The 144,179-nt window shown below is 40.8% G+C and overlaps 3 protein-coding genes across 3 annotated transcripts; 2 read left to right on the forward strand and 1 right to left on the reverse strand.

Annotated features, from left to right (window-relative positions):
- Positions 1–23,540: 23,540 nt before the first annotated feature.
- Positions 23,541–118,669, reverse strand: dock2 (dedicator of cytokinesis 2). The gene is made up of 51 exons (XM_023416769.2): positions 118,478–118,669; positions 115,987–116,070; positions 115,545–115,585; positions 115,308–115,363; positions 115,115–115,211; positions 114,862–115,010; positions 114,500–114,635; positions 113,608–113,765; positions 111,825–111,906; positions 111,462–111,597; positions 110,458–110,533; positions 110,158–110,234; positions 108,190–108,440; positions 107,715–107,813; positions 106,160–106,232; positions 105,782–105,885; positions 103,961–104,159; positions 102,557–102,654; positions 102,367–102,456; positions 101,984–102,084; positions 99,486–99,620; positions 95,274–95,382; positions 94,751–94,821; positions 92,682–92,788; positions 78,533–78,675; positions 73,530–73,625; positions 41,404–41,502; positions 41,127–41,221; positions 40,137–40,215; positions 39,909–40,009; positions 39,525–39,583; positions 38,266–38,414; positions 37,833–37,918; positions 37,331–37,487; positions 35,332–35,372; positions 32,634–32,724; positions 31,615–31,725; positions 31,043–31,132; positions 29,881–29,985; positions 29,154–29,295; positions 28,587–28,668; positions 28,353–28,437; positions 27,861–27,947; positions 27,574–27,750; positions 26,711–26,794; positions 26,485–26,622; positions 25,822–25,949; positions 25,498–25,705; positions 25,254–25,359; positions 24,437–24,585; positions 23,541–23,786 (listed from the first exon to the last, which is right to left on the reverse strand). The coding sequence occupies exons 1-51, from the start codon at positions 118,518–118,520 to the stop codon at positions 23,724–23,726; spliced, it is 5,523 nt and encodes a 1,840-aa protein (XP_023272537.1). The 5' UTR covers positions 118,521–118,669; the 3' UTR covers positions 23,541–23,723.
- On the forward strand, positions 51,762–71,212 carry insyn2b (inhibitory synaptic factor family member 2B). The gene is made up of 4 exons (XM_023416770.2): positions 51,762–51,905; positions 61,677–63,582; positions 66,301–66,375; positions 71,019–71,212. Exons 2-4 carry the CDS (start codon positions 62,012–62,014, stop codon positions 71,200–71,202), a joined length of 1,830 nt encoding a protein of 609 aa, XP_023272538.1. The 5' UTR covers positions 51,762–51,905; positions 61,677–62,011; the 3' UTR covers positions 71,203–71,212.
- Positions 118,670–129,577: 10,908 nt separating the features above from the next.
- hrh2a (histamine receptor H2a) lies at positions 129,578–133,557 on the forward strand. Its single transcript, XM_023416698.2, has 3 exons — positions 129,578–131,076; positions 131,277–131,985; positions 132,871–133,557. The coding sequence occupies exons 1-2, from the start codon at positions 130,044–130,046 to the stop codon at positions 131,447–131,449; spliced, it is 1,206 nt and encodes a 401-aa protein (XP_023272466.1). The 5' UTR covers positions 129,578–130,043; the 3' UTR covers positions 131,450–131,985; positions 132,871–133,557.
- Positions 133,558–144,179: the final 10,622 nt, after the last annotated feature.

Raw genomic sequence — 144,179 nt, forward strand, 5'->3', positions numbered from 1 at the left:
GATCTGGGAAGGGGGCTTTGAACAACTAATCTGAAAAGCACAGAGACCTTCAGTATGACTTGGAGTAGGGCCTGGATCTATGTAGATTTGGAGTAGTGATAGATTGTTTGCTTACATTTTCTAAAGCTTATTGTAAGAAAATGGAAAGAGAATCATTGTGCACGGATCAATTAGTACTGTGTATATGCTTTTATATCACATTTTTGGTGGTTAGAGGAGTGTTTACTACAGGAAGCTCGTTGTGATGCTGTACTGGAGCCAAAGCTAGCTGGCAGCCACAACTACCTTTATATTGTAAGCATGAAGATTCATCAAATATGAATGGGAAATTGGACAGGGTTATACAAACAAAGCAAGAGTGCGCTCAAACTAAAAATATGTTTATAGATGGCAAGGCAGCCTGGTGAGAGAGAAAGAACGAGAGAGCGATTAACAACAGGGGACATCACTATGTACAGTGAAACCAGTGGCCATAGTTACTCTTTACATGTTTCTATGTGTTTATACATGCATGCGTTTCTGAGTGTGGGATTCTCCTAACTCAATAACAGACAGAGTGTGCTTGCTAGACCATTAAAACACATATCTGCATCTAATTAAATCTGTTGCCCAAATCTCGATGGATACCCTGTGAGCCCAACACAGAGAAATCGTCCATCCACAGAAACAGACAATGATAACCAAACCATGGGTGAAATAACACTGTCAAATACTTTAGGCTACTTTATTTATTTTCCTAACCTTTACTCCTTTGGAAAACATACAGAAAAAATCTGCACTACAACCCAAACCAAGTAAAGTCAAATCTATTTATACAGGTCAATATCATAAATCACAAATTCACTTGGAGGGGCTTATCTGTACAGCATTACCACACCCTCTCTCCTTAGACCCGGGAATCGGGAAAAACTCTCCAAAAAACCCTTAGTGTAAGTTGTTTAACCCTGTCAGCGGAGGAGGCATTCAGGCTAACAGGACTATCAACAGGGCTGGTACGGGCTGAGAAAGTGTTTGCAGTTGAGGGGATTACTGAACAACAGCCCACACAACTGGTCGCTTGCTCTTGAGAGCCTTCCTACACTGGCGAATAGGGATAAAGTTTGCACTACCACCCAATGAAGCTATACTAATGCTAACGCTAACAGGCTGACTATCAAGCCTGAGGCTAACAATATCTGGATTGCTCATGACATCTAAAATAAAATTAGGAGAGAGGAGCTAAATTGGAATAGTTCACATTTTGGGAAATACACTCACATATCTCATACAGCTCATGTTATAAATTAACATGTATCTTTTGTTTAATCTGTATTGTGGCTTTACGCAGGCTTATGTATGGGACCATTTCTTGGCCAGGAGCCATCACCGTGATGTTGACAGGCAACCAGTGGAGACTCCAGCCCATAAGACCACATCAGACTGAATTATTGTTTTTACCCTTGAGATAGAGCATGCTAATTAGCAATCTTTGAAGATGCAGGTAGGCAGATTGTGTTTTAACTTTGGACTGAGCCAGGCTAGCCGTTTTCCCCTGCTCTAGTCTGAGCACGTAGCAGTGAGGCTCAGATAGCTATCCCATAGTAATAATGATGCCGAAAAATGGTACAGAAGCAGCATACTATACATTTCTCCCAATCCCCCTGACTACCACATTTGCTACAACACATCAAAAGAAGCATAAAACACAATAGGGACTGTTTTGCTGAAATGAATAAGCTTCACACAACTCTCCCAGTGAAGCTCAGAGCTGTGGATTGTCCGGTCTGATTTCAGCTGCATTTAATGTGATTTTAGTATTACTTAGACATGAGACACAGGGAACAGATATAGTTTAGCAGAGAAGATGAAAGGGGCAAATCTCCAGATTTAAAAGAGACAGAGTGAAAGACATCAGAGACCAGCATCAGTTTTACCAAAAACACCCCCAGGTCTCATTTCCTAATCACAGCTCTAATGAAGATGAATCTCTAGCCTGTGCGTTTGTGTCTAGGTGTGCATGAAAGCACACACTGTTTTCTTTAATGAGTATTTAAAGTGGTCATTCTTATAAATGATATCTTGATACAGACAAATATATGAATGTGTTTCTATTTTTCAGTGTCTTTGCGCATTAGTATAATTTTGTGCATATTTAACTGCACAATCAATATATGTCTCTGGTACTAAATATCTGATCATTATCCGTTTGCATCCAGATGTAACTGTTCTGTATGACAAAGCAGTATTAATCGTGAACTACAACCTGCACCTCCCCTCAGTAAGCTTCCATCATGATTTATTATCCCTGAGGAGGAAATATGAAAGGAAAGTGTTGGTAAGCCATCAACTGATTAGACAACACAAACAGCTAAATGTCAGCTCAGCTCTGTAGTTAGGCTGCTGCTGTTGCTGCTAAGTAGACTGCTCATTAGTTTACATCAGACACATAAAGCTGCTCTCAACATTTCAACTCACACTGTGCATATTAAAAATATGTAAAAATCTGAAATGTAATTACTATATGATTTTGTAATTTGCTTTCTCTTTCCTATTTAGCTTTTGTCCCGACACATCGTTTTCAAATCCTACTTTTGTTCACTCTGTCTTTGTGTTCCACAGGTGTGTTGGTATTCGCTCCCACTATCATTGGAGTAGCTTTTAGCTTGTGTATAACAGTGGGTTATTAAATTTTGTTGCCCTGTGATATATTGTGTTGCTTGGAATGTTAAATTGTGTATTTATGGGTCACGAAATACAGTAAATAAGATTACAATACTTCTGGGGAACTGACCTTAAATTACATTATAAAAGTGTGAGACAGAGTGATGTGGCATAGTATAATTACCGTATATGCTCCAGATGGCTAGTCATAAATAAATAATATCAAAACAGCCTGTCTGTGTGACAGAGTGATTGGGTTGATAACCTCATCGTTCTCTTGTGGGAAAATGGAATGAAAGCAAGAAAATCTAAGGAAACGTTAATAGGAACTAATTATGGCAGCATGGGAAAGCATTAAGGAACTGAAACATTGCACAAGCCACAGTATGCAGAACATAAAGGTTAACAGGTAATATGCCCATACTTAGAAACATATTTCAGTCATTGCATATAACCACAAATGGGTACACACACTCTGAACTGTAATAATAATTTGCAAATGATCATAAATCCCCAGGGGAGGAATATAACAGATGATTAACCAGCTATCAGGCCCTATGAAGACCTACTGGTAATTTATGACAGCCATTATCACAGTCAGGTAGAGAACACACACACATGTACATAAAGGTACTACAGTATAATAGTGCCAAACAGGAGGTACAGTCAGCACATACACTTTTTAAATTAAGATGTTTATAAGACAAATCATTCAGGACATTCCAGGTTTCCCAGCATAGTGACTTAGTTTAGAGATTCAGAATTTCAGTATAGAGCAATTAATACTAGAGAAATCTTATTTAATCTACAACTGACAAAAACACATATTTTTGCATTTAATGTCATAATGCCAACATTGTGCACATGAAACTTAACTGAAGGGCAGTTTATGTAAATTTCTTTCATAGCTAAGGCTGTGTGACACTGGTTCATCCAACCAAAACCAAAGCTGAATATAGACTGAAAACTTTTCCATTCCTAAGATTCAGTACCTTTACCAAAATAATATTTTTTCATTACCTTGATTTGAGGATTATCTACAAAAACATATTTTAAATTTAACAAAGCCAACAAGCTCAAATGTTCAAGTAATGGTTAATTTGCCGAAAGTTAGATAAGAAGATTGATACTAGTTTCATTTCTATTCACTAAGTATGGGGCTAGAGCCAGCACTTAATTAGCTTAGCTTAAAACTGGAAAAAGACCGAAACAGCTAACCTGGCTCTTTCTGCCTCTAAATTAATACATTGTATCTTGTATGCTTCAGTACCAAGTTGATGCCAAAATTCTGCAAAATGTGATGGTACTTTTTCTACAGGTACTGTACATGTCATTGGTACTGAAGTGATCCTTCCAGGACTGATGAGGACATTATGATAACCCTTCAAACATTCTAGTCTGACATCAAACTCCAAGAGAAAAAGAAGGCAGGCACAGTAAACACTAACAACATGTGGAATGGCAGTAGAAAGTACAGGTGCAGCAACATGTCCGCCGCGAGCATAGTGAAAAAAAACCACGTCGTTTGTACACAGAATTCCGGGTGAATGAAATTCAGTTGTTAACTTAATATTAACAACATGTCGTCAAAATGTTTTGTGGTTTTTGCTGTAATGTGGAATTTGGTATTGAGAATTGTGGAAGTTCATTGGTATTGGTACCGACTACCAGATTTCTGGTATTGTGACATCCCTAGGACAGAGCCAGGCTACTGTGGCAGTTTCCCACATTTCCAGCCTTTAAACTAAGTGCTAAGCTAATCAATTCCTGGCTGTACCTTCATATTTGGCATACGGACAGAGTAGTATTCCTCTTCTAATCTAATTCTTGCAGCTAAACAAGAACCCTGAATCAATTAAATAGTGCAAAATTTGAAAAAAAAAAAATCAGGAATTTTAATTTAAAGCAGGAATGATCTTGATCTCAAAGAATAAGTAAACACAATCATGAATCTGACCAGATATTCACTGACAATTTAAGGCACTTCACAGTACATTTTCAGTACTTGCTGTTTCAACATTTCAGTCAGCACCAATAAAGTATTGACGTTCTATATCCAGGCCAAATAAAAGCATCTAATGTCAGCACCTGCTATTGTGACAATGCACAAGAGGAAGGATGTGTGTAGGTGCAGAGATATATCTAGTTCTAATTTATAAGTAAACTGTACAAAACCCATTTGAAAATGTGTACACAGGCAAAATGTCCTCACTTCTTGGAGGTTTTTCCTTATTTTCCCATCCTTCATGACCTTCACAGGGATAAAAACACAAACACCCCCTCAGGACACACTGAATTGTGTCCTTTACGTGACCAGTTTAGTGAGGATAAATGAGATATTGCAAAGTGGGCAATGTCTTTGTTGGATTGATGAAACCTCTATTGTTACAACCCTCCCCAATTTGTTAACAACCTGACAGGAAGACAAACAAACATACTACTCTTCTGTGTACCTCTTGGCTCAGGACTGACATGCCTTTGGCATCAGCAGGAATAAAACAATCAAAGGCATACACAGTCCCCAGGTGCACACATATTTTACACACACATACAAGGTTCCAATTTGACTTGGCAGTTGCTGTGCAGTTCAACTGTTGTTTTATTTTATTAATATTATACTTTGAAAAACACATGATACATTTAATTTGCATCTGCAACAACGATGTTGAGTTACTCTTCACATTCTCACATATATTTTTTCACACAAAAATACACATACACAAACTCAAAGGAAGGCGCACTCTGAAAAAATCTGAGGAAATGAATTCAAAATACAGAACTCACACGTGACTCCCACTGCAATTACATTTCAGTTATGGAAATCACTGAATATTTGTCACACCAATGAGAACAGTCCTCTGCTGGAATGAAAGTCAGCAGCAAAATTAAACAGAATCACAACTTTCACTGCAGCTTTCAAAGCAATTCAATACAGCTCTGAAGAACAAAATCTATTGCCATATATTTCCTTGGCAGCTTATAGTATATCAGAGGGTAAAAAATATACAAAACCAAGGGATCTGTTTTACACTAGCATCCCCCCATATACTCACATAAGTGTACTTGGATTACACCCACTTCCCTGCCCCCAGGATTGTCACTAGAGGGAAGAATTGTGGACAAGACCTCATCATCCAAACAATCTGCTTTTCTTCAGTACCTCAGTTATACAGCAAGCTTTCCAAAAATTGGTCACATGTAATAATCATTATTGCTATTATAAACATGGAGATTCGATGGTGTGTTTCTTTAAGATAGTATTACTGGAGGCTTTGGTTTCAATTGCCTGAATATTATAATTTTCATGAATAAAAAGATAAATGTGCTACCTTCAATCATTGTCACTTGAGTATGATTTCAAATAATCACCCAGTAAGACACTAATGATGGCAGAGCCATGAAAGGCACTGGCCTCCCCATCAGGAACAATTTTGGGCTCAGTGTCTTGCCCAAGGACACTTCGACATCTGTACAAGAGGCCCTGTGATTAATAGACGACCTGCTGAGCCACAGCCGTCCCTGTGCAGGAGCCCCTCTTTTTCCAACTTAAATGATAGCTTCATCATTCAAATGCACTAGTACATCAATGCATCACTTCATGATGCCATGATTTTCTTTTCTGCTTCTTACTGACAGTAATAGCTTTGGTCTGTTGCTGGTTCAAATTGTTAGGTTCAGTTTGATAGAAAACAAGGCCTATACAGACATAGTATATAAGGTTAATGGCTCAGAAATCAACTGTCTACAGGAGAGTAATCCCATCATGATTGTTTCTGTTGGAGCGCCACTGCTAAGAGTTAATGATTCAGTCGGTGGCAGTGTAGTCAGTTCTGTTTAAAATTTCAGTGTTAAAAATTTGCTTGTAGTTGTCCTCAACGCCTCTAAATGGAACTTCCTTCTACTAGGACTAATTGACTATAGAGGAAGAGTAAAAAAAAAGAAGAAGCGTCATTACAAGGGTACTAATGGGGTCATGACACTTCCAAAAATATTTTTTCTGTTGAGTACTCTAGTAATAGTAATAATAACCAGCATCTGCTTTACTTATATATTGTACACGCTCACACTATCAGTACATCATCCATGATTCATGACTTTAGCTCTAAACTTTTATCTATCTAGCTCTCATAGTTTTCCCTCTGCAACTCCAATCATTTGTCTCTCTCAGGCTTCTTATAACATCAGACCACTGGGGGTAGATAAATGTGGCTGTTGTGATAAGGAGCTGGGAGAGGGAATTATGCAATCTGTCTCCATCTCCTCCCACTGTCACAGCAGTTCTGATCCACCAATGGATATGAACGTCAGCTCTATTGATGCGCTGTACAACATGGCTGATATCTATGATCACAAAGGATATAGCATCTCATCTAGAGCTGATGTTATTCCCTCACTTATCCCCAGGATTTCTAATAATGAAAAATGAAAGGGTTGGTGATGGCCATATGGTGGTCAATGAAACTCTTTCAAGGGTTCAAGGATTTGACAGGTTAAATAAGCCTGTGTATATTCTCATTTGTCCAGGTCATAGTATAGTGTCATAGAGTTTTTTTAAATCGAAAACAACTGGACTAGGTTATTTGTCTGGGAAGACGTTTCACCTCTCATCCAAGAGGCTTCATCAGTTCGTGTACGCATCTGACCAGGCTAGGACTGGTCCTACTTTCTGGTGTGGAGACCCAGGTATTTAACCTCTTGTGGGCGTTCACAACGATGATGATGTCACTGGTTCCCTTTTGTGCTCCAAGTGTCAACGACAGTCGTTTCATGCAAAGATAGTCCAGTTGTTTTCGATTTAAAAAAACTCTATGACAGGTTAAATGTTGCAGGTTTTGGCTAATCTTTTTACTCAAATTAAAAAGGTACAGATTGATTTAGTTCTGAGCTAATTTTATGTCCTCCAGGTGCATGAAACCTAATCAAATCCATTAAATGGTTTTCCCTATTATTTATTCCTATAGTCATGTTCAAGATACACTTTTTGCATCCAATGCTAGGTATATGCATTCCCAGGCCTAATTAGTTATTGATCTTATTATGGTGATAGATTCAGCCACTTTTCAGCATTGATCCATGTCCTTCTCAAAGGAACACATTGTTTTGTGTGAAATTGCTTTCCATTTTGCATTTTAAACACATAAAAAGCTAAATTCTCAGTGAAATAGCATTCATTTGTAATTTTACCAGAACCTTAGATGACGCAACTGAGCCATATGCTTTGATTTATCTGTCTGCCTTTACAATACCTGAACGTAATTTTTAAAAAGAACAAATTTGATGAATTGGTGAATTATTTAACAAGATACTAACCTCCATAACAAATTTTTCACACACAAAACCAGACTGTAGGCCCAGTCATAATATTCAGACATGTTGTGTCCTTGTATGTTGGGTCAAAAATTATTTGAAATCTACTATGCCCATGACAATGCCAATTTTTTAAAGAAACTATTACGTTTGAAATATAAACAAATTTACTAGAAAAAGGAATTTATTAGGTTAATTAGCCTACTAGCTAATAACATACTGGTCTTTTTCCGTTTTAAAATCTTAAAGGTAATCACCATTAGTGAATTCAACTGTTAAAGTACAGCAAGCTACATGACACTGTGATAATAGGCATAACTTCTCCTTATGTACTCACCCTCCTGTTATGGTCTTAGTTAGTCTTGGACTAAAAATATTGTGTGACCGTTTGCTAACGTTAGCACTTACCATGGCAGTCTGCAACACCGTATTCCTGGGCTTCTTCCCGTCCCGGGAGTATCAGCTTACACTTTTCACTCGTCTCCACTGTAGTAGAAAAACAAGTAACAGGACCCATGAAGGTTAAACCAGGCTTGCTAAAATATGTTTAGCCCCGACTAACTCTGGTAAACACGCTGCAGCTGCTAGCCTAAAGCAACACCAAGGCTTTGAACAACCCAAAGCACAACACTCTCAAGCGATAGCCTTAATATAATTAGATTACACTTCGGGAACACTTACACAGGTGATTTAAATTATTTGGCTGATTAGATGTCTGTGTGTGTGGACGCGTTCAGGCCTGTGCTTGATTGATTGACAGCTCACTCACTCACCTGTTAGCTTTAGTGCACCTGTTAGGATAGGATGGGAGCTAGCTTGCGAGCTTATCACCATGCTATAACCATTCTCTCCTATTAAAACTTGGACAGGTTATGCAATCCTAAAATGACAAAACTCTCCCTCCTCTGCTATAGTTTCCATCTTTCTTTCTGTCCTGACTAGAAAGCTTTCTGCTCACTTGCTTTCCTTTTGGATGACCGGATGGCACTCTACCACCTGCTCTCATTGCCTCTGATACTGCTCTTATTCATTTATTTGTGGTCTTTGTATTATTTCATCTATTGGGGCCTGAAATTGAAGTGCATTGCCAGATCAGAGATTTGATCCCATGTTCCTGAAATATGCTGGCAAGGGCCAGCAAATCTTGTCACCTATCTGACGACACCTGCTCCAAGGATAATTGCTTTGAAAGAGGCTGATGTCCTCCTACACTTTTCTCTCCTCCTTGCCACACACATATGCAATCTCTCTTTCTTTGCCTGGTTCACTGTCAGTCAACCATTTCAGCCGGAACACACATCTTTTTTCCAAACCTCCATCTTTTTCCTCACAGCTTTCTCTCTCACACAGACTCTGTCACTTGTCTTTTACATTTTTTCCTCACCTCCATATTATTCTCTGATCCCACTTTAACCACCTCCTCTCTCCAAGGCAAAGACACACATTTCCATCTGTTTCTCTTTGCCTTCCTCCTTCACTTTCTTCCAACATTTTAAAACTGCTGACTTAGTTTGACACATGCTTGAGACTTTTTTCTTTATCCCATTAATCCAGTCCCCCCAATCCATGGCAGCCAGAGAAGAAAATGATTTGCTGCAGCTTTATGTAATACACCCTTTCCATGCAGACATTTTTTGTTGTAATAGGAGAATTGCAAAACTGTAACTAGTAACATTAGTGTTACATTACGTGTCTCAGTAAGACATTCCAGTGAGCAAACATGCACAATACCAGAACCAAACAGCTCCATCTACTGTAAATGTAACACATTAATGTCATTAGTTGGTGATAAAATCGGATAATGACAAGATGTAAATTTGGGCTTGAACAATCCATCTCATTCATCTGAGTTCTCTCTGTTGCAGAAGAATAAAAACAGCCCTCTGCTATGATATTGCACCTCCACTCAGCAGGACTTGTCAGATGCCCCACTGCAGAGCAAGACAACTACACCTCTGGCAAGAAACTTGAGAAAATCAGATAAGGTTTCGTGTGAAGTCCCCTGCTGATCCCAACATGAGCCAGCTCTTTTGAGGTGTTGTGTTTTCTAAGCTCCCCCTGAGTGTTCCTTTTATTCTTCCTTACTCTCTCTGTAACCAGATTTACTTTATTTTGAAGCATTAATATCAATTTTCACAGGGTGGTTTCTCTTCTGTAATGCATTTGTTCTCAGTGGGAGATTTGTTCAAAGACTTGAATATGCTGACAGTGTGAGCAGATCCCACATCTGTTAAGGGAGTTTCATTTCCTTAAGATATGACTTTCATGTAAGCTGCTACTACTTACATCAACTCTATATGATTATATCACTGAAATGTATGTGGGCCTGGACACAACTACAAACATAAAATTCATTCAGCTGGAGGGCAAAACAAGCAGTGATTTTTTGTGAGTTGTCAAGTTATCTTTTCATGTCTAATGATGTTCATAAACATATCTTGTTATATTACAAATTTCTATTTCATATGTGTATGAGTATCCAGTTCAGCCATCAACCCTATCCCTTATGTTGTTTTATACAGAGCTTGAGGCTTGCCTCATCTAGTCACAACAACACTGTATATCTCACAGTGGGTTAGAAGGACTGACTTCTCTTTGCACCTGACCTGTACAACAAATACATCACGTTAGGGAACCCATTTATGTGAAAATCTAATCTGTGTTCGATCCCTAAGGAGGATCCGCTAACGTGTGTTCAAATAGCCTGATTTGACCCGTGTCACTGTCAGTCCGAATGTCATAACAGACTCTGTGATGCAGATTTAAAACCTAATTTTTTTGGAAGCTTTCATCAGGCTTAATAGGCTTAAACCCAAGTCTTTTGAAAAGGGGAATTAGTGTTTCTTTGTAGCTATTTTTTATGCAAGATGATATCTTAAATGTAAATTGTTGTCAACCAGGGTTTTTTAATTTTCATTAATTTTATTGTTATTTTTTTATTTTGCCATGTTTTTCTTTGCAGCAGAAACCATGACTCAGTGTTTTCTACTCCTGTTTTTGATTGAACCTCTCTTCTGTAAGTGTCCTTGTTTTTTCTTTGTTCTGCATCTTCGTTCTTTTATCTTTCTGGTGGTCCAATATCAGTCTGGGAGATGAGAGAAGGCTGCACTTGTGTCTCGATCTAAGAGATCAGGGAATGGTGACTGTACCTTTGTGGCAGACACTTCACATCAAAGTGACACACACACACACACACACTCACGCACACACGCACACACACGCACACACAAACACACACACAAACACACACACAAACGCACACACAGACGCACACACAGACGCACACACAAACACACACGCTTTTGGGAAAATGCAAGTGAGAACCATCTGGCTAGAGGGAAAGATATGTACAATAGCTCAATCAGCAGCTTTTGATTAATAGCAATGCAAACAGAGCATCAGTGCTACTGTATACACATGCGTACATGTGTGCCTGTATGTTCTTACACTGGATGACATTGAGAGGGAGCATGCTGATCTGTAAACTCCAGAGTAATTAATGAGCCCACTGTGCATCACAGGGACGTGAGAGGGAGGACAGGAAGAAAGAGGGATGAGAAGAAGGAGGGGCGCCAATGAGAAAGCTGTGTTTAATTAGACTCATACAGAGGACTGGCTGTCCTACGGGACTAGCCAGTCCTTCATAAACTCTTATACTAATTACCAAGAAGAACATGTAAATGAGAGAGAGAACAAGAGAAAAATGAAGAATATGAAAGGCAGAGTGATTGGCAGGCATTTGGTGTTCCAGTAGTTAAGTTGGCAGAGTACACTTTACATTCATACCAGTCCAACTTTAAAATGACTTTTCTAAGTTTTTGTCTTCTAATCACATTTGCAAATTCATATTGCTGCAGTCATAACTTCTATTTCCTCTGAGGCATATTACATTTCAAGTATTACAAATGTCATTTTAATATAGTGATAAGCTAAACAAACAGTTTGGGAAATAAAAAAAAAAAGAGCAGCGACCAGCAGGACCCGAGAGAGGAGGAATACATTCTGCAGTGCACACAGTTCCAGGTGGTTAGCTGTGAGTTTAGTTCTGCATTGCTCTGATTCGGGCTGGGCAGAGCTCAGCCTCAATCTGGCAGCCAAGTGCACACAGATGGCGGGGGGTGTCTCCGAAGCTCAGGGACCGTCACTCCTGGATCTGGATGTCCTGGAGCTTTTTGAAAAGGTGTGACACTGAATTCACACCGTGACACAGACTTCTCTCTCTCTCTATTCCGTCTCTCTCCAGGTCGCTCATTCTCAGCAGCATGTCTTACTCTCTGAAACAAAATCACACCCCCATCTACAGATGTACAGGTCATCTTTCCGTCTGTGCCAAGGTCCACAAAAGTTCTGTTGTGTTTGTCTCTGAATTTAAAGGGCCTATGTAGAGCACTTTTGAAAACAATTGTAGCAGTTTCAACTTTCATGGGACGACAACCAAGATGGTGGTTCCCACAAACACAAGCCTCTATCTAACAACTACCTCAGAGCTTTAGTTGACTGAAAATAGCTTAAAACATAATTTTCCTTTAATCCCTAAGAGCACCCTAGGATGTCGTATCCGTGTCACACACTCCCTCCGCATGAATGCAATATTTCTATTAATCAATCTAATTCTGCCCCAATTTTGGCTTTGACTGGTGCCACAATCCAAGTCTGGCTTTGCTATCTCAATTTCAACACAATTTTAATCTAATTCCTTCCATTCCTCTGCAGCTCCCTGTGGCAATTTATCCCCATTTTTTCTCCTCCTAGTTTGACAGATGAGAAGAGAAGAACAAAAAAGAGAAGTAAAGGAAAAGAGGCATAGCATAGGCACCAACAGGCAAAGCATGTGTAAGAGGGTTAGGAAGAAAGGCAAAAAAGAACTAAGTGAGGAGAGTAAGGGGATGAAAGAAGGATGTAAGGAAAGGTGGATGGTAAAGAAAGATTAAGGACACAGACAGAATGAGAGGAAGAAAGAGGGGAAATGACGGGACATTAACATGAAAAAATGAAAAGGTTAACGGTAAAGCTAAGAGGTGAGCGCCGGAGAAACAAGGGAGCAGAAAGAAGAACACATTAAGGAATAAGGAAGATGGTAGAGAAGGAAAGGATGAAGCAGTTAAATGGGGGGGTTAGGGATCTAGAAAGTAGGGCAAAAATAAAAATGGAATAAAAAACACTGTTTGACAGGGGAAAGAGGACAGAGGAAATGAAGGATGGACAACAGAAGAAAGGTAGAGAAATGGAGGGGTGAATTAAGAACAAGTCTTTCTCTCTCTGTCTTTCCAGCTCAGCACTGACAGACTTGTTGTGAGCTGCTGCAACAGATTGGCATCACAGTCCATCACCAGGGGAGACAGCGGCCACTCTGCGTGACTGATAACAAACACACACACACACACACACACACACACACACACACACACACACACACACACACACACACACAGGCGCACACAGGCGCACACAGGCACACAGTTATACACACCCACAGACAGCCGTGAACATGGAGATAACACACACAGATCCATGCACAAAAAGTTTGCAAGCTCTTGCCCTTTGAAAAGAAGGAGACAAGGAGTGTGTAGAAGAGTGAGAGCGCAGCAGAGAGTGGAGAGCAGCAGGAAGCGAATGAGAATGGGGAGGGTGACAGAGGGCAGTTACCTTGGCAACCAGGCCTCTGGTGACAACTGCCTAATCAGTGGGCGGACAGTCAGATACCCAGGGTGATTCCCCAGAGATGTATGCTCATTTCCCCTGTGCATCACTGGGGCTATTTTACATTAATGACCAAATCTGACTTTTCACACAGTCCCTCTGAGAGACATCACTGGCTGCTACTGTATGCACACTTTGTTTAACAGAAGCTTTAATCCAACATAGTCCCACCTGGCAATTTACATAAGTGGTGCTGGATGTCAGATTCTTATTGTTTGCATATAAATTTCAATGCTGGGAAAAATATAGCAGTCAAAACTTTTGATATAACATTTGAATACATTACAATTCAGTTTATTCATAGCAGAAAAACTTAACTCAACTGTCTGTGTAAGGTATAAAGTAGAAGCAAGAAATCTCCTGCACCCAATTTGTTTTCCTTCAGGAAAACTTTTGTTGAAACCTTGACCAAGTATTGGACAGAATATGCCAACAGAATGTGATCTTGTTTGAGTTAAGGTCTGGGTTTCTTTAAGGGGGATGCCTTAAATATTATTTTATTGCAATTTATTGACTTGTAATTGGGGTTATTTTTTCTATCTTTCATCTGAAAGTTATGTATAAGGAAAAATCCCAAATCAATTTTAAATTTGAGGTAGCCAGTTAGATTTAATGGAAAAGCCTATATCAGCCGCTGAGATAGTATGGTATAGAACTACTGTCTGAGTTTTTATTTTTATTTTCTTACTACTGTTTTTATTTTTTATACTTTCTTTTGTGTATATTGTTATCAATATATTGGGGGTTTTTTGTTTGTTTTTTACTTGGGTACCCTATGAAACTTACCAAATGTTGCCAGCTTCAGCACCTCTAAGACCCTTGACATGCTCCTTTTTTGGTAAATTAAGGTCCTGGTCATAACTGCCCCACCTACATTTTAAGGACAGGCTGTATGGGCCGAGCTTGAGCCTGCAGTGACATCTCCCCTGACAGAGGTTAGATCAGAGGTCACAGCCCTGAGTGACAGGCAATTTGCCAGATAAGCAACAACTAGGTCCCAATACTGGGGTCACCGATAACACTAACACTAACACTGCGTCATGCACCATCCATCATTGGAAAACAAATGCAGTTTTACATGAGTGGATAAATGTGTGTTCATACAGCACAGTATGCCTCTAAATGAAAAAGGACTAGGGAAGGAAGATTGTGAATATGAAAGAGCAAACATTTTGATCCAAGAAGCTTTTTGCTTATGTGCACAACACATAAGCATACTGTCCAAAGTATACATTTATTTTCTTTGCATTGCTTTAAATAAAATGTCATCTCAGTGCAAAGTTCACAACACAAAGCACCCCACTGGCTATTTCTCTCTTCTACAACAGATAATATCCTCTCCTTTCAGTCTTATTCCATCTTCCTCTTTCTCCATTTCCTCCTCTCTGCAGCCGTTGTGTCTCTGGCACACACTGTCATTAGGCCAAGGAGATATCTGATAGCAAATTCAGTGCCACAGAGCACACACACACACACACACACACACACACACACACACACACACACACACACACACACACACACACACACAGACAACTCATGTGTCACCAGACATTGCATCCGTTGAGCTTACATACAGTATGGCCATCATCAATTAGGTAGCTGATTTAAGTGGTCAAACTCACTCATTATTCTCTCTGCTGCTGGATACCCCGCTGGTTACCTGTAAATGTCATGCTTGTTAGTCTTGCTTTTAGAAAGCGTGCTGCAGGATGACATGGATCCCGCTAACCAAACTATAATTATTCCAGCTATCTTCTCAACTCTTTGCAAGAATAAAATAATATAAGTGTATTTCTGAAAATGTTTAAGCCTTCCGCCACAGGCTAAAGCTCAACCTTCTCAGATTACATCTCAATAATCTTTGCTAGCACTTACTTTTACAATAGCATTTAGTATGCTTTTAGTCATTTGTTAAAAAGGGATACGCTCCCAATTTTGGATGATAATGAGCTCTTACTCCTATATGGTTTGAAAGCATTTATTGCAAACTGCTTTGGACAAATGTGTCTGACAAATAAATGTAATTCCTTTAAGTTTCCATCACTATAATCAGAGCTAGGTCTTTTTCCATGAATCAGGACATGACGTGTAGTCTGCTACAATCCTGATTACTCACAAATGACTGGGCTGTGGTGCTGTTACGCCTGACAAAAAGTGCTTAATCATAGTGATTACATTTTGCATGAATGTTGAATGAATGCTAAATGAATGCTGGGATACAGACAAACATAAAAATACACAGAATGGCCAACTCTGATGCTGAATCTCATATCTAAATACTCTACTCTTATATCAGGTTTTTATATTAGGTGTCAATATTTCATAACACTAGGCCAGTGGGTTTCTCCTACCCACAGTTTGCTACATGCTACATGCATACATTTTCTGTTAAAGTAGGGCAGCTGGTGCCTGGTGAACAAATTAAAAACTGTCCCACAAAAACCATATCAGATCCAAATGTTAGTAGTTTTCCATTTTGTCATGATGCCTCCACTTACAGAGACCATGTGCAATATTACCTGGGTCATGCTGTGGATGCTCCACGGGTCCACGTACTGTGGACCCCTGTAGTTTTACAGTTTTGCATTGCTTTCGCATTTGCAGGCAAGAAATTTCAACTTAGCAGGGAGCCAAATGAAACAGTCTATATCACTATCTATCATCCCAACACATGATCCTGTTCTGTGTATGAGGTGCCAGACTGATCCATATTTACCTGACACACCAAGTACAAGTCTATCTCCGCCCCCACAAAATAAAGATACATACAAAAACTGCAATAGTATATTGAGTTGTCAATAAGAAAGAATATGTGGATTTCTGTCTTGTCAAATGTCACAACAGTAATTTTGAGATTAAACTGTGCATTGGAATCTGTCATTAGGTCTGCAAATACAGTAATACCTTTCATCTCGTTCCTGTCCATTATCCAGTGACACACTCCAGCACCAGCAGTCATTTGTAAATTTGCACTTTAGTCATAACCATTTGCTGCAGTATATTATACAGTAAATGTAGCTATATTATGCATGTGTACAGACCATACTCAGGAGCCTGCAGGCATACAATACATGTGGTACATTACACTCACATGCATCCTGGTGAGCAATCCCAGCAAAAGGGAACATGAGTGGCACGGCCTGCTTTGATGAGCTGTCAGATTAAGGATTATCAAGGAGCCCCATTAAAGTTTACAGCTGCACTTTCTGCTCCCCCATCAGTTGTTTGCAAAATCTGTCAGAGAGACGGAGAGAGTATCAAGGGCTTGAGGAGGAGAGATGGAGAGGGAAAGAAGAGAGGAAAGAGGGATGAAGAGCTGGAGTAGTGGGAACTAGACAGGAGGCAGAGGGAGAAAAGTGGACTGACAGTAGAGAATTAGAGTAGAGGGTGGGAAGAGGATGAAGATGGCAGATAACTAACACAATATCAGAGTTGATTTACAAAGCTGTGTAGGCTATTCAACAGCTTGTGCTACTAATACACCATCAACCACAGAAGATGAGCTCAGTGCTGACACATATCGACACTGCACTCTGCAGGTTAGATTGAGCATTTTAATTCTCATTGACTTGGAAATGAAATTATGAATACAGGCTGATATCAGGAGATCCTGAGAATGAGTGATTTCAGTCATGTGAGTCATGTTTTTAATTCAACAGGGAACAAATGAAATATCTGGTACAATATCTAAAGAAAAACAAATGGAATTGATTGCCAGTGTCTACTGTTTCTCACTAAAATGCAACTGTCAGGAGGAACTGCATTTTAGACTGTTCTGGTGACAAGTTATCTCACCCAGCCTGTTTGGAACCATCTTAAAATTAATGAACAAAACCATATGAAAAAGTAATTTAGAATTAACCATAGAGAAAGTTAGAAACTATGAGGGGACAGGCTAGAGATTGTATATCACTTCACTCTGCTATTACTGTTATATTTTGCTCTACAACTGCTGGCTTTCTTTTTCACTCTCTTAGTACTAGGCACCAAGGACACACTTACTGAAGTGGCAAATATTCATAGCGTCCTCTAACCCCAACTATCCTTTAGTTGCACACAAACACACACCGAAGGCTACAGGATTACATTTCAAGACCTTGGTTGGAAAAAAGTAAGCATATAGATCAAAAAACTGCTGACCAACAGCAGACAGCTGGAATGGGAAAACTGTCCTTGTGCTTAAGTTTAACTTTGGCCATTGCAAAGGCAGAGTCATAGACCTCTGTGGTTTTGAGATGCGAGACTAAAGCGAGAGGCACACACAAGCTGTAGTTTCCAAATGTCTGACTTTTGTGTCGACATGACAGCACTCTTCTTGCTGCGGGCTATCACATATAATTGTAATTGTGTGGAAACATGTTTGAAGGTTCAGTGGCCAGTGCATTTCATGGTGAAGGTGAACAAAGAAGACGCTCGTGTACAAAATGGATCGCGTCGTCATTTCGATAGTTATGAGTTACCTTTCGTGACTGTGCTGAATGTCTGTTGTCTGGATGAGGGGGATTCTGGTTGGGAGTGGTAGATAAGTGGAAAGTCCCCGCTGCTGTGGTGTGATGTTGTAGCTGACACTTCCTTGTGGCTAAAATCACCAGTGAGAACCAGAGATTCGCTGAAGCCTTTGGTCCCACGGGGGCAGCTTGTCCCTCTAATGTGAGAAAACACTCAAACTGTCAAGACAGGAGAAATCAACCTCTTCACCTCTCCTACTCTTACAGCAGATCAGGCCATATTTCATTCAGTCACATTTCTTTAAGGTGCTGGCAGGAAAGTTAATCCACTAAATGTTGCAATGCCTTATACAAAAATATATTGTTTCTTTTTTTTTTTTTTTTTACATGTCTTTGTCATATTTTTCTTAACATGCAGAACAGTGGTATGTATCTACAGTCACTCTTCTTTCATCTTTTAAGCCTTAGATCGATGTTTTACTGCCCCCTGGTGGACAGGGGTCAAAACTACAACTCATTATAATGCCATGGCTCGCATGGGCCTTCATAAAGGTCTACAGACTGAATTAATATATGGTATGTATGTATGTGTATACAATGTATATAATATACATATGCATACAAACACAAACACACACACATATATATATATATATATATATAGTGCTACAGCTTCAACAGTAATGACAAAGCTTATGAGGAAATATCCTATTCCCATTTATAATCATCTTGAAATGTGCTGTGATTGAGCTTGCTTCCACTGACATTAGTATCACTGTTTTCATTATACCACCTGTATTCGTTTGCCACCTAACTGCTCACTCTGATCAGCCATGTCTGTCATCTTCCAGTCAGGCTCACAGAGAGGAGCAGCAACAACACTCTCTATGTGCAGCTGTGCTCTGTTTGGATAGATACCAGAAAGCCCACAGTGAGTGCATCTATAATTTACTGACAATTTTACACCATTCTAATCAATTGAAGAGCTGGTTCATCTTCAGCTGTGCTTTAATTGTATCTTGAGAGTTTTAGATTTCTGGAGATGAACTAAAAACAAGCTAAAGTTTTCTTTATGTATTGACAGACATGTTGTTTTTTTTTTGTTTTTTTTTTCAAATGAACACCTACAGTATATATGTCCATAGCCTCAAGCATTTTATGTATATGTGCATGTGTCTGTCACTTTCTTTGATCATTAAACATTTGATCATATTATTATTTTTTACATATTGATCAATGCATGAAATGAAAATGCAACAGTAAGACCAACCCAAAGTTTTCTGCTTGTTGTTTACAGGAAACTTTCTATTGAACAATTTTAACCTTTTATATAAAACAACTGGGGGTTTGCAGAGGGAAGATTGTTTACTATGTGAAAAATCTACTGCTGCTATGCTATGAACCGTCCAGACCTCTCAAATTATCTGGTCTGCTTACTATCCCCAGAGTCAAAACTAAATGTGAAAGGGCAGTGTTGAGTTTTTATGCACTACATATCTCCACAAACTCCTAGAAACCAACTCTCACTTGGTTTAAATCAGGGCTTGAGACTTTTCTATTTGCTACTGGCTTTTATTATTCAAATTTGGGACTATTTATTCATATGTTGCAATTCACTGAAGCTGCACTATCATTTTTATTCTCCTGTTAATATGTCTTATTCTATTTTAGCTTACTTTTTCATTTATCCTCAATTTTAATTTAGTCTTTAAAATGATGTGCCTTTTCATATTATCTTTTTATAAATGGCTTCAATGTCTTATATATAGCACTGTCTGCCTGTTTGTTCAAAGGTGCTATAAAAAGCAGAAATGCAGGAAATGTATGTCTTCTTTTTAAAATTCTATCACACTGACACTAAATATCTTTATTAGTGTAAACTCCCAGCAGTGACTGCTGATAAGCTCCTCATATGAAAGCCTGCATACAGGATTTAAGATATTAATAAGCTTTTAAATATAGTGATTAAACTGATACAGGGACAGTAACAGGAACTAACGGGCACTGGTTGTATGCATTATGCAAGAACACATTCTGTACTTTTATAAGACCTTCAACGCTCTAAATGCAATAGTTTGTCTGAACACTCGACTGGTTTAAAGATGTAGTCAAGTTGGATGCCACTTAGAGAGAGTCTTTTTTTTTGTTTTACGTTTATGTTCTTGACACCTAAAAAAAAATCCTAAAGGTTAAATTATGCGTGACATAAAAAGAAAATACCACAGCAGCAGCCATGACAGGTCTTCACAATACAGCCAGCAAGTTTGACCAATTAACATGACATGTAAGTAATATCACCAAACATAGCGACAGCGCCAATAAAAGTTAATGACAAGAATTTGACATGCCTTCAGAGGCTTAAAGTAAAAATTATAATAACTGCAGGAGTTGTGTGTTTTTGACGGGTTGTCGAGTTTTTGACGACTTTTCCATCTGGAAACCAAAGAAACCACAGAGCAGGATCATTAACTTTGATATGAATATGATGACTTCAGCTGCAAGCCATTGATAATGAGTCATATTTTTGAATAAGTGTTCAAATAACTCTTTGATATAGCTTTGGGAGCATGCTTCTTAAGCTGCATTTTAAGATGCAGTGCTTCCAACATTTTTCTCTTTACACATCAGAGATTTATCAATCATTATTTTGGTAAGTTTTCACAATTTACAGCAGAGTCTTGGTATTTTAGATAGTACTGAATCTGTTGATCAGTCAAGCAATGCAGCATCCTGCGAGAATATCATTTAACTTAGCTACTCACTCAACCCATCTTTTTTTTTGCAGAAGTGAGATAGATGTCTATGGACTGAAACCTCTCAGCGGTCACGGAGCAATGGTTAAATCAGAAGATTGGCACACCAGACTTTGCATGAGTTTTAAAAGGCTAATCTGCAACTTTAAATTGGCTGTGGAGAAACCTGGTGGTCAATGTGTCACCAGATAATGACAGTATTAATAAAGGAAAAGAGAAACGTCTCCATTGTTCTTAATCACCTTCTGACTGTTTGCACTCCCACAGCACAGAGCTGAGAAAGAGCCACAAGGAAATAAAACCATCACTGGGCAAATATGAGATATTCATCCACATCTATGAATGATTAAAACAGACAAATTTTAAATTATATTTTCAAACATAATGACCTTTTACCGATATAAGTGATACGTTGACTCTGTCAATGACTACACCGACTACTAATCTTTATTCATCATATGCAGCAGCCTGTCTGCTCTTTTAACTATTAATCTTAATATCTGTATTATAATGTCACTAAAGTCAATGAGGAAAGTAAGTGTTAAGCCAATATCCTGCCCACCGACTTCCTCACTATCTATCAGGACTTTGAAGGGTTGAGTTGTATGGACTCAGAGTACACCAGGATGGACTCACAGGATGACAGACTGTATCTGGGGAAATCACAACAAACTGAATGAGGGTAACAAAAAATTATAAAACAAAGCTCTACAACAGGCCTGAAGGCTACAATGTTTCTCCTCCTTGAATTTTGTCTTCTGCTGCAGGTGAAAAGAACAAAATCTGCTCACCGCCTCAGGAGTGTGTTTTTTCCTCTAGTCCACAAGAGTTCTTCAGATCCAGGGAGCTGTATAGACAGTCTGTGCAGACTGGTCTATTCGGGGCGGTTCTTTCATTATTCACACTCCCTCTCACTCAGTGATCAGAGAACAGATTCTTTAGGGCAGCAACTGGACTGGCATCTAGCAACAGCAACACAGATTACAAATCACATAGTGTTCTATAACTTTGGAAACTACCTCAGTGCATAGCCCAAAACTCACATAAGTTTTTTATGGTGACCGTAATAAGACTAACCAGCATCTAGAGAATGGCATCATGAAAGAAGAATAAATGGCTCAGTGCGACTCTTCCATGCATCTTGAGAAACAAACTGTTAGTTATGTGTCAGATTTAAAGGCCTAGTACAACATTAAAGGAAATATTGCTAAGCAACATATTTGAGTCTGCATACGTTTTGCTCAGGTGCATTTTGGGAGAAACTCAATACTTTTACTTCATTAAATTTGCTGCATTACATTTATTTATTCATTGTTCATCCATCTCTTACAATACATTGTTATACAGTAATGCAGCTTAAAATTTACACGGACATTTTGTGATCACACTTAAGAGATGAAGACTAGGAATTTTGTAATAGTACATACTGTATGTAACTAATTATACAAACAATGATAATGATGAAATTTCATCACAAATTGACTGCAAATACAGGTGTATGTTTGCCTCTTTACCGTTTTCTTTTTTTACTCATGAAGTCACTCACCACTCCAGTTGTTTTTTTCGGTAGATACTTATATACTCAAGTCATTGTTTTCATGAATACTTTTATCAAGTTGTGGTTTTTTCATCACTCGTATCCTGTCTTATGTCTCATGTGATAATGTATGAAGGCGGAGCCAGGAGGTAAGACTAAAGCCTGACTCTGCATAACACTTTTAAAACTTGGGTTATTAACTCTCATTATATCTTGTGTGTTTAAAGCTAAGCGGTTTGTACCTTCATATGCATCATATAGAAATAGAAGTGGTATTAATGTTGTCATCTCTCAGCAAAAAGTATATTTCCATAAATGTCAAACTATTGCTTTAAGGTTCACACTTTTTGTTGTTGTTGTTTTGTGTTTTTGTTTGTTTTTGAATTGAAAAAGTGTTAACTTTCAGCTCTCAGGTGGCTAACTATCCCGCTGTCCTTGACAGTGACGCCGCTCCCTGGCATATCTAGACAAGGGGTACAACAGGGAGGTCTCAACTGTTTGGCTAAGTGCCCACCTGAGGTCCAGGAAAGGGAGGGAAGGTAACCCTATAGCAGGCTCCAGCGCTGCTTACACTTAAAAGGGATCGTTCAACTTTTGGACTGGGCCTGCTGTGTCGTCAAGGCCCGACACCCTCCGCTCGGAAAGACTCCCTGAGAGCGCTGCCACCTTAAAGAGTCCCAATTAGTACAGTGAAAGTCTCCCTCAAAAGGAGGCACCACTCTTGGTGACGCCTCCTCATTCCGTTTAGAATAAACATACTAATAATTGCAGTTTAATCTCTGTGTGCACATAAACAACTCTGATGTTGCAGCCTTTTGTGCAGTAGGCTGCACTGTTTGTTGAACTCTATTATGTTTGGATTTATGAGACTTTATTGTTTGTTGTGCCAGAGCCAAAGCTTTCTGGCAGCATGTTTCTGTTTAAAGTCCTTAGGGAGGACACGGTAACCTTTGTGCTTTATCAAATTATTATTTTCCCATTAACTTCAGTCGGTCACAACAATGCTGAAAACCGTATAATAAGAAGCTTTTTAATCAAGCGTGCTGGCAGGGTGGTTTGTGTTTGCTCGTTCTTGTAGAAGCAGAATTGATTGAAAAGCTGTAAGATGGCATTCAGCTTCACTGGGAATCATTTCAATTATCAGGAAAAGGGTCACACCACAAAAATAGCCTTTATTTATAGGTAAAATCAATTCTTTTAAGGCAACAGCAATACTTAGACTGACAAGCGGACTGGCTGAGTAAGAGCATAATTTTGGTTTTGGCTGCAGGTTCATGTGAATATGTTTGGAGAACAAATGCATGTAAAGAGTAAATGAAATATGGAATGAAAATTTCAGAAATGACTGTCTCTGCCTTTGGCTGGATCACTGGGCTTCACATCCTCTGATTTGGAGCTCTGTTGAAACAAACATACATACATAATTTAAACAAAAGTTAACTTTTTGGTAAAGGTTGGAATGAATAAAATAATGAATAATAAATGGACATCTGGGAGATTGTTGGTCTCATGGTGTAAAAATACATATCAGTAGATTTTGATGTTTTGCATTTAACATTGCTTGAAATAAACTAGATAAGACTAAAGTCTAGATAAGGCTAAAGTTTGTGATAAATCTGCAGACCTACCCCCATTAAAGGAATAGTTCAAAAGTTTGGGAAATATTCGTATTCACTTTAGAGTTAGATCAAAAGATTGATACCACTCTCATGTTTGTACAATAAGCGAACAGCTGCTTAGTTTAGCTTATCATAAAGAGGTAAAGGTAAATAATCCACCTGTTCAGATTAAACAACGATATATATATATAAAAGTGTTAATCAGTGATCTTTCATGGTAATGACAGGTGCATTTTTACCTTTGGACCTTTACCTGTCTCCAGTCTTTATGCTAAGCTAACGATCTGCTGACTGTAGCTTCATAGTTGGAGCACGGAACTAACTCCAGGCAAGAAAGTAAATAGGCATATTTCCCAAAATGTTGAGCTATTTTTTCACTAACTGATTCTTGAATGTTAGTGCACTGAAGAGGTTGGGCTCTTCCTTTACCTTGGACTTGAAGAGGAGGTTAATGACGCCCTTTGAGCGTCTGTCTGCTGTTCGGTCAGAGGTCACACAGACAGACATGCTCTTACTGTCCCTCCTGGCTCTGGGGTTATCCACCTCCTCTGTGCCCCCCACCACCACCAAGGACAGACCTACAGACAGAAGCAGCTGTGGCTTTACTGTTTGTGTTTCACTGATTACCAGCCGACAACAAAACCTCGGCCTCTTCATGCAGCAGGATGATTTTGTTCTCAGGTTAATTTTGCTCTTGCAGCTGTTCTACTGATGAACTGTGTGTTCTGACAACACTGGTGGCAGAGTGTGTATGTTCAGTGAGGCAATGTGGCTTGTAGTCAGCTGTGCTAATCAGAGTGAGTGTACTAACACCGCAGTCAATGCTGGCTCAGCTAGTGTGGTCCAACGTGGCAGGATGCCAGTGAAACATCAGTGAACTGTGGTCTGATGCACCGTTTTGAGGTGCAAGGTTATGTTACTGCAATGATGAAATATAAACTGGATGAAACTGCTGCCCAGTTCTGAAAAATAACGATTAATTTGCCACCTTACACCAGAGTTTGTGTGTTTGTATTAGCTCCGCATTCTCCAGCTTGACAAATTGTTTTCAACACACTCTCAATGACAAAGTCATTTTCCTGTCACGACCTTGTGTGAGTGTCTTTACAGTCAGCTTTCCAGAACACAAAAACACAGCACTTCCTCTCAAGTCATGACCTTGTATTTTAACTTTGTGGGATATATATTTACAGTAACTCAATTGCAATACACTATACAGCACCAGGTGGATTTGTGTGTTTGTCACCTGTGATGGCAGGCAGGGATCTGGAGTTGGCATTGGTCAGCGACACATTTCCTTCATTTGGCTCTGACAGGTTGGTGTCACTGCGGAACTCCTGTTTCTTGGACAGCTAGAGGGAGACAGAGATCACACAGAGCTCAGCAACAACACCTGCACAGAAACTCAACATTGTGTCCATCAGCATCCCTTCACATGCTGCCTTTCCTGTCGTTTCCTCCTCTCTCAGCCCGCTAATGATCGTTCTCACCCGTTTGCAGTCCAGTGTGTTCGTCCTCTCTCTCTCCTCTGTGATGAAGATCATGCTGCTCCTCTTCTTCTTCTTTTTGCTCTTCCTCAGTTTGACCTCTGCATCGCCCACCGTCACCACACCCTCCTCCACTGTGCCGATACTCACGCTGCCGCTGGAGCGCGGCAGGGTGGAGGACCAGGAGATCGGGGACTCAGGGGGGAGGTCCCTAGGAGGAGGCAGGAAGTAAATAAATTAAAAGCATTAAATGCTGATTTCCTCTTGACACTCTAATGTCACAAGATAAGTTAATCTGTCAACAAATACAGTATATGTATATGCTACCTGTCTGCATGGGTCTTGGTGGGAGTTCCACATTCAGATCCCTGCAGTGAGGAGATCGAGATGATGGACTGCCGAATGGAGCGCAGCATGGAGCGAGGACGAGTGGACTTCCTCTCATCCAAGTCCGGCTGGAAAGAGAGAAATTACCATTATTATATCCAAATAAAAAGACAACATATTAGCAAGGAACTGCTCATAGACAGAGTCAGAGAAACAGAATGGAAGTACAGCATTAAAGATTGCAAGAGCAAAAGAAGGTGAAGTAACTCTTAAAAACAGCATATCATCACTCCTGCTCATCATTAGTTTAATCTCTCCTGAAGGGCAGAGTTGCTTTACAAGTTAATGACCATAATTAGCCCCAGCCAGTCTGTCCAAGCCCTGTTCTGGTTATAGAGAAATTTAAAGGTACAAATCCCATATCAACACTCTACTCAAAGGCTTTTGTGAATACTTTGATCTTTAAAATTCACCTGGGTCAGCTCATTTAAAGCTTAATTAGCGCAGCTCTACTGCAGTTACTGCGTGTCCAGTCTTACAGAAAAGAACATGTTTTGGATTCCAGAGAAACATCACATTTCAGTAAAAGATACCTTATTCCCTGACTCTTCCTCTCTTCTCCCTCTCTCACCCCCCCCCCCCCCCCCCCCCCCCAATTCTTACCAGCTCTCTCACTCCGTACTCCTTCTCTACTTTCTTCTTCAGCTGTTTGAAACACTCCTCCATGCGCTCGTGGAATGGACGCAGGTCATCGGTCACTCTCTTCCCGTGGAGGGAGATTCCTCCACCCAGTAATGGGATCTATAAATGCAAATGTTATGGCGTCAACAGAACATCCAAATAAAGTAGCACGACTAGATGTGGTGTGTACATTTATTGACGAATCTACCTGCCATGCGATGAGGTCTTTGAGGCGCAGCAGTTTATCTCTGTCCTCTGGGTGATACTGGTTGTACTCCTCGGTAAAGAACGCCTGATACGGAGGAAAACATCAAAGACTTATTTAAGGAACGATGGCTATACGTTTCACCTGCTCAGGCAGTTTGTAGATTAATAACTGGCTTTTCCACCCACATGTGCCCTTTTCTAAGCACACTGATCTCCTCCTTGTGTAAGATATTACAACGCTGAATGGTGTTTGAGGATGAACGCTAATGATATTTCAAGTTCTAAATTTATTGCATTTAATATGATTTGGACTCCTTTCATATTCAAAGCCTCAGGAGGTGATACTGATTTTTGATCCAAAACGAATTCAAGTCCATTCACCATCAGACATGAGTCGTGAATGAAGCACTCTCTTGAGCGCAGATAACTTGTTAAGGGCATCAAATAAAAAAAAAAAACAGTATTGAAATTGTGAATCTTTCATCATAGTGCCTTAAAAAAAATCTATACACACAGTTAAAGTGAATCAGTCCTTGTTTTGTAAAAATTGAGACCACTGAGGAAAAATAAGTCAGTTTAATCCTGTGATATGTGCAATGAACATTATGTATATTATAATACTATTAAAAACAAACAAACAATCAAACAAAAAAGAGTCAAGGTTCAAGAAGCTGCGATAGCCACCTCTAATTGGTTTTTATAAAAGATTGATCTATTATCAATGGTTTAACCTACGATCATTAATCTCCATTTAAGTCTCATTAAGGCCTTTATTCAATAGTACACGTGTCATTAATTGACCCAGGAAAGGCTGGTGTGAAGGATTATAAATTGAGCTGGGTTTGATTTAAGATTCTAGTTTACCTTTTCATATTTGGCGAAGCCACCCATAACAGCTGGGTCCACGATGCCATTGAGCAGCATGGAGAGGGGGTTGATGGGAAGGCTCCAGTCAGCCTGATATTGGTTAATCATAGTCAGAATCTTCTCATTGGTGGAATCCATGGTTTCTATGGCATTCTCCAATGGAGACAAAGTAGTCTGGGGAAGAAGTAGGTAGAAGGGAAGAAAGGATGACAGTGGAAAAGTGAAAAAAAAAAAAAGCTCACAGCAAACAAAGATGTAATAAAAACAAGCTGTCAAAGACTTACATGTTTCAAGTCAGTAGCCTCAAACCAGCGCAGGATCCCTGGCAGCTTATACACAGTGGTGAAGGTTGTGCGTTCAATCCACATAGACTAAAACAAAAAGATGGAAAAAAAGAGAGAAAAAAAAACAGTAGTCAGATGAATCTCTGCCCCTTGTGAATACTCCTGACACGATATCATATCTTATATTAAAGTCTGAACCCTTACCAGGCACTTGCTGCACAATCTGATATCTGATCTTACATTACTGTAATACCTGAATCTGATGTTGTATCTCCAGTGTTCATCTGAAACCTTAAAACATAAGCTGATGTCTTAGATTATAATTATAATACACTTTGCTGTTGAATAAAATCCTATTATTCTACAGAGAGGGAACTTTTCTTTTTGTTATCAGACTTTTCAGACCGATAACAATGCAAGCACACTGTAGCTTTTGAAATACTTTCATAGCCCCGTGGTCGAATATCTTTTCAATTTGATAAAGTTACTCACAGCAAACTCATTGTTTGGGTCCACAGGTCCTTTCCTGACAGGTCTGGAATAGTGGAAACGCTGCACGTAGTTGGACTTGTAGAAGCTGCATTGTGTAAGAGAGTAATCATTTACCAAACAAGAAATGTGACATTATCAGAATTGCCAGTCCCTTTTTCCACTGTTACCATTTCACAGACATTCACATTTTCACATTTCACTTCATGGTAACATGGTGAGTGAGACAGCACTGACTTGATAATCTGGTCAGGAACAGGTTTGTTCTTCAGACGAGGAGGGATCTCCAAGACCGGCTGCACTGTGAAACACTGGATATCTGGTTCAGTTCACTCAGGAATAAAACAACACAACATGATGGAGAGTGTCACCACATCCCTGAGATTACAGACTGATAGCTGAGGGATGTGTCTGACCTCCAGCAGATAGGGTTTAATATACAGAGGTGCCAAAAAAAAACAGTAAACCAAAATAAAGTTTAGATCCAGACCAGAAGTGTCTGGCTGAATAGATCCAATAACATAGACCCGGTGACTCAGCAAGCTTTATTGTTTCTGGGTAAAAGGTCCCCTGATATCTCATTTACTTTCAGATTTTTCTTGACTTCTTCAGCCACACAAATACTTCTTAATCCCAACGGCACTGCATGTAAATAATACTGTATATATGATATTTATGATCTATATTTGATATTGCATTTCTATACAACTGTGGCTTTACAGCGTTTATAGTTTCTGCTTCCTGTGAACAAAATACTGTAGCTTACATTTGAGTGTTTAGTGTGTTATGCTGCCTGAAGGATACACTGATGTGGAGAGTTCCTGATATCGTCCCCCGGCATGGTGGTGGTGTTGAGGCGCACGGCGCTAGGGAACTGGCTCATCAGGTGGTTCTGGAAGTCCTCTCTGCGCTCATACTCCTTACCTCGGTGGATAAACACCTTGTCCTGAAGCCATGGGAAATTTACTGGTGTTAATGGTGATAATGAAAAATATTAAGCCTCAGTTCATCCTGTGATCTCCATAGAAATATTCTTTTTTTTGTTTTTAAATATTGAATGCTTTCAGTTGGGCAGTCCCATCTAGAGTTGGCAGACGTTGCATATTTTTCTCACAGGGAATATGTGGGCCTGTGCCTGGTCTCCCTTCACTGCCTCACCTGCCACCTGAGTCACTAACTTTGTCATATACCTGACCACAGCAGATTAACACATCTACTGAATACAGGAGCTATAAATGGAGGAATTTTATTTCTTCAGTTTCCCATGAGCTTTTTTTTACGTCCCATGCTGTTGACTATTTGCTGGTGTGTATAGAAATTTGTCCACTGCTGCAATTTTAAATAGTTTAGCTTCAGCCTCTGCTGATATTGGGGAAAAGAAAGTTTCTTTGACCCATCTGTACAAGGAAGGGGAGTCAATGTCACCTCTGTGCATAGTGTGAATTTGTTTGTTCCTACTCAATGAAAACTATCTATGAAATATTTTTTGTAATACTGTTTGTTTTTCCTCTCGCTAAACAATGTGACAAACCTTGAGGAATGGAGGGTAGCCCTGTCCATAGTAGCCCACTGCAAAGTAGTCCGGCTTAGGCCTCAAGATCGTCATAATGTTCTCATAGAACTTGGCTTGTTTCTCCTGCAGAGAGAGACAAAGAGAGAGACAGAGGATTTGTTCAGGGAAGGGGTTTTATCAGCTTGTGCCAATGACAAAGCTACCCTCAGCAGAACTCCATAGATGATAGATGTAGAAAAAAAAAAAATTAAGTGCACGCCATCCAAGGGCAATGTCTGTCATTTATATAACCACATAAATTCCGCATTAGCCGAGAGAGCCACTGCTGCAGTCATATAAAGAGAGAGCAAGAGATTTTCACATTCTTAGAAGAAGTGTAATTCTCTGTGGAGAGGGGAAGAGAGAGAGAGAGAGAGAGAGAGAGAGAGAGAGAGAGAGAGAGAGAGACAGCTGAGTGACACAGAGGACACAGAGGAGAAGGTGGTGCAAAACCGCAAGTTAGACTTTTGGGTTTGGAGTGAATCGCTTCTTCTGTGGTGCTAAAGCAACAGATGAAATAAAGAGAAGAGGGACAGAGAGGACAGAGTGAGAGGGGTTGGGGGTGGGGGGGTGGGGATTTGAAGTTACCGATGATTGACAATGAAGAAACACTCTTTTAGTTATACAGTGATTGTGGAAGCTCACACCGGAGTTTTTCAGAAAAAGAACTTAAGTGTTGAGTAAGTATTAATTTTTAAACATTGTGCTGAATTGTTTATAATGTCTGAAAGTGCAGATGACTAATTTATTGTGGAAACTGCTGATTGGGAACAATATGTTCTGAGGTCAAGAAAACATAAGACCTGAACGCTTGCCGCTGGACAATTTGCCTAGATTTTGTTTTATTCTATAAAAGCCAGAGACAACATCAAACTATTTCACCAGTGTACATATTTTATTCACAAATTTAACCAGGGTTCAGTATGCAACAGCTGCACTGAGCTACGTTACTGCTGCTTTCAAAAGCTTGAATAAACTGTCTGAATTATCCTCCTTTCCCTCAGACGCCCCCTTAAATCCAAGAACCTCTATAAAGAGAATACAGGGCAAAAGACTGAGTAAAGGAAATACAAAAAAAAAATGTGGGATCATGATCATTATTGCACAGAAGATATGAAGGTTTGAGATAGCTTCGTCTTACCAGTCTCCTGCTGAGTAACTCGTAGTCGAAGATCTCATTTTCGTACTGTTCGGCTAGTTCCTTACACAGAGTGATGGCCTCTTCCCACATCTAGACACACACATACACACGAAGAAAGAAACAGAAGTGTCCTTCATTACACCATCTGCTAATAAATCGGCAGCGGCTGTCATGGTGGGAATTCATCTAGTGAAAATCTCTGTTTCCAGGTCTCTGGAGAGAGGCGGGAAATGACTCTATCACTGCTTCAGAGAACACGAGGCATTCATGTAGAATACAAGATGAATGTGACACCAACGCACCACACAGAGACGATGACTGCATGATTGCAACACTGTGTCATCCCTAAAAGGTAATGAATGGATGAATTATACAGGAAAGGAAATATTTCCCAAAATAAAAGTCTATACAGTGAATTCTGATTTTATGGCTTTTCCTAATCCCCAAGTAAAAAAAGTGCTGTGATCTTTTGTAAAAGGAATTCAGAGGGTTATCTTAATTACCAAAAGCAAAACTTAACTGACCTGCCAAAAACTTAATTTCTAATGACAATAGTGTAAACCGATGCTGACCTTGCCCTTGTCAAAGTAGTCAATGATGGTGTCGTAGAGCGTTTCTTTGAGCTGCCGCTGGGTTTGCGAGCTGTAGAACTCAAACTGGGGGCTACACATGTCATCTGACCACTAAAATGGAGACAGGAGGGAAGACAAAGGACAAAGACAAAAAGTGAGATACAGTATGAATCTTTTTTTTTTTTCTTATTGCTGTAACAAAAGAAAAAACAATCTGCAGTCGGGACCAAGTCTGTGTGTGTTGTCCCATTTATCATTATGCTGAAACAAGAGAGGCGAAGAACTTAGAGCTTAGAGTTTCTTTGTTGTAATAAATCAATATTAGTTCTAAGCGGAGCTAGCACAAAAACAGCATCACAATGCTCATTCATTATATAAATGAGACAATTATTCATCTTCTATTAAGTAGAAATTAATTTAGAAACTAAACAAAAAAGCGTATAAGGAGCTCCAAAACTGTCCCGTCTGCTTTGAATAGTGAGGAAGATGATTAGAGCATGCTGTCTGTTACAGCCCACTCTCCCCAATAATGTGAAATTGGACTGACAGGACTGACACTGAGGATGAATGGAGATTACAAAAAAACATTACAGAGTTCAGCTGATGTGATGTAATGATACTAGACAGAGAGAGGAGGAGTGGAAGAGCAAGAGATGCCCCTTTTGCTCTGTCCCTCTCTGCGAGCCTTTAAGTGCCTCATAAAAGCGATGAAGAGACAAAAGAGGTCAAACACACTTAGACACATGCATGCGTAGACACTCAGACACAAACCTTAGCACACAGACGGCCACTGCATCAATCACCATACTGATCGAGCAGCAGAGGCCGATGCCATGCCATAAACTAACCTCGGAGCTTAATCATTTGGAGGCCAGACACGTAGCAACCATTTATCAGCCAATAAAAAAACTGTCTCACTCGTTGCAGACAGACAAGTGATTAGGCAGAGCAAGACACTGGATCCAGCATTAAACAACAAAATATCACTTTATATGTGTGTGTATGTGTTTGTGTCCGACCTTGAGCAGGCGAGAGTGGAGCAGCAGTGTGTATGCTGCCTCTGTGTAGTTTTCACCCTCCAGGTGAAGGTCTCTCAACTTGTAAAGGTACCTGAGTGCAACACACGTACACACACACACACACACACACACACACACACACACACACACACACAGGAGCTGCAATTAATTTAATATGCAATATATATATTACTCCACTAGATGCCACTGTTGGGCAACATGAAGACAAACAAGTGTGTCACACGCTCACACACACAACTACACATAGCCTCACATATGTGCATGACAGAAAGGTCATTCAAGAGTACACACACACGTACACACAAAGGCACAATCAATGCATGTCTTTTTAATGGCCTGACAGATGTTTGTAGCCTAATAATATTTAAAGGCCTAAGAAGGAGGAAAATGGCTCCAAGTGAACCAACTTTTTTACCGCTTCTGTTTTTATCTTTGATCTTTATGTGTATATATCTGTGTCTGTCCGGAGGATATATTCTGCCAATTGGCCACAGGCAGGACTTTCTTGTTAAGGAATTGATGACAAAGCAAGAAACAAACAATTCCCTGTATGCTCGGGCAGTATGGATACACTCTGGCATCAATCGGTTATTCTGTTTGCCTATTACTGGTCTTACTTTCTCTTTTTCTCCTCTATCTGTTCCTATTTTCTGTTCTCTTTTCATATTTGCTTTTTCTGCTGGTTATGGCAACCGATTTGCTGTTGTCAGTGTGAATGAACCAAAAACAAACAAACATCTCTTGTTTTCCAGTCAATCTGCACTTCCATCCAATAATTTGTTTTATTAACCCTTCACTGATTTCTATTTGTCTCTCTCTCTATCCTTCATTGGCTCTTCCTGTTCTCTTTTTCACCGTCCCTAACTCCATCCTTCCCTCACTTCTATCCTCCATCTCTGTGTGTGAACCAGTCGTTTCACCACCAGTCTGGTTTCTGAGACCCAAAGTCAGCCAGCAGCAGCTGCAAGAAAGAGACTTCATTCCTTTCTGCATATGGTGAAAGACAATTTGTAGAAAATCAGCTCCTGAATTATAAATAAATCAAACGTTCCCTGTAATAAGGAAGTTAGATGAAGGTTATATCATTACTGAATGGAAATACTTACCAAAATGAAAATGTGCTGAAAAATTTCACCAGTTTTGTTGCTGGTGTACAGTTCATGTTTGTTGAAAACTACAGCCTTTTACTCTCAGTGAGCGAAACATAAGCTGTGGCCAAAATCCATTCAAGAGGGATTTGAGTATGTAGTGCGTTCATTAAAGAAAAACAATCACTGTAAGCTTACTGAAAGAAGTCAGTACACATGCTAAAAGCAGACTATTGTCCTAGAAGAAATAATGGAGATAGTGCTCACAGCTGTTAAAAGTAAAATAATTTGGAGATGCTGGTGAGAAGGCCCCACAGTCATCTCACAAAACGAAACAAATAAATATTAAATGTCTCGAACATCATTTTACATTTATTTGTAACTTAAATTTGCAGTGGAATCCTAAAGTCGTACTTTTACTGACGTCCGATGGCATTCCTGTTAGAGCAAAAGGAAAAGTACATTGATTTCTTATAGACCAACTGCAGAAACCAGATGAGGCTAGCATATGATTAGTATGTAGTATTATGTGGGATCTGGGACACGACAACTGTTTTTCTTTACGAATTCCTGCTTTCAAACAAAATTAGTGGAAAAGCCAGTCTTACAAACCAACAGAACCGAGTGAGCTCAGTGCAGTGACTTTCAGCACTGACCGTTTACTTTAGTTGGATTGTGTAATAATGATACAGAGTTCTGAATGGGCGATTCTGAACATTGTTGAATCAAGTTTCATCATATACAGTTTATTGTTGCTGGATTCTATTGTTGATGGGTGTACAAGGACAATTCTGAATGAAAGTGTCAAGAAAATAACTTTTTCTCAGTCAATATTGGGTTTATACTGTATGTAAGTTCTATAAATACAGGTAACATTCAAGACAAGGTAATACGCAGAAGTCATGTTAGAATCAACTGTTAAGTATCACTGTCAATGTAAATGTGAGCAATTAAGCTGCATAATTAATATTCCATCATTCACACACCGGGCCATAAAATTATTAATTTGGGGTTTTATTATCCATCTAGTAATATAGTTTGATCTTTGTACAAGTGTAAGATAACATTATGATTTATTTTATATCAGATAAGCAGTAATTAAATGTGTGTTTGAATTAAACCATGGTTGTTTGCGAACATTAACTAGTGAGCTGCCCAAATGTTACTGTATTCTCCACAGGATAGACAGAGGCAGCTGATCAACCACAGAGCTGAGCTCACATTCACACATACAGATAACTAATTATGGCCATAAGGCATTGCCAGAAATGCACTGTGGGAGCTGACGGGATCCGTATTCCCTCTCCCTCTCTCTGTCTGTCTCTCTCTCTCTCTCTCCTGCCACCATCCTGTCTTCCTCTGTCTCTCCCTTCCTCATGCCCATCATGTCTCTCTTTCTCTCTGCTATCCCTCCAGTCAGACCGAGAGCTGATCCTGTGGATTTTGACATTAATTCAGTGGGACTCATATAATCCCTTGTCAGATTATGGAGCCACACACATGCATGCACATTCAGACACACACACTCACATACAAAACAGACAAGCACCACTTAAATGTATATTATGTCAAATTCAGCACATAAATACCTGATGTACATCCCTTCACGATTGATGTCCTTGTAGAAGTTCTACAAAATCAAAAGGAGAAGTTAGGGTTAGCGTGAGTTTATGTGTATGTGTGTGTGTGTGTGTCTGTGTGTGTGTGTGTGTGTGTGTGTGTGTGTGTGTATGTGTGTGCGCGTGTGTGTGGGATAGACAGCGAGACTTCCAATTTGCTGTAAATGTGTAAGTCTGCATTTACAGTATGTGGCAGCGGATCCTTGTACAGCTGTTCGTGTGTTACACTATAAACTTGCGATAGCCTGTGTGTGTTAATGTGTGGGAGTGTGTGCACGCACGTGTTGTTAGTTATGCAGCACAAACTCCCAGTTTAATGAAGTTTAATGACATCTACAGAGAACAGTGGAGTGGAACGAACTGATGTAACCCCACCTCCCATCACCAGCATGAGCCAGCAGACATAACACACACAAACACTATCATGTGTTTGAATGGAATAAAACAAGCTTAACTACTGTGAGATTCGCTGTGAAGTCAAAGCATACTGTATGCATATTTATAACTGTGTGAGTTATTTTTGCAAAGGTCAGATACATCATTGTTTGCACCAATGCATTTTGACTTCAGTAAGCCAATTTTGTGCTGGAGGCTGCCCATCTACATGAAGGTCAGATGTTTTTACTCACAGCAGGCCACTTTGACACATCTGTAGAACATGCAACAACACAACCTACAGTAGAACTTCAGCATCACCACACACCAAGTGGCGGCTGATTAAAAATACCAATATCTACATCTATATCTATATATACAGTATATATATATAGTATATATATATATATCATACATTAGATATATATATCATACATTAGCTTTAGGTTTGCAATAGTTACTTTAGCCTGTGCAGTGTGTGTGTTTCAATGTGTGTATGTTTGTCAATGTGTTCAAGCGTATTTGTACTTTATTTAGTGTGCATCTGCCTGAGGGAGCACAGTAAATACCTATGTGATTGTGTATGTATGTGTGTGTACTCCCTAAGTGAAGTCAGCCTGGAGGGGGGCATGGATAGGAAAGTGCACTAGTGCCTACAAACCTGCAGAAGAAATTTTTTAGTTGGCCAAACAAATGAAAGAGAAAGGCTAATGGGCAGCTGCCACAGGCTAGAGGCTAAATATGCCTGCCACGTGTCAGCAGGGAAAAAAAAAAAAAAAATTCTAGGAAAGAATTCAAATAAATACGGTAGAGAGTTTGGAGGAGGAATTATATGATTTAATCTGCTGTGGAGACGATCGTATGATGGGTAGATGGGATCTTTTTCTACACCCGAGAAATATTGTGGGGGAGAATCTGATTAGGAGATCACATAAGAGAAAGGATGTGGAACAGACAGGAGCTGATGCAATCCTTTGCAAACAGTCAGAGACCAGACACAGAGATGAATCTTTACCTTTAGATCAATCTGCACACAAATTAAACATGGAAAAAGACATTGGCATAAAAGACAAGGTACAAAATACATGTTTCATAATGAACTCATCAATCAGTGTGGCTCTTTTGCTATGGAAGAGGTCTGTATGGAACAAACTCACTTACTAATTTCTTCAGACATTAGTGTTTCAATTGATAAAGAGCTTCAGGATCTATCTCTCTCTTTGTGTGCGTGTTGCTGTCTAAGATCAGCACCTCTTTGCTGTGGGGTTCAATCCTACAGCTACAGTGTACCGCAAGGTTAGTGTCAATAAATACAAATCCATGATGAAGCATGTCAGATGGAAACAGATGAAACATGAAGAAAACAAAAAATGATGAAATTCTTAGGAAAGGCTCACACCAATATGGTGAAATTCTAGGACCCAACTTTGTACATAGTCCTGTATCCACACTGGCTATACTGCACTGTAAGAAAGCTCGCTTGAAAGTCTTTGTAGTGGAGAAGGAGTCCGTAAAGCTGATCCAGCCTGCAGAAGGACAAGGCGAAGACAACTCAGCCAGCTAACCGGTGCATTTCAAAGAAGGTGGGACTAACCAGAAGATTGACGGTGCAGCTCATACGGTTGTTGCGGCTGTCGTCGCTCATCACGGTGCGGTAGTCAAGGAGACGGATGAGGAGTCCCTTCACCAAGGCGACAAAGTGCTGCACCTGTGGCCTCAGCGTGGGTTTCTCAGCAGCACAGTCCAGGAGGCTGGCAGACAAGCACACACAAGTTAATCATCAGAGAATGTCTGAGAGGATTTTACCTTGATAATCAGTGCTGAAGTGCTGCAGGCTTTATAAATGTATTATTGAGAGACCAGTGACTTGTGTCAAAAATCACTTCTGAGGAGTAGCAGAAAAATGTGAGAAGTTGTTGGGAGAATAGCAAAGCCATGATGGTCAAGCTATTTGAATTTAACCATCTTTGTACCACATTACATTATATTTTTGCTGTACTGTCACCTTAATGTAATTCCACTGATCTTGTCTATATACTTGTCAGGCATTATTGATTGCTGTAATTATGGTTTTAAGTTTTAATACTCAGGCCTACATGGTCTCCAGCAGTTGCATGTATCGCTCATCGCCTCCTCCACCTTCCACTTCATGGTCCAACTTAAGAATGATCTCATTCTCAAACTGCAAAGGAAAATAGTGAAGGAGAGAAAGCAAAAGGGGAGACACAAGGGAGAGGAGAAAGTACATGAGAGGAGGAACAGAAGAAGAAATCAATTATGCAAGCATAATTAAGGTGTCTCTTTTACTTTTATGTGCAGCATCACAGGAAATCGATGGAGGAGAACAATGTGTGTGTCAGTGTTTCTGTGAAAGTGTGGAGAGTGTGTTTGCATAAGTGATTTTTTGCACTTATGCATGTCTCCACAGATGTCTCTGTCTGGTTAAGTTGGTCTGGAAGTTTTTGTATGTGTGTGTGTGTGTGTGTGTGTGTGTGTGTGTGTGTGTGTGTGTTTGTTTTGTGTCATTACCTTGTGGAAGTTTCCAGAGCATGCATTTTCACAGGTGATCATGTCAAAGAAGATGGGAATGGTGGCCCTCCTCAACTCCTCCTCTGGAATCAAAGTCATCTCCAGGATGGGACCCACCATGACAGGTATGAAACAGATCTTATGACTGCCTGAGACAGACAAACAAACACACACACACACAATACGTATTAAACACACATTATGTAACTTTTGCCGCTAAAGGTCTATCAATCAAAACAATAACAAAACACAGCCATGACGTCAGCCATGACGTCATGAAATAACAAGGGTTAATGGGAGTTGTTGTTTTCATCACAATTGCCGTAAACTTCTCCTGGTTTGGATTCCTTCAGTGTCACTTATTCAGGAGGATTTTACCAGGAGCCGAATTACCCACAGAGATCTCATCCTCTCCAAAACAAACGGACCAAGGGATTAAAACCGGTAGAAACAAACAAAAAAAAAAACAGTGATTCACAACGCTCTTTGGCGGACACAGGACGTGTCTGAAAATGTGGCTTAAAACTGGATAAAAGTCAATTTTGAGCTTCTGGCAGGCGACCTACAACACCGACCCATGCGCACAGGGGATATGACATCATTGACAGGTGACCAAATGACATGGACATTTACCATGATTAAAATCCTGTATTCCTCTAGGTTTGAGAATTGCTGGAAACATTTGGGATAATGTAAGTTCACAACTCAAAAAAATATACAAAACAGGTCGAGTTGTTTTTAGACATTTTAATGTGGAAAAATTATATATTATAACTTTAAAACAGGATGAGTAAAGCCATATCTGACCACTCTCCCCATGCTCACCAACTGTTCCATCTCTTGCCTGCAGGTAGGCTCCACAGGTCTCCCTCCGCCAAAACATGCTCATTCAATAAGATCTTTTCCCTCTTGCAATAAGGCCTTTGAACTCTGCCTCCTATCCCCAGAATATATCCCAGCCTTTCTCTGCAGCTTTCTCTAACTACAAAGGAAGACTGTGGATTTTAGTCATAGTGTTATCTTATACTGATATCTGCTTATGTGAAATGGTGCTGACAGTGTGAACCCTTGTTATCATGCTGTACGGAAAAACAAATTCCACTGAATCTCGGTTGTGTTGTGACGTGAAGGGAAAGTGAAGTGACACTTGCGCCCTCCTACACACACACACACACAGAGGTACAGCATATCTTGATATGAGGGCAAATACATGTTTGCATACTCAGACGCAGCAAAACAACCACACTAGATTTTCTTACCTAGTTTGTACCAGATGTCACGTATAGCAAAGCCAATTAGTCTTCTCATATCTCCATATCTGACAAATAGAGAGAGAGAGGAAATACACAGAAACAACAGACAGAAAGAGAAATCAGGCAGTTTAGAACAATGTCTTGATCAATACCGTATATTCACCTTCAGAAACTCAACAGCAGAGTGGGAAAGATAACGCTACACTGCTGTGCCCCCAACATGAACTAAATTGAATGTCTCTCTATGGGCAACACGTGGTTTTAATAGGCAGTGGGAATGTAAACAGTAAATGCAGACTCCAAAATAGACCACAAATCACTGAGTGTTTCATTAGAGCAGGGAGAGTAGGTGTGGTGTGGTAATACGGAAATTAAATGGACTTCTCTCACTTGGCAAGAATCTTGTTCCTCTTGGTTGGAGAGAAATGCTGAAGCTGCAGAGACTCCTGGGTAATAAATGCTACCGCCAAGTGGAAGTAGTTATTCCATAACTAGATGGGGATGTAGAGAAATACAATAGAGATTCATGTTAAAAAGGAGCACAGGCTCAGGCAAAGTACACAGATGCTGTCAATATGAGACAAAGCTTGTACTGTAAATTCACACAGATATACTCACCTGCACTTCGAAGTCATCGTTGTTGAGGAACTTTTGGTTCATGGTGTCGGCATAGGTATTGATGGCTCTTAGGAACACTCTAATGGACAGAGACACACACACACATATATATTGTTTAAAACACAAACACACAAAATATGCCAAAGTAGCATTGACTCAAGTGAAATGGAAAATAATACTGCAAAAATAACTTCCTCATGCTGTAGTTGGATGGTTGATAATTGATAGATAGACAAATAAATTAATAAATAAAAAAGCAAAAGTTTGTTGTCTAAAAATAAAAAGATGAGAATCTGTCAATGATCACAATGACGCTATTTCAGCTTTTCCTCTTGCCCATAACTTTATACTGCTGTTTCCGACAAGACTGTAATATTGCTTCAGAGTCAAACCTCCTGTCACAATGATAGATCATGATAGCGACTTAACACAGTGTGTGCAGGTGTATCACTGAGTTGTGACTATATGCATTTGTGCAGTTAAGTAGCAAATCTGCTCCAGCTATCTATCATCGTTATCCAGAGCCAACTGCCATTCCCTCTTTTTAAGTGGGACTCTCGCTTTGGCTCTGTATCTGCACATCACTTCTCTAACCCCGGTCTGCAGACTCCTTATCATCCTGTCTTTTCTTCTGCCTCACTCTCACTTTTACCTGTTTGCCTTTTCTCTTCCTCTGACACAGCTTTAGCCTCCCGTCTAGCTCACATCAGAAAAAAAATACACAGACGGCTTCACTCCATCAGCTTACACACACACACAGACGCGTGTGTCACATCAGCTGTTTTCATCATTTCAGCCTTGATCCCAGTTTTGCTATCTCTGACTTATCCCTGTGTGGGTTTGTGTGGATGCACAAGTCACTGCAGATGTAAACAATCCTTTAAAATGCACTGGGGTAGCTTTGGGCTATACAGGTTACAGAAGCAGAACTGAGACTAGCAGGCTGATGATCCAAATCTGGGGCCAGTGTGTGTGCTCGCAGTATGGTACCTGTTCTGTACCATGATCATGGCCATCCAGTCAGAGGGATACACATGCTTTCCAATCAGGTCCTTGAAGAGTAGGAAGGACTCCATCAGGAAGTCCTGCAGTAAAATATGAGTGTGTGTGTATATAAGTAAAAGTTAACACAATATACAATATAAGTTTGAAACAAAAACAATATTGTATCATACACAGTAACTTTTTATTAGTATTGTGTTCGTATTTTTATATCTGACCATCAAGGAGTATCCAACAGAAGTTGGCAAGTGTCTGTGTGACTTACCACTAGATCACTGGTTCCAGTGAAGGTTTCTATGTATGTAGCATAGTGCTGATCGTCCATCTGACTGAGGATAGCTGTCATGCAGGCGACCACCCTGGACTACAGAGGTAAAGTGTGAGAGAAACAAAGAAAAAGAGAAGCACCATTACCTTTTAGCCACTGTGCAGCTGCCTCTTAAAGTGAGTGCTATACATCTAAAACCAAATATATGTAAAATTCTTAAGGTAATTTGTTGTAACACATTGTCTAATGCTTCCATGAGAAAATTTCAAAGAATATCTCAGACCAGTTCTCTCACTTGCTAATTTGGCCCATCATCATATAACCTAACCCTAACCTACATAACCTGGAACAAAAGGGCTTCACTCTGAACAAGAGAAACTGTCAGAATGTTATTTTTTAGGATGCTGTATGCATCAAAAAGGCATTACCACAATTTTATTCAATTACTACAAACAAACAGAACCATTGCCAGGAAAACTGGCAACCTCTGCAGTTTCTAAATTATATTGTAGTTTTCATGGTACAAGGTATGATTTCAATAAAAAAAAAAAAAAATCAAATTTTCTATATAACACAAAACAGAAACAAAAACAGAATTAAAGCTGTTAGAGTTCCCGGTGACAGCAACTGGTGATAGGTGCAGCACTTTTAATATGTATAACTTTTTGTAAAGAAATAGAGAAAACAACTTTAAGTATATGACAGAGAAATTTCAGCAAGTAAATTAAAACTTTTGGTGATTCTGTCAATCAATGATAATGAAGAAACAAATCATCAACACTTCGTTGAAGGCGTACTCGAGGGGAGCTATAATTTCCAATAGCACAGCCAGGAAGAAGAAGGCAATTAGTTGATCCTGACAAGCAAGTAAAGAATAATCCCTCAGCGACTCTGCTCGAGAAGGCTGAAGCCACTCGATCAGCTCTTAACCAACTCCTGATGCAAAAAGCAGTGGCAAACATCTTTCATGCTGACCACAGATTGTCTGAAAGTGGGGACAAACCAGGGCAATGGGTTGCACGCTTGACAGCTGGTAGACATGAATCCAAGGCTATCTCCTCATTAAAGTATGAGGCTGGAAAAAACCATTATGAGACCAAAATGTCAGTAGAGATAATAAAAAAAACCTCTATCCCTCAGACTTCCCATCCCCCTGCACTGTATACAGGGTTTTTTGGAAAGGGTCAACCCTCAGATAAGACTGCTCATGGAAGGCCAATAACAGGTGAAGAGATCATAAATGCAACAAATACAGAGCAGAAATGCTCTTAGAGCAGGTTGATATGGCCTTGAGTTCTATAGAATATTCCAAGATTAATTAATTAAATATGTACCTACATTCAGTAGAAAAAGGTTCCCTTCACTGTTCCTTGTGTTCAGCAAATGAATAATTAATTCTTAAGAAAGACAGATCCCCTGACAAATGCAGCTCCTATCGTCCCGTTACCTTAACAAATATAAAAGCAGAATTCTCTAAACTATTCGGTCAGATCAGACAGGTTTTCTTAAAAACAGTAACTCTGTCAGCAACATGGAGAAATTACTCATGATCCAGAACCCAAACACTATCCAGACCCAAGGTCTGACTCTGTCTCACTTGACTCCAAGAAGGCCTTCAATCTCATAGAGTGGCCTTATTTATTCACCGTCATGGAAAGGTTCGGCCTTTTGGAGGGTTTTATTAAATTCATTAAGCTAATATAATATTCACCCAGGGCCAGTGTACTTTTAAATTGCATAAAGTGCATGTTGGGGAGATTTATTACCAAATGAGATCTATCCCATATAAATTTTGTTATATGCTGATGATGTCTTACTGTTTATCACAAACTATGAGGAATACATACCAGCCTTAATCACAATTATTCAACTTTTGGGCCCTTCTCAGAATACAAGATTAACTTTGATAAATCGATAGCTGTGCCAAATGGATATGGTAAGACTATACCAAACCTGCCTCACCTTCAATTTACCTGGTCTAACTCAGGGTTCTCGTACTTAGGGATTACAATAACCACAAATATTAGGAATTTATTAAGACTAAATTTTCACACAGTGCATAAAGGCATCAAGAGTGATCCTGTGTTACCCCGGCTACTCTATGCTATGCAGATGTTACCTATTTACTTTCAGTTGCCACTTGAGTTGTAGTTGAGTTGTAGTTGTATCTATATGCTCTTTTTGGATTACTATGCGAGCTTACAAGCAAAGAGAAAAACCCACCTCAATTCAAGGGATAAGCCAATACTTCAAAATTCTATCAAGATCTAGTGAGATATGAATACATTTCCAGGTAGAAAGGGTACCTTTTCACACCTGATGCCACTCATGAATAAAAGGGACTTCCCACCTGGTATTACAAGAGCTGTATTTCGTTCCTGGTATAGAGAAGGAGTGAGAGTGATAGGAGACTTGTTTGATGATAATAAAGTTTTATGTCCTTTACACAAGTTCGAGACACTTTTTGACTTTCACAAAAATACTTTGTTTTTTGCTTATCTTCACGTCTGCTTCTTTATCAGCACAAATGTCAAGCTAACACAGGACGCAACCCTGCTGGGACCAATTGAGAAGTTTATAATTAATTTCACATTTAAAGGTTTTATCTCATATTTCTGTAATAGCTTGCAGAGTTGTGAGGGGCGTAATATTGAAAGGCTTGTGAAACGATGGAAGGAAGACGTTCAGGGTGTTTATGAAGAAGATACTTAAGACGGATGTATTCAGGCCACCCACTCTCTGCTTCTCAGTAATAAAGTCAAAGAAATACAGTATAGAATATTTCACAGGCAACACAGGACACCTCATGTCAAGAGCAAGATCCCTGTAGATCACCATTGTGTTTTGACTGCAAACTGATAGCTGGGACATTTACACATTTCTTATGGAGTTCTCCAGGAATATCTTAGTTCTGGTCGTGCACAAATAAAGAGATTAGTACAATATCAAAACATAAGATTTGTAAGGGTCTGAACCAGATACTATTAGAGCTGCCGCTTAAAAACAGAATCGCGCACATAAAAAGATGTAGGCTATTGAACAACCTCCTTTTTTAGACTAGAAAAAGCATATTATTTAATTGGATTCATTAAAAACCTACTGTAACTCAGTGCTAAAGGGAAATTCTTACGAGAGAGAGCCAAGTTAAAGAGAAATGACAAAAGCGTTATGCATATACTGCAGCCTCTGATGGACCACTTGCTCTAAGTCATCCCAAGGGGAAAGGACACCTTGAACTAGAAGGCCCCAGGTTGATTTGCCTTTGCACAGCAGTAATTCAGCGATAGTCTGGATAAATGCGTCTTGACAGTGTAAAGTTGGTTATTTCTTTCTTTGTTTCATCTTTCATCTTTCACTTTTATTTTTATTTTTATTTTTTCTCTGAGCTCAGGTCCATGACCTATATTAAAACGATGTATGCACTATTGTGATGCAAAAAAATGGGCAATTCTGACAAACACTAATATCCCATTCGGTGAATGCACATTTCAGTGTCAACACAAAGGGGATTAAGTGGGAATATGGCATGGGAAAAATATAATTATTTAAATTATCATATCAAATCCTGTCATATAAAATCAATCAAAGCAAAAGCTATAAAGCTCTTGATTTCACAAAGATGTAGATCACAGCTATGAACAACAACTACTACTACTTTTCGTTCCTTTAGTTTGGTGCTAAACTTGCTGGAGGTTTTCAGTGTTGGAGTTTTTAATGAGGTATTAACTCCTCTTTATGTGCACTTAACTCAAAATATGGCCCAAGGTGAGAACACAAAAACACATGCAGAGATGAGTAAAAGCAAGAATTAGGGGTAGAAGATCAAAGTGGAGAGCCAGAGACACAAGAGGAGGGAGAAGGAGCAAGCATCACGACTGTGAAAGTTAGACACACATGAAAGATGGGGATAAGCACCAAAAAGAAAGTGGATAAAAGCAGAGAATTCACAGAAAATGTTGAGCAAACCTCTTCACATGCAGATTCTGAGAGAGGGATGACATTGAGAAGGCGAGCGGGCAACGGGGGAGAAAAAAAACAGAGAAGAGGACAAACACTCCCCACCCTGTCCCTTTTAGTCTCCCTCTATCCATGTCCTGCACCTGTTTGTATGATGTCACTTTTACAATAAATTCTTTCTCTGAACATTCCTACCCTTGTAAAACCAATAAAAGTAGCTATTGTGAACCTAAAATTAAACTGTAATGAAACTATCCCCAAGGATTCCACTGGCAAATTAAGATGTCAGTTTTCAATCTGCCAGCTTTATTTAGTTTTTTTTGAGTCATCCACAAACAAGGAGGCATGACCCTCACACCGATGAAAGTTAACAGCATGAGTCCGAAAGGGAACGGGGCACCGGGAGGAGGGAGTCTTGGCTTTTTTTTTTTCCAGCTTAAATCCAATTCCAATGTGTTTAGTTCTACTTCAGCATGAATGTTTTTCTGATCCTTCCCTCTGCTGCACCACATGGCTGGAATGAAGTTCACAGACATATTTTTTTCAGAAAAGTGGCAGATGTACAGGTTTTTCACTTCATCTTCGCAACCAGGCCAGGCTGGGTGACACGATCCTCCAGACTCGGTGGCAGAGAAGGGAGACGTGAGACAGAGATGAAAAATGAGGGATGGCTAATTGAAAATGAAAGATGATTGGCATCTACAGTGGTGACAGCTTTCACCTGATTAAAATGGGCAAGATGTATTTGTGCTTGTCTGAATTCTAATAAGGAGATGTACTTTCAGTCAAATATGCATAGTTTTCGAGCAAATATAAAGACACACATATTGATAGAGGAAGCAAGTGTTTTCAGTTGGACTTAAAACTTCTTACATAAATGTCTAACTGGAGGTGAGTACTGTATGTTCTTGTGTGTGTGTGTGTGTGTGTGTGTGTGTGTGTGTGTGTGTGTGTGTGTGTGAATGTGTGTGTGTGTGTGTGTGTGTGAATGTGTGTGCGTCAGTGCATAACCACCCCCGTCCTCCACCCAACTTCTTTCAGTGCAGTGACACCAGAGATCCTGTCAGCAGACTCTCTTCTTTAATCTGTTCCCGTCTTTCCCACTTCTCTTTTCCCCCTCATGTTCCCGTCACAATTTCACCCTTAAAAGTGTGAGGAGATCAATTTAGTGCGGCACTAAAGAAGTGAGTAAGCACTGTAAGTAACACTTACTAATATGAGGTTTAAACAAGGTATAAATGATCTTTAAATAACGTCTCTTTTGGCTTATTCACTAAAATTAACTCCTGTCATTGAGAATAAATGCTATTGACTTGCTAAAGAGGTTAACCGACTTGACAGCAAGTGTCAATTTTGTAATGACACTACAGTATACAGACAGTAACACACACATGCACACATAGACTAACACACACACACACACACACACGTAGCAGACACCAACAGACGGAAGCAAGTCGCAAAATTAACATTGACTCCAAATCTTTCAGCTTTTTCTCGCTCTCTCCTCCTCCTTTGCCTCCTTACTGTGTAATGGTTGATCAGTAATAGGATTAAGAACACACACACACACACACACACACACTCTTGCTCTCTCTCTCTCTCACACACACACACACACAATCCAAAACTACTCTGAAGTTCAGTACTTTCTGGTTTAATGTTCACTGGGTTTGTGTGTACCTGTGTGTGTGCGTGTGTGTGTGTGTGTGTGTGTGTGTGTGTGTGTTGAAGTGTGGGTCACGTGTCACATTGCCCTACTTCAGAGTAATTGGTCTTCTCTGAGGACTTATGCTCCCAATCTTCTTTAACACCATCGGAAACACAATGCTCAAAGGGCCAAATATCTGACCATCGACTGCTGGTGTCCTCACACATGAATGTGTTTCATCAACACTCTTCATCCCTATGTTATGACAAGCAAAGAAATGTGTGAGGCACATTTGGCCTGTGTATATTAATAAAACTACTACAGTGTGTATGTGACAGGCAGAGAGCGAGTGCTCAGGGCTTATTGAGCCGAAGTCCTTACGCAACAGTGAAGAGATTACTGACAAAACAGGACACAGATGCTGGAGAGGTCTGGGATTTCTCTCCCTTCTGCCTCTTCTGCCTCCTCCTCCTCCTCCTCCTCCTACTCCTCCCTTCTTCACTTCCCCTCCATTTATCTATCCATTTTCTCACTCTGGCCACTCACATTAATAATGTATTAACAGCTGTAAAATTAGACTTGCATCAAAATGCAGTTACCTGCATATGCACCTGCGCGACATGAAACAAACCTAAACTAAGTCTTGCTAGGAACCCAGAGCAGCTGCAATGTTTATTACACTCCACAGTACAAAAGTGTCGAACTAAACAAACCACATACTGATTACTCAGCTGTTTGTATATCCTTTTCAGCAGTGGGAGTAAAGATATACGGTTTGTCCTGAGGGTGGTGGTCGAGAGAAGATCACAGGGTTATTAAAATCAAAAGAGTTCAACCTGTTTGAGCATCCAGCAGCAGTTCCGATGCAGATAACATTCCCTGCATATCATCCGATGGCTGATTTATGTGTTGTGTGATGCTGCCATTACAGTGATGGCACAATCAAACTGAACGCTTTCACTGGCAATGAAAGATAGAGATATTTGGGTTGATCACAGTCAGCAATCGCCCCCTCCAACAGATTAAATTAGCACATGGAAATGAGGAGGCGTTTCAGCTGGAAAACACAACATTTGTGCTTTTGTCCGACCTCTATGGTCTAAATGTGAAAGTTATACGTAGTAATTAAACGTAGCTGGTATGACCTAGCAGCTTATGATAGGAAAAAAACAAAAACAAACGTGAAATCTTGAAATCTGTGACTTCTTGCTGCATAATCAGATATAATTCATACAGTACGTTTCATAAAAATATGAAACATGAAATTGTGGAACAGAAGTGGAATTTCAGCTGGGGAACACGAATAGCGAGTAGCCAGGCCAGCTAGTCAGAAAACCAGTGGCACACTGGTCTTTAACTGCCTCTGGACTGTCCGTTGTCAGCATGCTGCTCAGGATGCAAATGGTCCGATTCAATTTCATTAATTTCATGAAGCTTGTGGATTTTGGCCGTAAGTGTTGTTTTGGTGTTTTGCAGGTAAAAACAGGTCTGAATGTCTATTACAACTGGACTAAATTTGATTGAAAACTGTTTAAGATTTTTACTGAGGGCATTTTACTGAGCACATTTTCAACAGACCCTACAGGAACCCTCGCACACAATTATGACAAAAGCACTTAAAAAGTAAAATCCTTTCATATGCGGGTTTCAGGATGCAATTTCTTCCCTGCATCTGTGTCTTGTTTACTTCCGCCCTCAACCTGGATATGTCTGCAGTTACATGCAGGGAGCATTCTCAGTGATTGTGGCACACCGGTTCCAAGTTTGCTAACATTTGCCAGCACAAGCTACTGGTCATAGTCTGTGGAAGCAAATTCTCTGACTGTACTGAGTAGAATAAAAGTATATTTTGTTGTGTATAAATTTTCCTTTTCATTTTTTAAGAGAACATTTTTACCATTTCTTCTTCATCAAGTTTGAATTCTCAGGTTTACAGCTCATTATCCTCAAGAGATGCCCAGTGGGATAAACAGTGAAATGCCATCGATGCAATTAAATACAATCATTAATTTTAAATGAAAACAGAGCATTAAAGCATTAACTTTGACAGTGCTAATTTCAATACTTAAAGCATTAAGGGTTTAATCTATTAAAGGAACATAAAGAAATATTTCTGACATGTTAGTCACAACTGTCGCTCAGTAGCACGGAGCAGTGGAGCAACCCGTGGATAATTCCGGCGTCTACTCGTCTGTTCTCACCTACTGAATTGCCAATATCCAAGACATTTAGCCTATTTTGAGAACTAGAAGATAAACAGAGAGACAGGAAGTCATCCACACGGTGAAAGAGGCCCAAATACATGAATAAATGTATTTCAATATAAAGCTCAGGAAGATGGGATAACAACCATCCATTCAAATAATTCCATCTCACGACCACTGATGCCTTTAACCGCACTTCATCAGGTCCTGTCTGTGCTTTCCTCAACATCGTTTCCTCTTTTCTTCTCCTCTTCCCTCCTTATTCCTTTGAAAACTCATTATGCTGTTCTCAACTGTGATTTTTCATCACTTTTTAAAATAGAACATCAAGAAAACACAGTCTCACTCTCTGGAAGCCTGAAGCACTCCTCACTGTACCATCATAGACACATGCTCATCTCTGACCCCCCCCCCCCCCCCCCCCCGCACCTTGTTACACACACACACTATTCTAACACCTGGGGGCTGAGGTGGGAAGTACAGGAGGGATGAAAGAGAGAGAGAAGGATTGTGCAGAGGTGTAATTAGAGTTGTTGTGCGTGTCAGGGTGTTGTGGTTGTGTGTTTGTCTGATGCAGCGGAAGCAAAAGAGAAATAGCACGTGTGTCTATCTGTGTGCATGCGTGTTTGCGTTTCAGTGTGTATGTGAACATGTACGCCTGTTCACTGTTCAGAAAGCAGATCGATGTGTCCTCAAACTCCCATTTCCCAGTCAAGTACAAAGACACATCATCAGTTAGTACAAATAAGGACGACAAAGCAGAAGGAGGAGGACCAGGGGAGAGGAGAAGAGAAGAGAAGAGAAGAGAAGAGAAGAGAAGAGGTAAAGATTTATTGAAATAAAACACAGAGAAAAAAGGGAAACTTAGTCCCATTTCCCATACTGTACTATTTCTCCTCCTACCATTCCTCGACGATGACATGCTTCTCTTCCTCCGATCTAAAATCTAATTACCGAGACCTTGGAGCTTCAGCACAACTATCTAATGCTTGTCAACCTTGTATGTTTTTATGCACATGATTATCATTTTTGAAGCCCCCATGTGTTGCACTGCACGCTGGCTGCTTATGTAACGTGTACAAACACAAACACATTCATACTGTCACACAGACACACACGCCCTTTATGCTGGTCTTATAAGAGGTCAATTGAAACACAGCGCAAGGTGAGTCAACCACTTTGCAGTGGCGCATACATCATCAGTTATTTTAAGATGGGGTGGTGGGGTGGTGTTGGTGGGGGGGGGCAGGAAGGACACTCACATGGATGCTGCATCAAGGGACTGCTCAGGGAACACACACACACACACACAAACTAATTTATTGTCCATACAGACACTTCACCGACAGTTGTAACTCAAAACACAGTTACATAAGGACTTGTACACAAACGGGACACAACTGTATTACTCTAGCTGTGAGACTCTCTGCTGTACTAGTGCACATTTATGTCAAACAGTTTTTAACATTAACCTTTATCTCTCTGACAATAAACCTGATCTGACTCACATTCAAAATCTTAAACGTGCCCATTAAAGGAAGTGCACATGAGCGAAACATTCTCATCTTTCCTGGTGCATGACAAAAGAGGAAATTAATTTGAAAATGCACGATTCCTGCTGTGCACAAAAGACAAAACACTCATAATTAAGCATAATTAGAACCTGGTATCATGTGGCGTTTAATCTCACTTTCTTTTCAATTTACCTCCTTTTTGTCTCGGTTGCCCCAAGATAGAAAGCCGCGTCATCCTGAGCTGGTGTGAATGGGAGCAGAGAAAGAAAGAGAATGAGATAGAAGGAAGGTGGGTGGTGGGACAGGGAGGATGAGGTAAGTCTGAAAGATGAAGAGAAAAGAAGAGGAGAGAATGGTGTGAGGAGGCTAAAGTGGGGCAAAAGACGATGGAGGACAAGGCAGCTCAAAGGGCAGAGTGAGGTGAAGCCGCCAGTGAGAGAAAGCAAAAAAGCAAAGATATAAATAAAATGACTGATAGAAGCAAGGGTGTGTATTTCTATGTGTGTGTGTGTGTGTTTGTGTCTTGGCTCGACTCCCGGGAGTAGCCACTTCTGTGCTGCCAAAGTTTCACTGGGTCTACCGCCATGCCAGGGTCAATGCAGGTGCACACACATAGAGAGACAGAGACACACACACACACAAACACACACACACACACACACACACACACACACACACACACACACACACAAAAACCAGGGCATGGCAGCGGATTAGCCACCAAAAGAGAGACAGAAATGGGGAAATAGACAGATAGCGAAAGAGGGAGATGGTGGAGGGATTAATAACGGAGTGATGGTGTTTGAGATATAGGTGAGTGCAAAAGAGAAAGAGAGAGAGTGAGAATTGCAGTGGGTACAGAAATAGAGAAATAAAGATAGATTGGGGAAAGGCAGAGAGAGAGGGGGGTGAGGGATAGAGAGAGAGAGAGAGAGAGAGAGAGAGAGAGAGAGAGAGAGAGAGAGAGAGAGAGAGAGAGAGGAGGGAGGATCACAGGGCTCCGTGAGCATGCGAGGATCAGCAGCAACAGAATGAGACAGAGAGAGAGATATAGAGCGGTAAAGAGTCGGAGGAGAGCGCTACTGAGGACTAAAGGACTATCAGAGAAGAGAGAGAGAGACCAAGAACAAGGGAGAGGAGAAGAATGCGGACCAAAGAGAACCTTAAGAAAAGGTAAGTGACTGAAAAAAGCAAAGAAAGACAGTTGATGAAGATTATTGAGTGTGTGTATGCAAGTGACAGCATAAAAGCCTGCAATGTTTTCTTCCTGGTAAAGATGCTCTGTTATGACCCTCTGAGGAATATTTCCAGTCTGATAGCCTGCGGCTGGTACTTTATTTTTCAAAGCAGCTCATTCAAAATTTAAGACACCGGCCAGGATTTTCTACTGAGATAATAGTGATTGGATAGAAGCAGGTACTGGACAGACAACTGGACTAATGGTCAAAATCTATAGTTTTAATCTCTGGACAACACAAACAAACAAAACAACAAAAACAAAGAAAATATACACACACACACATATAATATATATACAGTATGTATATAAATTGTAGGTATGTGGGTGTGTGTGGCAGGTGAGTAATTCTATCTGTGACACTAGGATTGTAGATAAATATGCCTATGCATCTTTGTGTACTGTATGCGTATGTGTGCAGTGCTTATTTTGTGTGTTTGATCATACGACATTAATTACAACTTTTGTTTTTAACGTGGATTCCAAATGTTTCTGTCTTTTCACGTGTGTGTTGTGTGTGTGTGTGTGTGTGTGTGTGAGAAAGAGAGAGAGAGAGCGAGACTGTGTGGGTGTCTGTTGTCCGATTACTATTAAAAGCTTCTGAACTAATCATCAGAACAGCTAGTGTAGCTTTAATATGGGATTATATTGCAACAACCCTTCTCTTATACACTAATGCTGCCCCTGTGCATCTGTGTATGGGTTTGTGTGTGTGTGTGTTTGTGTTTGTGTGTGTGTGTGTGTGTGTGTGTGTAAGAACATGCACAACTGTGTGCAGAGATCTACAACTGACAGAGTGTAGATATATGTGACCTGTGCACTTAACAATTACATAACCTCATCAGACAGTTAAGAGCATAATTTAAAATGACAGTTTGTGCATATGCGTGTGTGTGTGTGTGTTACACTAGTCTTTCATGGTCACAGACAAACACATCAACAAGTCTGTGACTGTCTGTGACTGTGATTGGTTCCCCGCTCTTGTGGGGAACCAATCACAGTCTTTCTTTCCTTCGTTTGTCACATTTCAGTGTCCACTTGTGTTTTGAGTGTCACTATGCTGCTTTTCCATTTAAAGACTTTATAAATGACTGTTTAAATGATGAGCCTACAACAATGGGAAGACATACAACAATGGAAGCACATTAGTTGAATAAATGATAAAAATGTCATAATGCTTGCATGTATAAGGAGCTTATTGTGGTAATGTGGTTATTAGTGATGCACAAGGATACTGCTAAGTGCATTTCTCTGTTTTCAACCTTGGATAAAATAATGATGCATGCTCAACATATGTTTGCAGGATTCCTTCAATTTTCTCATTAATGCACTTTATTCATTTTGATTTTTTCAAAAACTATTTCAATATGCAAGGGAGTTAAATGTTTTAACCAAAACCAAAAGAGATAGCAGTACACATACTGGAAACTACTGCAGCACAGAAAGAAATAATCTATAATGAGGGTATAATGCAAATTAAAGACTAAGGAAATGTAATCAATAGGTTGTGGTATTATACTGCATACTGGAGAGAGAGAGAAATAAAGGTTAACAGAGACTGACAGGAAGACAGAAGGCAGAGTCAAAAGAAATGTGTGTGTACTTGCATAGACATTTGTGTGTGTGTATGTGTGTGTCACTGACACTTTAGCCGATCTGCTAACCAGACAGACTGTGAACAAGTGATGAGGAAGAGATGAGATGCGTTGAAAGAGAAAAGGACCAGAAAGACAGAAGGGCAGGAAGATGGATGAGGGAGAGGGAGAGAGGCCAGTGGGGGCAACAGGATGGAGAGACAAGAGGAGGGGAGATAGATTGTGGGTTAATGATTGAGAGATTGAATGGGATGTGTGGACAGGATGAGTGATATAGCATAGCATAGCAGAGGAGAAAAAGATGAGAGGGGAGAAGAGGACAGAGAGAGGAGGGAGTAATCAGAGGACGGGGACAGGTGAAAAGAAGGACTAAAAAGACGAGGTTAAAGGAAGAAAAGGCCGAAGGACAGAGGGGGGAGAGTTTGCAGTTTGAGCAAAAATGCAAAACCGAGACCATATCACACTCTATTACCCACACTGCATCAGCAGGGCCTCTTTAACATACACACTTTGTTTTCCTCTGTTGGCTTACAGGCCATAGTTTCTGACTTCATCATGTTTATCTCTGATTATCAAATATTTGGTGGCAAATATCTCATAAATATTCTGTTTTACATTGGTTTCTCTGCTCCAGTGCTCAACAAACACACATTCTTCTCGCCAACAACACAAATTAATTAAGCTGGCAGATGGAATAGTCATAGTACGCACTGCCTATATCTCACCCCTTTCCTTGTTAAAGGTTGTAAATAAGCTTATACCATAAAAATCAAACAGAATTCTTTTTTTGTCTGAGGGGCGTCTGACTGGAATGGGACATCACTTTGAGTTATGTCCTATTTATATCCTTATAAACAAGGAGCAAGGGGCTAAAAAGGCCTCTGCCATTGTATTATTAATAATTGAATTCACATGTGGAAGTCCTAGTGAGCATGAAAGTCTGTTTGTCTTCTGAAATGTCTAAAATGGTCAATGATCACCGAATGAAATCCCTGAGAAGCTAAACTTGCAGGAATTACTTTTGTCATTGGACAATGAACAATGTCTAGTGACAATGTTCATGCATGGAAAGTACAACTACAAAGACTCAAGACCTTTAGGTATACTTTAAATTAATAAAATGTTCATCATTATCTGAAGATTCCTCAGAGAAAAGGCTCACAAGTCCAGGCTCGCTCCCACCTCACGTCTAATGAAGAATTAAGTAACAGGCTAAATTAATTTTCTGCTTTGGTCCAATTTATGCATCACTGATTCTAAACATGCACACACACACACGAAAAAGTGCGTAGACTCAGAGGAGTTTGTCCAGGGGCAAGGACTGACAATGTTGGCTCACAAACTAAAGTTCTGAGCTTAAACGAGGAATGTGGCCACCTCACTTTGAGCCTCTGTAAATTAACACATGGGGCCTCATGTTCTGAGAAAATTCTCATAGAATAACAACGATGGTGAGCGAGATGGGAATGTAAATTTATCATTAACGCATAGTACTAAATGTTCCTTAGAGCACAGTCATTTTCTATTATTCTGTTTTGGCCTGTCAGTGTGTGTAGGAAAGCTACAATATGTTGCAAGTTTTCTTGGACAGTAACACGTTCCACTGTTTGCACGAGTTGCTTTGAAGAGACACTTGAGTTTCTTGCTATCAGTGAGGCACACACAATCTGCCTCAAACAATGCTTCAGTGAGAACCTAACTTGAATTATACTGGGTTGGCTGAGATGCTTGGCTTTTGTGATATGAACATTAGCCTCTGTGGCCTGTGGCTCTTCAGTAGAAATGCTGATTAAAGTGCACAGTCCCTGAAAAATACAGTTGCACCCAATTAAAATGCACAAAAGGAAAAAAAAAAACATAAACAACAGGCTGCAGCACCAGCTGAGCAGGTTTCATTACTGTATTCTTCTGTCTGTCTAAGGGACAGGAATAAATGCTACACCACGACACCTGAGAAAAAATGAACCTGTTGACCAATTATGGAAACAAAAGAAAAACAGACAGACATTACAAACTGTCAAAATACTGTGCATCTGAAATGCAGCATGGAAATGATGGGACATCTGCAGATATACTATATTAATTTACAAACCGAAATGAACCAAATACTAATGTCTGCTACTGCTACAAATTCTGGCACAAAGCTAGATCCTTTTCTCTGTCGCTTCACTGTATTTATCACACAAAACACACACATATCTTCATTCCACATAAGAGGCCAAGCACAAGCTGCCTTTAATTTTGTAAAGAAGTACTTCTGCTGAGTTTCATGTTCATTCAGGTGAAGCATTGAAATCATACCTGTAATGAGCTGATCAGGAGAACTGACCTCTGTCACTGCTCATCTGCTGATCGTATTAGTCTCTCTCTCCATCATCAATCACATTTTTAAAAAAAAAAAAAATAGTCAGATGGAGGTTTTAATAATCTAACAGCTCTTATACTAAGCAGATTATTGTGGCTACCTGTGCAGACATCACTCTGACTTCTTCCTCCAATTGTTCATGCCTGCACAAGCTCTCATGAAATTATATCTGATTTTGATGACTCACATTTATGGAAATATAAATATGTATATTCACTGTGCAACATTACAAGAACTCATTCAGATTGATGTGGAGGAGCAGCTTCAAGAGCAGAGCCTTTTCCTGCCAAGTACAGTTATTGTAATAAATGGCACTAAATTATTCGAGTGTCCCTGATGAAAATAAGTGTTCGATTGAGGCTGACAGTTTCAAAAGCTTGTATAATCACAGAAATAGTGGTTATAAACCATAAAGTTCACAAATATATAAAAAGCTAATTTCTGTTGTTGGTTTGAGCCAAGACAACAGAGGAAAAAAATGACCACACTACCCAAAATGCAGTGTGTGTTCCCTGTCTCGAAGGGCCAATAAAGTGCTGCGTTTGTTGTGTTCTGTGGGTGAGTGGGTGAGAGAAAGTGAGTGAGAGAGGCAGTGTGATTACAGAGCAGTAAACTGAGTCTCAAGCTCCCTAAAACACACACACACACACACACACACACACACACACAGTCACACACACACAGTCACACACACACAGTCACACACACACAGTCACACACACGCACACACACAGGGCCCGTCAATCGGCGATTGAAAAATGAGGCTCACCTTGAAACGACAGGGGACTCGATTCGCTAGAGCATCCAGTCCTCTGTTACCACTGCAAACGCAAGGGTGCGCACTCATTCAAACATATATGTACACGTATACACACACAAACACGCACATGCATGCATGCACACACACACACACACACACACACTTTCTGAGACTGCCTGTGTATGTGTGTAGACAATTCTTTAACAGCCCAAACCCTCCAACTGGTAAATTAAACTCATTGCATGTATAAACAGCTTTCATAAAAAGCTGCACCCTGTCAAGACACTCCCTGTAGTGTTTCAAGACTGTGTGTGGAGACAGATGCTGAAGCGTACTTGCAGTGCGTACTGATTACTGACAACCAAGTGTGTGCATCTTCCCAGATCTTCTGGTCTTCTCTCTCTGTATTCTTCAACAACCTCTATCAAACGCTTTTGGAGATTTCAACTTAGGAAAATGGGCCTTTATATCGCTTCCTCTCACACACACACACACACACACACACACACACACACACACACACACACACACACACACACACACACACACACACACACAAATCAAATGCATCACTTTCATCTTGTCCGTGATCCTTCTCCTTCATCTGTTCTCTCCCTCTTATCCCTCCACCACCTCTCTGCACCTCCCTGTGCTGCCGTCTCCCCTGTTCTCCTCTTTCGTCGCCTACCCCTGCATCCCCCAGCCAACAGTTTTACCTCCTCCTTCCCCTCCCTGATCATTTGGCACAGCCAGAGGTGTGATGTGGGCGAGAGACTAAGATTAAATATAGATAGTGAGGGAGGGGAAAGAAAAAAACACACACCAAATCAAAGCCAGCATGACAGAGATGGAAAACGGGGTGGTGGGAGGAAAAGTGCGACAACAAACACAGGTAATGATGAAAGACGAGAGCGACGAGAGGAGAGTGGTATCCAACAAGAATTAGAGAGAGAGGGGGAGGGAAAAAGAGGGGTAGAAAGACATGTGTGTGAATCACAAGAACTGATGTCTGAGGATATGGTGTCACTTTCTGCCTCACAGCTTGCAGGTCAGGGGTGAAGAGTGAGACATGAAATGGTACACACACACACACACACACACACACACACACACACACACACACACACACATGCACATTCACAGACACATAAATGGGTAGTGACAGAGAGAAAGTTTGTTGCAGCAGGTGCTCTGGTGTCTGCTATGGCTGCTGGGAGAAAGACAAATGCTTGGAAATGAGCTGCAGTGAAATTACCTTCAATTGACTTAGTCTGAATCCCAAGGCAAACTGCTTGATAACATACACGCAATCAAACACACACGCAGTCGTACTTGCACGCACATCTGCAGCCCTTACTCTCCGTGGCACACACAAACACCGGCTCGCTCTTTTGTTTTCACTTTCCTTCTCTCTCTTTCTCTCTTTGTTTCGCTCAGGAAAAATATCATCATCATCACCTGCGATTTCTTTTTGCAAACTCAATCTGTTTCTCATCCACCCAGTGGCCTGCTTTGCAAATAATAGATTTCACACACATGCATGAATGCACACGCACACACAGAAGATACCACATTCACACACTTAAAAAAAAAAGAAAAAAAAAAAGAAAAAAAAAAAGAAGCAAACCACGGGTTGAGGTCGAGGGTTGAGACCTCTGTGGCTCACTACAGGTTAATGGTTACCATATAACAGTTACCATGGTGACTGATCATAAACAGTCTAGGCTGTCAATTAGGTGTGACAGCCTGCTAGCCCCCAGGCAATGCAGAAGTCCTTGAGCCAAACTCACTGTCCAGATATTTATATAAATAATGGGGCAATATGTCACTGAAGCAGAAATTCTTTGATCTATACTGACTTATGTAAAGACCTTGCATTTCAAAGCTCCACTGTCTGTCAGCAATGCTCTAGAGCCATACTATTTGCAACTTTGTCATGACTGCTAACTGCACAGTACTGTTCGACACTGACTGTTGTCTAACATGTAGAAAGTTGTATAAAAGCTGTGGCGGAAGAAGTATTCACATCATTTACTTAAGTACCCATACAGCAACGTAAAAATGCTCCATCACAAGTAAAAGTCCTCAGTGACAAATCCTACTTAAGTTAAAGTAAGTGAAAGAATTAGCAGCAAAATGTAGTTAAAGTATTAAAGCAAACATATTGCTTTGGTCGCTCTGACTGATATATTATTATTTACTGTATAATATTATTAGATTATTAATATTGAAGCATCAGTGTGTAAGCAGCATGTTCCTGTTGTAGCTGCTGGAGGTGGAGCTAGTTTGAACTACTTCATATACAGTTTTATGTCAGGGACACCAGATAAGTCTGAGGGGTCATGAGATGATTAATGGGACAGTAAAGAAGAAACAACAAAGTTCTGATAACCAAATCCTTTTTTCAGTTTATAGACTTTTTCTCTAATCTTTGATTTTTTGGTGAGATATTGGATCATTTGAACATTTATCAAGGTGAAACTGTGTGAGAAGTTTAATTTAGGGAGGAATCACTTTTTAGTGGTGCTGTTAAAATCTGAAATGTGACCCTGACTCCACAATTATTTTTGTAAGACGTAGGATACCAGCAAGGTTGGAAACCACTGGTTTAATCTTCAACAATTTTAAAAGCTTATTATATTATCCACTGTGTCAGATATTTATCTTAAAAGTAACTAGTAACTTAGGCTGTCAAATGAATGCAGTGGAGTAGAAAGTACAGTATTTCTCTCTGAAGTGTAGTGGAGTACTCAAGTAAAGTACAACCTGAAAATTGCACTTCGGTAGAGTACTTATAGTAAATGTACTTAGTTACTTTCCACCACTGCATAAAAGAGGGATGCAGACTGAAAACAATCTAAATTTAAACTGTTCCCAATCCTATGCTGCGGCCCATGGGCAGGCCCACCAGCATAATAGAGTGTATTCATTCAGTTTTAATATTTTATGATCTTAAATGAAAACTGAATTTCCAAAGAGTCTGACAATATTAATTACACTTGCTGTCAGGGAAAAGAGAATAAAGGGCTAAATGTCCATTTTTATTCTGCTGACATCAGGCTTCAGAATGAGTTGATATAGGTCACACAGAGCATTGGTATGAGTGAATGTGTGCACGTACCTTACCCTGAATACATATGAACTATTAGAGCAGCAGCCAGGCTCATCACAGCCTGGATGAGCTAGCACCTGTCCAGGGATGTGAGCTCATTTTTAACCACTAAAGGACAACTGCTGAGAGGCACCTTTCAAAAACTCCTGGAAAGCTTCAATCTGATGTTTGTCTTTACTTTTGAGACAAGTTCCTAATGAAAACCATTATGCCAGTAATCTCAGGGGTTCTTAAACTAATAGGTGAACCTTATTCCATTTATTTTGAAAAATATTGTGCTGTCCCAGCCTTGACCCTATACAGCGGGCATCTGTGCTGTTGCACCAGCTGGCATGAAATAAGCTCTTTTTCTTTCTGTCTGTGTGTACGCGTGTGTGCGTATGCCAGCTGGTTCAACATCTCACAATGACTGCAATGAAAATACAAAATTTATGAAGAGAGGAGGGGGAAAAAAAAATTATGATGAAGACATAAAGAAGACTTCAGTCAGATGCAAGCCTGATTTAATGCACAAATTATCTTTCGTGACCAGACCTTTTGTCCTCTGCCTGAGCAGACGTTTGTTGGAAAGTACTAGAATTCAGGACTCAACGTCATACTCGCATCCTGAGTGGCAATGAGGGATCACAGGTGGCTAGTGGTCTGATTTTAATGAAGGTAGAAAGAAAGAGATGTGCTGACTGGTATCTGCAGCATGTCCAAAATGTACTGATGCTTGTATTTTGTGAAGAGATACCTTTGAAGTCCATCTACAAATGCACAGGATTATAAACCACAGAACGGTCAATTGCCCTCAGGAGCTAAATGTGTTTGAGAAAACGATTCCATTAGCTTAAATGAGAGCTTACTTTTAACCTGATAAATGTGGCCCCTGCCACTTTTCCATCCTCCTAAATACTGTATAAATTGCATATGTAAATAACCTCCATTTAATTTCTTATCTCCATCGCCATTTTTTTCTTTGATGTATCCTGCCAATATTTGCTGCTGCAATGGCCCAGTTTCCTCAGAGTAAAAATTTGATATAATATTATCTTGACCCAATTTCATCAGCTAATCAGTGTCAAAGTGCAACACTGAAGTACTCGGAGTCAATTCTCAGGGATCTGAAATGATTAAGCTCATATTATTAATTTTGATTCCCTCCCAAACAATCCAAAAATTGTGACTAATCGTATTAATACCAGGTAAGGCTTTATCATAACCTATGTATTATGTTTGCTGCTTCAAATACATTTTTTTTTATGTAAAAGATATATTTACACTCACTTTAGGCAACATGCCCGTCTACCTCACTGAAAAAAAACAGGAAGACGGGCAGATCAGTGGTGCAGAGTTTAACATGATGCCAGACTTTTTAAACAGATTTCCAAACTGCTTCCATGAGAGATGTCAGGGCATGATATATCACTGGTTTACGTACTGCTGTGGGAGGGAAAACATAACGTCGTTTGAAATGTGTCGCACAGTGTGATCACGTAATGACAGTCTGCAATGACATCCTCAGTCCTAAGTTTATAAGACGCACCGACAAAAGCTCTGAGGAGGGTGTGCAACTTGCAACTTTATAGAGACAAAGGCGTTTGCCTTTAAGATATTTCTTGTCTTTTCTGTTCGTTCAAGAGAAACAACTTGATGAGATTTAGAGTCTTGCCTCTGTAACTCCCACCCACCTGCTGGTCTAATAAGAGGTTGATAGAGTTCTATCGATCTGGTCAGTGTGTGGATTCAGTCGAGGTTGAAGCTTTTCTATGGTGCTTTACGTGCCTAATGTCTGCGTCTTCTTGCCAATGTGACCATTTATTCCCTGTCTCCCACCTTTCTCCTGTCATTCCTATTGTTCATTGCCTCTCTCTGTTCCCTCTCTCTCTACAGAGCAAACCAGCAGTGCCCACAGAATCCATCCAACTCGTCATCCACAGGCAATTGGTCTCAGACTGATGTTTTGGAAGTAGCCAAACTAGTAAGGAGGTCATTAATGGAAGGACATTGAGAGCTTATAGCCTTATTGGATATTGAATTCCTGTCTCAACCTTCCACATACAAACTCTCTCACACTGCTGCACAAACACACACATTCATTTGGGTAAACAAAAGCTGGAAACATTCCTGCTTTCTACTGGATATAATCCTTCTGACGTTGGCTGATGTCATCGCTTGCCTCCATCCCGTTCAGCTCCTCAGGGGGCTGAGCCAACCTGCAGAGGAGTATGGGCAGGAGGGTGGCTGACCCAACCAATCCAGTGCCTGCGCTGGGGGTTCCCCTGGCAGGGGGGCGATGGGGCCCGCTGTGCAGCGTCGGGGTGCAGACATCTCCCGGACTGCGGATTCTCCCCTCCATCAAACAACACGGCAGCCAGCCAAGCAACACACATCGCCCACTCACCGTGGCAACAGGCAAAACGACGACAGCAGAGACAGGGGGAGTTATCAGTAGTGACAGCAACAGTCTGCCAGTGTCCAAGGAGACATCTCAGAACGAGATCAACAGCCTGACACAGGACGACATGGGATCACAAGGGTCGGGCAGTGGAGTTTACTGCCAGATCAAAAGTATTCGGACAAACCCCAAGGACACAAAAGGTAAAAGGACAGCTCGGTATACAAATGGCAGTGTAGTAGCATCTGATGTGGTGGGAGGGGTTTGTACCGAGGCCACAGAAGGTAAGGAGCCGGCCCGTGAGAGGAGGAGGGTGCAGTCACTGCGCGGTGAAGGCCACCGCTCAGTGTTAAAGACGGGGAGCGTTTGTACAGCCGTGCACGCCACCCCACCTCGGCCCTGTCGAATGATGACGACTTCCCCGCCTCGCCTCTGTGGGACTTGTGGGAGGAGGCGATCACAGATTACACCGTGCACAGGCGCATGTCGCAGGAGGGTTGTCAATCAAATAACAGCCAGCCAGACTTTACCTAATCCGCCAAGGAAGCCGTCGGTGGCCCCCAGCCAGTCAAGAAAAGACTCTGCTCTGGACTCTCAGTCTTTCACCAAAAACACAGACACAGCAAACACCTCGTCGACAAAAACATCTCAAATACCGCAGCTGTCACACACTATACCAAAAACACACAGCTCACATTCCAACCACACATCACACGGTCAGAACAAAACAAGAGATTCAAAGCAGCAGACAAGGCCACATTCTGCAGACTTTACTCATTACAGGGACTCCGCCACACAAACAACAGACATACACAACAGGACCACAGCTACCACACACACACAACGAGCACACACACCATCTGCAGAGGTGACAGAACCGCATTCAACTGACCAACACAAGCATGACGAGGCCGAAATCCAGCACGCCGATGAACACACACACCAATACACAGTAGTACAAATCACTTCTAAGCCTCCAGCTTCTTCCCTTAACAGTGAATCAAAACCCACCAACACCCCACCTCTCCCTCCGAAAATCTCTCCTACAACCACTCGTTCCAAACCGAACACACCTGTAGCGCAAACCAAAAACACCCAGGAGACCACAAACACTCCCAAACGAATCGACAAATCTTCCGAGCGGATCAAACTCAAGGACTACACAAAACAGAAGAGCAAATCATTTGACGACCACACACTGCCTTGTAAGACTCATATGAAAGCACAATGTAATGGGGCTCCGGGAGGATTGCTGTTGGGTGGACACACAGGGAACGCTCCACGCGGGCTGGAGAGGCAGCTGCAGAGCGTGGAGGAGAACCTACTGTCCAATCAGGAGAAGATCAAGGTGCTTCTCAACGTCATTCAAGACCTGGAGAAGAGCAAGGCCCTCAGCGAAGGGTGAGAGAGGGGAGTTCGGGGAGATGGGGGGCGATGGAGGAATATAAAAAGAAAAAAAGGAAAAGGGAAAAGAAAGAAAATGGATTATGATGTATGATGTTAGATACCAAGATAGAGAGCAAAAAGAGCGAGAGATGAAGCTCAGGGATACAGGAAAAACGATAAGAGGGGTAGAGGTGTCCACTTTAAGAGTGAAGTGCTTAGAGAGTGAGAGAGTTAGGTGGAGTGTAAAGAGAAGAAAGAGAGGGAGAAGTGTCATGGGAGTGCACAAGATTGAGAAGAGAATATATTTGAGGTTTTATAGCAATATATATACCGACAAGCTTTCAAGTCTGTGTAATAGATTTTAAATGTCAGGCCTGTGGAGAATTGCTGTAGTGTGTGTATGCGTGTGTGTGATCCTATTCTGTAGGGATGTGATACCTGCTAGCCTGTACTCAATGTTTGCTGATCCTTATATCTCTTGTCCTTTTACGTTATATACCTTATAGGATATGCAGTCCCAGTGGTAACAGATAGTAAGAGATATCGTACTGTCCACCGAAGCAAATTCCTGTTCTCTCTCTCCTGTGAATTCTTTTACTCTTAAATCCTCCTCTCCCGCCCCATATCCTCCATTTCTCTTGTCTACATACGTCCCAGTTGGCTTTCTATACTCGCTCGCTATTTCAATCAACACCCTCCCCTTGATCTCAGGTTCTTCAACCCGCTTCAGGCTATTCATCCTTTCCTACAACTCCGCCCTCGCACCTTACTTTCCTCCAGTCATAATTAATACCTTTTATCTCTCTCTCCTCTTATCTTTCACCTCCTTGTATATACCGGGAATCACCTCTTCTTCCTCCATCCTCTGCCCTCTCACCGGTTTTTTGATTTTTCCCTTTTTCTGCCCTGGCTACATGTTCATTGATCTCCCCTGCTGTCATATGTTGGCTGTCACTCTGTTTAATTTTTCTCCTGCTTCTAGCGCTCCCCGGTCTTCACCTCCTCACCCTCCTCCTCCTCACAATGTCACCTTTACTGTCTGTGGCTCTTCTCTTGTAGTTTCTACCATATTTCTTCCTCCCACCCTGAATGTCAGCCCCTTCGTTCACACGTGGCAGTCACTTCCTTTTCTCCTCCCGATAAACTAAAATCCATTCCTTAACCTCCTACCTCATCATTTCCAAAACAATAATGTTTCTACATCTCCATATAAGCTCTTTCCACATGTTTTCACTCCCTCCATCCCGCTCCTTCCTCCTCCTTTGTGTTCAGGGTTAACAGATGTCTCTAGCTCCAAACTAATCCCCTTCAGATTACCTTTGAGGAATGCAATTAATGTTTAAGCTGCACAATAAGGCTCCTAAAGTCAGTGTACACGTGGCCTTGCCCTGTGTGTGAGACTGTATAAGATTATGTATTCATATCCCTCAGTGTGTGTGTGTCTGTGTGTGTGTGCTTGCTGTGAGGATGCTAATGTGTGAGAAAAAGTGTAAAAGGGGTAAAAATGCAGACTGAAGAGAAAGCGAGAGACAGAAAGAGAGTGCAATTGTGAGATAGAGGGAAAAAGACATAAAAGGAGAAAGAAAAGTAAAAGAAGCAGTAAGTAAGAGTATCTGTATGTGATGTTGTGACAGAAATGAAAGTACTCTAAGTGGGCTGCTGTGATAAAGGTCTCGGCTGAGCTAAAGGGTTTGTTGCTGTGCTCAGCTCCTCGTTTTTCTTTTTTCTCCTGAAGCAAATACTTGTCTCCTCTTGCTGTTGTTGTCTTTGATAAAGACCGGTAGGGGAGAAACACTGATGCCAGTCACACAGTCTCTCTCCATGTAATTAAAATGTCCATTTTATCAACATAAATCAGCTACTCTCATCGACACAGTTCAGTGCAGGGGCAGCCAAAATATCTTGGCAAAATAAAGTGTTTTAATTACGTGGCAGTCAGCATGAGCTTGTAAGATGTTTTTTTCATCCAATTTTGTTTTCCAACATCTCTGCACTGTTTCGAGCTGTGTAGTCTTCTTCAAACTTGATAACACGGTTTGCATGTATAATCATACTTTTTTGTAAAGCACATCAATTCTCAATCCAATTACTTTCTTTTCTATTTTCACTGAATGCTTTGCATAAAAGAATTTGTGCCATGTAATTTTGGCTCCCATCTAGACCTACCTAGACAGTCGCTGCAAACAATGCTTAGCAACTGTTTTTACCTGCCTGGAATGCTAAACAGGCAGCTATTCACCCACTGGCACTATTCGAGTGATGGTCTGGATAGTCCTGTTGGGGGTACATCACATGCACTAAACATCACATGGTATTTTGTGTCCTTTGACAACCCCCAGAGAACACACCTGCTGCTGCTGCTGCTGCTGCTGCATTGAGTATGCGTAGGTGGAGAGAGCAGTAACAGTTGTGACATCAGCAGTCAAGAGAGCGAGACTCTTTCCAGTCGAGAAAAACTTGGCCTGTTGTTCGTGCACAGTTGGTATTTTGACCATTTTCTTCCACTACTACATCAAAAAATTCACAAAGACTTTGGTTTGGTGCGGCCTGATACCAAAACCAAATACACCAACAGTTGTTTAAATAATATAAAAAATATCAGGTTGGATGCTGCTTCTTTACGCAGGCTAAAACAAATGGTACATGCAGATAGTTACTGTCTACATGCACAGCTGTTCAATTAAACAACTTTTGTCAGTGTGTGTGAATGTTTTACATCTGTTGTTTCTACAGTCGCAGCTCATACAGAACTGGTCAGGACATTAACAACTGCCCCACCTGCCAAAAGACAGCCTGCATCATCTACAGGTAACCTGATCAAGATAATGAGCTTACTGCATTACATAACCCACCGGTGACAACTCATTCTTGCCGGGAGCGTAATAAACAGACCTGAAACTTCTCTAGGAAAACCAAATGCCTTTTGTAGCTTTGAAAATATTCCATGTTGTATTGTTTTTTTCATCTTTTCCAGGTTTCATCACTTATTTAGCACACCTTGCTTTTTGTTTTATTTTTCATTACCCTTTGTTCTTGGTATCCCGCCATCTCTGCCCTTTTCTTCCCCTCTGATGAACTGTGAATTCTACTCCACATACAATATATCTCTATTATATGTAAAAAAAAAAATCAAGACTAAGAGTGATACCCCTCATGTATACTGAAATAAACATACTGTATTCTACAGATTAGAAGAGGATGCTCGCTCCAGGAAAGTTATTTACACATAAAAGAATCCTCTGTGCAAACAAGCAAAAATAATTCCGTGCCTAAATAATGTGTCTTTCCTGTTCCAGCTGTCTCTTGTCTGTGTGACCTAAATAAGTAATTACATTCTTAGATCCTCTGCAATTTACAGAGCTGCACCCACATAATCTCATACCACATATTGTAGTTGTAGTCCTCCCTTCACCTCCACCCCATCCTTCCCTTTCTCTCATCTTTTCATTATGTAAATCGTTCCACATGTACACCCCATGCCTGCTGAGCCTCTCTTTCTGTCATCTCTAACCTTCGATCAGACTGGGTTCCACTGTACAGCTGTGCCTCATTCTATCTGTCAATTGCCAAAGCTTTAATCGTATGTGCCCCAGTCCCACCACCCAACCTCCAACACCGCTCTTTCTCTCTGCTTTGCTCACACCAGCTGGAAACGTGGATTTTCAATATAGCAAATAGCATAGCCTCATGGAAATCGCAGACACAGAACAGAGAAGAAATATTTACTTTCTATAACTGGAATAATCTGGTATCAAAACCTCTTTTCTAGTCCAAAACTTTTCATGCGCATGTACCAGACCAAAGTTCAGCTTGAAGCTAATGCTGCTTGTTTACAATCGTATATAAAATCTCCTTTGCAGGCCACAGGGGATAAAGATACATTTTACACGGCCTCTATTCCAATTCTCCCTAACTCCCAAAGATACTCGCCTTCCGGCAGCCCCACATCTGCATCCCTCCTGTGTTTTTACTTTCTATCCCTCTGGTATTTCATCTGTACTACATTTCGGATACATCGAATCCAACTCCAACAGCCCTTTCCCCCTCATCCCATCCTCTCCTCCCCTTGATCTTAATTAACACAGCAGGATCCTTAGCCCAGTAAGTTTTAATGAACACCAAAGGGATATGACTGCCACATGGAAGCATACTCATGCACCTATACACACATATATATATATATATATATATATATATATACACACACACATATATATATATATATATATATATAGATAGATATAAACACATGTAAATGAACACACACAAACTTTCCCTCACTTTACACACTCACATGCATGCACACACACAAAGATAAAGACAGGAACCACAAACTGAACGCATGTGGTCACACATACTCCCATCACTGTTCAATGGAATATAGCATCACAGCTACGGCAGTAACAATTAATCAACTAATCAATTAGTTAATCAACAGACAGTTAAACAACAATTTTGACAATCATTCAAATCAGTTATTAAGCAAAACTGGATTTCTGCGCAGACTTCTGAAAAATAAATCTAAGCTCCGAGGCTATAGATTGGCAGTCTAAGAAACTGGACAGGAGGAAATAAATGTTTATGAGACATAAAGTACTTTTATTTTATTTTTTTACATTTAAACCTACTCTGATCTAAGACTGAACGTGTTGTGCAACGAGACCAGTCATTAGACGGTAAAAAAAACATTAATAACAGTAATTAAGATGCTATAATATTTATAAACAATAGAAATATAGAAATGTTTCCAAAGTCCTTGAAATGAATGAGTTTCACATAATTTTTGGGCCTGCAGCTATTCTGATCTCAAGAGTATGTTGTTATTTCTCGCATCATTCTAATCCCTCTTTGCTTTCCTGGCTCAACTTTCCCTTTGTTTTTTTGCACGCATGCAAATATAATCATGTATACATACATGCTAATAGATCCAACAAAAACGGAAAATCAGCTTTCATTAAACACATCTATGCACACATTTCACATGCGTACTCACCCACACACACTTATGCATACTGACAAACGAAAAAATGAATATATTTCACGCTATGTGAGAGACTTTAATGACTTGGACAGATATGCAGAATCTACTCCCTAATCATATTTCTTCTCAAATATCTGAGTACAAGTTTCTTTACATACATTAAATGTGCGGAAAAGCACATTTTCAGCAGTCCATTGTGACAAACGCGCACAAAGGTCAAAAGTGCAAGAGCTGTATTTGGGCAGTAACCGCCTTATCAAACCCACAGAGAGAATTCTGGGTAAAGAGGATGGGAGATAGGGAAAAAAACTCACAAGCAGAGGATGAATTACGCGTGGGACTGAAACGTCCGTCCGAATGATTTCTGGTGAAAAAAGTGATTTTGATGTGGGCTGGCTGCCTGAAGATGTTTTGCCATTGCCAATTCTAATTAATCTGTATGGTGAGAGACAGGGGGGAGAGAAACGTTTGACAGCCCCTCTGTTTACCTCACAAAGTTTAAATGGCTCAGACACACATAGAGATGCATATGCAGGCATGTAAACACACCTAGAGTATTCTCTCACTTCTTCTACTACGCATACACCTAAGCAGAGAGAGGAAATAATTTGTTAATCCTATCACACATCCACACACCTGAACCTAAACCTTTCCCCTGGCCACTACATGATTAACCTTAACCCTCACTTCAACAAAAAAAAAAAAAATTAAAAGGTTTCAATTTTTTCATAACAAGAACACAAAGTCATGCACAAACTTGCAGAGATGCTGAAGATGACAGCTTGCAGAACGAATTAAGAGCGGCTGCTTCTCCCGCTGTGCTATAATCCCATGAACAATAGTGAGAGAGGTAGATATGGGTAGAGAGGGGGAGAGAGGGAGACACAGAGGATTGAGAGAGGGGGAGGTTGAAACCTAGGGAAGTGTGTTGGCAAAGACACACTTGACATAGAAAAGTCCTCATTCTAAAACAGGAAAGACTCAAGATTAACTGAATGTGGGACAGGTGCACCACTTTATTATTTTAGATATATTTTGTGCCTGTATGCGAACAATATCCGTGTATGTGTAGTCATAGTACATCTCCTTTATCATTTATTCATGGCAGCCAGCAATCTCCCTTCCTTTGCGCCCGCCAGAGCTTTTACTTCCTCCTAAATTCACTGGTTTCCTCCATGCCTGTGCTCTATCTCTGGGAGATGAGACCTTTCTGCCCTCCTCTCTCCACGTCTCTGGTGGCAGTCATCTTCTCCTCCTTTACCTCATTCTATATTTTTTCGTTCCCTCCTTTTTTTCTGCAGTGACCTATCTGACCTGTTTCATTAAAGCTCACCTTTCTTTCATTTATCCATCCCTCCATCTCCCAGAAAAGGTTCAGTTTCTTCCCTTTCTCTTCCCATAAGTCCCTGTACACTGCCCCCCCCCCAGCCGTGGGCTTGCTGTGGAACATGCACACGTTGGCTGTCAGGGGAGCACATACGTGTTTGTATAGCATGAGTGTGTATTTAAGTGTGTGTGTGTGTATGTTGGAATATTGGGATACAGGAGGAGGGGGGTAGTTGTCGCTGCTCTCCTTGCCTCATCATGTGGCTCATTAGCTCCAGATGCCAGACAGGCCCTATGCAGCTCCACCCCTAAACACACACACAAACACACACACACACACACACACACACACACACACACACACACACACACACACACACACACACACAAACACAAACACACAAACACAAACACACAAACACAAACACAAAACACTAAAAAGAAGAGAGAAACTCAAAGTCTACTACACTATGACCTGCAGCAGTGGGCACTTCAGAGAGATGGTGAGAGAAAGAGCGCAAGAGCAAAAAAAAGTTCCTCCCTCGCTCCTTCCTTTAGCTCCTCCATTTTGCAAATTCTTCTCTCCTCAGCTATCCCTTCCTCTCCGCTTCTTTCCTGCTCTCTTTCTCATTCTCCTCCCACTTCTCTCATCTCACCAGCCTGTGATCTATTGGTGCATGAAGCGCACAAGAATACTACGGATATGAAATGAGTTGAGGCCTGTGTGAAAGTAAGGGTGTGTGTGTGCATGTGTGTACGCATGCTGAAAGTGCATTAATCTAAGTTAAGAACACAACACGATTTTACATCTAAGCTTAAGTGCGACCTCTCTTTAAGGTGCTGTAAGCATTTTGTGACGACATTTTAATGTCACTAAAACTCCTTCACTCACCTTTCTCTCAGTCCCTGTCTTTCTAATCTCTTTCTGCTCAGTAGACCTCCACTTGTCCTTGCATCCCTCTGCTCCTCTTCTCTCTCTCTACCCCCACATCTAATCTGCTTTTGTGAAAAATGAGCGGTACAAATGAATTCGACTTGATTTGACACTATCCCAACCTCTAAATCGTGCTCCTGCTACCTCTCCCTCCCTCATCCCTGTCTCCTTCCCTATTAACTGCTCTCTCTCTCTCTCTTTCCTCCCCAGTGTGGAGCACGATTTCAGACAGCAGGAGGGACGCTTCCAAGGAGTTATGGAGGCCCTGGAGGGGGAGTATGATGTGCCTGCACCTACTCTGACCAAACCCATGCCAGCACCTTCCTCCACCGGCCGCCCCGGCACCAAGGCCCGTGTCAAGAAACTCCGCAAGAAGTGTTTCTGGTGGCTCTAAGCTTTGGGAAAATCACAACAGCCTTTTTGGGAAGGAGGTGCATACAGGTGTGGACTGTGTTTCAGGAGACTCAAAAAGTAAAGCATCTCTCTTGTGGTCATGTGGCTGTGTAGCATTTTTTTTCTCAGCAGCATCTCTGTAAATTACACTTTCTCCACAGCAATCCATCCTCAGCTCTGACAAAATACACCAGGGATCAGTTAGAAAAAGAGGGAATGCACTACGGAAGGAAAGGAGAGCCAGAGGAGCTGTTGAGCTTTCCTGTCAGATCTGTTTGAGCGGGAGTTTCACCAAAAGATCATCGCGATCTTCTCTGTGCGGGAGCCAGACTTTAGCGGCTAATTTGTGATTAAATTTTGACTAAGGGCGAGGATACTGCTTCCCATGACACTTGTGTAACAACGAGAAGAAGTGTTTGACACTTTGGATGTCAGACAGGCGTTCTGTTTGTAACTTGGCTGACTGGCTGTCTAGACAGATGGATAGATAATGTATGATCGGATTTATGCCAAGATGGATTCACGTCTACAGCTGAGAATGAATCTTCACAACAATTTTGGCTAAATTACAGCAATAAGGAGGGGAACTGGAACTATTCGGAATACTGTGTCTTCGGATGGCTTGACAGCCAAAATTTCAATGTGGCAACAACTGAAGCGCTAAGAGGATATGAGCAGAAAACAAGCTGATGGGCTCTCTGGAAACAAAGAGACAGCACGCTGGATGGATATCAGGGTTTAGAGAGCACACTGGAGATTGTATAAAGAATATATTAAGAGACAATGTGATAGGCAGCTGATCAAAGACTGACAGGCTGTGTCAGCTAATTAAAAATTCTGTCACCATTGACTGACAGAGTGATTGATTCTCTCCTTTATTACCATCCAAAATGGAAGTGTTTTGCTGTAATCTCAATCTTGTTTCAAGGATTTTTACACCTACATGTGCATACAAATACATGCACAGAGGCACACACTTGCAGTCACTAATTCACACATATGGTAAACTCACAGAAACACAAGCAAGTATTCACATACACACACACACACACACACACACACACACACACACACACACACACACACACACACACATACACACATACAGTGCACATTCAGTACATATGTGAACCAGTGCAAACTAGGGGTAGACCAGCTATCAGTTCACTGCTAATGATTGGCGTGTAGTCATGCTGTATAAATGTATCGATATTTACAAAATCAGAGCCAATAAGACACCAATTGAATCTGTTTGAATTACAGTGAAACTAGATGTTGATGTCTGGAGTTTTTCCTAATTCAACACACAGGAACGCTCCATTGACATGCTACAGTGTGAAGAGCCCAAAGCCATCATCTTTCATGTAATTAAGCACCAACCATCTGTGACTTTTTGCACCGTCACAGTGAGGACATACAGAAAGTTACCTATAAACTAAAGAGAAAAACCAACAAGTTGTTTTGTTATTCCCCAGTAACAAACAATCCTTTGTTCACATTAAATATACAATAGGTCATTTTTCCATGGCTATATACTTGTTGTGTAGCATTCAGGCCATACCGCTACAGCTAGCTATTTCATTAAGCTACAACTGGGCAACAAAAATCAATAAGAAAACTGACACTGCGAGCCTACACATCTTATCAAAATGTATAAAAGAAATCAGTATACTTCATCAGGTCAAGGTACGATATCCCATTTAAAATGCAATTTATAATCAATAACCAATGTCCTTGCTAGATTATAACACAGTAAGTATTGGAAATGGCATTTTAAAACAAACTACATATTGGCAGACATGACAGAAATTAGAACAAAAAAGAATCTGTAAAATCCTGCATGGGTCTTTCCCTGTTGCAAACACACAAGACACACAGACACACACCAGTGCTTATGTCACAGCAGTTTAGAGTCTAACCACTAATCTCACGAGGGCCTACTTCAGCTGCTTGTGGGGACAAGTTGTTACCAATTAGTATTCTGGATGACACCACAGTGACTAATCAACAAATCTATATCCAAAAACACCCTGTCTCTGCATTTTTGTAAGCTGTCCCATAACAGTGTGTGAGCTCCCACGATGACCTTCTCTTCCTGATCTTCCTCTTGTATGTACAATAAAAGTGTGTATTTTAAACAGAATGCACTGGTGTCAACATACTTTGTGTTTCAGAATGAAATTGCCCACAGTTGGCCTTTTTTACTAATCCGAGTTACACAGCAGACAGTGAGACACAAGAGAAGATTCTGCAAAACGCTTGACCCATCCGTTTGAGGAAAGTCAGGCACGCTGCAGATCGCACATATGCAAAGTTGCATGTACTTACAATCAGAGCGTGCTCACGACCCATCGTGATGACAGTCCGGTTGATGATCCTCAGCAGAGACACGACAATGTCCCGGATATGTTGAAATGTTTCCCCCTGAGATAAACAGAGACAGAGAGCAGGGGAAAAGAGAGTGGGAGAGAGGGATGTAGATAAACAAAAGATTGTTAGATTTCCTCAAATGTAAATCCACACGAAGACATATAAACAGATGCAGAACAGCTCCTGTGCTATTGAAGCAGTGTCACTAATGTTGATGCTGCTTCCAGGGATGTCTCTGAACTTTTTCTCTACAGAACTTTGGAGACTCGTAAGGTTTTGTTTGTGCAGCCGCCACCGCCACCGCCACCACCACCACCACCACCAGCACCCCACCCCTCACATGAACTCTCCTCACTATGAAGACACAGTCCAAAGCTTCTCTTGGGTTCTGAAAGGATGCCTGATCAAATGAAAGAAGAAAGAGAATAGAGTTTTTCTGAATCTAAAATTTAAAGACTGTTCACTTTTCAGAAAATGAGCCTCACCAGAACATTCAGTTAATCAGTTTCAGTGTGGACATTTGAACCGCAAAAGGCTTCTGACACGTGAATGCGGGTTTTTCTGTGCAAACCTGCTTTCATATTCCTATCGTTCCTCTCCCTTTTGAAGCCACTTTTCTATCATGTTTCTCTTCCTCCATCTGCCCGGAGGGAAACAAAGGGGACACGATGTATTTAAGAGTCTGCCTGTCTTTGTGCTCAGACCTTTTCTGAATCAAATTACTGTTTCCTAGTTGTCATCTGCATGGCCAAGTGTTGGTATACGTCACGGCTGGCGCCTTAACTAAAGCCGGACCTGCTCTACATGCTTTGAGAGCCTTAACGCAGGAAGTGTGTGAGAGCTTTTTTCTGCATTTTTCTGCCATTTTGGTTGTTTCATCCAATGGAAGCAAAAGGAAATTGCGAACAGTGGATAATATTTGCTTTCGGAATGATTGAGCCATATAAACAGGAGGCTTTGTCACAATATTCACCAAACATAGCTAACAACTCTCTTCTGGTAATGAAGATAAAAGAAAATGTTTTCTTAAACCATTGTATATCTCATTTTATAATATAATCACAGTTTCCAATAATCCAATTAAGAAATAAACAATAATTAGCACTGGAGTTAATTGACACTCAGATATTGTGATATTTCAAATCAAATACCTCATTATCGATATATGATAATGCCGTGTGAGGATGACTATTGATGTGTTATGTTAAATTTAATAGTGAATATGATGACCTCAAATAACATAACCTCATATTAAATGAAAATGCTTTCACTTTTATTGAAATGCAGTCTTAACGCCCTGAAAAAACGACAACAGTTGTTAATATTATGATAATCATATTTCCAAATTTCTTTTCATATATATCCAAGGTTTATTTAATCAACCTAAATTTGCATTAATGTAACGTTCATCATGCAGCAAATGGGGAGGAAAAGAGCCTCAGGTAAAACAAAACATTTAAAAGTTTTGCATCAATATTGTAAATTGACTTTTAATGGCAAACTATTTGAGATGTTGTTCTTATGTTTGATGACCTGTAAAGAGAAATGGGCTGTGAATAATGACACATAAACATAGGACAAAGACTCTCTAAGTAAAATATGCACCTTTATAGTGACATAGCGCCATGTACACAGGAAAAACACAGACACACACAGACACACAGACACACACACACACACACACACACACACACACAATGTTACAATGAAGCCAGTCAACAGATGCTGACTCAGACTTGCCTCAGGGGTAGTAGCTCAATAGTTACATCCAAACACACCTTAGCATTAATGCTGCTGGACATATTTGTGTGTGCGCATGTGCGTGTTAGTGTGCCACCTTGTTAGCATAATCTGACCCAAATATATGTGTGTGTGTGTGTGTGTGTGTATGTATGTGTGTGTGTGTGTGTGTGTGTGTGTGTGTGTGTGTATACACCGTATATGTGCATGTCCTTGTATTAGCTGATCAGCAAAGCATAAAAAGGAGAGGGGAGGTCCAAAAATAGCAGAAGTAGGTAAAGAGGACTCAAGTTCAAAGTTTTAAACACACCGTGCTCTCCATCTGTGTGACTGTGTGTGACTGTGTGTGACTGTGTGGGTGCATGTGTCCTGGCCTGATGGCAGATTATTTGAAGGGCTTCATAAGAATCAGGTAGGCATGATTAAACCATATTAAATGCACTGACTCAGAGCCACAGGACACAGGGAAGATAAACAACTGTGTGTGTCTTTTCTACCTCAGACTATCTCAAATTCAGACCTACGATTCAGACACACAGGCATGTGCTCAGCTAGTTAGGTTGAGGCGCAGCTGTTGATTTTTGAATAAGCTTAAATCTTTCTGTCTCCTGGAGAGTTTCTCAGACAGCTGTCTCAGAACAGGAAGACGAGATGAGACCAAATGCTCCCTCTCTCTCTCTCCTGCAGAACAGACACACACAGGGAAGTCGATACTCTGGCCGTCTACTCCAAACCGTAGTTTAGGCTGGTTTATTAGTTCTACTGGCATCATGAAACAGAAAACATCGTTTTGGGGCTAGGGGAAAGAAGAAAGCGAGAAAGCTCTAGTGAGCCATGTCTATCTGTCTTCCTCTGTTAGTATCCTCCCTTTATCACTCACACTCATCAACCGCATACACACACAAAAGTTACTTATGAATTCAACACAAACTCTCCCAGAGACACTGGCATCTGTCTATCGCGTCATCTTCTCTACCATCTCTGTTTGTCTCTCTGCATCTATCTGTGAGGCAGCAACTTAGTCAGGCACCACCCAGAGAGGAGAAGAGCGATGGGTGAAAAACAACAGGAAAGAGGAGACAGAGGGTGTGGAGGTGAGCCCATCTCCTGTCACCTTTTCCTCAATGTTGTTTTTCTTACTTCTTCCACCTAACACCCCCCCACCCCACCCCCACTTCAAATTCAACACTATCTCTCAATAACTCCCTGTATTGTCTGTTTGTAAAATCCCTCCACCGTCATATTGTTTATGAAATAAACATTTTCCCCTCCGTCTGTTTAGCTTCTAGCTCTCAGCCATGCTTTCCTGTTCACTTTTTCTTCATCCCTCCTGCGTGGCCATGAGAAGTTTTCATCTCTCTGGCCTTTTCTGCTCTTTTTTTTTCTTCTTTGACAAGTTTAAAAACTAGACCTCCACATTTTGCTTTTTGACCAGATAACTTGTGTATGTGTGCGTGAGTGTGTGCGTGTGTGTGTGTGTGTGTGTCATTGGCAAACAAGAGTGTCTGGGTTTTAGAAAAAGCTGTGCAGCGTGAAGAGCGGCGGTGCAGTCAAGGCCGTTTTAAACTCTACTACTCTATGTGGACTCTTGCAGCACAAACACACTAGACGATATAGATAAGTGTTTTCATGTGTGTTTTTCTTTGACTGCACTTGAATAAACACATTTAGATTCAGAATTAAGGGCCAATTAGTAATACAAGCTTTGCGCTACTAGTCTGAATGTATACATCATCCAATAGCAGACATTAGTCCTCATGTAGTTTGATATAAAACCCGTATGATGCTGCACGTCACAGGCTTTATAGTTTGTACATGGCTGTATGTGTAACTGTCATGTCCTTGTGACAATGTACCACTGCCTGCTTTTGTTTTTACACTGACGCAAACTCATCTCACTGTATTCACTCCACTCCATTCATTACTCCTCTCTCTTCTCTCACAGTGTCTCTTTGCTTGGCTCACGCTTCATTAGTGCTATCCAAATAAATAGAGCTGAAAAAAGCCATACCTTCACTTCAAAGACTCAGCAGGCTGTCAACAACTTGCAGTAGCAATTAAAAAGCCCTCGGCTGGATACTGGTGTTGTATTTGTTGTGTGTACATGTGCGTGTGTGTCCATATTAAAGATGTTTAGTTCGGGAGCTAACTGGATTTTGTTTCAACAGACTAACATGCAGCAACACGCGTGAAGCAAAATCAATTCAGTTGTAATTGGTAACGGGCTGCTTCATTGCATGACTGTGTAACAGAAGATGAAACTGCTTAAGGCTATTCACTATACTCTTTAGGAGACAAGTTCCACTGGGGTGGCACAGAGCTCAAGGGTAGTTCAAATTCATTCTGTGATGCTAGAAAGATAAAGGAAATGCCTTCTAATATGTGGGTTTAAAAAAAAAAGGTTCCCTTGCGTTTTCCCAATATAAATGCTTTGTAAGAAGGAGGTATTGTGTTGTTTCAGTGCAAACGATGCTTGATACTTCAGTCACTCACCAGCTTCTGTTAACTGGTCTGCCTGAACTGTCAGCACCGAGTGTACATTATTACTATCATTATATCAGTTGTGTGGCTGTTTTCATTTTTACCAGACCTGTTCATCTTTTTGTATTTGCAGACTGTGTCTAAAATGAACTCTAAACTGTTGCTGCTGCTGTTGCAGGATGAGTCACTTGAGTTACGCCTCAAGTGACCACTTAGGATGTGATTTTGTTTCCCGCTGACATTTGATTGTGTCTTTTGGAGACTGCAACTGCCATTAAAAAAAAAGGGACATAAAGAAAGATTTCAGCGATACCGGGAATGTTGGAAACTACAAAGGACTGCGATTATTTGCACACAGGCTAAAACTAAACAGAAGAACTCTAAATGAAAGAAGCTGGAAAGAAATAAGAAAAATGAGGGGACACTGGAGAGAGAGAGAGAAAGAACAACTTGGCATTTTGCCTTAGTCGGAGGCTGTGGTTGGTTGTGCTATTTGCAATAACATGGAACATGTGTGGTGGTCAAAGACCGAATGTGAAAATGATCACCACTACACTTTATAAAGTAACATCCACATGTGGCCAAAGCAGTCAGATCTCACTATGTTCTCAATGCATATCTCAGTGTGTAGTTCACAGCTGTCCATGTTGAAACAATCCTGCAGAATGCAGTTATATGACAAAGTGTCTGTGTCTGCAGATACTGTGTGTTTTACTAAAAAGGGTTGCCGTGTGTCTCACCACATTGTTCCTGCTGAGCACCTCCAGAATGTTGTTGAGTAGCTCCAGGCTATTTCTCCTCTCATCATGAGGCCCGTCGGCCATACTTTTCAGTGCCACGCTCAACTCCTGCAGCATCATGGGTAACAACACATCGCGGCACTCTGAAGAAACAAAAGCACACAAGGTCAAAGATGAATGGTTTAATAAGCAGACACACGATAATAAAGCAGGCAGTTTTTTTTTTTGTCGACTGAAGAAAGAAAACTTTCAAGTCTGTATAATAAATTGGATAGTGCGAGACAGCGCCTGCAAGAGTGATGTTTTATTCACTTCTTTTAGGGAAAGCCTTTAGACATAAGACGTTTAAAAACAAACATCAAAAGGCAAAACATCAAGATTTACTGTAATGTGATTCCTCTCTGAAAAACCTTTCAGAACCTAAACCCCGGACCTTCATGTCAATTGTTGCAGCACCTGTGGAGACAGCTGCACCCACACGGCTATGAGTAATGATGCCACTGCATCCTGATGAAGAAATTCATCCCTAAAACCAGACTGCACAATGGAGTGATATCAATCAAGTGTCTATTTATACTTCCATGCAAGTCTGCAGCTGTCTGTCAACCACACAGTCAACACATCAATCACCGAGGTGTAACGTTTTCTCTTTCCCATCTCTGATTGATATCTCATTTTTTAATTCATGTGGTATTTTGCACATGTAATGCATCATCAGTAATTACATTAATACCTGTACATGAAGCTGTATTTCATACTAGTTACACCTGGTGCTCAACCATTCTATAAATCCTTTATGGATTTTAAAGGTTCAGAACTCCTCTCTGGGGATTGTCCAAAGTCATTCTGGGAATTATAGGAAATCACTGAAGGACTACAGCAAAGAGTACTGTAGGTTGAAGTGAAGTAAAAGCAGACCTGTGTAAAGGGAAGGATTATGTGAGCATCTTTCATAAGCAGTGAAAAATCACTTCTGAAATCTAAACCTTCTACCAATAATATTCAAGACTGGATTTTTTTCTTCATATTTTCTAAAGCTTTTTGAATGTGCCATTGTTCTGAAATGTTATTTGCTATTCTGTAATAAGGTTGACATTGGGAGAGTGCCACTAGGCAACAATATGACAAAAAAAGTTTGCTTCCCAACATGGTGACTAAGTATAATGATTTTAATATTATCGTTTTATGGCACTTTGGGTGGGAGTTCCTTCTTTTGAACACGAAAACAAACAAAACTGATGTAATCTCAACAGGTGTCTGGGCAATGAACAATATGTAATAAACTAAAATGAAGGAATAAAAGCCAAATGTGACTCAGCAGTTCAACAGAATGTCTGAGCTCTTAGAAAGAGTCTTTCTTCGAGGTTTTCCAAAGTACACCATAAACTTGCACATGATTTGATGATTGTGTTTATTTACCATCCAACAATATTCTAAATGGACCGACAAGGAAGACTTTTAAAAACAGTCATTGCTCTCAGCAGTAAGCCTAATCAAACTTCAAGTGTTTCAGGTTTTTCTAAGTTTATTTTCATGCAAAACTTACAGAGAGAAAGTTAAGGCTTCCCACAGGGCTGAAATAAATGCAGAAGTAAACCCTCCATATGTTTGATAAAAAACTTTTAAAACTTTTGACTTTATTGAGAAATTGTTGACAACTATGCTGCTGAAACTATGTAATGTTTTATTATTTGATGATTTAGTAATGAGACTGGTAATTTGATAAAGCACGCTCTGACAGAAAATTCAAACTGATTTTTAAGGAAGCCAATCTTTTAAAATTGTCATCTGCTATTGTTTAGAAGTCAGCAAAGCTGTGGCCAAAACACCAGACACAGTTATAGTCCAAGGTTACAGTGAATCGATTCAACACTGTTAAGGACGTTGGTGCAGATTATGTTTAAGTCCAATACTGAAAGTTAAAAACATTTACTGTGTCTCCGCACCACTCAAAATAATTTATGTACAGCAAGCTTTCCTGAAAATATTTCTAACTATAGCAGAACTATTTCCATGGAAATTTAGTAATGCTAATGTTAGCTAGCAGACGTAATTAGCATAAACAACTTAATTTGTCAAACAGGTCCCATTTACACAATTTGGCCAAGGTGTCTTTGGATAATGGATCCCACTCAAGGTCAAATATAATTGTTTAACTGTCAGTACAAATGACGTACTACGCACTTACAAACATGTATAAGAAAACTTGGATTGCAGTGTGCTCCAACATTAACTGATTGTTCTTATTTTCTCACTTCTTCTATCTTGACCTCTCCTTCTTCTTCCTTCTCCATCTTTCTGCCCTCCCCAACCTCCTTCACCCCATCCTTCTCCTGTAGCCGCAGGTAGACAGAGCCCATTAAAAGCTCATTTGGGCTGATGCTCGTTAGTTCCATTATTAACTGAGTCAAGCCTACACGCCTGCTGAGTGGGCCCTCATCACAACGCTCACTCCATCACACAAACATGCAGAGAGGACAGGGGGGGGATGAAAGACGAAAAGAGAGAGAGAGGGGGGAAACACATGAGTCACAAAATGCCCTCAATGACTCAGAGAAATGGAAGGAGGAGAAGGAGGAGGGAGAGGAGGAGGAGATGGAGATGGAGGAGGGGCCTGCACAGGTAGAGCAAATCTAACCAGAAGAGGAGGAAGTTTAAAAGAGACGCTAGCAAAAGTTGGATGACAACCAGAAGTTGTATCTGAGTGCCCTGCGATTAAAAGTTATTTATCGTAACTGATAATGTAAAATTTCTGAATTTGTCAGAATGAAACAAGATGACACAGGGAGGCCTCCTGCTCTTTGCCCTTTAGAGAGGTAGAAAATGGTGTTTTAGATGCTGCCGGCTTTGTATTTTAGTGGAAGCCCTGCTAAACCTGTTTAATCCATCAAAGCAGAAACTCATCATCTTTTGTCCTTTCAGATAGAGAAAACAATGGGCTGTTTTATAGCAGTATTGTTGTGAGCGCAAGCTCCAGAATTAATCCATCTGCCTTCCGGGGGCTGGATGTACCATTAAACCTGTGGAGGGGACGTGCCCTGGTGAAATGACCCCACAGACACCTGCTTCTTTATTTCTATTGATTTAAGAAATAAACCCATCTGATATGTCTGGGTGTAACATGTACAAGGGGAGGAAAAGTAAAAATAGAGAGCAGGTAGGAGGGGGGTTGAAAGGGTATCCTGTTCTGTGATACACTGTGTGCTTTTTGTTTTTACTGTGTCAGGAGCCAGGCATAATCAAAACATTACCACGACAGCAAGTTTCAAGGTCTATGCCAACCCTGACCCTTTGTGAATACGCAGGAAGATGGAGGAATACATTTACTGAAGCTGCACTCACTGCGCACTGAGTAGTTTGAGTAGAAAATGAACATTTATGAACATCAAGGGCTTGACAGTCTACCCTTCCTGTGAGGAGTTTTACATGGGAACAGAAGTTAAAGATAAGTCTAAGGTGCAGTTGCTTTGTAGATATAAGCTTTTTCTTTATTGTACATGTTAGGCATGATCTCATTTTGTCTATTTATCCTCTCAGCCCACACAAAGTGCTGCTTTCATTGAAAAATGAGGGAGAGAAAAAAAAAATCAATGATGCATAATAGAGAGTTGTTGGACAAAAAACCCCCAAAGAGAAACAGAAACTTTTATTAATTTTCCTTTTTTCATTGGGGTTTTTTTCTAAAAATAAAGAAAACTTTCAGCAACAGTCAGGAAACAGACATCCTCAGACTTTTCGTAATGTACTACAGCTACAAATTCATTGTCCACAGTGACAATCTGTTTGGCTCTGGTTGCACTTTCTAGCCTGCTGATGCTGGTAGACTCTATTTTTCACAAATTTGAATAGTGATGGAAAAACAAACCAAGTCTTGAGCTTTATTTGAAGTAACTCTATATAACCTGTGCTCTTCTGGGATTTTATGTATGCAGAGTAAAACACCTTTAATTTAGTCAGCAGCTACTTCTCATCTTAAAATTCAGAAAACATAAGAAACCATGAGCATCCTAATTGCTTGCTCATCTCTGGCATCCTTCTACTTATCAAGATCTGTCAGGGTGTGTAACGTCTGTTTTGATTTTACTTAAGTTTCGCCTTCCCTTCAAATGGCCTCTGGATCTCCTGAATATGAGCATCAAAAATGATGAAGTACAGGCTGCCCCAGTAATGCTCCTCCACACCCTGTGGCTCATAGTCTCCAGTAACTGATGTGGAACAGCACCTTTAACTTTTTGCAGGTATTTCTAAGTTCCTTGCCTGGCCTAGAATAACATCAGGAATGTTAATATCTACTGCTCCAGCCTGAATGGTAGATTTCTCAGAGACGCTTTTGAACTGCACCATGGTCCTGAGGGCTTTCAGTCTTGTAAGAACACCAGCTACAATGGTGTGCAGCTTCCAGGTCTGGGTCATTCTTTAAGAAGGAATCTGAAATCATTGCTATTTCAAGGAATTAGTGTTCTGGGGCACTACACTGTGGCTGCCCGTACACTCCAACCCCTGTCAAGAGATGTGTGCGTGTTTGTACCAACAGAGGGATATGGTAAAAAAAATTCCTTCCACAAATGAGTAAGTTCTCTTCTTTTCTAAAAACAAAAAAACAAAGATGCCTCCTCACAGTGGATCACATCAGTGGTCCAATTAAACATGATAGATGCCTCTTGCATTTCTTCTTAGACTTTTTCAAAACAGATATTGTCCTCAGATGTGCTCTTGCACGTGTTGCGAGTAGAACCAGCTGAGGTTATTTTAGTAGGATTTTTCTTGACTGAGTCACAATAAACCTTGGAGTACTATCAAACTGGCTGAGTAGTTTCACTATCTGTACAAATTTGCCCTCATTTGAGCTATGAGAATTATCAATGTGACAAACAGTGGCCTGCTGACAAAATACAATTGATACCTTGGCACAAATGCTAGATCTAATATATCTGTTTGTCCTACTGGTGGCTGTCTTTCCCTCTTGTGTTTGTCTCACTGTCTATATCTGTTATTTCTATTTTTGTGGCCCCTGGTCCTTTTTTTGTAAAATGCAATCTCCATTTTCTCCATCTCAATCTTTTGCCTGTAGTTTTCCATCTTGTATTCTTTTTACTCTTTATTGACCCTCTACATGTCCTTCCACACCTTTCCTCTTGATTCACACTTCTTGTCTTTCTGTCACAACAACTGATAGTACTATTCTCTCCCTCATCATTCAGTTTCTCCAACTCAACTTTTCAGGTAAAACATACTGCCCTAGAATGTTTTCATATCTTGATGCATCAATAACTTGCTGATCCAACCAATCAACGGTGGTGTGTGTATCTCGTCTTCCCAGTGAATATGGAACAGTGCTATATGTGCTATGTGCTCTAGACCTACTCAGGCTTGAGCCTTGAACTTCCTTTCGGGCTGCATACAAATCCTGCATCCTTCACTCGGATTGGCAGAGTCTAACCCCAGTCATGGCCCTAATCCTATAACCTTAAACCATTTTTGCAGAGGTCTGTTTGGTGGAGCTTTGTTACGAAGCAGCCTAAAGGGAGGATCTGCCGGAGAGGCTCAACTGAGGTTTGGGATGTGTATCTGTGTGAGAAAGAAGGAATTTTAACCGATTCAGCATTTTTCCAGTTGTTGATATGACGTATTTAAAAAAATAATTAAAAAATAAAACTTACAAGCTGTTGGACAGGACAAAGTTCGGCATAAACACACACACTTTTCTATGTAAACTTGTGTTTCTATGTTTCACTTGCCTGTATAATTTAGTTGCATGTTGTATGTTATAGCCTGCGGTGCAACAGTGCAGTAAATCAATTCAGCCATGCTGTGGAAGAAAGCTTCACCAACAGGCACTCACACACAAATGGAAATCAAGGTCTTGGGGCAAAACATCAGGATGCATTTTTACTTTTTCTCATCTAGCCTTCACTTTGTGCAGACATACACTCTTGTTCAAAGAAAAAGAAATACACACAGGTGCTGACGCACACCGCCCAACATATTCAAGACCCATACCAACACAGCTTCAAGTACTCATCTATATTCAATTCAAAATGTCTATTTATTCTTGGCGTAATCTCAGCCTTTGATTATTAATACCAATGTGTGTCTATGTGCCCGAGTGTGAATTGTCCTTTTTGTGTCTGATTTGGTGCTTCATCACTATTGCATGTGTACAAGCTGGAATCTCTTTGTGCCTGTGTGAGGGTGCGGGTGTGTTTGGGTTACCAAGTCTGTGAGAGTAGACTGCCGCCAGTGCTGGCAAGCCACCACACAGACAGCAGCTTTGATGGCTCAGCAGCCAGCTCATCCCTTCTCTGTTCCATTTTTTCATTTGACAGCCAAGCACAATAAACTATAGCACATGATAATGAGATGCAATCTCAGTTTCTAAGAGGCATGTAAAACTGTGGTGTCTTCCTCTTTCTCTCCATCCCTCTCTGTTCCCTCTCTTTGGTTGTCGTCCCTTGCTTTTGGGAAGATAGAGTGATAGAAAAGATGATAATGAGGAGGTTCGGAGGCGCGATGACAAGTAAATCTTCTGCGCTGCGAGGGGGGTTGGGACCAAGCCAACTGTCTCCCTGCTTGCTGATGACTAAATGTCTCTCTCAGCAGGTTTTTCATTTCTCCATGTCACTGTGGATGTCTCCTCTCATCCACTCTCCCTCCATCTTTCATTTGTCTTCCTCCCTCCTTGCTCACTCCTTCCCTTGCTCCATCTTTAAACCCCATCTGTTATAAAGCCCTACATTTTCTGTTTGTATTTTGGTTGTGCCTGTATGTCCACACTTCTATCTCTCTCTTTTTTTTTTTTTTTTTTTTTAATAAATTGCTGGTTCAATCTGACCACCAATGTATGCTGTGTAAAAGCAAGAAAGCTGTCTCAAAGTCGTTTAGTAGGATAATTTTTTTTTTTTTATACAGAAATGCATAAAACTCTTTTGCCTGTGTGAATAAGTGCTCTCCATAAAGTATAGGCCAATAAGTTACAGATGATAGAGTGCACTAGTGACTGATGGTGATATAGAGTGGCAATGATGTCTGAAAGTGCATTTTTCACTGCAAGTTTTGCTATGACGCTGATAAAACCTGGCACAGAACAAATACTGTCAGCAAAAGCACAAAGTAAACAGTAAACACAATCACAGTAAAGGCTGCTGTCTTGAGTATAATTGCTCTCTCAATGTTTCTGTTTCTCTTCAAGCATACTACTGTTCACATGCGCACACACACACACACACACACACACACACACACACACACACACACACACACACACACACACACACACCAAAACTTGCCATAACAAGAAATTGAGGACAGAACTGGGCTTGTTTGTCATGTTTACTACTAAAACAAAAATTTGTTGCAAAGATAACAAGTACTAGATACTACTGATACTGTTCAGATAATCCCTTGTTTGTTTATTGAGTGTTCTTTTCAGATGCTGCTGAAAGAGGCTTTATTTATTTTACCCTGTGTTTCAAATGGTGTATAAATTATCTCTTTCTCTTTTTTCCACCTGTCTTAGTCACTCTCTATGAGTCACCCACTAATTACCAGCCCTCATCTCAGCCTTCCTCCTCCGCTCCATCTTCCACATGAATATTAAATTGATTGACCAATTAGTCTGTTGGTAGTTTTAGCTGGTTGGTACAGCGTTTTGATCAATTTGACTGCGGCAAATCAATGGTAGATGAATGCCTTGCGGTGAACCATTTCACTGCTTTGACTGATAGGCAGACTTATCCCCCGTGTTTTCTAATAGGAGAGTAATATATCACGAAGCCGCTGTCGCTGGTTAAGCCTGTATCTGAACTCAGCTTTTAAATTCTTTTTGTATTTGTTCAGATTTAATAGGCTGCAAATCTTTATTCTTATCATATTATTATATCATCTCCGATCTACTCTGCTGTTGCAATAATTTGTCACAATATTTCAATGACATGCAATTCACCTGTTATCACTGCTGTTGGACCCAAAGTCCCAAAGGGGATCATTAGGATTTAAACCGTCCCAGAAATGTTAATTTGCTGTATCCTTAGAAACCAGCTATTGACAGCACCAAGCTGTTCTGTCAGGTTGCTCCTGTCTGTAGTTAACATTAAAGCATCTGTACCAAACAAATGAATGGCTAAGTGTGTTGGTACACTGACCATTACGTCCCTCCACTGTCCTTGTCTGTATTCATTTTCCAATGAGCTCACCCCACAGACACAAGCATGGATCAGAATATAAATTCGATGGAAGGAGAGTGTGAGACAGAGGCAGTTCCCAAAATGATTAAACTCCATTCACTTTGCTCCATTAGTCTCATCCATCCCGCTCTTATTCTACTGTTTTATCCACAACCTCCCAAACTGCCGCTCTGAATGAGAGCAACTTCTACCTTCTCCCTCTCTTTCTCCCATTAACCCTGTGGAGCCATCAGCCCACAGCACGACAGTCAGCATAGCTATTTTTGGGTCAGTGTGTACAACAACAGTTAAAAATAATTTGTGGCAGATGGCTCCTCTGCTGTCAAACAACCAAATACACACACACACACACACACACACACACACACACACACACACACACACACAGCACACACACACACACCACTTCTTGGACCCAATTTACATTCATAATTCTCTGACAGGTACAGTAAGCAGTTTTTGCTGGGTGTTCATGAGGATGATCTCACTGTATTTACAGTGAGATGTGACATAAACCTGAAGAGAAGAGAAGAAAAGAGGTTCACAGTAAATATACTTCTCTTCACAAGGAGCAGAGTGGAGCGGAACAGAGAGCAGCCTGCGGGGACATGGCAGCCGTATGACTATTATGTTTTTTATGATTCACAAGCCTGTCTCCTAATACGTCTGTATAACTAATGATATAGCATATGGGCACATGGACACTTAATGGATCACCAAGCAGTCTGTTACACACATGCACACTCATACGCGCACTCACACACCCTGAGCTGCTGTAAAGCTGACAGCTTTGACATTATAGCTCAACCAGCTGCTTTGGGAATGGCTAGAAGGAATACACGACAAACACAGGTTCATTGTGGCGCATGCAAACACTTGCTTACCCTCAGGGTAACCTTCACGCGTGAATCACATACCATCTTTACACCATCAAAAACACTGGCCTTTTATATCTGCTTTAAAAGAGAAAATGTGATTGAAGTAAGCCATTAATACAGCATAATCTTCCCACTTTCGACTCTTGGTGTCAGTCATATCTTTGTCACTTGAAGCTCTCTTAGAAGTCAGATGTAGAAAACCACATTCACTACTATTATAACTAGGGCCTAAAGTGACCTGTCACTAATGCTGATTGGTAGAGAATGTGCAGACAACCGAGATCACTCAGCACTGATTAAATCCTGACGATAATAACTGTACAGTACATCACTCATCCGTAATGATCAAGCACTGACATGCATCTGTTAAGTAATCACAGCAGGAGAAATATAGACATGGGTGTGAGTAATGTCAACAATACTGTATAATGCGTTGCAGTAAAATTCAAGCAATTTAAGTAATGGGATTTCTCCTGTTGATATGGATTGATATGATAATTTAAAAGATAATTTACACTAGCTACGACACAGGTTTTTCTGATTTTCTGCGTTATGTGTTTTTTCTATACCATGTTCTTGACATACCTAGCTGTACCAATTAATCTTACAAGAGCATTACACTAACACACATGGGGTTTCTTTTAATCTGTTTAATATGTACTACAAGGCAGGTGACATGACTGCAGTCTTTGCTCCAGCTGTACAGATGGAGGAGGGGAGATGGCAGCATGGCAGAGAAGATATAAAGGGTTAGTGGATTGAATCAGGGACTCTGACCAGCTTTGGGAAATGAGAGGGCAAACAAAATGACAGACTCATCCCCTCTGTCCCTCTGCTCTTTGCTCTCCCTGATCTCTCATTCTTTTTTTCCCCCTTTATCAGTGTTGATGCTCTCAATCTGTCACAGTGATTGCCTGATGGCATTATAATTTGCCTAAATTGAGCTATAATGCGCCTCGTAAATTTAATTTTGTCTCAAAACCAGATTAACCCATAAGACAGGATGCACATGTGTATCTGTGCATGTGTGCCAGCATGTGTGTATCGGTGCATGGTGTGTGTATACAGTAGGTGCTTGCCAAGACCCTTAATCGCTGGAGCGTATGCTGAATAAATCAGGAGTATTTTTGTGTGACAAAAAAAAAAAAAAAAAAAAATCCAATCCCTTCAAACACTGCCCGTGGATGCAACATGAAAAAGTCATACACATGGACAGACAAAATCAGCATGTTGAACACAAACACACAGAAAAATACACACACTTTCATTTAAAACCAGGGTTGGAGAAAAATTACTACCAGTGACCATGTGACAGCACCTCATTACAAAACTAGTATCTGCTTTCCTGCTGATTAAGGGCAAAAAACCCCAAAAGAATTTTAATAAGTAAGTAACAATCTCATATACTGCATGAAAGTTAAGGACTTATTGTTTGACCTTGACTGACTTTCACCAAAATATTATATATAATAATATTTAAACCAATTTTTATTTAGATTTTATGAGCTCACACACTGTAAAGTTCTTGTGTTTTCTGCTGAAAGAAGATGCTGACAATATAGTTTAGAGTAAACAATGTTGCAATGAGGACAGCCCAGAAAATCTTCTGGTAACAGAGTGTAAGGAAAACACTGTGGAGCAAACACATACGCACCTCTAAGTACGAAACAGTGTGGCGAGTGGCTGCATTACAATTCGTCCCTTCATAATCCAATTATCACCCAGACTTAAACTTAACCTTAAAAATACAGTAGTAAAACAAACCTAATAATTTGTAAGGTTGTTCATTCTCACTCTGTCAAACATGAGCATGTGCAAGTGATCTCCTGTCTCACACTGACATACACACATAAAACCATTCCCCTTCCATCATCCAACCTCTCCCACACTGTCAGTGGCTTGACATTTTTCCCTCGAGAGGGAGCTTGGCAGGAATCCTCAGACAGACAGTCAGACAGACAGGTAGGGTTATTAAATATGTATTGCAGAGCAGTGATAGGACACCGGGGGCCATTAGCCATTATAAATATATAATTTAGGGCTGCTGCATATTTCAGCCTCCTGGACGAATGGCACAGTAGCATACAAGCTCCTTGATTAGCATCCCAATGCTAAAATGCATCTCAATTAGACCGAATGTCAGCGCTTATTTGGTGAGGCAGGGATGGAGATGGAACGGACCAATATATAGATGAACGAATAAATAAATAAGCACTGTGCCGGAGGACGAGGGAAGAGGAGGGCAAAGGAGGGGCCAGGTGTCACTGACCAACAGCATGCAGGTTTGCTAATAGATTTAGTGTGAGCAGGTCTTAAACTTTAATCACTTTTAGACTGTTTAATAGCAAAACACAGTCAGCCCCTCCCTTTCTGCCACAAACTTATTTTTCCAATCTCCCCAAGCTGCTTTGTTTTCACTCTGCACCACCATCTACTTGTTCTTTCTTCTCTCTTTATCTTTCTCAAATCCCTTGTTTCCTCTTTGTCAACCAGCCTTTGTCTCTTCCCCATTTCTCTGTCATCCATCTTTCCCATCCATTTACTTATCCCTTTGCCCCTGTCCCTCTGTTTACCAATCATCATGTCATCCCTCTTTTTTCTCCTTTTAATAGTCTCTATTCCAATTTTCTTTTCCAAATAATCTTCCCCTCTCCTCTTTCGGCCTCCCTCTTTTGCAAATCGTTATCTCTGGTTTTCTTTTTCTCACCGTGTCGTCTGTTTATTCTTATCTCCATGGACTGTCCTCTACCTTGCTCCGTCTCCATCACTTTGCATTTGAAGTGTTTAAAAAGAGACATTCACCATTTCAAAAATGACAAACACTCAATATGACCTGAATGAATTTAAAACACTCTACGGGCTAAGACTGCAGGTTAAAATCATTTCCAAATCTTTGCTTCCAAAATGGTTGTAGGGCATCTGTTTATCACATACTGACAGATCTTTGTCTGCCTAAATTGATATGTAGCATTTTGGAATGATGGCCTACATTTCTTTGGTCTTTTTCTCTTTATCATGGTCTCTCTTTTTCTACCTGTCGGCCTCATCCCTCTCTCTCTCTCCTGTTACTTTCATTGCTTTCTTCGCTCTCTCCCTCCTTCCCTGGTGACAGAGTGTGACTCTAAGCGTGTTGACAGCCAGCCAGAGGGCCAAGCCTGTCGTTTCAGACCCTGGGGAATCAATCATTGGAGCCAGGATCAATACCAAAGGACCGTATCCTGGGTCGGCTACCGACTTGGCTGGCAGCGACTGACTGATGACCGGGCCCATTGCTACATTGGGCAAAAACAATATTCCAGCCAGTGCACACACCTATTAAACATGCACCAATGCACAGACACTGAAATGCACAGATACACTCACACCAAGATACAGTATCATCAGTCACTCTGAAACAGATACATATAAATGTGTTTGCAGGTTGTGTATGAAAATGCATTCATGCACAAATGGAACAGTGCCAATGATGCAGACTGAATCTGTCTAGCACAGCCCAGCACACATGCCGTCTCAGACCCACTAGACCCACTCAGACCGATTTCTGTCACAAACTAAACCTGGTCCACCACACTCACTCACAGTCTACTTCCAATTCTTCAGTTTGCACTGCACACACCCATTTCTGGGCCTCCTCATCCAGTCTGTATTATACAGCAGCACAACATTAGCCCACTCTATCCATCACCATGCAATCCTCTGCAGGGGAAACCACCACTTATCAGCCCACTACAAGCAAATTAGACAGATATAATAGGTCTGAACAGAGGTAGGGGGTGGACTCGGATTGGTGAAGAGTGTGCGATCATTGATGCGTAACACACTTTAAAGGTACCACACAGACAAAAATCATGTGTCCTTGGCAATTATGCCAAATCTAGTGAAAATAATTTAAAAGCAGAGTAGACATGCTGTGAAAAGTGACACATTAATGACAGTGAGACTGCAGCGTTCTGAAAACACTTCCTGTCTTATCTGCCACAAACATTAGGTGATAGTACATCTCCTCTTTTGGTAGATGGATACACAGATGTCACCTGTGACATTAATATGGATAAAACATATCCTTTTCTATATTCAACATCATTACCTACTGGGGCGTGAGCAGTGTACTCATTTCTCTGTTTGCAATAAGGTTCTTGGACTTGTTCAGTATGGGTGGAGAGGGAATGTCAACACCACAAGGACAAATGAAAACCATCAGATGACTAACAAATATCGGTTTAGGTCGATGCTATTTTAGCCTCAAGACTGTTTATCTTAACAAGAGAAACTTGAAGTGACCTTTTCGATCAGTTAATAGGTGCCACTTGGGCTGATTGTAATAAGATGGTATCTGACTGGGGTCCATTGCACTGATTGTAATGTCACTGGATGTGAACATAGCAGAACTGTAATTGTATATTACAGCAACACCATCAAATATCCAAATTGTTTTCTGTAGCTAATCACAAAATAGTCCCTCAGGAAGATTGTTTGGCAAACTAAAACACAAACATCCATGTCTTCGTTATTTGAATGCTAGCTGAAGCAGCGGATCATTTTAAGGAGGCTTATCTTTCCCCTTTTAATCTAATAACAAACAGACACATACAGTAATATGGGTTAATATTAGAAATTCAAAAGATTGTAATTCTGTAACTTGTTAGGTCAAGTCAATTCTATATAGATAAAATTGATAAAATGTGTATAGGTCAGTAAACCAAATAAAAACATCAGTATGTCCTTTAACCATTTGGCTGATGCTTTTATCCAGAGTGCTTAACTGGATTGCCGCGGAGGGAATGGTACATTTCACTTGCAGTATTAGCAGCACCCTTTATCCACCATGCTGTATCAAGATAAAACCTTTAGAGCAAAGAACACCCTTACTAGTCACAAAGTACAGTGTGAGCAGTTGTCTGGCCACTCCTGTTGCTGGGCTAGAATTACTCACTATATAATAGATCGTTTAAGTGAGAAGCAACTAATGCTCTGTAGGATTTCACACAGAATGGGTTGTGCACATCCGCAATTGGTTCTTCACTCAACTGTTGATTCCGCTATTAGTTAGCTCATCACTGAGGCCTGAAACTGGAAAAATGTGCACACCTTGTTTCTGGAAGAGTTGGCTGCTGACAATTTCAGTCATGGAGGCCACCTTCTGTTTCTGGAGTTTCTCAGGGGGGATGCAGGAATAAAACTGATGCAGCAACTGACTGGGGAGAAAAAGCAAAGGGGAGGTGGAATAAGTAACCAGCAAGATCATTACATGGGAAGAGCAACAGATTTCTTTTTTTTTTTAATGAGCACAATAAATATTCAAGAGTTATTTTCTACATGTTATTGCATGTGTTTTGAATTTTAACAATAAAATCTCCTGCTCCGATTATTCCCACCACCATGTAAGTGATTCAAAGTTTACCTTTGTAAGTCAAGTATTAAACATTAAGTTTATAAAATATGCAACCACTAAAAGCAGTGGCTGTATCAGAATGAACCGCAGATGTGAGCAAGAAAACAAATGAGCCAAAGTACAAACATGTTTTAATGAAGACACAGGTTTGACTCATCCCCTGCCCCAAATTAAATTTCAGAATAATTAAACAAGATGGTTGCAAGCCCTAATGCCACTTAGAAAGATTGAATGCTCCAAACATGGTGAACCCTCTGTGTCCATTTTTTTTTTTTTTTTTTTTGTATGTCTCTCACTTTGTCCTTGTCTCCTTACATTAAGCCACATATGCTGCAGTAGCAATCTCAATAATGGTATGAAAGAATGAAAGGCACCACCTCTGCTCCAAAAACCCAAACACTGAAAAAGTTTGTATGAACTTTTGACGTGCATAAGCTGGCACGAGGACAGGCTGGGGAACAGAGGCTCAGTGCAGACTTATCAGGCCCGCTAATCATCTGAGCTGAATCTAATTAAAACCCAAAATGTCATACTATACTCTGTGGAAATGCAAAGGACACAGAGAGCAAACAATACACATCCATAGCTGCCAGTGTTTGTGATTGTGTACCACACTGCAGATCACACCACAGGTGAGTTTACAAGGTGTAGGAATGGGACCATACAGGAGATGAGACAAAGACTTTGATGTCCACCTCATGCACTGTGATTGTAATTCACAAAGCTTGCTATTGGAAACTCTGCGCAAGGCAATTCTGATCAGGAGTGCAATGGGGACCTTACTTTCAAGTTCAGATGACTCAGCTATGTTTGTGCGAGTCCGTGTATGCCCAGTTGTGTGTACAGAAACACCGGAGACAGACAGTAAGGGTGAGTGCAAGAGTGTGAATGAGAGAGAAAATGAATGACAGGAAGTGAGAATATGTGCGCTGATTTCTATCTCTCTGCCCCTCATTGCCTTTCGGCTGGTGCATGTGTGTATTTGTATTTGACTGTGTGGCAGGTGTTACAGGTAGCGCCTTTGTGACACTGTGTTGACACGGCCCCACTCGAATGACTGAACTAGCAGATGTGGATAATCCACAAACACACAGACACACACGTGGACACACAAAACCCCACATAGGTCACAGAAAGGTGAAAAAGGAAATTATGAGGATGAGGGTGTTTGAAATTGAGTGTGGCAAGTTTAGAAAATGTCAATTAACATCTTCTTGCTATGTAGTAATAAGGTCAGCCCAAGACAATGAATCCATGTTTGGTTGTGGGATTGCTAGAGGACAAAGAAAATGCCTGAAATATCTAGTTTGAAAAAAAAACCACCAACTGAAGAAGTATGTACACTGAGGTCATTTACTGGGCTAAACAGTTTATTGTAAGTTTGATTCTGGGTCACGGAGAGGTTAAACGAGTCATTCCAAGACGTTTTTACTGTTTAAATGGGTTTTGTTTGATGGTTTCGGTGAAATTGTCAGTTCACTCAGGGGCACATGGAGGAGCTGCAGAGTGTGTTTGAGTGTGTGTCCTTGTGCATACGTCAGTCTGATGAGATTTTTATCACTTGATAAAGAAAGTATGGTTCGACCAGGATGGAAAGTGCGGGGGTCACTGAACAGAGCCAAGAGGAAAACCTGAGCTGAGCTCCATATATCCTCGCTGTCAGTTTCCCTGAATGAGACCAGAGATAAGGTGATAGTGTGTGTGTGTGTGTGTGTGTGTGTGTGTGTGTGTGTGTGTATGTGTGTGTGTGTAAGGGAAAGCTAACCTGAGGAGCTTGGCATCAAACACTTTCTCAACATCATGCAGGACCGTTGGCAAGTACTTCAGAGCAGCAACCTGATGACACAATCATGCACACATGTGTGTACACACACACACAAACACACACCACAAGTAAACACCATTAAATTACTGTCTTGAAACCCTGTGAAAGTTGTTGGTTAATAGAAGGTGACTTTGCCATCAAATAGTCTCTCATGACAACTGAGAAAAAGGACCTGCTTTATTTTCCAGAGGACTGCTTGTCTGGCTGCCTAACTTTTAGTGACTCCATCTTTTTTTGTGTCTCTGCCTTGTTGTAAGAAGTGAGAATAAGAGGAAGACATTATGCAGCAGAATACTGATGTAACCAGAATCAGGTTGAGAGATCACATCAGAGAAATAGGAGGAGATGAAGATAAGATGTAGCAGAAGAAGGAGCAGACAGGAGGTGATGACAAAGGTGAGAAAACTATAAAGAGGAGTGGTACGTGTTTTAGTATGGGTGCACAGCAAGTGTTCGCGATTACCCTGAGCAGCAGAGTGGTGGTGAAGTCAGTTTTCATCAGGTTGTTGATGGACTCAAAAAGCCTCTTCAGAGACTCCTCAAACTCCGCCTGTTCTTTGCCTTCGTATAACCTAGGAGGGCAGGAAAAAAATAAGTATAAATGCAACAGGAAAATCAGAGGAAAGAAAAGAGAGAAAGTACGAGATGAATGACAGAAATCATGTCCGTGACATGATTAACAAGGGCGATGGAGGGAGGGATGAAGAAGGCAAAACAGATTTAGGAAGGAATTAAAAGATGAGAGAAAACAAATTGGGGTGTGGGGGTGAATAGTGACACTGGGGCATGGAGAGAGAGAATAAGAGCTAAAGGGTCAAACAAGGCTAGCTGACAATAAACTCAAGTTGGATATAAACAGAAATATGTAAAGCCTCACATCCATGCATGACTCATCCCTGTTATGCTTAAACTATTTTGATATAAATTGTTTTCTGAGCAGATTTAGTGAGATAATACATGATAATACAATATGATAATTTGATGTATAATAATAAGTCTCATCCCTCCTTGGAAACATACTTTCTTTTTTGCGACTCCATTACAAATGTCTGTCTGTATAGCCATTTTTATCCTCTTGCCGGATTTTATTTCTCTGCTTTCAAAACTTTTTCTTCTGAAAACAATCAGAATCTCTACTGGGGTGCATATTCTCCAGCAGTAGTTGTTTGTCATCACAGTTTAAATTGTTACCAGGTCGGTAATGATAATGTTTTTGAAGTTATCTTCATGGAGCCAGCGCTGGCTTTCTCTGCACTAACTCAGAATGTTCGAGCAACAAGCGAAAGTACAACTAAATTCATGTGTTTGTGTGGACATGGAGCGTTAACTGAATTGGCTGCATTTCTTCACGTCTTCTGTCAACAATATGGATGAAAATATATTCAGCATGAATATGCTGCATTCCACTTTATCCCTTAAGTCAATATTTTATTTTACATGTGAATGTACAAAACCATGACACCCAACAGCAAACCAACAGGCGCACCTCATAAACACTGACTGTGTGATTACAGTAATCCTTCTCTAACTTAACACATAAAAACTGGGTTATGGTTGTTGTTGCTATTCACATCACATATCAACACCCACATACCCCTCCACCATTCCTTCAGTCCTACTTCCTCAACCGCTAACAAACTTTTCTCTCAGCCGTCTCTCCGCCCCCTTCTTTCCCCCCATCTCCTCACCATCTCTGTGTGATTCAGTGGTGGAGCTGTGCAGTTGTTAATTACAATAGAATTTATGAGTGCTAGAGGGAAGGATTAGCATGTGGCACACAGCAAATTTAGCATGTGGGGGGAGGGATTAGGCGGTAACACACAGAGGTATTATCACTGGGCTCTTTGCAGAGTACAGTTATGATTAGAAACGCATTGTCCTGTTTAATCCACCAGCCCTGTCTGTGCATATATATGTGTGCGTGTGTGTGTGTGTGTGTGTGTGTGTGTGTGTGGGGGAATGTGTGCAGAGATGATGTCTAGATGTGTCAGGGTCAGTGTTGGTGTGATAAAACCAGGTTGTACATTCGTGTTACTTAGTTATGTCCCATTCTTAGTGCAGTAGATGACCACTTTAATCCAACTCTGAGATGTTTGTGGAACTAAAAATGACCATAGCTGTATTCTATACCCCCATGTAAGCACAACAGTGGACAATGTCATGGTAGCTCAGCAAACTAATGCTGGAGACAGATGGAGAGGGGAGAGAGAGGGATGAAGGAAAGATGATCAGCAGGGGGGAGGGAAAAGAGCGACACTGAGGAATAGTCTAAGGGAAAGAGGGGAGAGTGGGAGGGAAAGTACAGCTCAGCCGTATGTACTCTTGGGTGAGAGAAAAGAAAAGGATCAACAAGGCAACACTAAACATGAATGATGAGATCCCTGTCAGACCAAATCAGTCACAAATGTCACCAGTGTTTGTGAAATGCATGATATTTTGCATGACACATGGACGAGCAAAAGGGTGGTGCAGTGACCAACATTGCTGAGATCTATTGCTCCATTAAATTTAGGCAAAAAAGTGTAGTGGTTTGTGTTGGAAAATTTTATTCAGGCGGACAATTAACAAAGAGTGCAGACCTGGCCAATCAGTGTGACTGTGAAAAAGCTCGAAAACATTATCTGGTCTATAAAGCTAGGGATTCTGTCGCTGATGGATGAATAGAGTAAATCAAGTATGTGTTAATGTGGCCTTAGCTCTGCATGTGATAAATGTTACATTATCATAAGCTATTTCTCATTATTCTAAAATGAGCTTCTGTTATTATTTATCATCATCATTATTATTATTACTAGACAGATACTGTCGTCATATCGGGTGAAATGATCTCAAAATAATGTGAGATGTAATAATAAGAATAAGATAACAAAATAAGAAAAGATATTGTGATAACTAGAAAAGATTATGTAATCATAATATAACATCTGATAGGAAACAGAAGTGATCTCATAATAACAAGATCCTAATCACAATAATGAGAAAAGACTCACGGAGAAGATGTGACAAAATTAAAAGAGGGGGAGTGAAGGTAAGAAAGAAGGTGAGATTTAACATGGATGGAAAAAAAGATGTTGGGGGGCAGAAAGCTGAAATATAGCACATAGCAAGTGCTCAAGGGGAGGAAAAAGACACAGATACAACTGATGCACTAGACTACAGGGAAGTAATAAAAGCTATAGGGGCGTGAAGGACAAAAAGAAGGTGAAGGAAAGAGCAAAATCTGGTACAGCGTGCCTTACATACTTTTGAAGTAAACATTTCACGGCCCTAATAGACTTTGTGAGAACATGAAGTAAGTTTGACAAGCTAATAAATCTTCAGTGCTGCCTCCTTAAATATTAATGACTGCTAGTCCTGATGGTGATGATGATGATGGAGCCTTACAGATACACCTATAGCGCCAGTGGCTCCATTGAATACCTGATTGTCTGTTAGAATGACAAGGCCGTATAGGAGGGGAAGTCTGATGTGAAAACTTTGGAAGCAGAGGAAGTTGAAACTGTCAGCGGCAGGTTGGTTTGGGGACGCCAGATTGAGGAGGAGAGACACAGAGAGCGGAAGGGGGGGATTTATCAGTTCTGAGATACCCAGGGGAGGCCGGCGACTGGAGCTCAGTCATGCCAGAAGCAGTAGAGCGATAATGTGATGCACACACACGTGCGCACACACATAGAGACACACAAACTGTATACTTAGAAGTATGCTTAGATATATATGTGTGGGCTTGTGTACACAAACATGCCCACAAATGCACATACACATTCTCACACACACACACACACACACAGACACACACACACACACACACACACACACACACACACACACACACACACACACACCCTCTTGGGAAACCAGAAACAGACACAGACACACACACACACAGACACACACGCGCACACACACTATGAATAAATAAAGAAGCACTCCACCACATCGATAAACAAACACACCAATTTCAACAAACAAAGCCCGTCATGCCCTCTAGAAGATTAAAAAGACAGACCTTCATTGACCAGTGGCCTTTGAATGACAAACAGATACACACCAACACAAATAAACAGAAATCACCCTCCAAACTCACTTCTACAAACACTAATACACTGCTCCCAACAAAGACACACGCACTCCACAACAACTCGCACATTAAACACAAACATCCCGACACACATAAACACTTGATTCTAAACATGGCTGCGTCTTACACACCCACACACTTACACACATAGGTGTTCAAATCTCCCACAGGCAAGGCAAATAACACAATTGTGGATCATGTTTCTGATCCGTCAGCGTCAACTTTTGCACTGCAGTTAAAAATGGTGTTTACACTTATCATATGGTGCAGCTCTCGCCTCAGCACAGTGGGTGTCATAAGTCTCTCCTGCAGGAACTTTGTGTGGTGTATCGTTGGCTGCCTGTTCAGCAGCCCTTCCCCATCATTAGCTCTCATTTGGACGCTGCACTTCATCATCAATGCTTATTAGCAGCGTTAGTGCTGCAATCAGCAGCCCATTCTCACAGAGCTGTCAAAAACGATTTCTCCGGCAATGCAGTGTCACTGTGCGCCGTGTGTGTGTCCTTACGAATCTCTATTGCATCATTGCGGGTTCAGAAAGAAATTAGAGGTCATTAACATAATGATCAGTTGACAAAAAGCAACGCAAACACTCACTGGGAGTAGAGCATGCGCGAGCGGACGATGAACTTGAAGATGTACTCAAGGGCTTTGAGGGTTCGGAGGATGGGCTCACACTGTTCCCCTCGGCTGGACACATCCAGGTACCTCTTCAACACAGACATCAGCTTTCTGGGAGAGAATGATAGAGGGGGGAAACAGAGGGAGGGAGATAGAGAAAAAGGGGAAGAAAAAAGAAAGAGATATAAAAGTTAAAGCGGGGAGGAATGGGGAAAAGAAAGAAAGAAATCAAAATCAGTCCGTCAGAATTGTTATTTCCTTTCCTGATGTTCCACAGGTTTGGAAAGTTGATCACCAACTCCATTTTTCACTTCCGTAGAGCAGAAAGACAAAGTGCAACAGAGTGAGAGTGACAGAATGAGAGAGAGGAAGACTGGCAGGGAGGTGGAGGTGGAAAATGGCAAAATAGTATTTCACACCTCAACAGATGTACCTTTCACATGGCTCACACATTTTTATTTGCCCTCAGATTCATGGTGAAAAAGTCATTCTCCGACACAAGAACACCCCACAGGCCTCTTTAGACACACACATAAATATTATGGTGTGTCAGAGCAGTTGGGGAGAAGTGTGAGTGGCACAGAGTTCAGATCAAGTTTATGTACTACCATTGTTTCTCTCCCTCGGCATAATATGCCATGCAATACTAGAATATTCATAACACATAAAACAATACAGTACGCCTACAGAGGGTTAAGACTTTTGGCTATGAGACAGCTCTATTTCCATGAAATGGCAAGAGGGGATCACCCACTAACTGGTTTAAAACTGCCCAATCCTCTTAAACAATAAAAGTTCCCTTAAAAAATGAACTCTAATCTGGCCTCACTGCCATCAGGGTGGCTTTGAAAATATTACCAACGTTATTACCATTCAGTATTCCCTGGTTTTGTTTTGGTGCATGGCTTAAAGGCAAGCACAGGAGGATTTATTCTTTTTTTTTTTTCTAAGAGCAAGAGATAGGGAGTTTAAAATGTAGTGAGAGGGAGTTAGAGAGTTTTACATAACAGCCTCGGGGCTGACAGGCGTTAAGCTGCAGTGACCCTCTTAAAGAGGGTGAACACCAACACACTGGCAGGGGAAGGATGGAGTGATGATAGAGAGACAGATGAATAGATGGAGTGAAGACAGACAGGAAGAGAGAAAGGCAGTTAAGAGAGGAGGAGGCTGGCAGGGATAATTGGGCAAAGGAAGTTAAGAGGAGGAGTAGAAGCAGTTAGGGGAAGCAAGAAAAGATGCACGGGGGAAAGGGAGCAGGAGGAGTCAGAGATGTTTTTAATTTCCTAACTAAAGCTTTGGCAACACAAACAAATGTTGTCTCTAGTGCCCATTGAATCAAGTGAAGTGAATTAACAGAGAGGAAGAAGCAGATAGAAGTGTTTGAGGTGTATGCCTGAGTGCTTTAGCTGCTACTCCACAGAGAAGCAAGGTTAAAGCTCCAGCTAGCTGGGACTTCAGTAAAGACGCATACTCTAATCCTTTTTCAGTCAAGGGCTCCAGATGCGACACACACACTGACCTCCAGTGGCAGCTGGATACAGTGCAGCATTTAGTCACTTAACATTAGATATTCAGATGACTTTTAAATTACCACAATAGGTTTAACACTTGTATACCCTTGGCACTCAGTATGGCAAAACCTGACAGGATTATGGGTTTGATTCCAACTGGGACAACGCACACGAGAGCTATGCATGGATTACTGATAGTCTACTTTAAGCTGCTCTGTCAAACTTTTCTGGGAATCATAAAACAGTCTGGTTTTTTTTGTCTTGGTGACAAAGCATTATTGAGATTATCTGATGGATTTAAAGGATTTCTTAATTCCTGAGAGATGGGAGAATGTGCCTCATGAAAGATCATGTAATCCATCATTTGTAACACAAGCAAGAAAAATGCAAAACTTCTGATAGACTGGCACAGCCAATACCCCGGTGGTGTTTCCACACAACAGAAATATGATGTATTTGTGTGATGTGATGTCATTGTGAGTAGGTGTTTGTTTAGATAAAGTTTAACACTGTCTGAAACTTTTCTAAAGTCAGACCTAAATTAATGACTCAGCTGGCATTTTATGGAGGCCACAGTAACATTAGTTAAGGCTTAAATAACCAGACTCACTCAGAGGTTAATTGATAATAAAATCTCCTGTGGCAAATTCAATAAGGAGCTGTCTCTGCTTTCTCGAGACAGCAACAGGATTACTGCATGAGCACACTGATTTTCGACTGAACTTTTAAGTTCATGGGATACTTATGAGGATCAAACTAATTTTTTTCAGTCTTCTATGTGACTCTGACCATATTTTTTTTTTTTTTTTTTATACATAGTTGTATGTTACCTGTCTGTAGTTTTAATTATTGTCTTGTCACTTCTTTCTCTGTCAGAATGCTTAAAATATCAGTTTAAACCAGTAAGAGGTGGAAAAAAGAATGAGATTAAATGAAGTGGCTTCTGATCAGGATGCAACCTACTTGTAGGCCAGTGTAGCGCTAAAATGCTGCTTGATGTAGGCCTCCAACACTGTGTTGAAGTGCTGGAACTTTCTGTCGGCAATCAGACCAATGATGTGTATCTGGCAGACAGAGGAGAGAAACAGACAGGGTTACATGTTTACATAGCAGTAGACAAGGTGGATGAGAAGTTATGTACAATCATCTGATAGACATGTTTATTTGGAGGGAGATGGATAGGTAGATACAGAGATGTCAGACACGATACACAAAGAGACAGCCTGTCAAAGAAAAATAAGCTGCATCTGTTGACAAAACACGCACAGTTAGACACACAGGCATTTCTTGGGAAAACAGACACACACACACACAGACACACACACACACACAAGCCAAACACTCACCAAGGCATCAAAGACAAGGATATCGTAGTCGTCATTCTGAGAGTGCTCCATCATGATGTTGAACAAGGCATCCAGGGTGTCCTGCAGAAACTACACACGTACAACAAGGCAAAGGAGAGGTCCAGTGAGAGCGCACACACGAGCACACATGCTTCTGGAAAGACACACTTGCATTCAAACACACACTGACCTTGACCACCTCCTCTCCATCAATGATTTTGAGTTTCTCCAGGTTTTCTCTGAGGAGCTCAGGTCGAGTCCTCCACTTGAGCAGCCCCAGCAGTCCCACTGGAGAGGAAACACACACACACAAACACAATATATTCTGCTCAGCTGTCATAACTACACCAACAGTACACACATCTGTCTTACTTAAGAGTGGATTCTGAGCAAAGCTGTTCTTACTTGACAATGTAATTTCTTAAATTGTAATTATTCACATTGTGTCCGTGAACACTGGACAGTGGATATATATATATATATATATATTCACACTCATCACTTATCTGACTGATAAGAAATAACCAAGTAGCAATCTGTCAGGTGATGATTTGTCATGTGAACAGTAGTCCCTGCTCCTCCAGTTAGTGAGACTTTCAACTGAACATCCAAATCCACAGTTTCTATCATTAATTCTGCTACAGTTTGACATGGGGCAGATTTCCAAGTCCCTGTAGGGCTGCCCGCTTTAAACCGCCTGCTTTCCCTGTCCAATCATTTCTGACTCACCAAGCCAAGCCGCACATCTGGTGGGTAGCCCTAAACAACACTGTGTTCACTTTTGTGTATGAATGTATGTGTGTGTGTGTGTGTATGGTACAGGTGATTAATGCCGCAGGATAATGTTCATTATAGTGATGGACTGGCTTCCTCAGTAACAGCTGTTGCACTGCACCTGTGTCTGATGCACCTTACTGTCTGGAGTGTACGTGTTTTTTAGGCCTTTGTAGAAGTGCATGTATACTTCAGTGTGCGTGTGGCTGCTTATGCGGCTGCCTGCCAGAGTGTGTAGGACAAAATGACGACACTCCACACTAATAAAACCCATGTATAGACACAGTTGCCCCCAATCCTTTGCTTACCTCATGAACCGTAACACGCACGCAAACTCATACTCCTGGCAACATTAACCTAATTAACACACCATTAACTGGTCAGATGTCCCCATAATCCTAACCTGCACTCACCTCACTTTCCAGCTATTGTCATCCTCACTCAACTTTTAACCCCGAAACCTAAAAATAACAGTTAACATAATGATGACAAAGAAAATGTTCCCTGTATTTAACCCCCAGTTTTCATGGTTTTCTGAGGCGAAATCTGAATTTCCCAAACATTGAGCCCAAGACTTGACAAAGCAATATGCACACCTCTATGCACTGCATTTGTCCTCTACCGATTTCACAGCTAACCAATGATTCATTGTCTCAGCCTGGCCTTATTACTTGGTTGAAAAAAGTGTGTGTGTGTGTGTGTGTGTGTGTTTCTGAATGAACATGTTTTGCCCTGGCATGTCTCTAGAGTAGCTTATTGTCAACTAAATGTCATGAAGGGGCAATATCAACATTGTAGCACCTGACCTACGCACACCTACCATTCTGGGTGAGTTTGGTGGAGCAGACCAGGGTGGAGATGCTGAAGCTGTCTCTAGAGCTGACTGACAGGCCTCCACCGCCGGACAGACTACTGGAGCTGCGGCTCACTGTTGCCGACTTGTGGGGGTCGCCGTGGTGGTGGCGGGTCGAGGGCAGCGACAAGTAGCAGTTGACATCTTCCATGCGCTTGCTGTCTCCCTGAAAGGACAAAGTCATTTTTAACTCAACAATTTTGACACTGCAGTATTGCTACAACTTTATTAATGATGGCACAGATGTTTGGTGTGTGTGTGTGTGTGTGTGTGTTTGTGTGTGTCACAGCTGCACTGGGACAAGAATTAAATTTCCTGTGTTTATTCCAAATGTGTTGGTGCAAATGTGGGAATAGAAAACAGAGAGACACTGGGATTTGCTTCACTTGCAGTGATTTATCAAGCCAGCCCTGAAGGGGAAAAAAAATGATAACCAATGATTGAAGTCGCCATTTCCACTGCAATAACCCTCTGTACCTTATCTACTTCTGCCTAGCCCAACTTCGGTTTGTAAAGTCATAACTTTGAAAACAGAGGTGGGGGCAGCTAGGCCTGGAAAAATAAGAACAAACAAAAGCAACACCAACTGTTGATACAGCATTTTTCTTCTGTTACAAGGTGCTGAAAAGAGACGGTGCTGAACAGAGTCAGCAAATAGGAAAGAAGGCAAAGAGATATATGAGAAAAAGACATGAGATCTCTTCTCTTGGCATCTACATTTTATATTTTGTTTACGCCATCATATTCTAACTGCTGTACACTTTTCCGTATATACATTAACCATCTTCATGTGACAGATTCACTCAGGCCTGAAACCTCAACTCTACCCTCTTTAATGCCATATACCAGTAATAATGAATGAGTGGGTGGAAAAGCAGGGACTAAGAGATTGAAGCCATGAGTGGCACAGAGATCGAGAGGAGTGCAGGGATAACGAGAGATAATCGAGAAAGGGCACAGGGGGACCATCCATTTGGTCTTCGAGTGAATCACGAGTAATTAATCTTCATTGCGTTTGGCATTTAATCAATAAGGGGATTCAATCTTAGCTCTGGCTCATTTGGCAGGAAATCTATTTGGCTTCGCTCAACCTGTCTCGGTGGCCATAATCCCCGATCCAGACTCACTATACTGTATGTTTGAATCTGCTTTGATGATAGTTGCAGCTGCACAGATGTCTTGAAATTCTTTCCCTGGTATTAACTTTTTCCAGACAAATATCTATTTGCCTTTTTTTGTAAACTCTATCATTTATTTCTAACCACTATATATATATAAAAATAAATAAATAAATAAATAAAAATCCAGAAATACCAGGGGAATGGCATTGAGCTTTGGTACAGTTACAATGTCTGACCATGAGTGATGAATCAAAAGAATCCTGAAAACTGGTTGTGTTTTCAACCAGCACTTGAGTTCCCACTTTCATTTGTCCTGATATTTAAAAGTATTTCTGGTTAATTGTAGTTGGGCCTTTCAATCCAAAACTGATTGATGCAACAAAAAGGAATGAACACTGAACCTATTCATTATAAAAGGCTCATAATGTCAAAGTTTGCATCTGCAAAGTGAAAGCTTTGAGTGTTGACCTGCTCTTCAGTTGCGGCGACAGTGAAGAAATTGCACATCCATTCTTAAATGAATCCAATTTTTTTGTTCAATTTATCTCATTTACTTTTTATTTGAGTCATTTTTGATGAATTGAAATTTTCCTTCCTTTCCTGGAGAGGCCACTGAACCTGTTCATCAGTTCCTCTGTTTTCTTTCTGCAAAAATTCTGTTTCTAACCTTGAAGACAACAAGGTCATGCAGTCCATCCTGTAGAACCGTCCCATCGTCTTTCATCAGACGCACAAAGGCCATGGCGAAGTTCTTCTCGCTCTTGTCCTTGGCTGAAGACGAAAGGAGACGGATGTGTCAACAGGAGGAGGGAGCGTCAGAGGAGAAATACATCAGGGAAATGAAAAGGGAGGAGGGAGGGACATGTTGAAGAAAGACTGCTGATTTGTATAGTCAAGTGTGTGTAATGATGCCTTGGGTCATTTCCAAATTGCTTCGAATCATTCAGTCCTTTCAGTGTCACATTATGCTCAGGGGATCAGAGGAGAGGAGGAGTTAAGAGCGAGGATGTACAGTATGGAGAGAGGAAAAGAGGCTTATACTCACACTCCTGCGAAGAGCGGTGTCTGAACATGAAGCGTAAATGAATTCTGTGCATTTCTTCCAGAGGGACTGCCACCTGGAGGACATCTCACGTTATTATAGAATATAAAACATTGGATATCTTACATTTTTAAAGGCATACCATCACATTCTAGGGTGAGTTATGGTTGAGGAATGCAAATGTCATATAACAACCAGACATTTTCAAGGAGGCTGAAGGAAGAAAATTCAACACATACAGGGAAACACATCCAATTCACATTTTGTTAAGTTGCAGCCTGATTCTAAAACCGTTTATGTTCATTATTTCCCTCATTAAGCTACAATCAGTATCCAATAATGACAAAGCAAAAACAGTTTTAGGAATATTTTTGCACACTTATTAAAAAACTGAAATATCGCATTGACATAAGTATTCAGACCTTTTACTCAGTACTTAGTTGAAGCATACAGCCTTGAGTCTTCTGACGTGACAAGCTTAGCACACCTGGATTTGGAGACTTTCCACCATTCTTTTCTGCCAGATCCTCTCAAGCTCTGTCAGGTTGAATTTGGGGACCGTGAGTGGACAGTCATTTTCAGGTCACTCCAGAGATGTTAGATTGGGTTCACGTCAAGGTTCTGGCTGGGCCACTCAAGGACATTCACAGAGTTGCCTCAAGCAACTGCGCAGTGTTGGCTGTGAGTTTATTGTGAGTGCTCTCGACCATGTTTTCATTAAGGATATCTCTGTACTTTGCTCCCTTCAGCTATCCCTCAACCCTGACCAGTCTCTCTTTGTCCCTGCCTCTGAAAAACAGTCCCACAGCTTGATGCTGCCCAAACCCAATGCTTCACTTTGCAGGTGCATTTTTGCAAACTCCGAGCAGCTCTCATGTCACTCAGATCGGTGGTGCTGCCGTGATGACCAGTCCTTCTGGAAGTTTCTCCCATCTCAACACAGGATCTCTGGAGCTCAGCCACAGTGACCGTTGGGTTTCGTGGTCGCTTCTCTTACCAAGGCCTTTCTCCCCGGATTGCTCAGTTTGGTCGGCCTGCAGGCTCTAGGGCTCTGGTTGCTCCAAACTTCTTCCGTTTAAGAATTAATAAACTCTCAACGGTGCAGAATTTTTCCCTGGATCTGTGCCTCGACACAACCCCGTCTCTGAGCTCTGCAGGCAGTTGCTTCCTCCTCATGGCTTGGTTTTTATTATCATATGCATTGTCAGCTGTGAGACCTTATATAAACGGGTGTGTGCCTTTCAAAATCATGTCAGGTCAGTTGAATTTAGCACAGGTGGACTCCAAACAAGGTGCAGAAACATCTCAAAGATGATCAAGAGAAATGGGAGGGACCTGACTTAAATTTCAAGTGTCCCAGCAAAGGGTCTCAATACTTATGTTAATGTGATATTTCAGTTTTTTCCCTTTATCATTATGGGATATTGAGTGTAGCTCGGTGAGGGGAAAAAAATGAATTTAAATGATTTTAGCATAAATCTGCATCATAACAACATTTTAGAACAGTGAAGTCTGAATACTTTGCGAATGCGCTGAATATACTAATGCCGACACACACCTTAAACGTCTCCATCCAGCGGGGCTGTTTCACTTGGTAGTAGATGACAGATCTGTACTCACTGACCGCCTTATCCCCCGCCCCCAGACAGATGGAGTTCTAGGAATGAGGGAGGCAAAGAAACATACATTTCATATGGAGCTGAAGGATTTATGTTGTATTTATGTGTGTGAGTGTGCATGTGTGTGTGTGTGTGTGTGTGTGTGCGTGTGCGTCCATTTATGCCTAGAATGGATTTTCATTCTGAGATAAAGCCGCGTCTATGTGCCCCTGACTATGAGAGGGTGAATGAGCACTTGCTTGCTCACTGGCCCGTACCACCTCAATCTCTTAAACACCACACCTACGGTACACACACACACTACAACTCAAACCCCACACCCACAAACCAATCCCTCTTTACACATTTCCCTCTCCTGTTCAAATACACAGACATGCCCCGTCCTCCTCGACCTCTTCTCTTCATGCTGCTCACCTGTATGACCTTGCCCTCCTCATCACACACCCACATGATGACTTCCACGTTTTTCTGGGTTGTCTTGTTGTACTTGTCAAAGTCGCCGCCCTGTAAGGTGAGGTAGATGTCATTGCGAACATCTCCCGGCATGATGATCTCCGGGAAGCCCAGCTTGCGGGCCACCACGGTACTGCGGTCCACGAGGTGAGTGTACTCCTTCCGGATCTGAACTATGTCCCCGACCAGAGCCTTCATGGTCACCCACAGACCTGGATGGAGATCGGGTTTAGAGAAAGAGTGAAGTTTGCTCATTTGAAAAACAAACAACTGCAGTGAGAGTGCTGATTACAAAGCAATGTTGTTTGTTTATCTCAAGAAACAGATTCTTGATAAGCCTCTAAAACAGCAATGAGACCAGGATGGGACTTGTGATATTCAGCAGGTGAAACTCAGGGATATTTTACTAGTTGTTAACCTAAAATAGATACATACATTAAATTAGTAAAGAAAAACAAAATGTCACTGTGAGATTTCATTGCTGGACCAGGACACTGACTGTCTTATATACAGGTTTTAAATCGCGTTACTTCCTCATTTATTCCTCATTCATTCCTGGAGTTTTGTGTAGATTACAGTAAAATGTAACAGGCCTGAAAGAGAGAAATTTAGTACTGTTACATGCACTAGTGACCAAAGTTGATCACACAAAATACCTTGGGTAAACACAGGATATGTGTAGATATGAGAGAGTTAAATGTAATACTTCCTAGAATTTCGTTAATTTAAGAACAGTTACTTGGAAAAACAGGTGCCACTCCAGGCTGTTTTAAATGATGGATTCAGAAAGGAGTTTTCATTTCTCTCTGCAGGTAAGTAAATTCAAATTAAAGCCAAATGAATGAATAAGGAATTTCAAGGACTTGTACTATTTAAATTGAATTTAAAACATTTTAAGGGGGTTTTCAGGACCTACAAAAACCCTGAAACATACAACTTGTGTGAGACCCACTTTGTGTTTATCTATGGGGAATGTAACGTTAAAGTGCTCCAATGTTAACTAAGGATGTAAAAATATCTGCAACTGTTGCAGACTAGGCTGTAATTAATAATATACAATTTGTCTTCTGTTTGTGAAAGGGTTGCAAAACAAGGGAGGAAAGGAGACAAAGAAAGAATTAAGGTATTATTAAAACGAACAGAAATTTACTCCTGAGGAATATGGGCTCTCACAGCTTTTTTGGAAATTATTATACGAGACAGCACAAAAAAAAAAAAAAGAAGAAAAAGGAATGGACAGAAAAAAAGGGGTGAGCTATTTTAGGGAAATGGTGAAATCTAGACTATGTCACAAACCCACATTTTGAAGGCTAACCATAAACCTACAGGGGAAACTGTGTATGTGTTTTAGTGTGTATGTGTGTGTAGCAAAAGCATCTCAAAGTGAGAGGAAGGAGAGATTAAGGGTGAGTAATGTTAAGAACAGCCTTCTGGTGGCCTCAGGTGCTCCTTCCATATCTGCTCGTCCGGGTGCTCTCTTCATATCTAGGTTATGCCCTGGGCCTTCAGGAGCAAGAAGAAAGATAAAAGCTGAGCGATATGACAGTGCAGTCCTACATTTGGGGTTACTCTATGTGGAACAAGACAGTGTCACCCATAGGGGCTGTCAAAGTCAGCTATAAACGTGAGGTGTGGGCAGCGAGACTGGAGACTGGTGAGGGAGAAATAAAGGGTAAGTAATATGAAAACATCGGCTCAAGGGCGCATGCTATCCATCAGGATAATGTCCTTCATTCTCACCCACGGAGCAGAGAGAGAAGAGGCGGAGACACGGTGAGGAATGGCCATTTTATGTGACCACAAATGACTGCAGCATGTGCAGTCCAGTGGGAACCTTCAGTGCATACAGGACCACTAAACCCGGCAGAGCGATCACATGGCTTACACACTAGGAGACAGAGAGCAAAGCCTGTAAATGCGGAACGGTACCTTGGCCACCACTGTCTCCTCGTGATGCTGTCACTTTGTTCAGCAAGGTGTGGAGAAAGTCATTCTCTGCAACTACCCTGAAGCCAAACAGACACACACAAACACAGTTGAAACACACAGAAACCGTTTAATCTCATAAATTGTGCAGATGCTGAAACCGTCACGCGCGAAAAATTGCATTATTGCTATTTTAATTACAAGGAGGGTCTGTGAACAGAGATTTAAGTTTCTTAGATAAGACAAGGAGAGAGAGGGAGAAAAGATGGAGCAATAGAAGAAAAATAGGAAAATAGGACATACGGGAAGAAGGGGATGAAATACTGCTTCTCTTCATCACATTCAATCTTCCCTTTGATGATATCACTGATGTCCATCACTGCAGAGAAGAGAAAACAAATGCGTCTGTCATGACAAAAATCAAAGAAAATGTTACACAGTAATTTCGGATGTGGATTCCCATCAGTCAGCAGTGAGAGCCTGTGAGGGTTTTACGAAGATAAAGGCAATTTTTTTTTTTTTTTTTTAACCCAGTGGGAGCAACAGTAGTCTACAGGGCAGAGAAAACATAGTGGACGGTCACCATCAGTATGTTAGTTTCGTCTGTGCAAAAGATGACTATGACTGTAGCTGGCAGCTCCCAGGTGTAGATATAAGTGATAACACCTGCAACAGCTGACAAATCTAACAAAATTACTCTGACATTTAGGAAACAAAAGTAACTAGAATTGCGGCCTCACGGTTGTATGCCACCGCCACTCAGGCTAGTTTCAGGCCCCCCATGTTTATCTAGAAATCACATAAAATATTGACCATTTGTGTGAAATGTTGTCATAATTACTGTTTGAAGTCTTGAGTAAATGGCTAAAAACTGTTTTCTGAGGACCCGGTGACCTTGACCTTTGACCACCAAAGTCTGATCAGTTTGTCCTTGAGTCCAAGTGGAAATTTGTGCAAAATTTGAAGAAATACTCTTTAGGAGTTCTCGACATATTGCATGAGAATGGGACATGCGTACGTACGGACAGACAACCTGAAAACAATATGTCTCCAGCTCTGACAGTCGCCGGCGCAGAGGCATAAAAATGACTAAAGATCCTACTAAAAGGCAAATATCATTGGCTAAACTGGTAAAATTTAGATATGGAATGAAAAAAAAACGGCATTCCTCTATCATCAGATGTACTGCAGCTTTCAGTGAGTCTAATTACTACAGTAAATTCTTTGTACAGCATTGACCACTAGGATGGGAAATTTAGTTGGCTTTTGACCAAAAAGAAAAAAGATATTGGCTCCTGTTCAAGTACCTGCCACCCCAAACGGCCGCCTCAGACCCTGAGTGCACTTCTTGTTGTTCATCTCTTTCAGGTCCATCCTGCCCACTCTCACTATCTGACATATCAGATAAATCTTCTCTCTGCTCAGGTCCTTGTTCCCCAAGTCCTGGTAGACAAAGATATGGAGAAGGAGAAGAGAGAGCAGATGAAGTATAGGGAGTGGGAATAAGAGAAACAACAGAATAGGGGAACAGAGGGTTTGCGGGAAGAGGAGGGAGAGAGAAAATGAAAAAAACAATTTTTTAAAGAGGAAATAAGTCTATTTGTTTCTTTGCAGTGCCGTGTGTGTACTGCTGAGAAACAGTGTGACAGTGCCCTCCTGTGGTCACTTACTGTAAAGACAACCTTCAGATTGTTGAGCATGTCAATCTCCTTAGGGAACCCTTTGCTGCCCCAGCGCACCAAGTAGTTCTCACTGCACGAGGGATGGTAAAGGGTTAAAACACATGCATCAAATATGTTACATTATTGCTCTGTAAAGTTATACTACACAATATTTTAATATACAACCACTTGTACTATCAGAAATTGCAGCTGCGATACTGATAATGTCAACCCCCTTATTTGAAATTCTGCAGATTCACTCTACTTGCCTAAATAAATTCTGTTTTTTGGCTTGTAAATATTTCTACCTATAAGAAGTGATGAATCAAGAGGATAGAAACGTTATCTCTGTCCAGTCCAGGAGTGAGCGAGTGTTTGGTTCAGATAAAGCTGGACTGTTTGCTTCCGTCATCTTTTGGTACTCTTTAGGAGAGAATGAAACAGCAGCTCGGCTGGTGTACGCGAGCAAACTGTGTGCAGTTTACTGATATGACACTACATGATTTCTGGGAGACTGAAGTTTAAATGTTTCAGTCATCCTCTGACAGGCTTGCGGATTCACTAACGTTACCCGCTGCAGCTGCATAATAATTTTGATTCAAATGCTACAAATACATCTCTTCTATTGCCAATGGCATTTTCCTGACATACAAGCATGTCCCAGACAATAGAATAGAAAGACAGAAAGACACACATCTACACTAAGCATCTGTGAAAAAAGTGGGGTGAATCAAAGCTGAAAATTGTCATAAACCCTCCCATCTGCCAGTTTGTTTCAGAGAGAGAGAGAGAGAGAGATGTAAAAGGAGAGGGAATGGATAATATAGAAAGAAAACGTCAAGCATGTAACCAATCAAAAGAACATAAGTGGCACAGATGAGGTGGAGGGGAATCGGACATCGGGACAAACAGCAAAAGGTGATCGATCCAGGTCTATCTTAATACTCCCAGCTGCTGTGGCAGAGACATAGATATAACCAGTATGACAGTGAGTGACAGGGCTTAGCATCAGCACTGGCAGGCACCACATAGCGCTGCCAGTCAGAATCTGCAGCTCTATAATTTGTGTTTTGTGTATTCTTATTTTTGGCAGACCATTGTTCTAATTTAGCGAGGTTCAACAATGGAGGGAAGAGGACACATGAGGAAACAAGAGAAGGAGAGGTTTATAGATGCAAGCAAGTGGAGAACAAAGAACGAAAGAGGGTGTGTGTGTGTGTGTGGGCTGGAACATGAATATGTGTGTGGGCTAGGGCGCGTTCATGTCTGTCTGTCTGTCTGTCTGTGTGTGTGTGTGTGTGTGTGTGTGTGTGTGCGTGCGTGTTTTAGACAGCTGAGGGATGGAGGTGAGGTAAAAACTTTAATTCATTTCGGACAGTAAATGGGTACTTAGAGGGATAATGAGGAGACTAAACTCACTTAATCTTAATTAATCTTAAATTTGTCTTTAATTTATTCAATGCATAAAGTTTACTTACTTTATGATCTCAATCCTGATGAAATTTAAACTCAAAGGGAAAAATCACATCAACATAAGCTATACAAATAAAAATCAATAGCTGTCCATAATCACTGACCTTGTTTTCCGTCTCGATGTGACTCAGTGCTTCTCTATAAGCCTAAACAGGCACATTTAAGCTTTCAAATGAATGTGGAACTTTAAACCAGAAATAAACCAGAAAAAGATATACGTCGAAAACATCAGCATGTACTGTACCATCGTCTAAAATGCCTTTTGAAGCTCACTGTATGAGGCTGGGAGCTCATGCTAAGAGAGAAGGACAAGTGATACCTGATGATGGTCTGTTTGTTGGGGTCATAGAGGGACATGAAGAGCTCAGAGTCCTCTCCGATGCGACAGACAAAGTTCCTGACAAAGACGTAGAGGCTGTGGGTGGGAGAAGACTGGATACGTGCTGAGATCCCGCTGTGGTCTGTCTGGATGTTGGACTGCAAGAGAGGACATTAGTTTTAGGAGGTTAGCTTGGGACGAGGGTCTAACAGGATTAAATTCCAGCCAAAAACTTTCATTACAAGGTCCAGGCAAATCTGGTTGGCTGGTATAACACTTAATAATGGCTGGTTACTTAATTCTGGGATGTACCGGCTGCAGCCCCCCCACCCAGATTGCTGGTTTGTAAGAGAGAGGAAATTCTCTGAGGAAGAAAATCATAATGGAGCACATTCTTACTAATGAATCAGTGTTGAAATGTAAAGTAAGCTGTATGGAGCTGAAGTGAAGTGAAGCCAATTTAAGGAAAAAGGAAATTAATTCTTAATTAAGCTAAGCTGGCAGACATGACTGGCAAGTAAAAAATGTATTATCCATGGCGTTTTCATAAGTTTCACTTTACGGATTTCTTGTTAAAAAGAAGAAAAAACTAAATGAAATGACAAAATTGTGATTCCACCCCTACCTAGTGCAGAATAGCTTTTGTATTTCATGATAAGAACCCATGAGAGGGGGAGACAGCTTCTCAGGAAAAATCTCTAATCTAGTGCAGACAAACCACAGCGATGTCAAACTAGTTTCCAAATAAATCATACTGTGATTGCAACATCTATCATCACATCCACTCGTGCAATCCTCTTTCCCTCCCAGGAGACTCTTTGTATGAACCTCTGCCTCCTACATTCTGTCCTTTCTGCTCCCTACCACATTCCCTTCTTATCTTTGTCTGTACCTGCTCCTCTTTGATGCGTTCATTGATCTTAGCTGTGGCCTGCTCGTGGGCCCGAAACAGACTGATGACACTAGCCAGCTCTGGCTCCAAGATGTTCCCATCCTCATCTCGAACAACCTGGTCCAGCTCCAGGATCCTGGCGTAGGCAGGACGGGAGTTAAGGATTAGGGAGATAGATGGAAGGTGGGGGAAAAAAAAAGAGGATGAAGAAAGGGCAACAAGCAGAGGTGGAAAGTGAGGAGGCACGTACACAGAGGGATGAAGGGAGGAAGCAGAGAAAAAGAGAAATAAGTAGCAAGTCTGGCATTGAACAGTTACCATATTAAAGTAAAAACTTGGGATTTTGTTTTGAGCAGACTTACTTGTTCCCATAGTCAATCTTGGAGGTGACTTTCTGCTTGAGCTCCTTGAATTCATCACTGGGCAGAGTGCCAGACAGGAGCTGGGAACGCCACTCCATGAGCTCCCACATCAGTCTCTGGACCTGCTTCACCCGCATTACTTTATTGGCCTGGACAGGTAGACGTATGGTGTTACACTCAGACACACACACACACACACACACAAATATTCACATACACAAAGAGCGTTTTTGCTTCTTTTTTTTTTTTTTACCACAAACAGCTGCTTCCATATGCTTCCCCACTCCCTCAATGTGGTGGTAACCTCCTTCACCAAGGGCATCTCTGAAGATATCACCACTTCCTCATTTCTGTAGTCGTACACACACATAAAAACTTAACAAATGCATGAAACTTTTGGAGACATATGAGACTTTTTTTTTTTTTTTTTTTTTAATTCAACTCACCCTCGTTTTTCAATGATGACCTCCTTAAGGTGGACTAAACTGGCAGGGAACACTCCCTACAGAGGAATATATGTGGGGGAGATGAATGAGAAAAAGAAAATCAGCTATCCACAAAACCAGAAAAGAAGATCTCTGTGATAAATAAAACTGGTTGAATGTCATGCATTATGCGCCTTTACCACCTTTCTTTTAAAATCAATGTGTCAATGCAGTCTGATGTAAAACTGGCATTCATACCTGTTGGGCTTTGTTCCTTGCCAAGTGGCCTCTGTACCACCCTGAAAGACAAATTGACTGTCATTTTACCAACACCAAATGTAAATGTAACGATGGCTGAAGCTTTTGCAAGGACTGGCATGTAAACAGCTGCTAATGCTAATGCTGGCTATGTAGCAATAGCAAAACATACAAATAGCACCTTGAATAAAGTATTGTTTATCAACAGCACTCTCTGTATGTAAGTACAATTTTTAAGAGGTAAGTTATGTAATTTTTCCTCAACAGTGAATGACTTTGTTTTAAGACATGCAACATGTATAGATGTAAAATATTAACTTTTTCACTGATTAACATGTTTAAAAAAAACACACTTAAAAATGTTGTTCAGGAGCACCATTCATCATTAGTGAAGTTAAATCAAATATAATGCTGTCATTTTTATATTTTGAAGCATTCTTACCATCGCAGACCTCCTGGATGCAGACAGTATCACCCACCTCCAGGGAAAGGTGCTTTTCTCCTTTGCCAACAAAATTCCACTTTACTACAAAAAAAAAAAAAAAAGAAGAAAGAAGTTGTCCCAGTTTGATGAGGGGTACATTTGATAATTAACGGACTGTTGTTTAATGACAATACAATTAAAAATTGAGCAGAGCCAAGAACTCTAATGATATGAATGTTAGCAAAAGCAGCAAGTAAGCTTGACTGGTGAAGTGCTACAGTTCTTTGTAACCTTGGCAACAGTTGTCGTTGATGTGAGGCTGCAACGTACACTCAGACTGACTGTTACCACCACATACAGCTAGCTAGCTAAATTAATATACAATTGATTTGGCATTGTACAATTTTGGTAGATTCATTTGCACATGAACATCCTAACACAGAATGAAGGAAATAAAAGAGATTTCAAATGTAGAATAATAATGAGCTACAGGTTAATGGTCATGTATATTGTTGTCTTTATGACATAAAGCCAGCTGTTTCAAAGATGGGGAACTTTTGCATCTCAGATCTCTCAGGAACAATTCTCATATGGGCTATTGTAAAGCTCTGTATTCCTGTTTAAGCCGAGATGCTGTAGCACACTCAGTTCAAAACTGAGTGTGCTACAGCACATGACTGCACAGCGTTCTCATGTCACCCTGGTGATGTTCTCAGTACACTGGCTCCCTGTTAAATTTAGGATTGAATCAATGATCCTTCTAATTAGAATAAACAGAATGCCAGCGTGCAGAGATTAATAATGTTCTTGTTTAATGGCGGGAAAACAACACGTTTCAGCTATTTTGTTTGTTCTGTTTAGATAGCAACAGCCGTGCACCTGATACATTGCTTGAGTATTTGGAGTTTGAACTCTGCTACTGTTTACTAATCCCATATACTGACCCCATATACATCCACTAGGCCTCTCAGGTCATCAGAACAAAGGGTTGTGGTTGTGCAACATATGTGTGTTTGTTTTTTTCTCTCTTTTCATCTTCTCATTTGAGTTTGTATTGATATGCTTTTCTTTCTTTAAAAGTAAAATGGACTTAGGGAAATTCTGATGGTCATTTTTCTCTATTTTCTAACATTTCATAGACCAAATGATTAATTGCTTCATCTGAAAATGAATCAGCAGATTAATCAATAATAAGTAAAATTGTCAGTTGTAGCCTTGCAGTCTGCAGTTGAGTGCAAGTAGCAGTGGCTGCACACTGGCAGCAGCTACTGAACGCTGCCTCACTCAAAAGCTGCACTGGATATCAGCTTGTGGCAGAAAGCTGTGAAACTGCTGTTGTCCATCTACAACAGCTCACAGGTTTCCTTTTGTGCACTAAACATAAAGAAGTCACACCTACAAAATGTGCTCAGTCTTGTGCATAAAAGCTGGCACAGAATTTTTACATCAGTACTGAAAGTTAAATATTTAGTTTTCATAATGAAAACCCTTCATGGGTACATAGCATTACGTGATTTCAACTTTTTTTTTTTTTTATCAACTCTTTTTAGAGTATTCAGCTTTAGGCTACAGCTTCAAATTCATACAAACTTCCTTCTTCCTCCACTTCCTGTGTTATAGTCTTACACAGTCAAGGAAGATATTCAGCTTAGATACAGTAGATAAACAACGCTTCACTGAGTAATTATGTTAGCAATAAATTCGGAATGGATTTACAATAATTCACAGTAAAAATTCAAGTGGTATAACTGTTTGGATGACGAAAACGTGAATCTCCGTGAATTTTCTACATTACAAACTGTAACTTCTTGTCTAGCTTATTGCAAGTAATTGATGAATCAGTGCATCGTCTGCTACAGCCCAGAGAGCCTGTGCTATATTGCAATCTGGATTACAAGTCAGAAATCCGTATTCTTGCTAAATTTTTGTTTATTCATATCTGACGCCAACACATGCCGATTGCCACGGCCATATTCAAGCCCCATACCAGATAAACTACAGATTGTGCCGAGTGCTTGTACAGTCTAGGATTTGTTCCTGGTACCAAAATCAATTGTTCCACACTTTCCACTTTCATTTTCTAGGATAATTTACCTTCTAGTTTACGTAATTATGTGCTGCATAATGTGTAATGCCTGAAGAAACAAACTGTCACTCATTTCTCCATCTGCTTTGGATCGATGATAATTTTGTTTATGATTTCAATCCCCCACACAATCCACTGCAGCTCTGTCTTTTATTGCACTAAATTTAAATGGTGAATATAATTTTAGGATTTAAGTTGTTTGGGGGGGGGGATTACATCTGATGTGTGCATCCTAAAGTTCTATAAGGCCATTAGCACCTGCTAACATCCTGTCAAGCAGGAAGTGATAGGCATCTATTTTTCTTATGACTGTTGTTCATATATGACAGCTTACTGTCATAACTAACATAGAGACACTATAGCAACATGTATATGCATGCACACACACAAGTCACACACACATCTGAGCGCGTTTTGACTTACCTACACCATACCGCTCTGTAGTGGTCTTCGTCCAAGGAGCCATGATTGCATGTAGTCCTCAGACTATTATTTATTTTGGGTCTCGTCTCTCTGGTTCTACTCCTAAATTTTCGCTCTCTCCTTGTGAGGGTGTCTGCTAAACTTCGCACTTCTGCATTTTTTTTTAACCTTTAATGAAAGCAGTAAGCCCATCCCCCTTTGACTCTCTTCCTCTTCTGCCTCTCCTCTCTTCCTGCCTTCAGGCGGTTAAGGGGAAGTGGGTGAGTACAACAAGGTGGAGTCCTGTAGAACCCACAGGCCTGCGCATTGTGTGAAGTTTCCATTTTGTTCATTTGAATTTGAATAGATCACTTAATCTATACGATGACTGAGCAACACACATCTATAGCAAGTAAAGCCTAAAAAAAGTTATATCTAAGGTATATAAAGTTATTCACAATGTCAAAACTGATACACAGCACTGTTTTTCTCTCAAGCCCAAAGAATCTGTCTCGTTGTGGAGACAATTGTGCCATTATGCCACAGGTGTGCAGTATCTGTATTTTCTACTTTTTGTTTTACATTCAGCAAAAGTTGGTTAAAAGACACATGAAGGACTGCAGCTGTGATCCTGCATGCAGCAAACTGAAATCAGTTTGAGAGTATAGTCATAATTGTATGTGGTGAAAGTTTGCTTCTTTATTGAGCAGACTATCAGCAGCTCAAGCACCGAGAGGAGAAGATATAAACTGAGGTAGGTCCTCATTCATTCATGAATTTGTTTGTTTCAGAAGTTCTTTATAAAGGCTGCTAATCATATTTGGCATTTCAAACAAATATTTTCCCTGTACCTCCTTCAGATGGCGTTGCCAAGGTAACCATCAGCTCCCCTTTCTGAGAAACTCCTCACAATAACAACCATCCATAGCAAAGAGAGGCTTTTTGAATATTATTGACCTTTCTAGACTAATTATGAACTGCACTTCTATAAGTTCAAGTGGAAAGTTGAATTTTCATTTACTTTATTATGGATCAGAGAGCAACATTTAGGATCCCAACACTCCATCTAAAAATCATCCTTCAGTCCTGACAGATTTTGTGATTAGCATGATGGTCCCAAGGTACTATGCTTTGACTATGTTGGTCCCTGTTTATCTTGTGCATGCACACAAGGACGCATATACATGCTCGCACAAGAGTCACATTACACAATTCTGCCACATTATTGTGATCCACATGTGGTAATACACAGAGAGAACCAGAAGAATAAGTCTTCTAGCAAGTAAACATGAATTAAACAATACAGGATTATAATATTTTGTAACCTCAGGGATACACACAAGGTATTAGTTGTAGTTATGTTTAGTCTGAATATGAACATAAATTTTGTTTGTTTACAAGAAAAAGCCACAGGGCACCTTTAACTATATTAAATAAGTTGTCCATTTAATCTCTAATCCTCTTAAGTCAATTCTACAAACCTATTCTAAGTGTTAAATAATTGCAAGAGTCTGACTCGAGTTTAAGTCCTCCCACAGTAAGTGACTGTTCTAACTGGCATTTGATCATCCAAAATCGCATTTAGAACATAAAAGGCTGCTAGGCAGGTTGGCTTTCAACCAATGAGGCTATCAAAACTTTACAGATACACAATACAGCTTATATATTATCAGCATTTTACTGTTGTGTTTGAGTTTTATTATCTTGGTGATTAACAAGACTATTTTTCACCACACCTAAAATGATAAATGATGAAGAAAAATTTCATTATAAATCATTGTACCCTTTTGTATCTATCATATCGCAGATCCAACAGTAATAATGGGACAAAAAAATTGGCTTTGTTAAATTTATTTATGAAAATAGCCTATCAAAGTGCTCAATCCACAGAGAAATGCACACAGCCCGCATTCAGAAACTGTGCCTTAAAAACTAAATTAGGACTGCTGTAAATTCATGTCACAACTAAACAGTCACAGCTCTGAGCCACAGCCGACCTGGACCCACAGTCCAACCTTGCAGGATTTGGTTTCACCAGGTGCTTACCTGAAATCTCCTATATATTCATTCAAAGACTTTTATTAGTGTTATTGTTCAGCCTCTCAAACAATCTTTTAATATTTTTAACACTATTCTTGTTGGATCACTTTATCTTGCTATTTTAAGTTTCCCATTTTATGAGTTTCACTTTGACTGAAACCAATTATTATGGCTGTGTGTATGTGCTGCAAACCTGCCACAATAGTTGGCCACAGAGTAGTAGTAGTAGTAGTAGTAGTAGTAGGCCACAATCTGTTACCTACAGTTGGCCTGGCTTTTCATTACTTAGAAAACAGTCAGCCAATCAGCAGAGAGGCCCTGACTACAGCTAGAAGGAAATGCTGGTATCAGCTGGTAAAAGCAAGCATAACTACTGCTAACTACTGGAACTCTTGGTCAATATGCCAAACAGTCTATTGAAATATATTAATGGAAACATTGCTATGGAAATTAAATTCAAGAAAACTAAAATTTCACTGGTAGATAAATACTGCATTTGACATTATTTCTAGTAAGTATCAGAAGGTTATTTTGCTTCGGTCTATTTCACTTTTTTTTTTTTTAAATGTTGGTAAAAATTTTGTTAATTTTAATTCTCATATTTTATCAACACAAATGTGTTTACTGGTTTAAAATATCTATTTGCTAGTTTTTATTTAATAAGCATTGGTTTTTTTAATAGCTACAGTTTTCTCCCTCTTTGATATGTTGGTTGAATTTGCTTTCAGTGTGACTCTGTTACAAATGACTGATTTCATTAGAGGTAATGGTCATTACTTTGTAAATCCAAAAGAGGGTGGTAGAGTCTTAAAATAATTTTTCATTTTCTGTTTTATTCCCCAGGCATTAACTCATCGTATCTTATCAAGACATGGCATATTTCAAAACACACTGTTGACCTAGACTGATGGTTTAACTTAAAATTTATATTACAATGCTAATGGAATTTGAAGAACCCCTGCCAACTGAGTTTCTACCAGTTTAAATAAATGTCCGCTTTCATTTTTCTAGCTTGCATGGGAACACAGGGGCCCAAAGGCGGTGAAGCCAAGGAACAACCAACTATGGCCTTAGTTATAAAAGTAACACATATGCAGCCAAATGACTGATGATACCATTGATGTTGGGAGTGCCAGGTATCCTCCATCAACTCAAATATCTCAAGGTCTTCTGGAAATCTCATTACAGATCCGAGGGGAACCAGAGCTTGTGAACACACCACAGATTTAACACTGACAGAAAGTTGAGCTGAGAAACATTAGCAAGTACAGTATGTGCATGTGAAGAGGTTACACTTGAAATGAGTTACAGAATGTGTGTGTTAGTGTGAGAGAAAGAAGGCCGGTGAAGAAGGAAGGCGAGAAGGACAGAAAAAGGAAATGTAAAGAAGGATATCTTATCTCATCGTTCTGTTTAGTGGAACAAAACCGAGTGATTGTTGCTGTGACTCACAAGGAGAAATAAGGGTGGAGCTTAAAGGTGTGTTGAAAGAAATAAGAAAAAGTGACAGAGGAATACATAGAGGCAGTTGGCAGAGACTGTCTCTAAAATAAAGATTAAAAATAAAGATTAAATTCAGCACCAACTAAGATATGAACGAGGCTATGAAAACTGAGACAGAGCCCGAGACAGACAGAGACGAGACAGATAAGGAAAAGGAAAAGGGAGGCAAAAATGGACGAAGGTATGAAAAGAGAAGTGATGATGACTTATGACTGTTAGCCTGAAGCACAGAAGATGAATTGACACTGGAAAGGAAAGAGAAGCCTCATAAGGGGCCCAAGCACATGAAAAATAGATACAAAGTCTGAGTAAAAGGCGGCACCAGAAATAGAGACATAGATTTAGAATTCTTTGTGGCCTATCGGGTCATTGACATCACTCCAACCCAACTGGTGCTAGTTCTCAGAGATTTACCCAAAAACCATCCACCCATGAAGCTCTAAACAATCCCTCAATTATTAAGTATTAAGTATATACAGTTTTGAGAGAAGAGGCATGTGTGTCAGCATGAGAAAAAAAAAAATGATGCATGCATGAAAACCATTCCTTGCTGTGTCACTCCCCGCTACAAACCAGACTTATTTGCCAGCAATTCCATTACGGCTGGATTATTCAGGTAATGCAGCCCAGTCTCCAAAGGCAACAGTTAGTTCAGAGGAACCCACTATATCGCAACCGCTCGCACACGCAGAGTTAGAAGACATTAAAATAGAATGGAAGAGCTATTAAAATCATTTCAAAAGCAAATTATCCTAAAGAGATAGAGAAGAATAATAGGAGGAGACACAGAGAGAGTGAAAGAAAAAGAGAGGGAGAGAGCTGTGTAAGTCACTGGTGCTCAGTCAGACACACACACACACACTCTCTCTCTCTCTCTCTCTCCTTTCCCACACACACTTCCACACTCATTAGACACACAAACACACACTCTTCGTGAGCGAGACTGTGCTTCTCTTGTCACTCCGGGAGCAGAGCAGAGTAGCGAGGGCAGTCGTCACACAAGAAGAAAAGCAGCACTGAGGTGAGCTAATAAATACTTACTTTATGCATGTTAAAATATATTTAATATGTTGTCGATGTGAACAAGTTGTGTGTGAAAACACCGTCCATCAAAGCTGCATTTGTGGCGTGACAACATAATTAAGTATGACTCAATGTTTTCTTACATTCTGCACTGTTTTACTGATGCATGTTTTCATTTAACATTTTCACTTTCAAAGTCATTTAATATCTGTCAAATATTTGATAAACCCTTTGTTTTATTATTTATTTAGCAACACAATCAATGAAAATATACTTTAATTCTCTTGTATCACGTGTCAGGTTCAGCTTTCGGTGCATCTCTGCTTTTTTGAGACAGATGAAGGAAAGTAAAAGATGTGGTAGAGAAGCAGTTTGTGTGTGTGGTGAGTGACAGGCGACCTCACTCATAAACAGGCTTACAGAATGAATGAAAGTGTTTTAAAACTTCAAATTCATAGGTTCAGTCATTCCAGTATGCACAATAACAAATATACAAAGGGATCACTGAATCAGTCCTGAGAACGAGGAAGTGAGTTTATTCTGTGTGCGTGTGTGTAATGAAACTAAAGAAGTAATCTGTCTTTTACCTATTGCAATATTTGTTTCAGACTTCGAAGTTCTTCATTTTAATTTCACCATTTCACTATCATGCATGAAAACAAACACTGTGTATTTCCACAGTAACTCATTGACAGAAAGATACATAGACAGACAGATCAATACAGATACTTAATAATAGATAAACATAAAGAGATAGAGGATAGAAAGAAAAAACATTTACCTCACAAAAAAGTGCAAAGGAGCTAGTACTAATTTGTTTCCTCATTTCCTTATACTAAAGCACAATGAATAGAGTTGAATAGAATTTGAATGGTTCATTATTGCCATACTGTTAATAAAGACCTCTGACTTGCTCACAGTTTTAATATAATGATAATATTTTCAACTTTCAGCAGTGGAATGGAAAATCTGGTCAATGGTATAAATCAGGAAGTCCTGCAAGAGAATTTAATTTCTGACTTTATCTTTATTTAAAGTAGTAATTGACATAATCCCAGATTTTTTCATTCATTTATGTTTCATATTCACATCCGAAAATATACAAGACGATCATTGTGATAGTTTTTTGGCTTTGCTCTGTTTTGTTTGCATTGATAATGTTTCTGTAGAGAAACACCTAGCGGTGAGAGAATGGAATGGGATTAACCTGTAGAAATGCTATCTACATCAGATATTTAAAAAAACAGACATTTATTACCATGAAAATGTTACACATAACTATTAAGATATTTCAAACTGGAAGGATTAACCCACTGTGCAACAATGTGAGCCCACGACCTGTGTGTATATCCGCAGACACAGCCACCAGAATAGAGACAGGATGCGGTTAGGTGTCATGACTTGGTCAAGGAACCATAGAGTATGCAGCGCTGAGCTGTTCAGATGAAAGTTCCCCGTATGAAGAGCTGCTGGGAAGTGTAACTTTAATATATGACAGGAAATGTTTTAATACTGGACATGTGTGAGTGTGTTTTTTATGCAACACTGGAAGCAGCAATGTTGACACAACAGAGGTGTGGTTAGGTCGAGACTGACACACTGAGGGTAATCCATCATCCTCGTGTGTGTGTGTGTGTGTGTGTGTATGTGTGTGTGTGTGTGTGTCACAGCAGTGCATGCTGTTTGCCTCTTTACATATTTTATGCATCTGTGTACCTGTCTGTGGCTGTGTCTGTCGCTCAGTGTGTTTTATTTACACGCTTCGTCAAGATTCCACAGCTTCCCTCTACTGGTCAAGACACACAACTGTTACCAAGCAACCGCCATCCCAGACCGCTTCCCTCTCTATCCAGTCTCTCTTTGTCAAGGACAAAAACAAAGACAAACAGGAAGACTTACACACACACACACACACACACACACACACACACACACACACACACACACACACACACACACACACAGCTATAGATTGCTTTGCAAATGCAGAGGAAGTGAGTGAGCCTCGTATTTGGTGCTCAGTTGAATCATACCAGGATAAATGAAGCATTCAAATGTCTGATTATGTTGCTTTGATGGACACTGCATGAAAGTTGCTTTCAACATCTGTGGCCCCTTTCAGTTTTACAGTCCCCACTAACTGCATGTTTACTGATTTACTACCAATTCATATTATTTGTTTTTCATTTATGTATAGTAAATCTAGAATAAAAATACAGATGCCTATGACCAACCCTTACTAAAGAAATCACGTCACTGAGAAGTATTGCAGAGACACAAGTAAAGTGATTTAGTACAGTGAGTCATCATAGAACATGGCCGTACTTCCTACCAACCATTAGGTAGCAGATACATTAACTGTGGACTGAATGAATGAATGAATGAGTGAGTGAAAATGTGTTATTTCCTGTATCCTTGACTAATCTGTAGCTAATTTCACACCGTGCAGAGCTTATCTCAACATTGATGTGATTTGAGAGAGTTAGATTAAGCCATTTCCTGACTCTGCATAAACATATTCAAACAAATTATTTTGTATTTGTGACATTATGGATGATTACTCATTGGGCTGAAGAAGAGCAGATATTCCTCATCTGTTTATTTCTAAAAAAGACACATGTGGTTGGTAAAAAAAAAAAGAAAGAAAAAGAAATAAAGAAAATGATCGCAGAATGAGCACCACATATTCACAGTTCAGGCAGTGAGTCCCAGCTGACAGGCAAAAAACCTCATTACTCATCTCTGGGGTCAGACCATGTCTAGTAAAGAGCCGCTGTTCCAAGTTCGTTTCTGCCTGCCTTTCATCTCAATACCCAAAACTGGGCTCTTTTCACCCAGCCACTTACTGGAAGATCTACATGGGGCAAAATGAAGCTCATTTACGTCGTTCATGTGCTGTGAGATAAGAGACCAGGAAAGGGAGCCGTCTAGGAGCTCATAAAAGTTAATCACTTAATATTTCATCCCTGTTGTGTCCACCAGCCATTGGGTTGTCACTTCAGTTACACACAGACATGAAGATTAACTAGTCATGGGATGAACCCCTCAAGCTTCTCAAAACCACAGAACCATGCAACCCTTTGTTGTCTCTCGAAAAACATGAAACAGCATTCTCCTGCAGAAAGCTCCCGAAAGTAGAGCAACATTTACATCCTGTGCAAAACACAGCACTCAGCAGTCATTACAATCCATTACAGTCCTCAGAATCCATTACCAAGACATATGTTTCGGGTTGTGGGTTAGTGTGTTCATGTACGCCTACATGTGCGTGCGTGTGTACGTGCATGTCTTTGATTATATATACAGATGCAGTAACACTCACCATTGTTTTCCATTAGGAACAACTAATGAGATGTTGGTGAAAGAAAACAGATGGTCAGTAATAAAGTAGCACAGTTGTAAATGAGTGATGCTCCATTTACTGTGGAGGATATCATACTTCTCAACATTAAGGTGAATGACTCTAAGTGTTACTATTGACTTAAGTGTAGTCTGCACAGACTGACAGTGACTTAATAAATGAAAAATAATAAAATAAAAATGCATGTAAATCATTTGCATGTACTAAATATGTCTTGTGCTTCTTGATAAGTGAGTGGGAAGGATTGTATATTCATATGGTTTTATTAAAAGACAAATGTTTATGCAATAATAAACACAGGAAACCAATATGGTTATGCTCTCACACAAATGCACTGTAACATGGGAAAAGGAACTAATGCATTTAACTGAGGGCAAGTATGTGACCACACACATACACAATCTCAAATGAAATATATAGACAGATGACAAATTACATAACATAAAGTAGAATCAATGCTCCTTGGCATTGATTCTACGAGTCCCTGAGCTCTACTGGAAGGATGAACACCATTCTTCCAAAAGATATTCCCTCATTTGGCGTTTCGATGATGGTGGTGGAGAGCGCTGACAAACACCTTGCCAGTTGAACACCATAGGTGATCCGGTGACTGCAAAGGCCATATCATATGCTTCCTTTAACTTGTCCCTTGTGTGTACATTATGTCTCAGGGTTGAGACAAGGTTGTCCTTGTTGAAATACTTCTAGTGACTGCAATACATGTCCATATGTGGACATTCCTCACAGGCCTGTGTTGGATCCAAGCCAAAACTTATTCCAACTGTTTGTTTTCCTGTGCGCGAGTGTGTGTGTGTGTGTGTGTGTGTGTGTGTGTGTGTGTGTGTGTGTGTGTGTGTAAAACAAAGCGAGAAAGTAAGTGACGGTGAGAGAGACAGACTTTTGATGATGAAAACAGTTGAAATGTGTGGTCACAGAGAGTCAGTCTGTGATTCAGTCAAGTATAAAAGCTGAGATGTCATGTGCATTTGAGAGCTGCACTTCATACGTTAGAGGCCGTGTTATCAGTGTTTGCTCTGGATGCAGTTCAAAGGAGTGAGATGGTGACAGAAATGTGTCCAAAGAACAAAGAATTGAAGATTATAAGAGTTCAAAGATAAGAGATGGGGGTCTGGTTTTTGTAGACTCTGATTTAATTAAAACCTCTCTCTCACTCTTCTTTTCATTGTATCATTTAACTCTCTTTCTTTTTGTCTTCATGTGAAGCCAGCGCATCCATCTCTTGACAATTCTCTCTCTCTCTCTCTCTCTTTCTCTCTCTCTCTATCGCTCTCTCTCTGAGGTGATAAGTGAGTGACTCTGGACCAAGTCTGGCAAATGTCCCAATATCCATTACAGTCAGAGAATAGACGAGCAAACATTACCCACCACCCACTGACGCAAACACATGTTCTCCACATATACACACACACACACTTATCAGGTAGTTATCCTCATTCCACCAAGCACACATTATAAACCCACATGCCATTAATGAATCAGTTCTCAGAGGACAAATAACACTCTGTAACTCCTTTTACAAGGTCTATGTATAAAAGAAAAATATTGATTAAACAACGATTTTTGTCTTACTTTACAAACTAGCCGTTTTTATTATTAATGGCCATTGGTTTGCAACTGTTATTGTATGTACACCCTCTTAATTTGCTCTTTAGTAATATGTGACAGAGCAGCTGTCATCAGCCAAACCCTCTGATATCCAACTCCAGATGTCCATTTGACACAGAATCATATGAGAGTGGTTTATTCTAAGGCCTTATCACATTGCACCATCAAAATGTTAATCATACTTTTCAATACTGAAACAATTCAAGTCTTAACATCATCTGCAGCAATCCTGCTGCAGCTGAGACACTTGACCACATTGGCTGATTACACACTGTCTCAAATGGCAGCTTTACTTTTCCTTGTTTCATTAAATGGCTGCCATGAAATAACTGACCGCAACAAAGCCTCCAAAGTCCTCATAATAATACATAATGTTGTGACTGGATTGACTACGGCGATTAAATACTGAAAGCGTGTGAGTGTGTAAGGGGACATTCAGACCTGTACAATAGCAAGGCCTTTACCTGTGTTAGGTAGTTTTAGAGTTACTTATTTTAAAAGGCTTTTTTTTTTTAAATATAAATGAATATATTCATACAAAGATGGAAGTATAAAAAAATCTATGTATAATTGTGATGTGTTAAGCCATTCTCATTTGCATATTTTAACTTAAACTGACACTATATAGGTTTTGAGCGAAAACATAACACATTTCTTTTTCTTAAAACTTAAAAGTTGAATTCATCAGTAATTAAATACACTGTTCTTTCAGTACAACCTTCTTTTGTCTGGTATGGCCACTAGCTTGTGGTGGTTGTGATAAAAAACTGCAGTTTGACATTGCTATGTAACAGACGTTAAGGAGTCTGAGCACTGACGTGACATTTTTCTCTACTTGTGCTACTGTTCAGTTGCAGCATTCACTTTCATCCCATAATCACCATATCCAGCCACAGTGGCCACTGTTCAGCGACGCTTATACAGCCTCTAAATAAATATTTCAATGTCATCGCACAGTTCACTGGAAGCTTATCGGAGAATAAAAACAGCATTCTAACATTAAAGTTTACTTGTTACAAAGGCAGATTTTTGTACATTTTCTCCACCAAACTGTGAGTCATTATGTCAGTAGTTCCTAATTTATCATGTTTATCAGCTATTACAAATATGGCCCCAAGTTAATACTCTTATTCAGTAATATTTTGGACACACTGCATTAGTGTATTCCATCATTTAATGTGATGTATTAATCCAAAAAGAAGCACAGAGGCCATATTTGTCCAAAGATATACTTGGTTGTCAGATCGCAGTTGCTGTAGCTTTATAGCTTTGATGCATGGACATTAGTTTAACATAATCTTCCACATTTATTATAATTAATCAGCTTTGATAGTCGATAGGCTATGTGTAGGTTACACTTATAATCCCACCTGCTCTTTGTTGTTTAATGCATGGCTGTACTGAAACTGTAGAAAATACTGTACCAATGATTAACTGTATTTCTCCTCTCTGTCCACTAGGTGTCAGTACAGCCATAGAAGATGGTGTTACCAACAAGGTGCCATGGAGCACTATGAACCAGCCACTCTCGCACAAAGCTGTTCAACAGCCATCACAGACATTTCAACAGCCATCACAGACATTTCAGCAGCAAAGCATCATGCGGATTTTCAGTTCTCAGTAGCAGCATTCATCAAGAGACAAATGTTGTTCAGCCAACTTCTTGCAAGAATTTTTTGACAAGTGTTAAGTCAAGTCAGAGAACAGTTGAAAGCTATGGTCAGTAGAATTGAAGCCCAGCAAGAACAGCAAGCAGTCAAGTGAATTAGCAGCTAAGACAGAGGAAATACTGGGAGAGGGAGGGAGACAGGGGGGACTACATGTGGCCAAGCTCTTAAGTCACATTTGACCATGGAGACACTGAGACACCTTAACAAAAGGCAGCACCGAAACACTCTGACTGAACATATTTCATAACATTATATCTGAGTTTAAGGTTTATTATTTGGATGTCTTCTTTGCAAAAAGTAAGACCTATTATCTGGTTTAAAACTAAGACCTAAACATAATTATGGCTCATAGAAAGCTGCAGCCATGGTGACATCTCCCAGTGAAGCTTCAGCGATAATGTCAAAAGTGATGCTGGGTGTCATCCTGTCCCTCCTGATCCTTCTGACTGTTGGTGGTAATGTGCTGGTGTGCCTCGCTGTCTGTGCCTCTCGACGCCTCCGCTGCCTCACCAACTGCTTCATTGTGTCGCTGGCCGTGACAGACCTGCTGCTTGGCCTCCTGGTCCTCCCTTTCTCCGCCCTCCTCCAGCTCAACGACGAGTGGCCGCTCGGCCCGGCCTTCTGCAACTTCTACATCTCCATGGATGTAATGCTGTGCACTGCCTCCATCCTCACCCTCCTGGCTATCAGTGTGGACCGCTACCTGGCAGTGACCATGCCTCTGAGATACACCTCACTGGTTTTACCGTGGAAAGTTGCGGTGGCCATGGTCAGTGTTTGGACAGTGTCTGTAGCCGTGTCTTTCTTGCCCATTCAAATGGGGTGGAACACTGTTAATGGGACAGTGCAAAACCATGGGCCCTGGGCTCCAGAGAGGAAATGTCGTTTTGAACTGAATAGACCCTACGTCCTGACCGACTCTCTTCTTACTTTCTACCTGCCTCTGATGGCAATGTGCTGGACCTACCTCCAAATACTTCGCATTGCACGGGAACAGGCTAAGCGCATTGTCAGTGCCCGACCCACTTGCATCACTACCTACAACTACAGGAACAATCAATCTACCAGTACCACTGTGGTTTCCAGTGTGACAGCAGTGGCTCTGCGGGAACACAAAGCCACAGTGACACTGGCTGCAGTAATCGGGGCTTTTGTTGTGTGCTGGCTGCCTTATTTCATCCTGTTCACAGTGTTGGGCCTGAAGGAGCACCCAGACCCCAGCACAGTACCAGAATTTCCCATTGTGTTGTGGCTGGGTTACGCCAACTCAGCCCTCAACCCTATTCTCTATGGAGCTCTCAACAGGGACTTCAGGTCGGCCTATAACCATCTACTGAGATGTCGATGCCCTACTTACTTACAGAGGAGCCGACAGCCGTCTCTCACTGTAACAGCAGGTAATACATTAGACAGAGATTAAAGTCTGCAGGTAAAGCTGCACAATTATTGAGCATAATATAACTAAAGTTTGAGAATCAGTTTAATTTAAGAGTGTAAACTTATTTCAACAAAATACAGCAACCAGTGTGAATTCGTCACATTGTCTTATCCTCAGTTTCTCCAGTTTTTATTTCTCCTTTCCTTCTCCCCATCTCAGCCAGAGAGCAGCTTACAGAGGTGACATTGCTGTGTGGCCACACCCCTGTCACATGCAGGGCAGGTCTAGCAGATCAAAACTTCATGCTTCAAGAAATGAACAGTACGACCACAGCAACTATCCAATTTGCAAACGGCACTGCTACCACAGATGTCAATGGCAATGAAAGGTAAACTCAGCCATGGTATACCTTGTGTGCAAGGCAGAGAGGTGAATGTCAGCAATGGAGTTCTTGCAACAATCATCAAATTTAATACAACTACTTCAAAGAAAATGATGCTTCACATTCAAGTTGGAGTATAAATGCTGTAATACTCACATTGCACACACATCGGGCACATGACAAACTAACCCGTTTCACCAAAAAAGGGCTTGGATTGGTGAATTAAGCTGCTTGAGTGTGACTCTTCACACTCGCTACATAGTGGCACTGGATTATAAGTAGTATATTTTTCTCTGTTTGACTCTAAAACACAGGATCCAATAAGTCACACAAACACAAATGTGTTTTTTCTCATCTCTTCAATGAGCCCAGGTCGTGCTGAGCCTGTGCCGATGAGGTGGATGTTGTGTTCACTGTGGTTACAACATGGAACCAGAATCCATCCTGAGCAGAGAACACACCAGACAGACAAAAAGATGGACCAAGACTTACAGCCCCTCTATTTGGAAGCTTTCAGTGCCACAGCACAACCACATAATACACCATGTAAGTAGATATACATACTGACATCCTCATCACCCCCACAGACCATGTCCTCTCCAGAGCAAATGAACTGTGACACACAGATCCTAGCCATGTCATCCGCAGTGCATCAGGCCATATGGCAATATGCATATTAGGCCAAGAAATCTGCTTTCAGCACAGTGGAGATACATTATCCACTTCCACATCCTGCTCTCATTTCTTTGTTTGCATTTTGTGAACAGTATCAACTAAACATTTTGCTCATACTGTATGTTTGTCAAGTGTGTATTAGTTAAAAGCTGTACCAGCACTACAGCGCTATAGCATTTAGTACAAAAAAAAAAAAAAAAACATTCAGTGCATTCTGGGTGATATATTGCATCACACAACACTCCCCAAAGTTCATCTTGTCAACTAACACAAGCGTAGTTGTATGAACTGAAAAAAAGATAAGATATTTGTCTCATCTTAAAAAAGCAGAAATCCTCTCAGAGAGAAAAATATCATTACAAAGTTTTACATGTATTATCAAGAACCAGGGATGGATTTCTCTGCAGCTAATATTAAGTCAGAGGGTTATATAGAGAATTTATTGTTGATCTCAAAACACCCTCTGAATATTTGTTTCAAACTAAATTATTAAATGTTATTGCAAATAAATATTCTTATATGTGCACACAACTTTTAACCTCTCTAATACCAATCCTACCTCCTAAAGAGTTTATGTCTTCTATGTGATTGCTGGTACAGCTGACTAATCTCTCAGAGTGCGAGGTGATACACACTCAGCACAATGGAGAAGTGAATGATTTCTTCCTCCCTGCATATTGTACACCCAAATTGATTGAATATGGAAACAAACTTTTGATCCTCTTCATTTGTGTGTGTGTGTGTCTTTTCTGTTAGCACTCACTCTGTCTACAATTTAACAAACAAAAAAGTGAGAGAACAGGACCTCAGCAACTCTGCACCTCATCAGCAAGAACCAACTGGACGCACACAACTGGCCTCAGTCCGTCCTGGATTGAACAAATGAAAACGCTTGTACGTGGATGAAGCTGCAACTCAAGTTGTCTAACCCGATAAGTCCATCGCATCCAACCATCACACAGGGGCAACAAGTGGCCCCGACATGCTCTTGACTCTTAACCGTGGTTAGTATTGCAGTATTGGAAGACTGAATGAGACCAGCCAATCAACATGACGCTCATCAATCTAATGAACTGGACTTTTTAAGCTGACTCAAGACTGCACTCCAGTGGAAATACAAAGTATCACAACTTCAATAAAGTAAATGGACTTCTAATTAAAAATGGGTGTTTCCTCAAGAAGGAAGGGGAAAAGGTGATAAATGGACTTTTGAATGTGTTGAAATGTGTGACATTTGAATGTGGAGCATGCAAACTAATGTTACATGTCACTTTTGAAGAATGTAGCTGCCTCCAGACTTTGTATTCAAATGTATGTGTTTTATTATACTATAAAAATAACTGAGGACTGAAAAGTGGCAGGAACTGTTCCTCTAAAACAGAAAATTACAAGCATACTGTACCAATAAAAAGCAGTTAGAATAAAGAATATAACATTTGCTAGCATTTTTGGAGGCAATACACATGGTCTGTGGTTAAGCATGGATAGGGATTATTGTGTGGGATGATAAAGAAAACGCTGTGCGAGTGGTAAGGAATACAAGTACATTGGAAGCAATACATCACAGCTGTCAGCACACATTGCCTCAAACTATTGCCACATTAACATTTAACCTTTTCCACTTTAAGCTATTTCCTTTGAGGACTGATATAGACGTGCATATGATGCCAGGTGTATGCATGCGAAGGAAACAAGTGAAGGAAGGGATTTTACAACCTATTCGATGTATATGTTATTTATAACAACTAGGAGAGTCAATTCTTTAATTCCACATGTTTTTTGTTTTTTTTAACCATCTATAGTCATCGAGGTTACATTAGCTGATAATGGATGCTGCAGTGTAGAAATGCTTTGACCCACCGTCACACAGGTACATACTTTCACACCACCGGCCTTATACGCCTTAGGGGATAAATATAGGGGATGAAAAACATTGTCCATGTTCAGTCAGAGACACCAAACCATTCATAGCAAATGATTATTCAGTTAGGTTTGCTCTTTAAGGGATCTCTGCAGGTAGAGCTACTCCCCCAAACACATAATGGTAGAGAATCAAAGATAGATGTAAAGATACATAAACATTAAAGCTTCGAAAAACAATCCCCTGAGTCATATCAGGAGGGGGTAGAGGTAGTACAGGGAGTTGTGGCAGCAAGCAGTGTTGGTGTCAGAAATCAGCAGGGTAAAAGTAAGAACCTGCAGTTTACAGAAGCCGCTCCAAAAACACCTGTACGAACATAACTGGATGTAACTAGTCAGCCAGTAGCCAAACATATGATGCCTCTGTAAGCCAATGATATGGCTTACAAATGATGCAGCTGAAGACAAACAGCTGACGTGACTGTACTTGAAATGATGCGCCTAAACTACTGCAAAGCTTAATTTCTGTGAAAAGCTTATTTGAGTCAGCCATCTGAGTAAAGGTGCGGTCATATTACACGTCTGTCCAACCAAATATTCACTCCACCTCCCGTTTCACTTCTGTTGAATCACAAACAGTGGCTATGCATTTCCTGCTTCGGTGCAATCTCCAGTCATTTCTGGTAAATTCACATGTGAGAGTTCACCTTTATCCGACTTGTGGCTGTGGATGTGATCGCAGTTGCCACTAAAAACACTGATGCACTGTGTTTAAAAAATGCAGAATCTATTATTCCACCGTGTTTTACCACCACGTTTAGTAAACTATTAGGGTACCACACTACAAATTGTAACATAGCTAACACTGTTTACAGCCTGTGATTGCTCTGAGCAAAATTTATATATTACCCACATCAGAAACATGACATCTTGTCTTCTGAACGTGGAGCTATTTAATTGAAGAGAGGGTTAATGGGACCATATCTTTTTTCCATCTTTGGCCCTGCAGCTTTATTCTAGCTTTATTGCAAGTGTTGGGTTTTAGAAAAATACAGACACGCAACAACCAGGACATATCTCTCTAGCGTGGCTCAGCAAGGAAATACTGCTCATGGAAACACAAAGAAGGAATTTCATACTAAACTGGCCATAACTTTGAAAGATACCCACTTGACTTGACTTTAAGAGTGCTGAAGTCTCTTATTTCCTCGACTGAATGTTAGAATGCATTTTTGTGCAGAAAAACGGTTGTGGATTCAGTCCTCCATCCCTTACAGCATAGGGAGCACTTCTTGAAGAGAAATAACTCTCTCATGTATTTTATTAACATTGTAACACACAGTGACGCATCCAAATGTATCAATTAAGTGCTTTTAAAAGGCTTTTAAAAAAATCTGACTCAGTGTGAAGGAAATGACTAGCAGATGCAGTAAATATTTAATTTAGGGTTTTCATGGTCGAAATCTAGTGTGGTTAACAACTGCCCTTCCCAACTGAAAGACATTTATTATGCTTTCATCTCCCTGTGTCCCTCCGTTCCCACATAAACAGCACGTGTCCCTTGGTAATTCTGGCCACTTGCTACTTTCCCCCTCCCTCTCTTTTCCAGAGTGACCACCGACAGCTCAAACTACATGAAAACCATTTATCACTGCTTCTTTAACATCAGATTAATGTGGGGAAAAACAGAACACATAAACTCTCTTTCTCTCTTTCTGTCACTTTAACACATGCGCACACACACACACCCGACTAGCTCTGTATAAGCTATCAATCATAGATATTGTCATTATTCAACTGTGTCATTGACAAGCCTCTCTCTATCTCTCTCTCTCCAGTCTTTCTTTGTCTCCTTCTCTTTTTCCTTCTCTCTATTCTCTCTCACACACACACACACACACTCACAGAAGGAGAGAATCATGAATCATAAATCTTATGAATGCCATCTAAAGACTGCTCAGCGCTATGAGAAAGAGAGATGATTGATAGATGTGAGTGACTGTGGCGAAAGCAGAGAAGATGGACAGAAGGTTGTAACCAGCAACACCGAGGTCAGAAACTGCAGTTCAGGGGTCAAACGTATCAGAGGAAGCACAATATGGCCGAGAAGGAAGGAGAAAATGGGGGGATGAGAGGAAGGAGGGGAGGGAGTAAATGGTTGAAGGGGAATGGAGAATGGAGGTAGGGAGGAGGAGGAGGTGGAGGAGGACGGTGAGGGGGGATGCTGCCACAGTGAGGCTAAAGCCATAACTCATCTTTTATTAAAAATAATGAAAAAAACTTAATGAGTTAATAATATCTGGAGAAAGAGATAGGGAGTGAGACAGAGATGGAGTAAGGGACAGGAGGACGGAGGAAAGGAAGGAAAAGAAGAAAGGAAATGAGGAGAGAGAAAACGGTACAGATAGAAAACAGAACAGGGTCAATGTGTGTGTGTGTCTCTTCTCACCCTTTGGTCATTTATTGCAGTTTGCAAAGTTCACACAAGATCCATTAGACAGGCAGAAAAAAATCATAGTGATCCTTCTCTTTCTGCCGACCCAAATCCCAAAGCCTGCTTGGTAATTAAAGGCACTTAACAACCAATTAACAGTGATGAGCTAAATTAGCAGGATATTGTCTCCTTTGACTAGGCTACTGCATTATCAGTGTATTGAAACAGCGTACAACAAACCTCAGTGGCCCGTGTTTGCATGTAGGCAAATGACGGATTAATTACTATTAAAACATCAGCATCTTAATGAGCTTGGAAACAATTAGAGAGGTCGTTAGCATGTGGAGAACGGCTGAGAAGAGAAGAAGGGGGGAGTGAGTGAAAACAAGAGAGAAATCTTCATTGGGAAGCAATACTGATTAAATGGACGTACGGTCGCACTCATCGCCCAATATCCACGGACTTATTAAATACATGACATCACCATTTGTCTTTTCTACCATCAAGCTACTTTTCTCCTGCCATTATCTTTCCCTCCTTCTTCTCCGGCTTCCCCAACTCTCTGCCTCCGTTTCGTCTCTCATAAAAAGCCTTTTTCTTTCTCTTCCATTCCTTTCTCCACTTTCTGCTTTTTAACTCCCATTTCTTCCTTCCCTCCTTCATGCTTGAGGGGCACAGTCCTGTGAAGGAATTTAATATGCAACTTTTATATGAGAAACCAATCGCATACGTCTGGGTCTATTGGGCTCGCAATCTATCGGCCCGGACGGCTAATGCAATAGAGAGAGCCGGGGCTATTTATCACACAGGGAGCTATCTTTTCCTCTCTCCCTCTCTCTCTCCCACTCTGCCCTCGCTCTCTCTGTCTTTATTCAAACCCAGATTCCTGGCTGCCACTAAATCAGGCCAACTATGAGCTATGGCTGCCCAGAGGGCATCTCCTCTTTTATAGGGGGATTTGGATTTTGTATCTACTGGTTCCTCAGTGGTCGTTGAGACTGTGCTAACGGAAGCTATAAACATTCAACAAACAAATGCAACAACTTAAATGTCCCTCCATCCCTACTGCAATGATCATGAACGTGTAGAGATATATGGGAGTAGGAGGGAGCATAAACCTGATGAATAAGATATCAGTGGCATTTACAATGATGCTGCAAAGATTTGTTTCTGTGCATGTTTTCAGACAGAGAGGCAGAAACATATACAAAGACAACACATGCACAGACATATGTACACATACTATAGTATTATAGTCATGTTCCCACAATATTACTTATACTATTCACATACAGCAGCAGAATAACTTCAATTCTTTCCTGCTGAAAAACTTAAGTGATATTGTGCGGAGGACGTTGCCCACCTGCAGCAATTAAAATGCCTCAGAAAACCAAATTCATTTCAACAAATTAGCCACATTACTGGCCACTGTGTAATCGCTGATGGCAATTAATAAGAAATTAGTCACAATCAGCCCTATATTAACATCTCACCCAGGGGCCGCGGCTGGAAATTAATAACCGGAGATTCATCTCTCTTACTGTCTTTCTGGCTCTCTCCCTCACACTCACACATACACACTCACACATACACACACACACACACATACACACACACCTACGCCCACCTTTATTTTTCATGAATCACCTCTAAGACACAGATTTTTTCTATGTGGATTGTCTCATATGATCCACAATCTGCTCGTGTCAGCTAGCCAGCTTCCTCTTTACTAGGGTGTGAAAACCCCCTGAAAGACATGAGTGTGTGTGAGTGTGTGTGTGTGTTCGTGTGTTTGTGTGTTCATGTGTGTGTGTTTTTTTTCCTGACACATGCTTGTACAATCAACACACATGTGCAACGAACAGTTTGTGGACATAAATATAAAAACAGATATACCATAGACTGTATATTACACTATATCTATGTGGTGTGTACTGTGTGTGTGTGTGTGTGTGTGTGTGTGTGTGTGTGTATGTGTTTGTGAGGTGATACACCAATGGGGAGGGGGCATCAGTGGAGACTGGGCCCGCCTCTAGGGGTCCTCACACCAATCAGCAAAGCACACCAAGAATCAATTAACACCAGTGGGAGGGGGCAAAGGGTACAACACTACACACATTTAGACTTACACACACACATACACACGCTGTCCACATGCACACTGCCCACACACATGGTACTGTCTGAGGAGATATCCATCAGATCACACATTGTGCGATATGCCAATGTGTGTGTGTGTGTGTGTGTGTGTGTGGCTGTAAGCGTGTGTGTCCCTATCCCGGTGTGCCCCGGTCTCTCATGGTGTGAGGTTGGGGAACAGATTGGGGGTCAGCAGGGGGGTCAGGCCAGGGTCACCCCCATCTGAGCTGTGTGTGTGTGTGTGTGTGTGTGTGTGTGTCTGTGTGGAAGTAAAGCCTAAACACCACTTCCAGGGCTCAACGGAAGCCAGAAGTGAATAAGATGGATGGTGTTGATTCATACTACAAATTCATTGTTCCCCCTGAATCCATAGAGAATAAATACATCCACAGAAATTATGAAGCAAGGGACCAAAATGAGTATCTCACATTTCATATTCCTCTTTCTCTCTTTCTCCCTGTGTCTCTCTCTTCATTTCTCTCTCCCTTTGTCTCTCTCTGGTGTGGGGACAGCTGCTGGCTACATGAAAACCATTCATCATTGCATCTTTACCATAGAATTATTGACAGACAGGAGGACGAGGAGCTATATTGGCTACATTTTACAAGGTTGGACAAAGAGAAAAAGTCACCCATCTCTGAAAAACATGAGAACTCGAATTAAGTAATAACCAAAGGAAACCATTGTTTTCAGGCAGTGGGGAAGCTTAGCTGTAAAGGAGAACAGAGAGTACAAAAAGTGAGACATTTCCGCCACAACAGACAAAACAGAGCAGCCAATAAAGTGATCAAAGACTGTCTACCATTTGCCCATGAACGTTCCATTGCGAAACCCCACCTCTTTCCTCTTCTTCCCTCTCTCTCTACACATCGCCATCTCCATCTGTTAGCCCGTTGCACTCGTGCGTCCACTACCTCCCCCCTTCCTCGATCTCTCTCCTCCTCTGCTCCTCTCTGGCCTTCCTACCCTCAGGGAAGTAAGGTGATCTCCCTGTGCTGGAGTAAGTGACTGGTATTAGTCTCCTTCTCTGTCTGTCTGTTTGATCCCGGCACTAATGACTCCGCAGGGACTGGGGTCTGATAATGGGAAATCAATATAGAGAATAGCGCTCTGGAGTGGCCTCACTTAGCTCTCGCTCTTTCACGCCTCACAGCAAAGTGCCTCTGTGTATCCGCGTGTGTGTATGTGTGTATGTGTGTGTGTGAGAGAGCATGTGTCAAGGAAATCTGAGTCTATTGCTGGGTGCATGTAAGTGTGCAAAACATCTAACTTTTTATGTCCATGTTTTAATCCTAACAAAGGATTCCTCACATGTCTAAAAGCTGAAAGAATTCTGCAGCTTATGAAATATTTTCAAAGTATTTTGGATCAAATCAAAGTTACTGGCGAGTTGACATTTTTGGGGTCATCCGGCAGTAATATGCATGTGCGCCTGTGTATATCCGAGCGTGTGTGTCTAATCGCTCACACTCCTGCGCCTGGGGCAAGACAGGTGGGGCTGGTGGCATGAGGCTGGTGCCCCCCCTCCACCCTGAGGGGCCAGAAGGCCCAGCGAAGCAGGGGGCTTGAGTAGCTCCCTCTGCCAGGCAGCAGAGCACTATGGCTGGTGGCAGCTGGTCCTCTGTCCCTCCCTCCCCTCCTCCCCTGCATGTGCGCCCCGCAGGCAGGCAACAGGAGGGGTGAGGAGGTCAAGAGGCAGGAGAGAATGGGTGGAACGGCGGCGACATGCAGGATAATCGGCTTTTATGAAGCGGAGAGGACAGACAGAGGGAGACGGGAAACACAGCTCTGACACAATGCAACTGACTACAAGCAGTAATGAATTAACACATTAGCGCCACGACCAGGGGCGTTCAGGAGCACTCAGCTGCTCTTAAACACAAACCCACACTGGTACGCTCTCTGACACACACACACATAAATCAGTCATAAGTCATTAAAGCAATTAAAGCGAACACGCTCGCTTATTAATTACATCAGTCATTTTGTCGATGGCAGATCCCTCTGAAAGCTATCGAGGGTGATCCGAAGATAAAAACGTCTCCCCAAAAACAGCAGAGAAACTTTTACTTAGCACTCAGAATAGATGAGACAGAGGTTAACTCTCTAAAGTGCAAACACACACACACACACACACACACACATAAAGACGAGACAATTCTATGGGAAACCTATTATACAAACTCAAGCCATGTGTTCAATTATCATCAGCCCCAAATGATCCCCATTAATGCTTTAACTCTTTCTCTCACATCTCAATCTTAGCCATCCGTCCATCCTGTTTTTGCTCTCTGCTCTGCGTCCATCCCTATAATTCACATCTATGCGGTTTCTTACTTCCCTTTCTCACTCTCTTCCTCTCCATCCTCCTCTCTCTCTCTCCCTCCCTCTCTGACTTTTAAGCAGCGTGAAGAGGCAGCCATGCATTCAACCATCAGACAGGCTAACATGCTCTACCCTCACGCACGCACACACAGAGTCAGAGCGTATTGTTCATCAAGTGTAACAAGAATGCAATGTTCGCTGAAACAAATATCTACCATATCGGGGCATCTTTATGTGGTTAAATGTGCATCCTGATCCTTGCAAAAATGTATATAAGATGATCACGCTGAAAGTTGCTTTACTGCTTCCAAATGTAGATTCCCAATAATCCACTATTGCAGTCTTTAGGTAAGGTGACACTTGTTATAATCGGCTGCTACAACATTTAAAAAAAGCATGAATTTCTGCTGTCATCAATCACACAGAAAAATATTACTTATGTTTCCTCCAATAAAGAGAACCTTTTGTGATGACAGCCTTCATGCTTGGTAATTAAAATCCTTTAATATCTACCACGCCTGTATCTGACATTTGCAGTGACATTTTACATGGTTTATCCGCTTTTTAAATCTGGAGCAGATGAACTGTGTGCACACTGAGCAGCGGTCCAGTGACAGCCCAGGGATGATGATGGTCCTGACGGAGTCCCTGATGGGGGATCCCATTCCTCTCTTCTCATCCAACAATCCCACTGAGCATGTCAATATGAAACACTATCCACCCCCCCACCCCAGCACTGGGGCCATGCTAGGCTATCCCTCCCATTACAGACAAGACAGGCTTATATTGATAGGATGAGTCTGTAAACTGCAGCATCTGTGCGTGAAAAGAAACATGGCGCGGTATAGAGAAAAGTGTAAATTAGACTAAATCAAGTCTCGCAACAGTAAAACACATTTTCACTATATTGCACTCAATGTGAGCGCGATTTACTACACGACTTTTGTTGTATGTGAGGCGAGGGAACGCGGGCCGTAAAGCTTTGTTTACCCAACTTTAAAAAATCCACAGCCTTGTAAATGTTGTCAGATGGCCGATGCCAGTGTCTTTCAGCTTAATACTACCTATATTAAATAGTTTAAATATTTCATAAGGGCGGTTTTTAGAGCGAGGGAGGGGAAATCGTTAGCTGCGGTAAAGTTTCATTAACTGGTCCCCATTTCGCTGCGAGGCAAACTCATCTCCTCTTATTGTAATAAAACAATCTCTCTCTCTCTCTGGGTGCTGCTCTCCACTCATCTTCCTCTCTCTACCGCCTCTCTCCTTCTCTTTTACATCATAATAATACACTACATCCCCTTTAAATGCACTATTACTTACCGCTGCCTTTTCATATTGTAACATCACGGGCACTTTAGCGACAATATAAAAGCGTGTCATTCATTATTCAGAGGCAGCCGGCCTCGTCCCCCTTTTAAAAAGTCAGGCGCGCTGCTGAAATTGATAACGGCGAAGAGACGCGCAATAAAAACGCAGCCCCCGGGTACCGAGCTGCAGCCCAGACCCCCGATTATGCAGATCAAGTGGTAATTTCTCAAACAAATCGCACTCTTTCACTCTTTTGTTGTCGTTTCTTTTTGGACTTTTGGAATCAGGGTGTCAGCTTTTATATTGCCTGTGGAAAAAAAACGAGGATTGATGTGCAACTTAATTGTTCGTGCGAGCTGCGGGCTTTTCAGAAACTGTATCCAAATATTTTGGTCTAAACGAGATAACCCCAAGGCCGCTTTGCAAAGGTGTGTGCGTGTGCGTGTGTGTGCGTGTGTGTGTGTGTGTGTGTGTGTGTGTGTGTGTGTGTGTGTGTGTGTGTTCTTTTAAGTGGACTCTTGGTATCAATTTTTTTTTTTTACCTTTCCTGCTGTAATCATGAAGCAATGAAAAGGTTCGACACTGACTTCAGCGTTCAGACCATCAATAAATTCATAAGGGCAGGAGACTGGCTGGGGCTTCTCCTGGCGTGTCTTGGATAACCGGTGTCACGGTGGTATCCCGGCAGGTCAAGGCTAATGTGTCATAATCACTCATAATCATTGGATTACACCGGATTACTAACACCCAACATCTGCAAGCAGTGGGACCCCGTCTGCTCTGTACAGGCTGGAGGGACTGCCTTCACTCTGCAGACGAGTATAAACGCAATAATTATTAATTTTCAAGAAGCAATTATTCAGTTGTGGCCGAGCTATGAGTCATCCTCAAATAGTAGCCAAGCAATTGTTATAAATCAATTAAGTCAATTTATATATGCTATGGGTTTTTTCCCCATTCAGAGAGTCCGCCATAATTACTGTTGGGGAATTATTTTTTTGCGAATGTCATCAAGAGAAACATAAAAATGTCCAGAAAGATGACAGCTATAACAGACCAATTCTCCCCCATCAAAAGCCACCGGTGAGCTCACATATGGCAGGGTGAAGCAGCCAACACTCAGAGTCTGTCCATATTGCCAAACAAACACCTCGGGCCTTGTCCCATCTCATATTGCTTATTGCTAAGACTTTATTGTGAAGGGTGAGATGCAGATCCTTTTTAAAATATATATTAGTCTACCGTATACCACAGCATCTTTACATTTCCGTTTGCTTTTGTGGCGTATGACCTCACGAATTACAATTTTATAATTTTTATTTTATTTTATTGTAAGATTTGTATGAAGTTTAGCATTATCACTTGAATTCACGCTGCTTTATCTTAAATAATGGAGTGTCACAAAAACACCAGTGGACTGACAATAAAGGCCTGGATACAATTTTAACAAGGACACAGCATAACCTATATACTAACATTTAAAGTACAGGCCTAGAACGATGATTACTCAACAGTTTGAACATATATACACATTATAAAAAGCCTACAAATATGAACCTCATTGTCAATGAATGAATATGTTGGCCATTAGTTTGTTAACGGACTGTAATGTGATACTCTAAAAAGCCACCTGCTGCATCCAAACCCGACACGCATTTGTCTGTCCCAGAGACAAGTTAGTGAAAATGAGATTATCCGGTCACTTTGGGCGCCTGCTACATTGAATCTGAGCGGTTAGCAGCTTCCAGAGCCCGGACACTTTATCTGAAGTAGCCCATGGCCGTCCCTTGTCAGGTCATTTAATGTGGCACTGGCTATCAGGAACAAATAAGGCCGCGTAAAGCTGTGCCAAGCTCAATAGGTGCTGGTGATTCACTGCCAATGTTCAATAAGGCTGCTGTCCTTTTATTTTAAAGAGAGGCGCGATGGGTTCCATGTCATGTGAACTGGATGTGCGTAATTACGCACCGGGAAACATTATTACCATGGCTTTATCATT

Source organism: Seriola lalandi, unplaced genomic scaffold (assembly GCF_002814215.2).
Source record: "Seriola lalandi dorsalis isolate HSWRI2012SDOR001 ecotype SW California unplaced genomic scaffold, Sedor1 jcf7180002054569, whole genome shotgun sequence".
NCBI classification, from domain to species: Eukaryota; Metazoa; Chordata; class Actinopteri; order Carangiformes; family Carangidae; genus Seriola; species Seriola lalandi.

Bases quoted from the DNA above. Each gene is read 5' to 3' on its own strand.
- insyn2b (XM_023416770.2), top strand. From the start codon at position 62,012: ATGGGCAGGAGGGTGGCTGACCCAACCAATCCAGTGCCTGCGCTGGGG. The intron at 63,583-66,300 runs GTGAGAGAGGGG...TTGTTTCTACAG, and splicing joins AGCAAGGCCCTCAGCGAAGG to TCGCAGCTCATACAGAACTG. The intron at 66,376-71,018 runs GTAACCTGATCA...TTTCCTCCCCAG, and splicing joins ACAGCCTGCATCATCTACAG to TGTGGAGCACGATTTCAGAC.
- hrh2a (XM_023416698.2), top strand. From the start codon at position 130,044: ATGGTGACATCTCCCAGTGAAGCTTCAGCGATAATGTCAAAAGTGATG. The intron at 131,077-131,276 runs GTAATACATTAG...TCCCCATCTCAG, and splicing joins GTCTCTCACTGTAACAGCAG to CCAGAGAGCAGCTTACAGAG.
- dock2 (XM_023416769.2), bottom strand. From the start codon at position 118,520: ATGGCTCCTTGGACGAAGACCACTACAGAGCGGTATGGTGTAG. The intron at 114,636-114,861 runs GTAAGTCTGCTC...TGCCTACGCCAG, and splicing joins AAGATTGACTATGGGAACAA to GATCCTGGAGCTGGACCAGG. The intron at 23,787-24,436 runs GTAAAGGAAGAG...TTGTTTCAACAG, and splicing joins ACCTCCTCTTCAAGTCCAAG to AGCTCCAAATCAGAGGATGT.